At 37.6% G+C, this 144,179-nt stretch overlaps 2 protein-coding genes, 1 non-coding gene and 1 pseudogene across 12 annotated transcripts in view; all 4 read right to left on the bottom strand.

The window, feature by feature from the left end:
- ZZZ3 (zinc finger ZZ-type containing 3) overlaps positions 1-61,195 on the bottom strand; it is a 117,512-nt gene extending 56,317 nt beyond the window's left edge. For 2 of the 7 annotated variants that reach the window (XM_040232538.1, XM_040232532.1), the window contains exons 1-5: positions 61,020-61,188; positions 12,619-12,752; positions 12,463-12,541; positions 10,887-11,040; positions 4,583-6,138 (exon numbers count right to left, since the gene is read on the bottom strand). In XM_040232538.1, coding sequence (XP_040088472.1) covers positions 4,583-6,087 — 1,505 coding nt within the window. In that variant the 5' untranslated portion in view covers positions 6,088-6,138; positions 10,887-11,040; positions 12,463-12,541; positions 12,619-12,752; positions 61,020-61,188. Of the gene's footprint in view, positions 1-4,582; positions 6,139-10,886; positions 11,041-12,462; positions 12,542-12,618; positions 12,928-52,696; positions 52,828-60,365; positions 60,452-61,019 lie in introns of those variants that run through there. The other 5 variants (XM_040232536.1, XM_040232537.1, XM_040232531.1 and 2 more) reach the window with 5 other exon arrangements.
- Positions 32,159-32,231, bottom strand: TRNAG-CCC. Its single transcript has one exon. It is a non-coding gene; the product is annotated as a tRNA-Gly (tRNA).
- A 15,159-nt stretch (positions 61,196-76,354) lies between the features above and the next one.
- On the bottom strand, positions 76,355-141,041 carry USP33 (ubiquitin specific peptidase 33). Of its 4 annotated transcripts, none has more exons than XM_040232527.1 (24): positions 140,791-141,041; positions 120,290-120,421; positions 120,032-120,085; positions 119,553-119,615; positions 110,445-110,597; positions 107,651-107,753; positions 106,839-106,908; positions 105,729-105,842; positions 104,576-104,654; positions 102,652-103,069; positions 100,319-100,459; positions 99,017-99,132; positions 97,725-97,897; positions 97,530-97,624; positions 96,870-96,903; positions 93,488-93,533; positions 92,860-93,040; positions 92,295-92,421; positions 91,160-91,329; positions 89,966-90,047; positions 89,171-89,279; positions 80,970-81,072; positions 77,954-78,022; positions 76,355-77,530 (listed from the first exon to the last, which is right to left on the bottom strand). In XM_040232527.1, exons 2-24 carry the CDS (start codon positions 120,368-120,370, stop codon positions 77,373-77,375), a joined length of 2,739 nt encoding a protein of 912 aa, XP_040088461.1. In that variant the 5' UTR covers positions 120,371-120,421; positions 140,791-141,041; the 3' UTR covers positions 76,355-77,372. The 4 variants fall into 4 exon arrangements, with proteins under 4 accessions (XP_040088461.1, XP_040088462.1, XP_040088463.1 ...); XM_040232528.1 differs by having other exon boundaries at positions 97,530-97,600; XM_040232529.1 differs by lacking the exon at positions 100,319-100,459 and having other exon boundaries at positions 140,791-141,030.
- On the bottom strand, positions 78,141-80,157 carry LOC120856976 (annotated as a pseudogene).
- Positions 141,042-144,179: the final 3,138 nt, after the last annotated feature.

The following is a 144,179-nucleotide window of genomic DNA, read 5'->3' as shown; positions in this document are numbered from 1 at the left end:
TATACTTGAATTATAGATAGATACCATTTTAGATACCATTGACATTAGTTGCAATAAAAGATGTTGGTATTCAAAGGAAAAGACAAAGAATTCACTGAGTATTAGGCAAGTCAATGACTTACTCCACTTACAACCAAAATAATTTATACTTAGGGCAGTTATCTCCCTTCTCCCATCAATCTTTGTGTCAAACTACTGGCCCATTTTGGCTCTTACAGTCATGGCCTTTTCCCACGAGTTTTCCCTAGCAACTTTTGACTTACACCTAATTGCATTCTAAACCACCCGCCACAAGGTATTTTTTGCAAATTATCCAAATCCTCTATGTGAAGTCAAATTGCAGCTGTTGTTTTATTTCCTCAGTAGCTGGTTGCTATCCTTCACAGACACACATGTTCTTCAAAACAATGAACATGAAAGCATTTCATTCAATAAACAGGTTACTTACCTATAACGCTGATTTTCTGACAAGTAAAACCAAATAATTATGAAGCTTAAATTTAGGCTAACAAATTCTGAAAACTGAGTATCCAAGATCTGTTCCATGAGCATTCTCAACCTAGAAACCCCCAAAGTCCATGGGATAAATCCTTATTAGATGAGGAAACCAAATGTAGTTCAGACTATCAATTAAAAGACTGAAGTTCTAACCTCATTTCTCCCTAGAATTCATCATACTTTAAGTAAATAACCTAAAATCTTTAACTATGAGTTAGGAAATAGAGACTATATACTGTCACCTATGCTGTCTACTTCCAAGTTGTGGCTGTCAAATGAGAAACTATATGGAATTACTTTATAAAATATGAAACACATATGAAATGTAAAATTATTTTATGCAGGGCAGGATAACAACTCTAGTGCTTTCTAAGCAAAATCCATCCCTATTCTTGGGAGTTTTCTGGCCCTTCAAGAGAAATTACTTTGACAAACAATAAAAGTAATGTCAAAGAAAGTAGTGAATCTAGAAGAATTCATGAGGATTTTCCTATGTAGCTTCTGAAGCTGATGAAACATCAATTGATTCTTCATAAGCACTGTGCAACAGAAGGACATATCATAATTATTTAGTACATTAATGTTTTTTGAGAATCAAGATTGAAACTGTAATTCTTGCAATATTAATATAATTTAAAAATAAGATTCTTACCTGAAGACTACATGAACAATACTTAGAAGAGCAAAAACTGTTTTACTCTTATACTTTAATTATCTAGAAATTTAAAAATCAGTATAAACATTAGCAATATTATCAGTAAGCTAAACCTTTTCTAAGACCTCGAAAATCTAGAAACACTAAATCTGATTCTTTACCTTCTGTTCATAAAAGCATACATGAAGCTAACCAAGGCCCTTCAAATACAATTTTACTTAAGTATTCTTATATTGATACAATGAGAATTGAGAGGCAACTGACCAAATCACATTATCATTTGAAAATTTATTTTCCAGTGAACTGGAAGGAAAGCTCTGAATATTGAAGCCCAGGACCATTTGAAACTATCACAACATTGTTAATCACTGAACTCCAATATAAAATAAAAAGCTTGAAAAATAAAATAAAGGCTAGGACCTAAAATCTTATATATCTACTCTCCATAGAACCAGAATTTCAAAATTTAGAGGTCAGTTTCAGTGCTTCTGATTCAAAATCAGCAAAAGATCAATTCCCCAAAAGGGTAATCCACAGGTAAGCACATGATCTCAGTCTGGTTATTTAGCCCAAAAAGGGGATCATTAGGTATTATCTGCCACTTTAACAGACTCTATCAACCTTGAAGATGAGAGTGTCTTGAGATAAAGTACATTTCTTTTTGATCTTCTACTCCATAATCTTTAAGGCATATTCTAGTAAAATAATCCACAGCTGGAATCTTGCCAGAGAAGAAAATACTCTTTAGTCCTTCGCTCACAGCAGAGTTCTCCATTTGAAAAAATAAATATATAAAAGCACCTATGGGCTTATGTGCTGGAGAAGAGGGATGCCATCTAGAGAGGAAACAGGGAAAGCACCCAAAACATCTGCATTTATGGCCTAATTGCCATGAAGAGGGTCTAAATCTAGGACTTAGACATACAATACCTTTTCAAACACTTACAAGTGACTAATGACCCTATATGTGATATCCTTGCAAACACGATAAATTATAGGATGAATGCTAGAGGGTTGTTAATCAATGAATGTTAAATAAGAGTTATGGTCTCCTGGCTCCAGATAAAGAACCACATCAGTGTCTTCTATTCATAATATATTTTCTAAACTGGCTATCATGGAGTACTCACTCCCTACCAGTGGAGTCTGCATGTGCAGGAGGACAGTAATCCATCTATTCCAAGTGCCTTTTTTTTTTCTTTCCCCAAAGTACCTTTTAACAACATTTTCCAACCGCCAGAAATTTACTTGAGAACCGAAAGCATTAGACAGGTATCGTGATGCTATTTTTAACAATGACAATTTGGAGAAAAAGTCAAAACCAAAATATTTAATCTAACCAACACTTGATTCTGGATAAAAAGCATAGGAACAGGGATTTTAATGAAAGAGATTACATATGATATGATCAAGCATCACCTCCCAATTTTCCTTAGATTATCTTTAACCAAGATGCTAATCTAGATACTCCCTCTCCATCTCATTTCTCCTGATTTGCTTCCTTTGGGGGAAAAAAGTTAAAACCAAAGTGTCAAGAGGTGCTATTTTCAAAAGATCTGGGAAAAGGCAAAAAAGCTAGAAGTAATGATTTCTTTTGCCCAAAACCATCCAACAAGGCACTAATTTAACTTGAGAACACTGTCCTAATAAAGCAACTATCCTCCAAATTCCAAAGGACTCTATTCCTAAGCAACCCATGAAACCGTATTGCTCTCATTTTCACAGGTTTAAGAATATGCACCTCACTCTTCAAATATTATGGCCACTATCTTTAGATAATTGTTTTTATAAGAACATCATTCTTCAGAATCACTAGAAGAGCATGTACTAAAAAAGTAACAATGTTTCAGTGGGAAAATACTTTCCACTTAATAACCAGCTAAACCTTAATAAGAGAGTAACTATTTTTAGCAAAGAAACAATAAAAAGCAAAAAACAGAATTAATAGGTATCATTTTGTAAATATGCATACTTTCTGAGTTCTTGGTATTTCAACAAGACATATACTCTGTTTCCTAGTGCCTGCAGAAAAACAACTGTACTTTTGAAAACTGATACATGTGTACTAATGGTAAGAACTCAACTCATCTCAAATTGAAAAAAACTTCACTTAATGAATTGTTTTTTCACCTCACAATGGACTTCAAACATTTCAAATATACGAAAATGCTAATAGTTCCACAAAATAAGTAAAATGCTCAGACAAAATGATCTATTAAACACAATATTAAAATGCTATTTATAAAGAAAACAGAAGGAAGTTCTCAGAAATGAGATCTATGCTAAAAGACTACCATGTTATCAAATACAAATCTAAACTATTTATAAGGCATGGTAAAAGATTATTATATTCTACAAGCAGGATTTGATACTTTCACCCAATATATAGCTGACTCTGACAACTGTCAGAACAAAAATATTAAAAAGGTTCCTTTAAATAAGTACTTTACACAGTCTAGATAATCTGGTTGTGACAATAATTCAAAAGCCTATTCTACAGAAGTAAAACTGATTAACTCATATATAAGTCTGTCTTTTACTGCTGCTGATCATATTTATGATAAACACTTTTGTTAACAGTTCCTTTCCTGATTTAGACAAAGTGAGCTCCAATTCTTTTGTGTTACTGCCCAGAATACAGTATAGAAAATCTAAGCAAAACCGTGATAAATCTGGACATTGAATTCTTCATTTTAAAAAGCACCTTTATGACAAAGTTGAGAACAAACAGTATTTTAAGATAGTCTCCCTATAATTTAGAATTAGGAAAACCCTTTCTCAAATGCTTTATGTAAACTATAGAGTAGACTGACTCTTGCTAATAAGACAATTACAACACACAACTAGCTGTCACAGTACTAATAGTAATACTTCTGTACATCACAAAAGTCAATGATGATGCATAAAGCACATTTTTTAAATCAAAAGTTTTAACTGGAAATTATAAGTAACTAAGATAAATGTAGATCTGCAGCCTGCCAGATTTCCCTTATTTGGATGATGTCTATGTACTTAATTATTCTACATACTATGGAAGGCATATACAATTCATAATGCTCTATAACTATAAATCAAAGTGTACTGGGATAACTAAAGAGGTTTCCATTTTATAAATTAACTCAAATGATAAAAAACTTATTAAAAAGTGAAACACTATCAACCATGTTTCCACATGTCTAACTGAGATGTGTGAAATCTCAAAACTAGAAAATTACATCGCCATTGAGAAGACTACTAATAAAACTGGATTTTACTTTTTTTTTTGAAGATTTTTTAAGAGTTGAGAATATCATTGTGTGAAACCCAAAATTTCAGTTAAAAGCATTAATTTTAGCTATAATAAAAATGCTACAGACATTTATGAATAGATACTAAAAATTTAGGGAAAATAAACAAAGCAGAATTCATGGTTACCATATTTACACATACTCTTTGTTGTGTTTCAGTGCCACATGATCTGATTCAAAGTAATAAACATCAGGATCATCATCTTCCTCTTCTGTAATGTGCGGATTGGCACTCTCTTTGGCAGATGGCAAATGTCCAATATTGAGTCTTGCCTCTGAGGATGGCTTACTTAGTCCTTCACTCCCATAATTTTCAGAGTCACAACATATGCCTTTTTCACTGTGAGAAACTTCACCAGGATTTGTGAGAGACTCACTTATATTATCACTAACAGTTGCATTTGTTTCACTGGGATTGAGATTATTCTCCTCAAACTGTCCATTTTCTCTGCAAGGAGAATTGTTTTTAGTGGGACTACCTCTGGTAGGGGCTGCCCTCCGTGGTGAAGTTCTCAGAGTATACCGATGTTCTTGAGGTTCTGATAAAGACATCATTTGAGTCGAAACACAGTCTAGAACAGAAGATGGTTCTGGTTCTCCGGAGACTGGCATACTCTCAAGACTTGTGTCCAGGGCATTATTGGTGCTCTCATTACACTGCTCCTTTGAGGCACTGCTATCTCCCACCACATCTACTTCCTCCTCAGAATCCCTTAAAGATGAATGAATTTCAGAAAAGGGGCCTGTAGCTGGCTCAGTAGTCAGCTGATTAACATGTTCCACCGGCAGGCAGGCAGTTACTACTTTGTGGTCCTCCAACTTGACCTGCACTTCTGAATCTGTGCAAGGCACGTTATGGTTTATATAACCGTCTTCCTTCCTACTAGCAAGGAACAGTGAAGCGTGGGTATCCGAATCCCCATTTTCAGCTACTGATTTCTCCTGCAACACACAGGGACCAGGGCTGTTTTGTTTAGTGTTCCCCTCAGGCTGACAGTCATCACAGTTTATAACAGCTGAATCACTGTCATCAACACCATTGACAGCCAAATAGCCTGTGATTTCTTCAACTACTGTAGAGTCAAGTGGCCCTTCCTCACTTATATTCACCTTTTTAATTTCCCTTTTCTCACAATCATCCAATATAAGACATCGACAAGCTCGTTTAGTCCCTTGAAAATCTGCATCATTGTCCACTACTGTACTCCTCTGTTCTACTGACTCCTTGTCTGATTTTATAGGTGAATCTTCTTCTGAACTGTTTGGTGCTTCAGATCTAAGGCAACGCTTAATTCTTTTTAAAACTGGTGAAACAGGTTCTGTTTGCCTTCTCTCACAATTTTCTACAGCCTGCCTTTCTATGTTATCTTTTTCTGAAGAAGGAAGTCCTCTTTTCCTAGGGCTTACCCATGACTCGCGAGCATTCTGCTGTTTTATATCAGTAGTTCTTCCATTATTATTTCCTTTCTGAATTTGCACAGGCTCTGGTCTCTTCTTTGGTGATCTTGATCGTACTTGAGAATGAGAAGAGATTTCTTCAGGATGAGCAATGCTACGATTCCTTAAAGTTCTACCACAAAAAGATTCATCCAAGCCGTTTAACCCCACTGTTGATCTTGTAACACGAGTAGATCGGGAAGCAGCCATACTATGGCAAGTCCCTACAATACGGTCATCATGATCCACTCATTGGGAAACCTTCAAAAACGTAAACAAAATAATGAGAAAAAGGTAATAGTTAATATCCTAAAACAAAAGTATAAAACTATAACTTTTTAATCCAGGTATAGTCAATATTAATAAATAATGTGATTTATTTTATTAACATTTCCAAAAGTGTGAATAATAGCTAACAATTATAAGGCACTTATATGTTTTAGGGATCTCTATACTTTAAATACGTTAACTTACTTAAGTCTAACAGCAATTAGAATAAGTACTTATTGGGACTTCCCTGGTGATCCAGGGACTAAGACTCTGCACTCCCAAAGCAGGGGGCCCAGGTTCGATCCCTGGTCAGGGAACTAGATCCCACATGCAACTAAGACCTGGTGGAGCCAAAGAAAGAAAGAAAAAGTACTTATTATCACTCCTACTTCATGTATGAAGAGACTGAAGCATATACAGTTTAAGTAATATGTCCAAAATCACGCAGCTAGTAAGCTCTTCACCATTCTCACTGTGTATCTGTTTCTCAGATATTCAGGGGCAAAAGGCCCAGAAAGATCTCTCTCAAAGACAGGATTTCACCTTGGTTATTAAAATAATAACCTCAAATTTATATAACAGCTATCGCATAAACTAACCCAATCACTTCTCATGTTTTCTTAAAACATTTCTGGGAGGTAAAAAGACAGGCTCTGCTCTTTCTAATTCACTCTTACTAAAATGAGTTTCGGGTCAAATCTTTTGATAACAAACTACATGGTATCTAAAAAATTTGGATTGCAGTAGAATTTTCTGTAACTAACCAGATGGATAGAAATCATAACCTTAGGTTGTACTGAATACTTGCTAAGAGCAATACAAGTCAAGACACCCTAGTTTCTAGAAGCAGAACTACAAATTAGCAAGAGAAAGGAAGTATTCTAAAGAGGATAGAAGAAAAAGGGAAAGAAGCACACCTGCCAAACATGCACTACATTTAAGAATCAAGAAGACACATATAACCCCATTTTTTCCTTCTCTGAACTCCTGAGTATATGTGTATGTCACAGTATTAATGCATGTTGAGGATATGAGCAGGTTCATGTGGATGTTCTGCTGTTTCTATTGATATAATACAAATGAGCAGAAAATAGAATACTGTCCTGTTTTATCCATCTTGATAAACTGAGTGATTTAGTGATTATTTTCCAAGGTTCTCCCAATAAGCAGAATAAAGGAGCTATTAAGAATCCAAGTCTCCATTTTTCTGCACCTGTTTAGCCTTCAAAACATACTTTGTCACTTCACTGCCTAACTTCGAATGGAGTGCAGGATGGACAGAGAAAGGACATAGCTGCCCAGGACCCTCTTCCCTCCTCCCTTTTGCTGGCCTTCCCACAGGCTCACTCTCCTTTAACTCTCCAAATGCCATTCTACCCCCTCTGCCCACAAATCAAATACAATCTCTCCTTTGCCTCAACTTAGTAGTATAACAGTTAGAAAGGTTATTAGGAACTACAGAAGATATAGCAACATGCTACCACATACAAAAAAAAAAAAACTGTCTTCTTGTTCCTGCCTGCTGATAAAGTGAAAAAGTATCCTATAAAATATGTAAGTTGGTTGAATTTAGTTTTGTTTCAGAGTATGGTATACTTCTAAATTTTTAAGTAACATTTTTTTTTTAATCTTGTAAGACTAGATTACAAGATTACAAGATGACTCAAAAAATTCAACCTAAGATTAAAGCATGAAAATTTGTTCCAGAGAATTCCAAAGCAATCATGTGAACAATAAACATGGAACATCAATCAGAACTTTATGTTTTTTAAAGCAAATTTTTACTGTTTTGGGACTCATTTAGTCAGACCTCATGTATAATTCTCTTTAGTTAAAATCTTATTAAGATTTTAACTAAATTTGATTATATTCATGATTTATGGTTCAAAAATAATATTGGCAATAGTAATATTTTATAAACACACACACAAAAAAACTGTTCATCTTTATTTTTTAAAATATGGATGCCAATCAAGGGCATATAAAACTTCAAATGATTCTGTAACAGGCATTCCTAGCCCTTTTCTTTCCACACCAATCCAAATTGAAAGCAAAATTTCTGCCTTATCATTATCAATGAAACAATTCCATTATTAATAGTAAAGAAAACTACAACAAATATATATATATCATTATAAAAGACCAACTATGATGATAATGAGGGCCTATTTTATTTCTTCACCATTCCAGTAATCAAAATACTTACAAACATGAAATATTAAAACTGTTTTCATTTCTTTTGTTCCCTCAAAATCTTTTTATTCCATCTACAACTAAAATGAAGTCCAAGTTTTAGAGTTCTCAAACCTATGCTATTGGGCCACATTTAAAGCAAAACTGCTTTGTGACATGAACCCTTGGGCTACTTCAAACTCTTGCAACTCAGAGTGTTGACCTAAACACCTGAAACTAACACAACACTGTAAATGAACTATAATCTAATAAAATGTTTTTTAAAATACAGAGTATTTTATAAGGAAATTTGGTGATTCATATTTACTGTCCTTAAAGTAAAGTATAAAAGTCTTAAAAAACAGAGTGGCCTGAGAACTAGCACCATGGGCATCTACTGGAAGCTTGTTAGAAATACAGAATATCAGGCCCTGCCCTAGACCTTTTGATTATAACCAGATGCCCAGGTGATTAAATGTGTTAGGTTAAGATGCACTGCCTTCGACCACTGCATCAGACAGTAGTCTATTAAAATATACCAAACTAAATTAGGCCATTTATCCTTTCTTTCTTTATTTGATCCTAATAAAAGCTTATAAATAAAACCATGATCACTTTGGCTAACGAAGCACTAAACAGAGGATTATAAAAATCTCTTGCCTGAAATTAACATATTGCATATACTTAAGATATTAAGTTGATTAAAATTCTGAAGATTAGAGTTAAATGAAATTTTAACATTCTTCCCTCTAATGATTTTTTTTCTTCTGTGTTAACCTTTTTCTTCATTATCTTTTCTATTTTTGAATAAGAATTTATAAAGACACGTATTTTCTATAGTTACCTGATAAACTTGAATGCAAAATTCAACTACAAACAATGCTCTGATTATCTCAACCAAGTCTCAATATTGTTTTGCTATGCATTGCAAAGTATTATAGACTAAACCAGTTGTCTTCCTCATTTTAGCTGCGTAACACAAGAGTTACTAAAAAAATTCAGTGAAGAGGTTTGGAGTACAAAATATTTCTGCCAAAAATTAAACTGCTAAAGGAAAAGAAACTCATTTACAAAGTATCTGAGAAAATACCCCTGTTAGTTAACCGAATAGATGACATGTTGAAAACATTAGCCAGTACCCAAGTAGAACTGGAAATTTAATCACTCTAGTTTTAGAATTGAGGGAAACTGTTAGTTAAAAGATGCATAAAGACAAAATCCAATCTAGCAACTAGAATGAAGTTTTTCCTATACTACCCACAAACTGATGAATATAGCATTTTCTACAATAGAGGGAAGAGAATATAATCGATCACCAGAATTCCTCTCTTCCCCACCCTCATAAGTTTTCATCCTATTTCAGGACATATCTGAGAAGGACAGTCAATTAAATTTTAGCCGTCCATTCACATTAAGTCCCAAATCCTACCTACAATTACACATATCTCACCATTTGTTTACCGTTGAACTACCCTCTCCCAAATTTGAATCTAATTACAGAACCTAATTATAGGATTCTCAAATCTAATTATGGGATTCTGAAACACTCTGAAATAGTATCAGCTTTGTTTCAGATAATAAATTTCCAGCCCCTGTGATCACATCTGTATAACTGCTTCAATAAGAACTGAAAGGAAACTAAAATGCTCCACCTAATGAAACACTACTCCAGCTATCACCTTTACTTAAGAGAAAGAATCTCAAAAGCACTACCTATAAGCTTTTGTTCCACTATAATTACTGAAGTAGAACAATTTATTTGGGGAATAATCCTTCATTAACATCAATATTCTAGCTGATAGTTATTTAGTTTTATTAACTGAACAATTTTTAGGAAACTGGTCATGATATCACGTAGACAAACCAAAGTGAAAGGCTAAAAGAGTAAGAGGAATGGGAAGCGTCACTAAAGATTCTATTTGTCTAGAACAGGAATAGGAACTGTTTAATAATGGTGTAGGAACTATTCTTGTCATACAATTCTCTTAAGACAAATTTCTTCAGTTGAACAATTACACCATTATCTACAATGTCAAAAGTATCTATAAGGTTGAAAGAAGGAGAGTGAGACCTGGGGATGCACCTATGCAATTCAACTTAAGGTTCTTAATATTAGTCTCTTTGAAGCCTGGGAACTCTATTACATACTATCTTGACCTCTTGTTTAAAGAGATCTCTTCTTTCTTCCCCTTTCAGAGAAACAGAGAGAGAAAGAGATAGGCAGACAAATACAGATAGACAGAGGTGAATGTATATACACTCAAAAAGAAAAGCAGGGAGAAAGAGAAGTCAAGGAATCACATACTGCCCAATACCTCAAGTACTGAAAGGTATAATGCTTTAGAGATTCTAATGTACTTTGAGTCATTTCATGTATCCCTTGTTGGGAAAATATTTCATTCCTACCCAATTCCCTATAGCTCCACATTCCTATGAACAGCTACCCAGACTGCACAATTTTCTACACGCCAAAGGAAGTATATAAAAATAACAAGTCTCCTCTCCTTAAATACAAGCAAACAAACAAACTATAGTTGTCTTCACTACTGCAAAACTAAATAACTTACCTGTACAACCAAAGATCTATCATTGTGGAAATATTATCTCTTTTCCTTATATCCTGAAGGAGTTGAAGCTATGATCTAGAATAGAGCTTAAGCATCAGGGTTTCAGACTCTCAGCTTCAGCCATGGAGAATACTAGAACTTCCTAAATTCCTTTCTTTAAAATAAAATAATAAAAAAAAAAGAATTAAAGAAGCAAATTAACTTATGCTAACAGATTTTAGTAACACTTTGGTAATTCTCATTAACTTTGTAGCCTCAGAGATATCAAGAAACTGGAAAAGGATTTTTAGAAACTAACGAAAACAAACCAAAAAGAGTTTGAAACATACTAAATCTTTACAACTCAATATTATTTTGAGTCAAAATGTGACTCAGTTCTTTTCTAGAGTCTAAGGCAATATTGTTCTGAGATGACCCAAAGACTGCCCTTTATAAAATTTCTCATACAGAATTTATAATCTCTTACTCTTATTCTAGAGGCCTTCCCAAAGTTTGGCCTTCAAGTATTTAAAACTGAGGACTGAACAACAAAAATAATTTAGGTTATGTACAACAAAGAATCAACCAAATCTTCTATATATACATGATAATTGTGATGAAATGTTACAGGACTTTACAAAGGGAAATTTTTTATAAAGGGAAATTTCTATTATTTTTGGCATATGGATTTTCAACAAAAACAATAAGGATTTTCTGGCTCTGGTACCCAGTAGACCAGGTATTTTAATTAGCCTAATTACAATGCATTTCTTGGATAGTCTGATTAATTATTATTTTACTTTATAATAATGTATTATAATATCCTTTTCAGAGAAGCTGGCTAAATGGGTTATTATGAGTGCCCATTTGAAAATAAGGAGGAAACTGGCAATGTTTATGATGGAAACTGTCACTTTATTATAAACATAAAACTAGATATTCTAAAAGTGACAGTATTTTTGGTAAAGGATTGCAATTTGAAAACATAAAAAATATGTTGTTTTAAAAATAAAAAACTGATGCAATTATCAAGCATTGTAAACTATCAATAGATAGCAAAAATAAAAGCACAAGTTTTGTTCAGTAAGACTGGAACAAGGCTAATATTTAATATCTCTAGATGCAATCTCTCCCAGATATGCCTTGCAAATTCTTGAAAAGCACAAGATAGGAAAATTGTCTAAATAAAATTATTTAATGTTACATTAAAGAATGTTCTAAATTAACATGAGGAGGGTACACAGTGAAAAATGGGCCTATAAAAAAGTAACCCTTGACTTGAAACTTCACCCTTCTTATAACACATTCCAACTGCCAACTCCTTTGTACTCAACCTTGAAATCCTTTCTCAAACATGGTAACGCAGTGCACTGTATGGTGTGTGGTGATGGTAGCAATCAACAGAACCAAAGAAGATCCACCATTTAGAATGTGTCTCTGAGTATTCCCTAGCACGTCCATTTCAGTACTCTTTCAAGTTCCAACCAGTCAGGTTACTATCCTATTTGGATAGGGATTGCTGTAGAAACATCATCCATTATGATATTTGCCAGGCAAGGAGATCTGCAACTGTTATTTTCACAGAACAGATACTTACAGCTGAGTCCTACCAGTATTAAGATAAACAGGGTCATGCAGATGGTTAGGCAGATTAGCCTTCTGAAAAACCTAATACACTGAAAAAGAAATTACTTCAGTCACTTACTTGTACTAACTAAAGCGCACTTGGCCTTAAGATTACATTTTTTCTTACCTTTCTTTTAAGTGTTTCACCTAGTGTTTGATTTCCAAGCGTCTGAATTTATCTGTCATCACTGTTAATGTCCATTTTACATTGAGACTTCAGGTATTAATTATTTATATGGTTGAACTAGCACAACTTGATATCTGTGAAGGAAAATCACAATATAGTCACTATGGGTGTGTTATTATTTGCAGATCTGTGGATAAAACTGACAGTATTTCTTCTAAACACACAGCACACTGCATTTTTTAATAAGTTTCACAAATAATTCCTTTTATTTCACTATAAAGTGTTACTTTAACATACTAAAAGGATTTCTTAATTCTCTTATAAATGCTTCTCACAGTGCCCACATAAAATATCTCAAAATTTCTTATAAAGTGTTACTTTAACAGACTAAAAGGATTTCTTAATTCTCTTATAAATGCTTCTCACAGTGCCCACATAAAATATCTCAAAATTTCATTTTACATTAAAATTTGTATCAGTTTTAGAACTTAGATTCCTTTTCTGACTACTAATATAAATATGCCTCACTTGCCACAAGTCTGTAATTTCTCAGATATTAATAGAAAAGTCCTTTTTTGTGTTTTATGATAATATTGGGGAATAAATCTAGAAAACTTAAAGTAAAAGTGCAAGTGAAGTCACTCAGTCACGTCCGACTCTTTGCGACCCCATGGACTGTAGGCTCCTCCATCCGTGGGATTCTCCAGGAAAGAGTACCGGAGTGGGTTGCTGTTTCCTTCTCCAAGAAAACTTAAGAATGCAGTAAAAAAGATCATGACTTTCCCCTAAACATGACTTTAAAACATTTGTTTTCTTTTAAACTAACATTTTTGTATTGGTTAGATTATCCCTCTGTGACTAATTTGTTCCTGTTATTTTGACTATAAATAGGAAATAAAAGTGACAGAATAAGTGAAAAAATAAATCAAGATGTAGCTGTGCAAATGTTCCCTACATGTAAGCTTCTTATAAGCTTCTTAAAAATATATCCTTGGTTATAGGTTGCAAGTGAGAAACATATCAAAGTGCTTACAATGATAATGAAAAGCACTATATAAAATTTTAAGTCATTTCTACCCATTTACTGGTGAAAAAATAAGTTTAAAAATATCATATATGTCACAGAATTTATCAGTGGCATTCTAAAATGATTCAACATAGTATACCATTCCAAATTCCTGTATGATAAAAAGTAAAAATCTACACAGAAAATGCAGATGGCCTGTTTTGTGTATAAAATTTGTTACTGGAGATGTTCACTAAAATACCATAGAAAATTGAAAAATACAATACACAATGTCAATTATATCTCAACTTTTTAAACTGGAGAAACAGAATAATAGAGTAGATAGTGATTAAGAAATACTAATATCACTATCCTCAAACATTTCATTTCTATTCCATTTGTTTTCTTTTTTGATTTTTTAACTGCACAGCATGGCTTAAGGGATCCTAGTTCCCCAACGAGGGATCAACCAGAGGTCCCCTGCAGTGAAAGCGCAGAGTCCTAACCACTGGACCACTAGGGAATTCCCTCATTTGTTTTCAAATGTTAAAAAACACATTAGGTAATGTCACAAAAAAATTTAATACACATCTAAGTATTCCAAAATTTAAAAGTTGATATAAATGCTCTTGTAACAAAGTTAAACTAGTCAAAACTCTTCTTACATTCCTTACACTACACAGCAGTCTTCATTTCATTCACTAGGCATTTCAAATTTAAGATTCTACAAAAAACTATATGCTTTTGGAACAGGTAAACTATTAAGAATTGCGACAAGCTACCATAATTTTAAATTTTATATTATTTAAATATACTAACTTGCTCCAGAAGTTTAAAAAGGTTAGCTATTCTGTCCTTTTAAAGCACACAAAATAGATAACAAACCATTTAATCCCCATTCCTAAGGCCTTATTTATGCCTTTCCACAGAGCTTTGCTTGTGTTCACGTACTAACAAAATTCATTGACTATTCAAGAATTCCAAAACCAAATCCAAAAACCAATCCTGACTGAAAAGAATCACTTTTACTACTATTTGCAGTCTAACACTAGTACTACTGTGTTAAACAGATTACAGGATCTCAGATTCACAGCACATGTGAAATCACTTCAAAAGACTACAAAAAAAAAAAAAAAAACTCACTAGAAAATGTATCAGTTCTATTGACATAGCAAAGTTATATGCTACACATTTACTATAAAAGTAAAACTGTAACATCTAGGCTAAATGCAACCTAAATTATAAAACAATAATTTTTTTTTAACTTTTCTAAGACCTTCAGGAAAAAACTCAGAACAAAGGTTACAACACAGACTCATATTTGGCATCTAATTCCTCAGCTATAATTGAAAATATTAAACACACACACTACACTTTAAATTACTTTAAAAGAAAACAGAGAGAGACAGTCAAAGCTGGTTGTAAAAACCATGAAGATAATGGTCAAAGACATAAATACTTTTCCTAAACAATTAAGTGTATCATCGTTACTTGCTACAGAGAGCTGAACCGAATTTTCACTTGGTACAAAGTATGATCAGGAAGATGACAACATCCTGGCTCCCTAAGTTGTTTAGAACCAGAGGTTCAATGTGTTGGATGCCTCCTACAGGTTTTAGAGATAAGCATATTTCACAGGCAACATAAAGGAAGCAGAAAGAGCATCAGATTTGGTGGAAGGAGACACAAATATGATTCTCTACCCACCATCAATCGTAACTGTTTGATCATGAGAGAACCACACTACCCTTTTGCATTTCATCTATAAAACAGGAGACATAACACCTGCCCACTGCATTTCAGGGTTACTGTGAAGTTCAGTAAGTTTATGCCTCCAAAATACTGTAAAATGCTGGTTTTTGAACTTTTTTATACTGCTTTCCAAACTTTAGATTCAGCAGTTCTGGACATGGCAAGCATAAATATTTTTAATTAACTACTTTAGGTCATTCCAGTGCAGGGGTTATCCCAAAGATGAGGCTCACACTTTGAAAAAAATTCCATCACTTTCTTCTGAAGAATCTTTAATGCTTGTAAAGCATTAATTACCCTAGGGGTTTAAAGCAAACTTTTAAACCTCTTCCTTAGAACTTCAGATTCAATGAAGTTGGGGCAGGGTACAGAATCCTCATTTTTATCACACTCACTGCAGGTGATTGAGCTCAGGACCCACACTTCTACAAACCCTAAAGCATATTATTCCCTTCGTACATTTCTCAAATCTAATCTCAATAAATTTCAAATTTCCCCACCTCTACTGTCATCAAGTTATGACCAACCTAGGCAGCATATTAAAAAGCAGAGACATTATTACTTTGTCAACAAAGGTCTGTCTAGTCAAGGCTATGGTTCTTCCAGTAGTCATGTATGGTGTGACAGTTGGACTATAAAGATGAATGCCGAAGAATTGATGCTTTTGAACTGTGGTGTTGGAGAAGACTCTTGAGAGTCCCTTGGACTGCAAGGAGATCCAACCAGTCCATCCTAAAGGAGATCAGTCCTGGGTGTTCACTGGAAGGACTGATGTTGAAGCTGAAACTCCAATACTTTGGCCACCTGATGTGAAGAAGTGACTCATTTGAAAAGACCCTGATGCTAGGAAAGACTAAGGGCAGGAGGAGGAGACAACAGAGTATGAGATAGTTGGATGGCATCACCGACTCAATGGACATGGGTTTAGGTAAACTCCGGGAGTTGGTGATGGACAGGGAGGCCTGGCGTGCTGCGGTTCATGGGGTCACAAAGAGTCGGACATGACTGAGCGACTGAACTGAACTGAATGTCATGAAGGGCATGACCAATATTAGGCTTTCATCATTTCTTACTTCAATTAATCCACCTGACTTGTAATTGGTTCCTTTAAGTCTTGCTCCTTACAAATTCATGGTCTACAGAGAAGTCTAAGGTGCACATTTCTGTCACTCTCTTGCCTAAAACCCTTTCAAGGGACTTCCACTTCTGGCCAAGACAGAGTAACAGAGATGAGAGGTACATTCCTATTCAAAACAACTGAAAATTTGGGCAAACTGTACAAAAGTGTTTTTCAGACACTTGAAACCAGACAACACAGAACAGTGATCAACGAAAGAGAAGAAACAAATAAAGCAAAGCCTTTAATAGTTCCAGATCCTGACTGGAGTTTCCAGACTGCAGAGTGAGGAGGGTGATCTCAAGCAAACCAGTCTCCCAGTGTTAGTACGAAGCGTGGAGTATGGGGAGACAAAGGTAGCTAAGGTTTCCAGAACACTTGTACCAGAGAGGAAGGAGCATCAAAGAGAGCAAGTAAGACCTCAGAAGATCTACAGAGATCTTCCTCAAGTGTTGAGCTGACCACTCATCAGTATATGCAGTATATCCAAGGCCTGGAAAATCACTCCAACCCACAGCCAGGGATATACTAGGAAATGTGCAACAACTAAGGACAGTTAGTGGTTTATAGTTCCTGGTTCACAGGGTTACCAGTGACTCTGGTGTGAATATTCCTACCCATGGCCAATTTCAAGCTATCAAGCAATATCACTGAGTGCAAAGATGAGAAAAGATACATAGCAGCACATTAAACATTACATAGTATTTCTACAATAATGATACAATAGATATAAATTACCACCAAATCACAAAAATAGTAATAAGCAATAATATAATTGGGGTCTTCCCTGACGGTCGGTCCAGAAGCCTGCCAGACTTCCCTGGTGGTCCAGTGGCTAAGACTCCAGGCTCCAAATTCAGGGGCCCCAAGTTCAATCCCTGGTCTGGGAACTAGATCCCACATGCTGCAACTAAGACCTGGTACAGTCAAATAAAGAATTAAATAAATATTTAACAACAATAACAAAAAAAGAATCTGCCTGTCAATGCAGGCAATGTAGGTTCAACCCCTGCTCCAGGGCGACCCCACATGCCGCTGGGTAGCTAAGCCCGTGCCACGTGCTCTAGAGCCTGCCGGCTGCAATGAATGAAACCAACAGGGGAGAAGCCACCGCCATGAAGAGTAGCACCCACTCACCAGAATTAGAGAGCACCTGAGCACAGCAAGAAAGATCCAGCACAACCAAAACTTAATAACATTTTTTAAAAAAGGAGAACAGAGAAAAATGACAATAAGATTGAAAGCAGACTAGTCCCTGGAAATGACAAGACAGTGAAGTTTATCTTTGTATTGAAAGAAACTGTTTACTAGTGAAATAAAGATGACTTCTAACGATAAATGTTGAAAGATGTCATCACCAACAGAAACAGACTATAACAAATGTTAAAAAGAAATTCTTTAGACAGAAGAAAAACCATACTGGTTGGAACTCTGGATCTAACCAAACAAATGAAAAGCACCAGGAATGGAAAATCACGGTAAATATAAAAGACTTATTCCCCTTAGTTGTGATATCTCTTTAAAAGAAAATTGACTATTTAAAACAAAAACAACACTAATATACTGTGAAGTTTATAACATACACAGAAGTGAAAAATAATAACAGCACAACAACCAGGAAGAGGGAAATACAATGATGTAAGGTTCTTACACTACATATGAAGTGGTATAATTTCAAGACACCCTGTAATAAGTTAAATCCTAAAAGGAATCACTGTTTAAAACTGACATTTAATAAGCCAACAAAAGAAATAAAATAAAACATAAAAAGAAAAAAAATACTGAGTTCAAAAGAAGGCAGGATAGAGAGAAAAGAGAACAAAAATACATATATATGAAAAAATTTTAACAGCAAGGTAGTATATTTAAACAATATATATACGTACATATGTATGTATATATATAGAATAAATGGCCTAAAAACAGTTTCAGTTCAGTTCAGTTGCAAAAAGTTTCTTGGAAAGAATAACAATAAATTTTTAAAGATTCAAGTAATAAAAATTGTGACCATGACAGAATTAAGTCAGAAATCAACATTAAAAGAATTGTCTCAAAATTCCCAAATACCTCAAAGTAACAGCATGCTTCTACCCCACGCCCAAGGACAGGGGTGGTGACCAAGAGCGCCATGCTGCAACGGCGCAGGAGCGGCCAAGAGGGGCTATCGCATATCCAAGGTCAAGGGCAGCAGCTGAGGAGCTACCCCACGTCAGAGATCAGGGGCAGCGGCTGAGACAAGCTACCCCACGTCCGAGGTCAGGGGCAGCAGCGGAGAGGAGCTACCCCAAGCCCGAGGTTGGGAGCAGTGGCCGAGAGGAGCAACCCCATGTCCAAGGAGCAGCCGCTGCGGGGGCACAGAAAGGGCAAGAGGAGCTACTCCACGTTCCAGGTCAAGAGGAGCGACCTCGTCCAAGGTAAGGAGCAGCGGCTGCGCTTTGCTGGAGCAGCAGTCGAAAGATACCCCATGTCCAAGGTAAAAGAAACCCAAGTAAAGACGGTAGGTGTTGCAAGAGGGCATCAGAGGGCAGACACACTGAAACCATACTCACAGAAAACTAGCCAATATGATCACACTTACAACAGCATGTCTAACTCAGTGAAACTAAGCCATGCCTTCTGGGGCCACCCAAGACGGGCGGGTAATGGTGGAGAGGTCTGACACAATGTGGTCCACTGGAGAAGCGAATGGCAAACCACTTCAGTATTCTTGCCTTGAAAACCCCATGAACAGTATGAAAAGGCAAAATGATAGGATACTGAAAGAGAACTCCCCAGGTCGGTAGGTGCCCAATATGCTACTGGAGATCAGTGGAGAAATAACTCCAGAAAGAACAAAGGGATGGAGCCAAAGCAAGAACAATACCCAGCTGTGGATGTGACTCCTGACAGAAGCAAGGTTCGATGCTGTAAAGAGCAATACTGCATAGGAACCTGAAATGTTAGGTCCATGAATCAAGGCAAATTGGAAGTGGGCAAACAGGAGATGGCAAGAGTAAATGTCGACATTCTAGTAATCAGCGAACTAAAATGGACTGGAATGAGTGAATTTAACTCAGATGACCATTATATCTACTACTGTGGGCAGGAATCCCTTAGAAGAAATGGAATAGTCGTCACGGTCAACAAAAAGAGTCTGAAATGCAGTACTTGGATGCAATCTCTGTTCGTTTCCAAGGCAAACCATTCAATATTACGGTGATCCAAGCCTATGCCCCAACCAGTAATGCTGAAGAAGCTGAAGCTGAATGGTTCTATGAAGACCTATAAAACCTTTTGGAACTAACACTCAAAATAGTTGTCCTTTTCATTATAGGGGACTGGAATGCAAAAGTAGGAAGTCAAGAAACACCTGGAGTAACAGGCAAATTTGGCTTTGGAATGTGGAATGAAACAGGGCAAAGACTAATAGAGTTTTGCCAAGAGAACGCACTGGTCATAGCAAACACCCTCTTCCAACAACACAAGAGAAGACTCTACACATGGACATCACCAGATGGTCAACATCAAAATCAGATTGATTATATTCTTTGCAGCCAAAGATGGAGAAGCTCTATACAGCCAGCAAAAACAAGACCGGGAGCTGACTGTGGCTCAGATCATGAACTCCTTATTGCCAAATTCAGACTGAAATTGAAGAAAGTAGGAAAAACCACTAGGCCATTCAGGTATGACCTAAATCAAATCCCTTATGATTATACAATGGAAGCGAGAAATGGATTTAAGGGCCTAGATCTGATAGATAGAGTGCCTGATGAACAATGGACGGAGGTTTCTGACATTGTACAGAAGACAGGGATCAAGACCATCCCCATGAAAAAGAAATGCAAAAAAGCAAAATGGCTGTCTGGGGAGGCCTTACAAATAGCTGTGAAAAGAAGAGAAGTGAAAAACAAAGGAGAAATGGAAAGATATAAGCATCTGAATGCAGTGCTCCAAAGAATAGCAAGGAGAGATAAGAAAGGCTTCTTCAGTGATCAATGCAAAGAAATAGAGGCAAACAACAGAATGGGAAAGACCAGAGATCTCTTCAAGAAAATGAGAGATACCAAGGGAACATTTCATGCAAAGATGGGCTCGATAAAGGACAGAAATGGTATGGACCTAACAGAAGCAGAAGATATTAAGAAGAGGTGGCAAGAATACACAGAAGTACTGTACAAAAAATATCTTCATGACTCAGATAATCACGATGGTGTGATCACTCACTTAGAGCCAGACATTCCAAAATGTGAAGTCAAGTGGGCCTTAGGAAGCATCACTATGAACAAAACTAGTGGAGGTGATGGAATTCCAGTTGAGTTAGATGATGCTGTCAAAGTGCTGCACTCGGTATGCCAGCAAATTTGGAAAACTCAGCAGTGGCCACAGGACTGGAAAAGGTCAATCTTCATTCCAATCGCAAAGAAAGGCAATGCCAAAGAATGCTCAAACTACTGCACAATTGCACTCATCTCACACGCTAGTAAAGTAATGCTAAAAATTCTCCAAGCCAGGCTTCAGCAATATGTGAACCGTGAACTTCCAGATGTTCAAGCTGGTTTTAGAAAAGGCAGAGGAACCAGAGATCAAATTGCCAACATCCACTGGATCATCAAAAAAGCAAGAGAGTTCCAGAAAAATATCTATTTCTGCTTTATTGGCTATGCCAAAGCCTTTGACTGTGTGAATCGCAATAAACTGTGGAAAATTCTGAAAGAGATGGGAATACCAGACCACCTGACCTGCCTCTTGAGAAACCTATATGCAGGTCAGGAGGCAACAGTTAGAACTGGACATGGAACAACAGACTGGCTCTAAATAGAAAAAGGAGTACGTCAAGGCTGTATATTGTCACCTTGCTTATTTAACTTATATGAAGAGTACATCATGAGAAAGCTGGGCTGCAAGAAGCACAAGCTGGAATCAAGTTTGCCGGGAGAAATATCACCTCAGATATGCAGATGACACCAACCTTATGGCAGAGAGTGAAGAGGAACTAAAAAGCCTCTTGATGAAAGTGAAAGAGGAGAGTGAAAAAGCTGGCTTAAAGCTCAACATTCAGAAAACGAAGATCATGGTATCTGGTCCCATCACTTCATGGGAAATAGATGGGGAAAGACTGGAAACAGTGTCAGACTGTATTTTGGGGGGCTCCAAAATCACTGCAGACGGTGACTGCAGCCATGAAATTAAAAGACGCTTACTCCTTGAAGGAAAGTTATGACCAACCTAGATAGTATATTAAAAAGCAGAGCTATTACTTTGTCAACAAAGGTCCATCCACTCAAGGTTATGGTTTTTCCAGTAGTCATGTATGGATGTGAGAGTTGGACTGTGAAGAAAGCTGAGCACCGAAGAATTGATGGTTTTGAACTGTGGTGCTGGAGCAGACTCTTATGAGTCCCTTGGACTCCAAGGAGATCCAACCAGTCCATCCTAGAGGAGACCAGTCCTGGGTGTTCATTGGAAGGACTGATGCTGAGGCTGAAACTCCAATACTTTGGCCACTTCATGCGAAGTTGACTCATTGGAAAAGATTCTGATGTTGGGAGGGATTGGGGGCAGGAGGAGAAGGGGACAACAGAGGATGAGATGGCTGGATGGCATCACTGACTCGATGGACGTGAGTCTGAGTGAACTCCGGGAGTTGGTGATGGACAGGGAGGCCTGGCATGCTGCAATTCATGGGGTCGCAAAGAGTTGGACACAACTGAGCGACTGAACTGAACTGAAAATCCCTGTGAGTTAAAGTAGAAAGAGAAATGAAGGAGAAATTAGAAAATAGTGTAAGTAAATGAAAATGAAAACAACATAATTAGTATCTATGAGATGCAACAAAAGTTAACACTTAAAGGAAAACTTATAGCAGAAAACATACTGGAAAAGAAGTAACTCAACTCAGTGACAGCTCCCACCTTAAGAAACTAGAAATAATAATATAGCCCATATTAAAAAGAAAGGAAAAACTAAAGAACAGAAATCAATGAAACTGAAAACAGAAAAATAAAAATCAATAAAAATAGTCTCTTGTCATACTAATTAGGAAAAAACTATATAAATTTCTAATATTAAAAAACAATGAAGTGATATAAATGTAGATTCTGTATTTAACAGATAATTATTCCAACAAGGGTACCAAGACAAATCAATGAGGAAAAAAATTATAATCCTTCCCCCAAAATGGTGCTAAAACAACTGAATATCTATATGCAATTGAAAGCTGGACACCTCCTTTGCATTCTCTTCAAAAATTAACTAAAGATGAATCAAAGACCAATGTGTGGGAGTTAAAAGTATAATATTTTTAGAAGAAAAGTAAGTATAAATCCTTGTTACCTTGGATTAGACAATGGTTTCTTACCTATGCCCCTAAAAGCACAAACAACCAAGGACAAATGCTACATAATTCCACTTATATGCAGTACCTAAAGTAAGTTAAATTCATACAGATACAAAACAGATTGGTGGTTACCAAGAACTAAGAGAAGGTAATGGTAAGTTATTGTTTAATGGATACAGAGTTACAGCTATACAAAATTAAAGACACTTTACAGATGAGGTGGATGATAGTGATGACTGCCCAACAATGTTATGTACTTAATGCCACTAAAAACTGTGCACTTTAAAAATGATCAATTTTACAAGAATGCCCACTGTCACCATTTCTATTTAACACAGTATTGTAAGTCTCAGTCACAACAATCAAAAAGAAAAAATAAATAAAAGATAATAAATTGAAAACAAGAAAGTAAAATTGGCACTATTTGCAGATGACATGATAATGTATGTAAAGAACCCTAAAACCTCCACCCCAAAACTATTAGAACTAATACATAAATTCAACAAGTTTGCAGAATACAAGATTAGTAAGTAAAAATCTGTTGCAGTTCTATACATTAACAATGAAATATCAGAGCAAGAAAGTAAATACAGCCCTACTTAAAACTTCATTGAAAAATAAAATACCTAGGAATAAAGTTAACCAAAGCAGTAAAAGACCTATACTCTGAAAACTACAAAACAATGATGAAGGAAAATGAAGATTATTCAAAGAAATGGGAAGATGTTCAGCACTCTTGGATTGGGAAAAAAATCAACATTAATTATTAAAATGGCCATACTACTCAAAATAAGCAACAGATTTAATGCATCCCTATCAAAACACCAAGGATATTTTTCACAGAACTAGTAGAAATAATCCTAAAATTTATATAGAATCAAAAAAGGCCCCAAACTGCCAAAGCAATCTCAGAAAAAAGAACAATACTAGAGGTATAACTCTCCCAGACTTCAAACTATACTCCAAAGCTACAGTAATCAGCATAGTACTGGCACAAAAACAATAGAACAATTGTTCTGGCACAGACACACAGAACAATGGAACAAGGAGCCCAGAAATAAACACATGCACACACAGTTAGTCTATGACAAAGGAAACAAGGATATATAACGGCAAAAAGATAACCTCTTCAACAAGTGGTGCTAAGGAAACTGGACAGCCACAATGAGATAAGAACAATGTCTCACTTCTCACACAAAAATAAACTCAAAATGGTTTAAAGACCTAAATATAAGACACAAAACCATACAACTTCTAGAAGAGAACATAGTTGGAACACTCTTTGACATAAATCATAGTGATATTTTCTGGGCTCAATCTCCTAAGGCAAAAGAATAAAAGCAAAAATAAACAAATGGGACTTAATTAAATTCAAAAGCTTTTGCACAGCAAAGGAAAATTCAGTATAATGAAAGACAACCTATGAATGGCAGAAAATATTTGCAAGTGATATGACTGACAATTGGTTAATATCCAAACTGCTCAAAAACTCAAAATCAAAAATAATCCAGTCAAAACAGGGGGCAGAAGACTTGAATAGACATCTTTCCAAAGACATACAAACAGCTAACAAGCACATGAAAAAATGCTCAACATCACTAATTATTAGAGAAATGCAAATCAAAAGCACAATGAGGTTATCACCTTACACTGATCAGAATGTCTATCATCAAAGAGAATACAGGGCTTCCCTGGTGACTCAGTGGTAAAGAATTTGCTTGCTGTATGGCAAAAACCACTACAATATTGTAAAGTAATTAGCCTCCAATTAAAATATAAATTAATTTAAAAAAAAAAAGAATTCGCTTGCCAGTGCAGGAGACATGGGTTCAATTTCTTATGCAGGAAAATCCCACAGGCTGCAAAGCAACAAAGTCCATGCACCACAACTATTGAGCCTACGCTCTAGAGTCCAGAAGTCACAACCACTGATTCCACATGCCACAATTACTGAAGCCCACATACCCTAGAATCCACGCTCCATAGCAAGAGAAGCCTGCGCACTTCAACTAGAGAAAAGCCATCACAGCAATGAAGACCCAGCACAGCCAAAAATAAATAAACAAATTTAAAAATAATAATACAAATAACAAATGTTGTGAGAGTGTGGAGAAAGGGGAACCTTTGTACACTGTTGATGGGAAATTGGTGTAAACTGGAGCACCTACTATGGAAAATAGTATAGCGGCTCCTTTGAAAACTAAAAAATAGAACTACCAGGGAATTTCCTGTTGGACCAATTAAGACTCCACACTTTTATGTATGGAAGAAAACCAAAAACACTTTTTGAATTAAAGATACGTGCAACCCAATGCTCACAGCAGCACTATTTATAACAGCCAAGACATGGAAGCAATACAAGTGCCCATCAACAAATGACTGGACGAAGAAAACACACACACACAGGAATATCACTCATTCCTCATGCCATTCACAGCACATGGATAGACTAGGAGAACATTATGCCTAGTGAAATAAGTCAGAAAGACATATACTATATCACTTATACCTATCACTTAAATCTAAAAAACAATATAAATGAATGTTTACGTAAAACAGACTCACAGATATACAAAGCAAACCTGCAGTTACCAAAAGAGAGATGAAAAGGGGGATGGACAAATTAAGGGTTTGGATTAATAGATAACAAACTACTATATATAAAATATATAAGCAATAAGGATGTACTATATAGCACCAAAAATATCTTCTTTATCTTATAATAACCTATAATAAAATATAATCTGCAAAAATACGGAATCACGATGCTGTATACCTGAAACTAATACAATTATGTAAATCGACTATACTTCAATTTTTAAACGGTCAATTTTAAGATATAAGTACTCTTGCCTAGAAAATCCCATGGACGGAGGAGCCTGGTGTCCATGGGGTCGCAAAGAGTCGGACACGACTGAGCAACTTCACTCACTTCACAATTTAAAAATTGAAAACAAGCAACCACAAAATACACATAAATTGTAGCACAAAAATTTAAGCTTTTTGTGCCTTTTGTGTTTCTAAGAACTCTTATCAAGATAACGAGACAAGCCACAAAATGAGAGAAAATATTTACAAATCACTCATCTACAAAGAAACTTAATAACTTAGTAAAAACATAAGCGGTCTAAAAAGTAACTAATGGATTTGAATACATATTTCTGCAAAAAAAGATGTAGAACTAGCCAATAAGCATATGAAAAGATACTCAACACTGTTGGTCATCAGGGAAATAAAAATCAAAACCACAATGAGATATTGCTTAATACCCACTATAACTAGTATGACAAAAAATGAAAAACCAATATTGACAGGATATGGAGAAATTAGTACCCTCATACATTGCTGGTGTAAATACAAACCGTTGCACCTTTGGAAAAGTCTAGCAGTTCCTCAATAAGTTAAACATAAAATTACCATGAGGCAGGAATTTAACTCCTAGATACATACCCAGGAAAAACAAAACATTTTCACACAAAAACTGAATTTTCACAGCAATGTTATTCACAATAGGCAGAAAGTGAAAACAACTCAAATGTTCATAAACTGCTGAATGGATGTATAAAATATGGTATACAATGGAATGTTTATACAGCCATAAAAAAGAATGCAGTATTGGTACAAACTACAACATGGATGAAACTTAAAAACCTGATACATGAAAAAAGGCAATCACCAAAGGTCACATATTGTATAATTCTATTTATATGAAATGTTCAGAACAGGTAAATTCATAGGCAAAATCTACAAAAAGGAGATTAGTGGCTGCAGAGACTGGAGGAAAGGAAGAGACAGAAGAAAGCAACTGCTAATGGGTGTGGGGTTTCTTTTTAGATAGATAAAAGTATTCTGCAGATGATGGTGACACAATTTTGTGAATATTCTAAAAATTATTGAATTATACACTTTAAAGGGATAAATATTATTTCTAAAATTTATAGGAACTTCCCTGGTGGTCCAGTGGCTAAGACTGTGCCTCCCAATGCAGGGGACCCAGGTTCAATCCCTGATCAGGAAACTAGATCCCACACGCTATCAAGAGTTTTGCATGCATGTGCACAACTAAGACCTAGCACAGCCAAACAAATAATAAAAGTGATAAATAAATAGCATTTAATAAATAAATAAAACTATTTCCTTTGCCTCAAGTGACTGTGCCTTTCTTTCCATAGGCTGCTGCTGCTATTAAGTCGTGTCAGTCGTGTCCGACTCTGTGCGACCACACAGACAGCAGCCTACAAGGCTCCACCGTCCCTGGGATTCTGCAGGCAAGAACACTGGAGTGGGCTGCCATTTCCATAGGCTGCTAGGTCCCAAAAAACTGCTCTCCAATAAAGTGAGAAAACAGTCAGAAAATATACTTCATTTTCCATAAAGTTAGATTTACTCAGTTTAAAGAATTCCTTTATTCTGAATCTAGGTCACTCATCTTTTTTGGTATGAAAGGGGGTACCTGTAAAGATTCTAATATTTTTTTAAACAAAATTAAAAGCTGGCAATCTCACACTGATTCCAAAATACTGAAAATTATACTAAACTGTTCTGTAACAATATTTTTAATCTTTTGTTAATTAAACACAATAATTTGGAACCACTGAGGTTGTAATGATACCAGTATCATGACATCACATACAAAAATAAGTATTAAGAAGACAAAATTATCAGGCTGTCATTTTTTTTTTTTGCCTGGAGGTGGGACACACAGGACCCCAACCAGGAATAGATCCAAGTCCCTCTGCTGTGAAAGCAGGGTGTCCTAACCACTGGATCACCAGGGAATTTCCAGGCTGTCATTTCTAAACATTATTCAGTTCTATTTCATATTAGTGGATCAAAACAGTGTTGAATAAAGAAAGAACATTTTTAAAAGCTAATCCAAGGAGATAAATGGAGTTTTTAAAAAAACTATTTAGAAGCAATTTTTCTATAAGCTACAGACTCAACAACCATTAGAGACAATTTCCCAATTTTTCCCATGAGTTTCAGAGTCCTATGTGGATTTATGTGTGATAATTCAGTTAACTCTGTACTTCTCAAAATATATTATTCAGTCCTCTGCTGACAATTTCAAACTTAGTAAAAGAATGAACTTTCATTTTTATTCAGGCAGTGTTTATTTCATGGAGTATTCTTTTTAAAAGTGTAACTAGTTTATTAAATCAATGATTTTATTCAATTTTAATTGAGGAGTTCTGGCGTGCTGCAGTCTATGGGGTCACAAAGAGTCAGACACAACTGGGAGACTGAACTGAACTGAGGCTGAAAAGTCTATTCAAAGAAAAGTGTAAAGAATTATACAGATTATATCAAGATACAACAAAACAATAAAGTTATAAGGATTAATATTTGAGCAATGGTGTTATTATATCCTACAAACATACAAGTTATCTTTCATAAACACCAATATTTAACTTCACATGGAACCTATATTCAAAGTTATTGATAAAAATTCACATTTGCCCAATGACTTACAAACTCAACTTCACAGATGAATTATCAGTAGAAAATCTTGATTCCCAAACACATAAACCTTTTCATAAAAACTCTTTCAAAAATGCATTTTTAAGCAAATACAGCACCAAGTGAGAGAGTCAAAGCTTAAAGCTTTAGTTAAGTCTTAAAGCTCCCATTTTACAGTGATGGAATGAATGTGAAAAGCCATTGTGTAGGAGGCATGTTGCCTAAGGATACTTTGAAGGCCTCTATTGGTATTCCAAGTTCAATAAATGGACTGCATCAGGAAAAAAGGGAAAAATTAAAAGAAGAAAACTTCAATAGAGTTCTCCAAATTTCTCTTGACTATAGTATCTATTTCTATTTTCCCAGACTCAACATCAAAAGACTTCATCCAGAAATATTTAGGAGTAGGTACATTTTTCAGTTTGGGGTCTTTTGACCTTTTTCCCTTGGCCGTAAAGTCATTACAATTTTGTACGTCAACTTGAAGTAAGTTCCTTACAGAGGATAAAATCAGAGTATTTTTCCCTTTCCAAAGGCAAAATCTAAAATCACTTTTTAACAGCTAAAAGGCAGACTCAAGGAGTCTAGTGGCTTGTAAACAAACCATTAACTATTCTTAATTATATGTCAACTAACCATGTTTATTTCTGTAGTAAAAGTTCTAGTCTATTGAGCAAATTAAAGAAACCTAGGAAGACAAATAAAAGATGTTGGAAAACCCAGAACTCAGTGTGGAAAAACCTGTAATCTTGAATCAAAGGTGATTCACCTATACATTGTAAATACACCTACAGCATATATTGAAAGGCACCTGAATATCCTGGGTATTGGGGTGGGAGATAGTTTTAGGTTCAAATCCTACTTAACTAGTTATGTGACCTAGAGCAATTAACCTGACACTCATTCCTCACCTGTGAAATGGTAATAAAGCATTCCTACTACACAAAATTATCCTAAGGATTAAATGAAATAATTTATATGTAGTACTCCCAGCCCACAGTGCTTAATCAATAGATACACATAATAATGACTGTTAACATCTATTATGTCTAATACTAGACACTATATATTCATTATCTGATTTAAAAGTCTCAAAAACCAGGTGCTATTATATAACTCCCATTTTACAGATGAGAAAACTAAGGCTTGAAAAGTGAACTATTTTATTCAACATTACACAGCTAATTAAGTGGCAGAACAGTCTTAACCACTTTGATACTGTGCTTTACAATAAAAGAGGAACTTTCTCATTGTACCCACAACAGTCTCAAAGGTAGACAAGCTGGGCATCATCTTCATTTCCTCCAACATACGGCAACAAACTCAAAGAAATGCCTATGATCACACAACTAATAGAGCCAGAATTTGAGCGTAAGTCTCACTAGTCAAACCAAAGTTCAATCAGGACTTCCCTAGCAGTACAATGGTTAAGGCTTGAAGGATGGATCCCTAGTCGGGAAACTAAGATCCAACATGCTGCATAAGGCAGTCAAAAAAACACATAACAAAAAAAAGGAGTTCAGTCTATGAGGTTCTGTGGCTCTCTACATTATGGTAGTAATTCTACAAACACTGTGAATGAAGAATTAAGATTAAGGAAATAAGTTAAGTCTAAAAAAAAAGCGATGATATATGATCTATGTTAATACTTCCTCCCAAGTGCTGTCAACAGTCAAATTTACCAGAAGTTAAAACACAGGTTTACTTAAGAATATCAATAATATTATACTAGCTACACAAAGTCTGTGAGAACATCCCAGTGCTAACCAAAAGCATAAGATATTTTGACAGGTCTACTACCATTTTCTGTAGTATCCTTCTTGTTTAATGAATGACATTATTTAACAGAGAACTAGAGAAGAAAATTTTATATTTTTTGTAAGTCATTCAGCCTCTCCTACAAAGTCATTCCCTCTCTCTGTTCATGAAAAGGGAAAAGATACTCATCTATGGAAAGGTGTAAGGACTGAACACAAGACAGTGCCTAAGGCTTGATACGAAAAGTGCTCTTCAATTTTATTTTCTTCCTGCCTATCTCCTAGAATATAAAATATAAGAGAAGTAAGTCAATTAAATAGTTAATACCGACACAAAATGGCTTCCCAGATGGCTCAGGGGTAAAGAATCCGCCTGCCAATGCAGGCGACACAGGAGATGCCCTGGAGGAGGAAAAGGCAATGCGCTTCAGTATTCTTGCCTGGAAAATTCCACCAACAGAGGAGCATGGTGGGCTACAGTTCACGGGATTGCAAAGAGTCAGAAATGACTGAGTGAGCACATATGCACAATAAGAACAAGACACACATCTAATATTTTTTAAACAGGCAAAGATTTGACCACATCAAAACAGAAAGTCAACTAGTCAATAAACATGAAATGATACTCTACTTCATTATTTATCAAGGAAACAAAAAAACTATTAATGACTAAGATTTTTTTTTTAAAGGTGAAACAGAAATTGACACAAGAGGAAATTCCCTGGTCGTCCAGTGGTTAAGACTCCATGCTTTCACTGATGATGACCTGGGTTCCATCCCCATTTGGGGATCTTAACTGCGTGACACAGCCCCCTCAAAAAAAAAAAAAAAAATGACAAGAATGTGGAGCAACCACATTCTTGTAGAACTCCAATATGCTACTGGCAAGAGTGTAAACTGATACAACCACTTTGGTAGTTTTATCAATATCTACAGTTCAATAAATGCACACTGTGTATTTATTGAATACATAATAAATTGTGTATTTATATTATAATGTATAATATTATAGACAATAAATTGTGCATTCAATGAATGACCCAATCCTTTCAACCCTAGGCATACACCCAATAGAAATGCATACACATGAGGAGGAAAAAAGAAATGCATGCATATGTTCATCTAAAGACATATAAGAATGTTAAGAACAAAATAGTACCACTATTTATAACTACCTAAAGGCCCATCAACAACAGATATATAACTTGAGGGTTATTCACACAATGAAGTAGTATGCAACATGAAAATAAGCTGTAAGTTCATGCAACAATAGAAAGCTCATAAGCATAATATTTAGCCAAAAAAGACATACACACACAGGAGTACTATATGTTTCCATTAATATGAAGTTCAAGAACAGGTAAGACTAATATGTGGTGATACAGCTGATTTAAGCGTGGCTGACCCCATCTACGTGTATATGTACAACACACCCACACAGAGCATATGACATAAGCAGCAACAATCACAGTTTCTCCATGAGATCTGTGTATATGGCTAATGACACAGTTTAACAGACAGGACTTCCTCAGTCAGTCAGTCACTAAAACTCCCAGTGAAAAGAAGCAAACTCCCAAGAAAAGAAGGAAACAGAGCCTAAAGGGCCACCATTTAAACAGTTTGATTTAGTTTTGCCTGAAGTGAGATAAACAATCTGAACTTCAATATCATAAATCAAAAATATTCCCATAGTTGACTGGAGACTTTCAAAAACTGAAATGAGAAAGTATCTAAACATCATTCTGAGGTCCAACCTAGCTTCATTATTCCTGGAACAGACTAGTTTGGAAATGATTCTTGGACTAAAGACTGATTCATTTCAAGATTCGTTAATTGAGCATGTTATGTTACTATGTACTATCATTAACATACAATCTCAGGTCTGCACAACAGTTTACATTAATTGAGCATGTTATGCTACTACTACGTAGTTACTACATTAACAAACAATCTCAGCTCTGTACAATGGTTCATCTTTAAAAAATCTTAAAAGTTTTTGCAACTTAAGTATTAATAATTCAGCAAGGCCTATGTGAAATGTCTGATGTAAAGATCCCTCTTTCTTTTTTTTTTTTTTAATTTTATTTATTTGGCTGCTGTGGGTCTTAGTTGTAGCATGTGGGATCTAGCTCCCTGACCAGGGATCGAACCTGGGCCCCCTGCACTGGGAGCTCAGAGTCTTAACCACTGGACCACCAGGGAAGTCCCAAGATCCCTCTTTCATCTTCAATTTCTATAAAGTCTTCCTTTCAGCAATATTCTTCACTAAAACTATCTTTCACAACTGTCCAGCTGTACATAGCATTTTAAAACTGGTAACAAATAATTATGAATGTAAGAGTTTGCTTTAAAATATTAAAAATATCTTACGTGTGTGTGTGTACTCAGTCACATCCAATTCTCTGCAATCCCATGGACTGGGAATCCCAAATCTTATACACAACAATTACACTTCAGTTTTTAAAAGTCTTATATTTATAATGAGTCTAAATTCAAATTCTACAATGCTCTATTTAAGATGGTTATAAATTTGTCAATTAGTTAAATTTAGAGAAGACGCTAAATTTCCATTAATTTTATTCAGTTATTTTTATCTTTAAGGATGTTATATAATGTCAGCCTCTTTAAAAACCAGTCAAAGGTAACAAATGATTACTTAACCCATTTTAAAAGCCAAGTTCCACCTGTCTTAAGAATTCTTGATGGTTTTGGTCAATCAACAATTAAGTTCAGGAAAAGTCTTAAAGGCAAATAAAATAATTAAGAGGAGACAAAGCAAGGTAAAGATTCATACTGAACCAGGACATTTTACCATTCTTCTGTTAGGACAAAGTCCTCCCAGAAATATTTTTTTATATCGTCATCAAGAGCTCAATATCAAAATGCAAAAACTTTGAAAGCATATCAGATCTATGGCAATTCTTCTAAGTTCTTCCATTTTACTGTCATCTCAGAGAGAACAAAAAAAAACTGATCAGTATTCTAATCTACCTCTACGTGGATACTCCACCATATCTAAGAATCTGCAGAAGGTTAGAGAGTTCTCAAGCCAGTTTTAATATTTCAAAAATCTAAAACTACCATAAAAGTTGATTCTCCTTATTCACAGTAGTTATGTTTCATAAAGTTGCCACAAAACACTGAACACAGAACAGTTAACCAATATGGCACACTGAATTAGCCTAAAGGAAATGTACGATTAAGTTCCTGGATGCTTCTGGTCACCCTTTCATCGTGTGACCAAAACATAACTTTGTTGTAGGTGTGTTTCTGTTAAAATACATCTTAATTTATACTGTTGATTCATGAACATTGAACTGACAGCCAAAAGCACTGTAACTAGTACTAGAATGAAACTTAACATGTATTTACTATTTTCTCTGGAAGATACATCACAAACAGATTTCACTTAGGAACACTTCAGCATGACACGTGGGGGTCATTTTAAACAAACAAACAAAATCTCATCCCCAAAATGAGCAAAATCTCATCTCCAAAACAGACAAAACTGTGAAAGACGTGGTACTAAATATAAACAGACCATGAAAAGAATACTGTTTACAGCATGAGAGCTGAAAGGAGGCAGGTAATGATCTGTTCAACCTCAGTTAGGAACATGTGCCTTGGGCAATTCAAATTTTTCAACACTCTGCACATGTCTGCCAACAACCATTAAAGCTCCGGGAGTACTAATTTTGGTGTTACAAATAAATTTTAGCAAATAAGTGAATTCATAATACAGAACCTACAGATAATGACAATCAACCACATTTATATTGTTACCATTAGTCTACCCTATTTCTTAACTAGAAAGCTAATGAATATACAAAAACCTTATAAGTAACCCCTAATTAAAGCATATCCATTCTGTAAGGCCATTAAGACCACTTCTATATTATTACCAATTATAAATACCACTTTGGTGAATGCCCTTGCCCTTGTACAACCTATTTCTGCACCCCCCAATTACTTCTTTAAGACAGACTTACTGGGTCCTAGGATATAAACTTTTTTCAAGTTGATTTTAACATAAAGCTTTTATACTTTTATATCTATTATAACTTAATTGACTACGCCAAAGCCTTTGACTGAGTGGATCACAACAAACTGGAAAATTCTTAGATGGGAATACCAGACCACCTTACCTGCCTCCTGAGAAATCTGCATGCAGGTAAAGAATCAACAGTTAGAACCAAACAAGGAACAACAAACTAGTTCCAAATTGGGAAAGGAGTATGTCAAGGCTGTATATTGCCACCCTGCTCATCTAACCTATACGCAGAGTACATCATGTGAAATGCCAAGATGGATGAAGCACAAGCTGGAATCAAGTTTGCCCAGAGAAATATCAATAACCTCAGATATGCAGATGACACCACCCTTATGGCACAAAGTGAAGAGGAACTAAAGAGCCTCTTGATGAAAGTGAAAGAGGAGAGTCAAAAAGTTGGCTTAAAACTCAACATTTCGAACACTAAGATCATGGCATCCGGTCCCACCACTTCATGGAAAATAGATGGGAAAACAATGGAAACAGTGACAGACTTTATTTTCTTGGGCTCCAAGATCACTGCAGATGATCACAGCAGCCATGTAATTTGCTCCTTAGAAGAAAAGCTATGACAAACCTAGACAGCATATTAAAAAGCAGAGGCATTACTTTGCCTAAAGCTGTGGTTTTTTCAGTAGTCATGTACAAATATGAGAGGAGGACAATAAAAAAGGCTGAGGGCCAAAGAATTGATGCCTTTGCACCGTGGTACTAGAGAAGACTCCTGAGAGGCCCTTGGACTGCAAGGAAATAAAACCAGTCAATCTAAAAGGAAATCAACCCTGAATATTCATTGGAACAACTGATGCTGAAGCTGAAGCTCTAATACTTTGGCCACCTGATAAGAAGGGCCAACTCACTGGAGAAGACCCTGATACTGGGAGAGACTGAAGGCAGAAGGGGAAGACAAAGGATGAGATGGTTGGATGGCATCACTGGGAAGCCTGGCGTGCTGCAGTTTATGGGGTCACAAAGAGTCGGACACGACTGAGCAATGGAACTGAACTAACTTCTAAATTTAAAGGGACTACAAAACAACGTTTTTAAATATGCTTATTAAACATATTTTATACAGAAAGGTGGCTTATAATATGCTATACTAAGTTGCTACCACTTAATGTAGTTTTAAGTGTTTTAATGTCACTAAGGTAATTCTAGATTTAGGCTAACCAATTTATTATTCCATTTCATTTTCTCTAAGAAATCTAATCAACTTTTTAAATCTTAAAAAGTTTAATCTGATATTCTGATTTCAAAAAGAAAACATTTCAAAAAGTAAGACTGGAAGAGTCAGGGAAAGGAACATCTCAGATTTTCTTTTCCAATCCTGCACATTTGCGGGAAAAAACAAAAACAAAAAAATAAAGATGGCATGTCACAAATATGGCAGATATCAATGAAGGTTAAAAGGAACACCTGCTAGATGTTGTGAAAAGGTGTTTGGATATTCTGCTCAAGGCTACAGAATGGTTTATATATACTGATTCTGAGGTATTTCAATTTACCTAAGGAATATTTTCTTATCTGAAAAACCACAGAGTAAGGGGACATTGAGGCAGCAACGTTTATCAGAGAAATTCATAGGTGCCAAATGGCTGATTATCAGAACTTCAAATTAAACCACTGCCAAATGCCGCATCACTCCACTGTTTTAAGGTCATGGCCAGATCTCCCAGTGCAAACAATTATTTACCAAGGAATGCAGGACATGGGTGGGAGACGTCAAGCGTTATTAAGCTTCCCTATTAAAATAAAGAGTTTCATTCTGTTCACCTTTATTGTGTCTAAATTCTGGCTTTAATATGAAACTTATCATTGAAGTCTTATTTTTTAGCCTTTCCCTGTCCTACCTACTTTTCTATTACCTTTTGGCTTCAAGTGAGAGAAATCCAAACTCAAACTAGTATAAGCAAAAAAGGAAAATTATTGATTTAGTAATTGAATGACCTAGGGGTAGAGTTAGCTGAGATATACGGATTCAATATCATTAAAATCTAGTTTCTCATTCCAGTTTTAACTCCCATTTTTAAATATTTAACTTTTGGTCATATTTTTAAGTATCTACTTTTAGATGCTTTGGAAGCTGGGGAAATAAGACAGGTAAGGAAGGTCTCTACAATTATCGACTACACTCCAGTAATGACTTACACTCCAGTGAATCTAGAGATTCACACTGATTGGACTAGCTTTAGTCACATGCTTATTTCATGAACCAATCACTTAGCAGGTGGTGATCTGATCTGGCTTAAGCCTGGATAATATATTCCATCCTTAACACTAGCTCTATAGAGCCAGCAAAAAAAGACCTGGAGCTGACTGTGGTTTACATCATAAGCTCCTCACTGCAAAATTCGGACTTAAATAGAAGAAAGCAGGGAAAATCCCCAGGCCATTTGGGTATGACCTAAATCAAATCCTTCACGATTATACAATGAAGGTGACAAGACAGAAGATTGTAATATTGTACATGAGGTGGTGACCAAAACCATTCCAAAGAAAAAGAAATTCAAGAAGGCAAAGTGGTTCTCAGAAGAAGCTTTACAAACAATTGAGAAAAGAAGAACAGCAAAAGGCCAGGGAGAAAGGTAAAGATACACTCATTTGAATGAAGAGTTCCAGAGAATAGCAAGGAGAGATAAAAAGGCCTTCTTAAATAAACAATGCAAAAACAGAGGAAAGACTAGAGATCTCTTCAAAAAAATTGGAGATGCCAAGGGACTATTTCATGCAAAGAAGGACACAATAAAAGACAGAAACAGTAGGACCTACCAGAAGCAAATGAGATTAAGAAGAGGTGGCAATAATACACAGAACCATATAAAAAAGCTATCAAAAAATTAAAAAAAATTTTAAAGGGTCTCAATGACCTGAATAACCACTATGGTGTGTTCATTCACCTAGAATCAGACATACTGGACTGTGAAGTCAAGTGGGCCTCAGGAAGCATTACTACAAATAAGCTACTGGAGGTAATGGAATTCCAGCTGAGTTATTTCAAATTCTAAAAGCTGATGCTGTTAAAATGTTGCACATAGTGTGTCAGCAAATTTGGAAAACTCAGTAGTGGTCACAGGACTAGAAAAGGTCAGTTTTCATTCTAATTCCAAAGAAGGGCAATGCCAAAGAATTTTCAAACTACCACACAATTGCACTCATTTCATATGCTAGCAAGGTTATGCTCAAAATCCTTCAAGCTAGCCTTCAGCAGTATGTGAACTGAGAACTTCCAGAGGTACAAACTGGGTTTAGAAAAGGCAGAGGAACCACAGATCAAATTGCTTATATTCACTGTATCATAGAGAAAGCAAGGGAATTCCAGAAAAACATCCTACTTCTATCGTTGACTATGCTAACGTCTTTGACTGTGTGGATCACAACAAACTGTGGAAAATTCTTCAAGAGACAAGAATACCAGAAGACCTTATCTGCCTCCTGAAAAACCCGTATGCGATTCAAGAGCAACAGTTAGAACCAGATTTGCAACAACAGACTGATTCTAAACTGGGAAAGGAGCAGATCAAGGCTGTATATGGTCACCCTCTTTATTTAACTTATAAGCACAGTACATCATGCGAAATGCCAGGCTGGATAAAGCTCAAGCTGGAGTCAAGATTGCCAGGAGAAATATCAACAATCTCAGAGAGGTAGATGATACCACACGGCAGAAAGCAAAGAGGAACTAAAGAACCTGTTGATGAAGGTGAATGAAAGAGGAGAGTGAAAAAGGTGGCTTAAAACGCAACATTCAAAAAATGAAGATCATGGCATCCAGTCCGATCACTTCATGGCAAATAGATGGGGAAAGTGGAAACAGTGACTAATTTTACTTTCTTGGGCTCCCAAATCACTGCAGACGATGACTACAGCATGAAATTAAAAGGTGTTTGCTCTTTGGAAGAAAAGCTGTAACAAACCTAGACAGCGTATTATAAAGCAGAAACATCACTTTGCCGACAAAGGTCCATCTAGTCAAAGCAATGGCTTTTCCAATAGGTATCGATGTGAGTTGGACCACAAAGAAGGCTGAGCACTGAAGAACTCATGCTGTCAAATTGTGGTGCTGGAGAAGACTCTTGAGAGTCCCTTGGACACTAAGGAGATCCAACTAGTCAATCCTGAAGGAAATCAACCCTGAATATTAATTGGAAGGACTGATGCTGAAGCTCCAATACTTTGGCCACCTGATATGAAGAGGCAACTCACTAGAAAAGACCCTGATGCTAGGAAAGACTGAGGGCAGGAAGAGGACAGAGGATGAGATGGTTAGATAGCATTAGTGACTCAATGGACATGAATTTGAGCAAACTCCGAGACATAGTCAAGAACAGGGGAGCCCAGCATGCTGCAGTCCATGGAGTCACAAAGTCAGAGATGACTTAGCAACTGAATGATGAAAATCTAGGGACGGGCCTGCACTGGAATCATATTAAACTCCTTTATCTTTTTATATCTTTCTATAATAATATCCCTTTTCCCAATTAGTAGATCAAAGTCTTAAGAAAACATGTAAATTGGCTATTCCAAATTAAACCCTGCTGATCATGGCATCCGATCACTTCACAGCAAATAGATGGGGAAACAATGGAAAGAATGACAGACTTTTATTTACTTGGGCTCCAAAATCACTGCAGATGGTGACTGCGGCCATGAAATTAAAAGACGCTTGATCCTTGGAAGGAAAGCCATGACAAACCTAGACAGCATATCAAAAAGCAGAGACATCACTTTGCCAACAAAGGTCTGTATAGTCAAAGCTATGGTTTTCCACAACAAACTGTGGAAAATTCTTAAAGAGATGGGAATACCAGACCACCTTACCTGCCTCCTGAGAAATCTGTATGCAGGTCAAGAATCAACAGTTAGAACCAAACAAGGAACAACAGACTGGTTCCAAATTGGGAAAGGAGTTTATCAAGGCTATATATTGTCACCCTGCTCATTTAACCTATACGCAGAGTACATCATGTGAAATGCCTAGATGGATGAAGCACAAGCTGGAATCAAGTTTGCCCAGAGAAATATCAATAACCTCAGATATGCAGATGACACCACCCTTATGGCACAAAGTAAAGAGGAACTAAAGAGCCTCTTGATGAAAGTGAGAGTCAAAAAGCTGGCTTAAAACTCAACACTTCGAACACTAAGATCATGGCATCCGGTCCCACCACTTCACGGAAAATAGATGGGAACACAATGGAAACAGTGACAGATCACTGCAGATGATCACAGCAGCCATGTAATTTGCTCCTTAGAAGAAAAGCTATGACAAACCTAGACAGCATATTAAAAAGCAGAGGCATTACTTTGCCTAAAGCTGTGCTTTTTCCAGTAGTTATGCACAGATATGAGGGCAGGACAATAAAAAAGGCTGAGGGCCAAAAAATTGATGCCTTTGCACTGTGGTGCTGGAGAAGACTCCTGAGAGGCCCTTGGACTGCAAGGAGATAAAACCAGTCAATCCAAAAGGAAATCAACCCTGAATATTCATTGGAAGAACTGATGCTGAAGCTGAAGCTCCAATACTTTGGCCACCTGATTAGAAGAGCCAACTCACTGGAAAAGACCCTGATGCTGAGATTGAAGGCAGGAGGAGAAGGGGACAACAGAGGATAAGACGGTTGGATGGTATCACTGACTCAATGGACATGAGTTTGAGCAAACTCTGGGCGATGGTGAAGGACAGGGAAGCCTAGCATGCTGCAGTCCATGGGGTCACAAAGTAGGGCACAACTGAGCAACTTAACAACAACAATGTAACTAAATCATTTTCAATGATATTTTAATTTTTCATTAAGTTTAATTTTTCTCCAGAAGAAATAATGTAATTTTTGTTCATTTTTTCAGAAATGTTAGCATAATCTTCACCACACAGAGATATGAAGATTTCCATAAATTTGATGGAAAAGTCAGTGCAGATGCCAACTAATTAAACAAACACAAAAGAGAATCTTTTCCCAGAAGTTAAAAAATAAAACTTTTATGACTCTTTAATTTCATAACAGAGTAAAAATATTCAGGTTCAAACTATTTCAAAAATTAACGGTACATGACATCACTTACATAAAGTTCAAATCAGAGGAACTAATATATACTATTTGTTGCTGTTTAGTCACCCAGTCATGTCCAACTCATTTGCGACCCCATGGACTGTAACCTCCCAGGCTCCTCCATCCATGGAATTTTCCAGGCAAGAATACTGAAGTGGGTTGCCATTTCCTCCTCCAGGGAATCTTCCTTACCCAGGGATCAAACTCATGTTCTACATCTTCTGCACTGCAGACAGATTCTTTATCAATGAGCCACTGGGCAATTATACGATAAGGTGATGTCAAGAAAAAGGTTACCCTTGGGATGGGGAAGTAGAAAGTGACTGAAAGGAGGTACTGCTAATGTTCTCTTTCTTGATCTAGTTTCTGATTCAATTTCTGGAAGTTCACTGTGCTTTACATCCAATGAGGATGTGTTTTTCATATATATGTTATACTTCAACAAAAAGGTTTTGCAAAAGCTTATACAACATCTGAAATTAACAGTATTGTTAATAAGAAACTAGAAAAATAAATTTATAATAGAGGTATATCAATAAGGACCAATAATTAGGAGGCACATTTCACTTTCTAGGATGTGAAGAGTATGTCTCGTAAGTGGTTAGGCCATAATTACTTCTATACCATCATTTTATAGCCCAACTATTGTGCTTTATACTATCATTACTATCAAATCCAAGTTTTCAATCATTCTGGGCTAATCTCCATTTCTTCAAATTTATGCTTAACAATAGTTGTTCTAATAGGAATCATATTTGTAAATACACAATAAAAACAAAACTTTTTATTTATAAAAAATTTTTCTGGGAAGACTCACGAAGTCAAATTCTTTATACTCTAAGCTCATTTTGCTACCCATTTGTCATCAATAATTGAGCACTGTTTTAACTTCACAAAAAAAAATTTCTCTATATCTCCTTCATAAAAATCACCCAGAAAAGTATGCAATTAACAATGGCACACACACACAAAAAATCACAGTTCCAACCTAAGGACTGAAAATATCCTCAGATGTTATTTAGCCCTGAAGACACACTCTAACAGCTTTTCTGACTCTTAAGAGGAAAATGAATATGGACTTTATAGTTAAATACTTGGTAACAAAACTACAAGGCTCTGAGGAGAGATTGGCTACTTTTTTCTTGTACAAAAGGGGAAACCTTACCAGTCTTAATAATTATCATATGAATACAATGAGATCATTGTGGAATGCTGTCAAGTTTCCTTTATCCACATCAGGGGACTTACTGATATCCCCTTCTACAATTTTTTTTTTTTTCAGCTGTGCCATGCAGCATGTGGTGGGATCCTGAAGAGGAACTAAGGGAGAGGACCCATGCCCCTTCATTGGGAGTGTGGAGTCAACCACTGGACCACCAAGGAAGTCCCTCTTTCTCCATTTTTGAGCAGTTCAAATTGTTAACAGGGTATTTTTAAACATGACGCCAAGAAAAAAAAGAAAATCTTTTAACTTTAAATTACTTTTATTAGACAAAAGTTACAAATATGTCATGGTGGAAAACTGGAATACACATTGCAAAGACTGGAACTGAAGGTTATCAGTGTATATAGCCTGAACCTAAACAAATTGAAACATCAGAAACACATATTGAGGTACACTCAACAAAATACCTGGCCCAAACTCTTCCAAAATATCAAGGTCAAGAAATTCGAGGAAAAGTATCAAGGTCAAGAAATTCAAGGAACCATTTTCAGATTAAAGGAATCTAGAGAAAGAATAATTAAATATAATACATGATCCTTGACTTTAAAACAATGAAAGTAGTTATTAGGATAATCAACAAAATCTGATTCTCGACTATAAATTAATGTGAAATTTCCTTATTTTGATTACTGTAATTGGAATTATATAATATCCCAGTTAAGGGGAAAAGTCTGGTAGTACACCTGGGTCTAGTTCCACTGTATGAAACTATTCATTACAGGTTTTCATTACCTGAAAATAGCTGTCCTCTCCCATTCTACACTCCTTCCTTCCAAGTCACCCCTTCTCCACATTAAGCACTATGAATTTCTTCAAAAGGTCCTTAGATACTTATCATCATCTGGTTACCCTCCTCTAAACACATTCAATTTTTCACTTAAAATGCAGCTTCTAGAAACAAGGCCAAAAGTGCAAATACATTCTCACCAACATGGAATACATTTTATATCCCTTATTATGGAGAGAATCCTATTAATGCAGCTCGGTACCTCATTTGTTTTTCTCTTTTTCAAACAACTCACACTGTTGGATCTCTCAGATTATGCAAGACCAAACTACTAAAATTCTCTATCAAATCAGGCTAGTTCTTCCCCCAATTGCAAAGGTTTCTATTCTCAGTGGCCACATCATTTAAATCTCCTTGAAGCTTTTAAATCAAGTCCTTTCTCTTCCTCCTTCCATTTCTCCTCCTTCTTCCTTCTAGTTTTCCTCATACCTCTGAGATATATTTTCCAAGACTTTCCCCTCCACTTTCTCACACATTGTGACTCCTCTCTGCTCCCTACAAAGTGTACGTGTCCCTTTCTTATCCTCTCCCTACAGGTAAAATCAAACTCTTTCAGATGATTTTGATCTATTGTATTTCTAGCCCCAAACACCACCCAAAACTTCAGATTGGCATATTGTGAGTTCCCAATCTAGATGTCCCAAAATAGTTTGTATTCAACAAGTAGAAATCCTTATTCATTTTCTTCCTACCACCAAAAAACTTATCTCCTCCCTATGTCAACCATCTAAAGGACATGTATCACCCAAACTACAAAACTTAACATCTTAACTCTTTCCCTTTCCCACCAGTATACAATCAATAAACCCTACTTATTCTGCTTCTGAAATGTCTTGAAAAAAACTTTCTACTCTTTCTGTCCTACTGTTATTGCTCCAAGTCAGGCCATCGTCACTTCCATTTAAACAACTGCAACAGTTTAATCAGTCTCCCATCCCAATGTATTAATCTGTTCACAAAATATATGTCTTAATAAATAGAACCCTGACTGATCTTCCAGTCCCCTAATTAAAAGAACAAATAAAAAACACCACAATGATGTTTTACTCATCTTCAATTTCTAGAAAACTCTTCTTCCTCCAAGCCCAATTCAGTGATCCATCAGAATTAACCACTCTTTCTTCTGTTCCCATAATGCTTAAATCTTCTATTATAGAATTTACAATGTACAGTTTGATATGTCTATATTCTTTGACTACAGTCTCTTTGAGGGAACAGTGCAATTCATGTCTTATTCTCCAGTACAGTGCCTTAAAATTGGTGAATTAAATAAAATTCTACTCACTCACAGAGCTTTTTCAATTGAATTCCATACTCTTCCAAAACTTCTTCACTTTTAAGCAACTCACACTACATGTTCCTGTCTGTGATTTTACGCAAAATTTTGAAAGCTACTTTTAATCATCTATCCTTGCAGCTGAGTTGTTCAGAAAATAAGTACAACTGTGTATTTATACAAAGTATTAATAAAAATACTAAATAGACAAGGACAAAAAATACTTTAGATACATCTCTAAGTTTGACATAAATCTTTTTAAAGTGTTTAAGAAAGCTTATTTACCTGTCAGTGCAATGTTCTTAATGCTGATGAACTAGCCCATTTCTCTATCTCACCTCCAAGAATTAAAAAATTATTTCCAAAACTGCTGTTTTCTTTTTAAATTAAGACTTCATGTCTGTTTCTAACCTTCAGGCATACTCTGATTCACCACAAATTAACAAAACACTATCAACATTTCTCTCAGTTCCTTTTTATCATTTAAATGATCTAAAACCTGTGGCATTAGCCAGACAGGTAGAAAAATGAATTCTTGGAATCCAATGAAGCGGTAAAACAATCTGGGTGGGGTTTACAGAAAGAACTTGATCAGATAATGGAGTTAAAAGGTAGCTACAAAAAGCCTTAAATTGAATTCAGAAGAAACCAAAAGGCATCCTCTTGGAGTTCTACTGTTATCATAGGGACAACTTTTGTTAAAAGTTCAATGAGTCCATATGTGGAATGAGAAAAACCACCTGGACAAATGCAGCTTTCAAAGTCAACTAAAGTCAGGCTGATAACCAGCCAGTCAAGAGATGGTAACTGGTCTGTGCTCATCAACTGTATCACAAAAATTCAACTTGCTTGAAACAACAAAACTATTCTCTGAAGTGACTCTCTAAACTTTAAAGTAAACTAAAATTGAATACTACTAAAATTAAATATGGACTTCCCTGGTGACTCAGTGGTAAAAACTCCGCCAGCCAATGCAGGATGATCCAGTTTGATCCCTGGGTCAGGAAGATCCCCTAGAGAAGGAAACAGCAACCCACTCCAGTACTGGGAAATCCCATGGACAGAGGAGTCTGGCAGGCTGCAGTCCGTGGGGGTGCGAAGAGTTAGACACAACTTAGTGACTGAGCATGCATGCACAATTAAGTATATCAACCCATGATATCAGTATTTCATGTTAAGTTTTAAATGATTTTTTTTCTTGAAGTTTGTATAATGCTTAAGAGAACTTTAACATTTTAGAAATTGATAGTCTTTAAAACTTACAAAGGTAACTGACTTCAGCCTTATGACTTAACAGTATGAAAGTATTTGGTTTGGTTAACAAGCAATATTGGAATGTTTAAGAGAAATTATGACTCACTATATTTATCAAGTTTCATTTATTAATATTAACAGAGTTTATAAGTATCCAGGAAAAACCTGCTTGTTGAAATTTTACATTTATTCTTTAAGGTATGTAATGTGCTAAAAAATAAAATGAAATCCAGTATATACAAATACAAAGAATGTAATTAAGTTAAGCAGCAGTATCATTATTAACAGCTAACATTCAAAGACCATTTTCCCAGTGCTCAGCACTGTTCCCCCACATGCTTTACAATATAAACTTGTTCAATGAACAAATTATCACTGACTAGCCACCATAAGCTAGGCACCATTTCAAGCTGAGAATTAAATCAATGAACAAAACATAATTGCAACCTTCATGGATCTTACATTTTAATAAAAACGGGCAAACAGTAAACATCAAGTATGGTAATTACTGTGAAGAAAAATAAGCCAGGGAAAGTCAAAGAAAGAAGTGTTATTTTATTTGGTGTAAAGAGGGCCATATCTGTAAGCATCACTCACAGCAAAATCTAGGTAAATGATGCCGGTTGGAAACTCCTTCATCAGGGAAAACATCTCTAGACCAGATGAGATGTGAACCAAAGGCATGCCAATATGTAAGTGTATTACAGGAAAATAAAAAAAAGTACTGGAACTGCCTCCATACTTTTCACTGCCTCAGACAGGGGTTCGATCCCTATTCAGGGAACTACTTAATTTTAGTAGTTTTCCATTTTAGTTTACTTTCAAGTTTACAAAGTCACTTAAGGGAATAGTTTTGTTGTTTCAAGTAAGATTCCACAAGCCCTGCAGTGCAACCAAAAAGAAAGTACAAAAGTCATTTTACCTCGAAAAGGTGTTTTAAGGGATATTGACTGCAAGGAGATCAGCCTTGGGATTTCTTTGGAAGGAATGATGCTAAAGCTGAAACTCCAGTACTTTGGCCACCTCATGCAAAGAGTTGACTCATTGGAAAAGACTGACGCTGGGACGGGTTGGCGGCAGGAGGAGAAGGGGACGACAGAGGATGAGATGGCTGGGTGGCATCATGGACTCGATGGATGTGAGTCTGAGTGAACTCCGGGAGATGGTGATGGACAGGGAGGTCTGCCACGCCGCGATTCATGGGGTCGCAAAGAGTCGGACACGACTGAGCAACTGAACTGAACTGAATCTGTTAAAGAGACAGGAATACCAGACCACCCGACCTGCCTCCTGAGAAATCTGTATGTAGGTCAAGAAGCAACAGTTAGAACCAAACATGGAATAACAGACTAGTTCCAAATCGGGGAAGGAGTACATCAAGGCTGTATACTGTCACCCTGCTTATTTAACTTATATGCAGAGTACATCATGAGAAACGCTGGGCTTGGATGAAGCACAAGCTGGAATCAAGATTGCTGGGAGAAATATCAATAACCTCAGATATGCATATGACACCACACTTATAGCACAAAGCAAAGAACTGAAGAGCCTCTTGATGAAAATGAAAGAAAAAAGTGAAAAAGCTGGCTTAAAACTCAGCATTCAGAAAACTAAGGTCATGGCATATGGACCCATCACTTCACAGCAAATGGGGAAACAGTGACAGACTTTATATTTTGGGGCTCCAAAATCACTGCATATGGTGACTGCAGCCATGATATTAAAAGATGCTTACTCCTTGGAAGGAATCCTAGTTATGACCAACCTAAGACAGCATATTAAAAAGCAGAGACATTACTTTGCCAACAAAGGTCCATCTAGTCAAGGCTATGGTTTTTCTGGTAGTCATGAGAACTGGACTATAAAGAAAGCTGAGCACCGAAGAGTTGATGCTTTTGAACTGTGGTGTTGGAGAAGACTCTTGAGAGTTCCTTGAACTGCAAGATTGAACCAGTCCATCCTAAAGGAAATCAGTCCTGAATATTCACTGGAAGGACTGATGCTGAAGCTGAAACTCCAACACTTTGGCCACCTGATGCGAAGAACTGACTCATCTGAAAAGACCCTGAAGCTGGGAAAGACTGAAGGCGGAAGAAGGAGACAACAGAGGATGAGATGGTTGGATGGCATCACTGACATGAGTTTGAGTAAACTCCAGGAGTTGGTGATGGGCAGGGAGGCCTGGGTGCTGCAGTCCACGGGGTCGCAAAGAGTCGGACACGACTGAGTGACTGAACTGAACTGAAATCTGTTCAACCCATAATAATCATGGAATAGCTTCCTCTTTAAACAAGGTTGTCTCCTTTCCAGTATCAAAGTCATTCTCCTAGATATGAGAGAAGTAAAATAGGATTTGAGTAATTGTCATTATTTAATATTATCTCCTTAATCAATGGACCTTTCTTCCTTACTGATCTTGCTCTAAATTTAGCTAAAGTCCTTCTTGCTGTCTTATACATTTTTTGTTAACTTCAACTCATTCAGAGCTCGAGTCTCCCCACATTCTTCCTGACACATTTTTGTATTAACCATCAGTTATATACTATTAGCATTATGGGAATTCTTGATACGTTTTCTTTTGAAATTCATTAGAAATTACCTAATGTGGAAGTCACAATATTTTCTCTGAATGACTCATACACTTTTCTTGCCTCTGGAAATTTTGCGTAACTTTAATAACATGTCTCACTTTTTAAAATAATATGCTTAATTTTTAAGTGCCTTCTATCAATACTGATCGTTTATACCATAGTGGTCACCCTTTTTTCTTAACTTTTTGAAACTTGCTTTTCTATGAATTCCTAACTAATAATTTAAAATCCAAAGTAACACAGACAATAATATTTGATTCCCATGATTTCTATTTCTATCTAGGAGACAAAGAATAGTATATTTTGGAAAAGCATGGGCTTTGAAATCAGACAGGTATTTGTCACTTACTAGCCAGTAACAAACTTCTCTAAGCCTCTACTTTGACATCAATAAATAACAAATAGCATTTACTGAACACCTATCTTCTACTAAGTTGTTTAGTGGCTCAGATGGTAAAGAATCTCCCTGCAGTGCAGGAGACTTGGGTTCAATCCCTGGGTCTGAAAGATCTCCTGAAGAAGGGAATGGCAGTCCACTCCAGAATTCTGACCTGGAAAATTCCATGGACAGAAGAGCCTGGTAGGCTACAGTCCACGGGGTCACAAGAGTTAAGACTCGACTGAGTGACTAACACTTTTACTTTATCTTATGTCTAGTGCCTTATATACTTTATATGCAAATCTAAAGTACTACATCATTTATAGTGAGGAAAACAAGAGCTCAGATACAAGCTACTTGCATAAAGTCACAGAGTTCCTAAGTGCCAGAGCCAGGATTTAAAATCTAGGTCCATCTGATTCCAATCCCATGTTCTTTTTGGTACAACACAAAGAGACTATAAAACACATTCACTTGCCCAAAACAAATGTTCAGTAACAGTTAATTCCATATGTACCTATTTTTCCTTGTTGGTCAGAATCAATTTCATACCAGCAATACTCTACAACTTTCAGGAGACTAAACTGCCAGCAAATAATCAAAAGTTCTGATAATCTTTATTATTAATGCATTGTTTAATTAGTCCACTTAATTAAAAGTAAGAATCCCATCACATTATGCCAAGTGCAATTTTCAGGCATTTTTGTGGTAAAAGAATCTTATATGCAATCACAAAAACCCAGGATTAGAGAGACATAAAAAGTCAGGTAGCTGAACTACCTTATTCAGTGTGATGTGCTACTCATTCATCCTCAAAATTCTTAAAACATGTAGAGAAAAGGGCTTTCTTTTAAAAAAAGAAAAAACTGTCATTCTTGTAATACAGATCAAGACAACAGAAACATTCACCGTAGTTTTCCAGAAACCAAGCAAACACCATACAGAAGTTGGAACAAATTTGTCAATATCATTATAGAACTATAGTTTCTCTTAATTATCTTCTCTTTCTCTTCTCCTCTTTCCCTCTTCATACATTAGATTTCGAATAGCCAATTAAGTGAATGAAAGAATGCTTCCCGGGCCTAAACACTACCATTCACATCACTTTAAATCCTGACAATCAGGTAAATTGATCTGAGTAAACAGAAACGAAGTGCTAGAAGGCTGATTTTTTTTTTTTCTATTTTGTAAAAGGAAGTTTAATTAAAAAAAAGATTTAGGCATTAAGATTTATAAATAGGTTTCTAATACTAAGCTGTAGTATAATGCCATATTAAAGGACTTCTAAAATGTACCCGCTGATTTTTTAAAAATCAGTAATAAGCTGAAAGTGACACTGAAATCTTTTTGATGTAAAAGTTCTAAAACTGGACTGTGGAAATAGTTGTACAACAGTGTAAATTTACTAAAAATCACTGAACTATACTCTTAAAAAGAATATAACTCAGAAATCCTCCCAAATAAGCTGTTATAAAAAAGTAACCAGATGTTCCTTTCTTATATTAGCACCTTGAAATTAACATCATCATTTAGATGTGTTATTCTGCAAATATGCATGCTTACTTGAAATGAACCCCAAGTATAGTTTCAAGCACCTTGGGGACTCTAAGTACTGAACCACACTTGTGATCCTCTTTAATAAACCAACACAATTCTTAAGTATATGAACTTACCACTGTGCAAAATTTTAAATGAAACACTAATCATGTAAGAGCTGCCTTACTAAAACTGCACACAAAACAAAATGTATAAGGAAACACAGAGTTTGGATAAATAACACCTTGATGAATAAATTTAAGTGATTACTATTTTTAAAAGTCAAAGTATTCAAATCACACCTACATCCAGTTCTGCTTTTGTGTATAAAACAGTTTTAGCAAAAACAGTCCTCGAATATAAGACCTAGAAGAAAATTAAAATGTCACTGTAAAATGTAATACAAAAAAATTCATTAGAATATATACAGTAGAGCTAGAACAATGCCTATGTGACACTGAGCAAGACAACTTAATCTCTGCTTCATTCACTCAGTTGTAGAAGGAGGATAACAGTAAACATCATTACAAGGTTGTTGTGAGGCATAAATGATAATGAATACAATATTTACATGTATCTGCTGCTGCTGCTGCTAAGTCACTTCAGTCGTGTCCAACTCTGTGCGACCCCATAGACGGCAGCCCACCAGGCTCCCCCATCCCTGGGATTCTCCAGGCAAGAACACTGGAGTGGGTTGCCATTTCCTTCCCAATGCATCAAAGTGAAAAGTGAAAGTGAAGTCGCTCAGCCTCCGACTCTTAGCAACCCCATGGACTGCAGCGCACCAGGATCCTTCGTCCATGGGATTTTCCAGGCAAGAGTACTCGAGTGGGGTGCCACTGCCTTCTCCTTACATGTATCTAGCACATGGCAAATGTTTGATAATTTTAAGTTAGTATTACTTTTATAATAGTAAGAGGTTCCCTGGTGGCTCAGCAGTGAAGAATCTGCCTGCCAAGCAGGAGACACAAGGTTTGATTATTGGGTCGGAAAGATTCCCTAGAGAAGAGAATGCAACCTACTCCAGTATTCTTGCCTGGGAAATCCCATGGACAGAGGAGCCTGGCAGGCTACAACCCCACGGGTGGCAAGAACTGGTCACAACTTAGCAACTAAACCATAACAACGATAGTAATAGTTCAGCCAAAATACTTTCACAAGTACTCTTTTTTGCTCCAATCAGAGTATATTTATCTAATAAATGTTTTATTAAACAGAATTTGTCCAAAATTTTTAATTTTATATAAAAACTTATATGCAGGTGCCCTTACTATACCCTAGTATTGGTTCTCAAAGTGTGATATCCTAATCTATTAAATCTGACACTCTCGGGGTTGAACCCAGCCATGCACTGCTTTTAAAGAAGAAAAACAAAACTTCCAGGTGATTGATGTATGCTAAAGTTTGAGAGCCACTGCTTTATAGTAGTTACAAACAAATCAAAATTTCCTTCACGAAATTTTGCTAACTATAGAAAGAAGAGTACCTACCCATAAACGTGCCTTAGACCAAACTAGAAATAAGCATTTATTCAAATTTAGTGGTAACTCTATAATCTTTACAAAAGTCAGTTACTTTCTCCTTCACTCTTCATGAGATATTATCCTATAACATGATGCCCAAAGTCAACATTTTAAATTTAAATCTCCAGGCCAAAAAGAAATTTTTCTTAGAAATTAAGTTTTTGCATAACATTTAATTTTAACAAAAACTCAGCAAATCAAAGAGTACTAGGGTATAAAATGTTATTCTTAAAATTATTCTTGAAAAAAACATCTAATTTCCACAGCTACAGGCCATTTATGATATTCTGGTCCTAACAATTACTGAATGACAATAAGCAATATTCATTTACAAAGGAAATTAACTGTATCTTCTATACTAACCATGGGACTTACATGAAAGAAAAATATGTGCAAGACCACAGTAATAAATCTTTCTATGCCTTCTTTTGAAATTAATAAAGTGAAATGGAAGAGTAGAAAATAAAGTACAAAAGGAGAATTCCATTTAAGAAAGCTGCACGTACACTTGAAGCGAGCCTGAAAGGGGATGTTAACGAGGTATAACTGACTCTCAGTTTTTTCAGTAGCCTGTAACTCGATTTATAATCTGCACACCACAATGTTCTACTGTTCATAAATATGAAATAAATATTTTAAAAGTAAAATGACAAACTTAAATTGAGACTTTTTATGACAGGGGAGAGAAAGGAAAGGGTGGGAACTCACATTCTTTGAAATAAGAAGATACCACAGGGTAGCTGTCATAAAAATCAGAATGAGAATCACTGCTTGAAAGGAATTTGAAGAATGAAAAGAAAGCTGCCAAGTCATAGGATAAAAGTCCAAAAAGCTATTAGCTGGTCAGGAATGCTATACCAAAGTTTTCAAAACAAAACCTCTAAGTAGGAGTGGGGGAAAAAAACAGCTGAGGTATCCTTGAAGGCCATCAATGACAGAAATTAAAAGTATCCTGCTTGCTCAAATAATATTTAAACATAAACAGGGTCTAGCATACAATCAGAAAGCAAAGAAGGCATTTCTTTGATGTCCCCTTCTAGAGTTTCTGGAGACTATGAACACCATGAGAAAAATGTCTAAGTAAAACTGTTGAGATGTCCAGGTAATATTACCTAGATCAAGTTCTAGGATTTCTCAGATTACTCACATCAAAACAGGATAAAAATGGTTACAAAGAGAGTTAAAGTTCAAAACCAGACAAAATTATTCTGTGGTACCAGATATCAAAATAGTGATTTCCTACCAGCCTGGGGAATTAATAACCAGAATACAGTACAAGAGTTTCTGGGGTTTTGATAATGCTCCGTTTCTCAGTAATGATTACACAGTTCTATGTTCACACTGTGAAAATTCACTAAACTGTATACTTACAAGAACTTTCTGTGTGTATTAATATGATAATCATATTTACATTTTTTTTAAAAGCAGAGAGGGAAAAAAAGGAAATTGCTCCCTCAGGAATTGAAACATATTACTACAAAAACATTAAAAATTAAAGTTTAATAGAGACCATTCAGATTAAGAATTATAGGTTTGGGGTGGGGAGTAGAGACTTAATGCAGAGAAGTATTACAGAGCCCCTCAGGGGCTATCAGTAGATAAATCTCACAAAGATACACACACACACCTTTTTCAGGGGTAAAAATCTTGGTTCCTTCCTTTATAATACAGCCAAGCTAAATTTCACTGTATGAAACACATAAATCTGCTTCTAATGGAAAAGTGTATATGAACTGCAGGATCTACTTTCCTTAAACTTCTGTCCACTTAAAAAAAAAAACCAAAGTTGCTAGTAAAGAGGTGAGTGAGTGCCAGAATACAATTTTTAACAACTGCTATTCCTGGACCACTTCAGCGCCACTTTGAAAACCCAACTCATCCATTAGGCACAGTAGCAGAATTCTGGTAGAAATTAAAAGGTATAAATTATGTTCCAATCCCTATAAATCTCATCCCAATCCAAACTATAAGGAAATTTCATTACACCGGGTTCCTCACCTGCAATTCTCCTTATGTAACCCCCAAGCAGAGGACATACTATTTTCAAATATTTATGTTTTCACACTCACAATGTTAATCTGGTTTTTCTTCCTAGCATTTATGTAACCACTTCAATCTAAAGGCAAAAGAAAATACTAGTCAATATTTAATAATACAATAGCTTTGGAACATTACAGCTTTAAAATATAAATAAGCATAACAATCTCACTTTTTTTAAAAAAAGGATTTGCTTAATTATTCCATTAAGGAAAAAACAAACCACATCTTTGTAAACAATAAGAATTTTAAATATATTTTAAAACTTCTCCTTGGCATGGATGCCCTCACTAATGCTAACATTAATTTCTTAGATTATATAACTTCAGTAAATGCATATTGCCATGCCATTCTTAACAGCTGAAAAAGAAAGGAACTCATAATGGCTAATGAGCACTTTTTTAATTAAACATTCTAGAAGGCTAAGATATCAAGCTGTGTATTACTATTTAATAAGGGAAATACCTTAAGTACACATTCTAATTGTTGACTGGAGAAGTTTACTTCTCTAATTCCACAAAATCTATCAGAGTAGTTTTTCTCTTTGTAGCTTCTTGTACCCTTAGTGCTCGTAGTGCTTAGTCACTCAGTCTGTGCCTGCCTTTTTGCAACTGGATGGACCGTAGCCTGCCAACCTCCTGTCTGTCCATGGTGATTCTCTCCTCAAGAATACTGGAGTGAGCTGCCATGCCCTCCTCCAGGGGACTGTCCCAACCCAGGACTGAACCCAGATCTCCCGCACTGCAGGCAGATTCTTTACCATCTGAGCCACCAGGAAGCAAAGAAGTTTCATATTTTATCTCTTCAAGAAAGAAGAAATTGATTCATTTAATCCTACTAAATTCTGGAATATAGAAAAAGAATATTTCTAATTTTGGTTGACAAGACAAAGAATTATAAAACATTGTTTTGTACAAAATGAGCTTTTATTATCTTCAAATTATAAAGTGCTTTGAAAAACTAAGAAAACAAATACAATAAAGAGGCCAGAGCAAAAGATATTAAACACGTTGTAAGAATATTTAAAAAGCAATATTAATAAGCAAAAATGAAACATAGCAAAACAAGAAAAACTATTTAGTAAATAGATTAAACAATTACCAATTTCCAGAAGAACATTTACATTCTCACTTCACACCAATGCCAGTTGAGAAAGTAAATTTACTTAAACTGAAGTTACTAAAACTAAAATAGTATTAAAATCAGTATCATTTATTCATTACATTTTCAGAGAAGGAAGACTTTCATGAGATTAGAAGTAAAACAAAATTAGGTTAATGATTTGGTTACATTAATTTTAAAATTCTGTTTATCTGAAAAACTCATAAAAGAAATGTATCTATTAAGCATGTTTCACCTCAGTAGTAATTTAAGGAAAAAAGTGGTATGACTTACCCCCATTACATTTTTAAGCAATATTTAATGTTGAGGTATAGAGCAACAGCCATGACAACATGAATATAAATTGATCCTTTTAACAAATATCCCGACACTGTGTTTTAAGAGCCTTTAAAATTTACCTAAAAATTAAACCTGTAATGTACTAGGAGATAATATTGGTACTATATGCATGAAATACCTTATATATAAATGTTGTTCTTTTTATATACACAAAAAAATTAGAAAAGGAGAATAATACATCTACACATGAAACATCATACAACCATTTATAATAATGATTACGAGACTTATTGTGAGAATGGGAAAACGTTATCTATAATTAGGTTAAAAGCAGGACATGAAATTATTTTTATCTGTAAATATATAAAAGATGTATTTTTATATAATGAAAGAAATACATCAAAAATTTAATATGGTTATATTAACTCCCAATATTCAAAATCCCAAACCAGCCACTAAATCATTAAAACATACACCGGTACACAGTTAATACCTAAATCAAGTGCTGTTCCGACTCTGTGCGACCCCATAGACGGCAGCCCACCAGGCTCTGCCATCCCTGGGATTCTCCAGGCAAGAATACTGGAGTGGGATGCCATTTCCTTCTCCAATGCATGAAAGTGAAAAGGGAAAGTGAAGTCGCTCAGTCGTGTCCGACTCTTCACGACCCCATGGACTGCAGCCTACCAGCCTCCTCCGTCCATTGGATTTTCCAGGCAAGAGTACTGGAGTGGGTTGCCATTGCCTTCTCCTAAATCAAGTGCTACATACCATCATTATCAACAAAGAGAGAATAAGGTTTAAATTAATATATTAAAAGAGACTGAGTCACTTAAGTCATGTCTGACTCTTGCGATCCCATGGACTGTAGCCTGTCAGGATCCTCTGTCCATGGGATTTTCTAGGCAAGAATACTGGAGTGGTTTGCCACTTTCTTCTCCAGGGGATCTTTCCTAACCCAAGGATTGAACCTGGGTCTCTTGCACTACAGGCAGATTCTTTACCAACTGAGCTACCAGGGAAGCCTAAAAGAGGCTAAAAAGGCAAGCAAAGCCACAGAGAAAATCTTCAACAGAAATAAACACTTCTCAACCCAGGATGTTCAGCTGTGCTAAGGATGGAGACTCACTGTTACCATCAGGATTCAAAACTATACACCTGATTCATAGAGAAAGGTGGATTACAAATTCTAATTATCTGCTCTGAAAATTCCTTCATCAACAAATGTGCCAGTCTTTAGCCAACTGGTTAATTACTACCATTATCAAATATTAAATGTAAAGACTCTTACTTGGGAAGTTACCCCTTGAAATATTAAATAAAATAAAACAAAGTCTGTACACAGCAGCACCATCTTCTTACTATCACTGTTAAGTGAATTTTCTAGAAAACTGAAACACTTTTATTAACAAAGCTTTGAAAACATTTACTCTTAAATTTGATGCTTTTGAACTGTGGTCCCTTGGCCAGCAAGGAAATCAAACTAGTCGATTCTAAAGGAAATCAACCCTGAATATTCACTGGAAGAACTGATGCTGAAGCTGAAGCTATAATACCTTGGCCACTTGATGCGAAGAGCCAACTCACTGGAAAAGACCCTAATGCTGGGAAAGACTGAGGGCAAGAGGAGAAGTGGGTGACAGAGGATGAGATGGTTGGAATGGCACCAATGACTCAATGGACATGAGTTTGAGCAAACTCAGGGAAACAGTGAAGGACAGGAAAGCCCGGAGTGCTTCATGGGGTCGAAAAGTGTTGGACACAACTTAGCAAATGAACAACTCATAAAAATCTTCTAAAAAGATATCAATTTCTTAATTCCTGAAACATAGTACATAGAATAAAATTTATTTCTGATTAACATCATCACTATGACAGACCATGTGCTATCCTGCTCTGCAACACTGTGATTCCCTCAGAAGTTAATAATTATAGGACTGTATGTCTCCATGTAATGACACCACCTTTTAAAGTTCCACATACTTAATAGAGCTTCTTCAATAGCCTTGAAATAAGATGACATTTCAGTTGTCAGTGTGCCTAATTCCAATGGCCAATCTTGCAATCTGTGGGCTAAAAAAATCAGATAACCAACTCTGTTGGGGTTGCAAAATGTTATTTATTCCGGTAAGTAGTTCCTGAATAAAACTCACAAGCTTATTATATACTTGGTTACAGTTATTCTGAAGCCTCAGAGCTCTGCTGTTTCAAATGGAAGATATCACTATCACTCAAAAAACATTTAATTACTGACTGTAACATACATACTCTGGAGTTCCAAAATAATAAAAATTGAATAGTTTGATAGTATCCTCTGGGAAAGTTACTCAACTTACTTGTCTCTGACCAGAGAAAAATTACCTACATGAGAAATAACAGATGAAAAGAAAAAGAAGCAAAGAAGTGAGAAAGACAAGTTCAAATGAAATAGCAGAGTCTATAACATTTGGTTTTAGAAGTCAAGACTTGACATCTTGGGAAATATTTACTCATACTGTGTTTTTTAATGTATGCTGAAGCTGAAACTCCAATACTTTGGACACCTCATGCGAAGACTTGACTCATTGGGAAAGACCCTGATGCTGGGAGAGATTGGAGGCAGAAGGAGAAGGGGACGACAGAGGATGAAATGGCTGGATGGCATCACCGACTCGATGGACATGAGTTTGGGTAAACTCTGGGAGTTGGTGATGGACAGGGAGGCCTGGCGTGCTGCAATTCATGGGGTCGAAAAGAGTCGGACACGACTGAGCAACTGAACTGAACTGAACAGTGGTTATCAGAGTATTAACTACAGAAATTTGCACTACAGTAAATATCACATAGACTTTAAAAATCACAAGACTGGAATTCCTTTGAGGTCCAGTGGTTAGGACTTCATTCTTCCACTGTCAAGGGAACAGCAAGGCAAAAAAAAAATAAAAAAAAAATAAAAACCAAAACAAACAAAAAAAAAATTAAAAGACTTGTACTTAAATTGACACTGAATTTTCATATGAAATGGCAGATTTTTTTTAAAGTCCTACAACATACTTTCTTGATATTTCTGATCAAATAATTTCCTGTAAACTGTCTTGGACACTGGTTCAGAAAAAGACAGGAAATTAAATATATATTCTTCATATAATTAATATGTAACATAGGTAATATACTATACAGTTTACAAAGTTACAGATCTATGGAAATTAGCATTGTGTCATATCTAAACAAAAAAATTCCAAGAGAGGACATTATCACTTTTGTTAATATTCTCTGATCACTGAAGCTCATTAGCTCTCATAGATGACTTCTATGACAATAATAAATGACAAAAAAGAAAATAAAATTTCTTGATTATCTAAGTTTTACTCAAGCAAAACTCAAATCATATTAAGATATATTTCTCCTTGAATCTTCTCAGTATATTTCTACCCAGTACTTGGGTATTTCAGTGTCTGTAGAAATCTAATAATTTCTAAGATCTGCTACCAAACAGTTTATAAAACAAAGTAGTTAAGAATAAGCAACAAATACTATTGCAAGGATTGGATACACCAAAGGCCCAATCCCCAAGCAAAACTGTGTAAACACCTTTGCAAAGGTCACTATAAAATTGTCATCTTTGAATCCGTAGTCATCTTCACAACGTCCAATCTCTAACAAAATAAAATGTACTCAACAAAAGTTACTTAATGAAAGACAGGCTTTACCTTAGTTAAGAATTCACAGAGTTTCAATTAAACATCAACTTCAGCTGATGATTTTTTCTGGGGGTGGGGGTGGGGGTGGGTGGTGGTGCGGGAGATGGGTGGCACGGGGAGAGACAAGTGATACAATTTGGGGGGTGGGCTGAAACCTGTTTGAAAAAATTAAGAGGGGAAAAAAATTGCCTCACACACTGACTCCAAATTCTCAACTCAAGCCCCACTCCCACCATCACGAGCTGCCTATTTTAGGAACATGGCTGATAACCCCCTACCATCCTTCCTTTTCTCTGCAACTTCTCCAATTTCATTTCAGTATCAACTTATACACACCCCCATGTCTCCTTTTCCTCTTTCCCACATCACAGCTCTCAACACTTTTATTCCCAACACTCCTGCTTGAATTATTACAAGGGAAAACCTCAGCGACCAAGAGTGGTCACTTTTTTTATGTGATAGGTCTGCTGGGAGGGAAAAGTACAAAAAACAATCACAAAATGCTGCCTAGCAACTTTTGAGTATATGTACACTTGTTTTATGAATTACTGATATATCTTACATTCTTCAGTTGAACTCACTAAAGTACATAGAGCTATTAAGCTGGTAACTTTTTAAATTGGAAAACTCCAATACACACACTTGAGTAACCATGTACAGCACAGAAGTATCAAAAAAATATAAACATACAAATATAAATGTAAATAAATAGCACAACTATTAAAATATATATATATAAAACTCTGGACTTTCCCAGCAGTCCAGTGATTGTACCTGCACACTTCCAATGCCGGCGGCAGCAATTTGATCTCTGGTGGGGAACTAAGATCCCACATGCCCTGTAGCATGACACATATATCTATATGTATGTATGTATGTATGTTGTTGTTTAGTCTTAAGTCATGTCTGATTTTTTTGCAACCCCATGGACTATAACCCACGAGACTCCTCTGTCCATGGGATTTCCCAGGCAAGAATACTGAAGTTGATTGCCATTTCCTTTTCCAAGGGATCTTCCCAACCCAGGGATTGAACCTGTGGCTCTTGCACTGGCAGGCAAGGGGAGGTGGATTCTTTACCACTGAGCCACCAGGGAAGCCCATATATATATATATATATATACACACACAAACACACATACATCTGTGTGCGGTGTGTGTGTAAAACTCAAGTGACAAACATTTCTTTAAATCTTATTTCATCTGTACTTTTTGTACAGAGCTACCAGCATACTAAATTTCTATGGTAAAAATAATGCTATCACTCAAGATATTTTCATAAAACTATAATACCAAAAAAATCTGTACAAAAAAATTTATTTTTTAAAGCATGTATGTATGAGTCAAAAAACAAGATGTAACACTAAATAAAAAGAATTTTTTTACTCATTACTAATGTTTATCTTAAAACAACACCCCTCCATTTCTTCCTCTCCATTAAAAAAAAGGAAAATATCTGAAATAATACATAGCTACTGCTAAGAGTGGTTACAGAGATTTTAGGACTGAGGAAGGTAACTTGGAAGAATGTGTACCAGGGAGTATTTTACCCTTTCTTCTACTCCGTACTAAATGCAGAGAAACATAACACGTCTGTAGTTTAAAAAAAAACTTAAGATTACCTGATTAGATTGCTAATTTACCACTATGAATACTAAATAAATCCATACTAAAAAAAAGAAAAAATAATGCTATAAATTCACTTTGATAAAACGTTGGAGAAAAGCTAATCTTATCTCACTCACTTAAGGAAAAATTGAATTCAAACTCAAAGTTTAAGAGAAGTTTGCTTTTAAATTTGACTGAAAACGTTCCACTATTATTACCTGAAATATGTAACCTAAAACAATCATCCCTGAACAACAAAGACGGAACTTCACAAAAACAGTAATCAAAATCTTGCTCGGGGAAAAAAAAAACAAACCTGATCCTTAATTATGAGTTAATAGGCACGTACAAAAAATTAAAAGTGGTTTTATTCTGTCATCGGATATTGTTCTGATATACAAAGGATCTCTCCAAATGCTGCCAAAAGTTATCGTAAATACAAAGTAAGTTAGAGTGATAAGGGAGTTATCAATGAGCAAATAAATGGGAGTAAATGATGCCCAGAGAGAAGAAGCGGAACGCGCTCTATTTTTAAGCGTCCGAGGAGGACAAGTGGAGAAAGCTACTGCGGAAGAAACAAGCGACAGAATGGTTAACAAGTCTGGAATTCCTTAGAAAATAGCAACAAGGGTAAAAACTGACAAGAACGTCTGAAAGTAATAGGAACGGTATCCAATGGAATCGTCACGTCTCTACGAGCACGGCTCCGGACTTCCAGTGAGACCGGGGAGGAACAGGAACTCTCACTAAGCGGGGAAGAAGGAGCCCGAGCTGAGGGGTACAGTCGCTTCTGCAGGTGGCGGAGCGCCCGCAGGGGGGTGGGGAGGATAGTGTTGCCTCAACTGGGTCAATGTATATTCCCTTCAGGACTAGAGAAAGCTGACACAGCACGTCTCCCGGCACCAAGAGGCACTTGCCCTAGGCCCCTCCCTAGCAACTTGCCTTGTACAAAGAGTTGCGAGTCCCAGGCCCCCGGAACCCAGGGCTCCGCCATCCAGGACAACTGCTCTGCCAACAAGGTCCCGCGAGAATCAAGAGATCTCGCGATACAAACCCCCTAGCATCTCGCGAGTTTCCTCTACAACCAACATGGCGGTACCGAGAAATCTGTATTTCAGTACTTAAAAAAGGCTTCATTTACAAACAGGAGAACGTGCAGGAAGCCTTTTCCGCCTTATATTTCTCTTCGAATCCCCCAGTGGAGAAGAAAACCTGCAAACAACCCTAAGACCCGCAACGATCACGGTTACACTACAGACACAGCAACTTCCAGCCTCAGCCAGCCTCCCAGCTTGTCACGTGGAAGCGGATTCTTGGCGTGCCGGTCACGTGGACCGGTACTAAGCAAGCGCGCGCCCGTTGGCCTCCTGAGAGCCCTCCCCCGCCCCCCTTTTGCCCGCGCACACGTGCGCGCGCACCCCCGCCCCACGTGGGGGCTTCGCCGCCGCCGCGGTCGCCGCGGCAGCCTCCAGCCCACCCCCTCCCAGCACTCCGTTCCAAATCCGGGTCCCAGACCCGATCATCCCCGAGTACCCTCCTCCTCCATTCTACCTCCCCCGCATCTGGCCCCACCACGTGCCCCGAGCGCCTGCTCACCTTTCGAGCGGGGTTGGGCGCCGCAGGCCACTCAGGGAGGCGCTGTCGCCGTGGCCGCTCTCCGCCCCCGCCACGGCACTGGCTCTGGTGGCCGCCGCTGCAGGAAGCTCAACAGCGGCGCCGGGGCGCTTCCAGGTGGGTCCCCGCCTCCCGTTCCTGCCACTTCCCGCAGCACCAGCGGCTCCTTCCGGTCCCCTCCTTTCTCGTCCTCGCTGGGACGGGCGGGCGGCGGTGGCTGCAGGCGCGCTCAGTACACCGCCTGCTGGTAACCGCAGCCTGTGCAGCGCGGGCTGGCAGGGCGGGCCGGGGGCGACATCCTCCCCCGCCCCAGGGCGAAGGTTGGTCTTCTGAGGGCGGCCCCCGGACCAACCCCTGCTGTTGTCTAACTTGGTCCTACCCAAGGAGGAAAGATGTCCCTGTAGCGCCGCGGTTGGAAGTCCGCTTCATCCTACCTTTTCTGGCCTCTTGAGAGATTTGTACACCCTCCCTCCTTAGCACTGTGGTCTTAGGTAGAAAATATGTGTATACATTGTATTACTCCAACCTACCTGATATCCGACGGCATAGCCCCCTTGCTCACTTCTCTGGCTTTCCCTCTGTTCCTACAACGAGCAGGCTCAGGACTTCGCTTATGCTCTTCCCTCTGGCCGGAACACTTCTTCCAGATTTCTTTTAGCGACGCGTATTTCAGGTACCTTCTCAGAGGTTGACATCTGAGGCTTCACAGACCACCGCTCACTCTATCCAAAGGAGCATTTTGGAACACTGCTCTTACCTGCTTACATTTCTTCATGGCAGTTAGCACTTCCAGACCTTATTTGTCTGTTCTTAGCCACCAAGATAAGGGCTTCCCTTGTAGCTCAGTCGGTAAAGAATCTGCCTGTAGTGCAAGAGACCTGAGTTCGATTCCTGGGTCGGGAAGATCCCCTGATGAAGGAAATGGCAACCCACTCCAGTATCCTTGCCTGGAAAATCTCATGGACACTGGAACGTGGTAGGCTGCAGTCCAGGGGGTCGCAAAAAGTCGGGCACGACGGAGCAACGAACACTAAGCCACCAAGATTGTGAGATCCTTAAAGGCGGAAACTCTGTAGGTTTTGTTTTTGCTATAGCCACAGAACCTGTGTCTGGCGTGTTAGTGTTCCTGAAGATATGCACACTAATCATATAAGAGTTTGTTTTCTGGAAAACCCAACATGTGACACTATTCACTTTTTTTTTTTTTTTTTTTTAGAAAATAGGCTTAGAGAGGTTAAGTAACTTATCCAGGTTTGAGTTGCAAAGTTCTATATAGAGATATAAAGTACTGTGGAACAGAAGAGGGGTTGGGAAAGAGTTTTTAAAAAGGTTGGCATTTGAGTTACAGCATGACTACAAAGCAGAGAAAAAAGACCATTTTCAGTTGAGGGAATTCTATGAATGAGAGTGTGTGGGAATGTGAGAGGGGAAATGCAAGTAGCCCCAAGTGGCTGCACTCAAGAGTCTTTGGAACAAACACTCAAAGGGTGATCTCAGGTGATGCCAAGAGCTCTGTGTTAGTACTGGTTTCAACATTTATCACATCACAGATTCAGAACCACTTTTTCCACAGTCCTTTTTAGAGTGTGAAGCAGAGTTTGAAAAAGCCCCTCAAAAGGAATGCTAGAATTAGAAAAATCACCATTTTGCAACCTGTAATGAAATAATTGATGCAGGCAATAAGCATCAGTAGATAACACTATTCATTAAAAGTTTATCAGTAATTTTACAATGAAAGGATTGCGCTCTCACCGTCTGAACTCACTGATCAATCCTTGTGTCATTAAAAGTGGGACAAATACTGTGTGACCCCTTGCTTCACCAGGCTCATCTACCATGGTAGACAGTTATATTGGTGTCTCTCAATGAACTATGCCTGCTGATATTCAAGCCGACTACGTAGTTCTCTTCCAAAAGAAAGTGGCTAGAAATGGGTGCCAGCTCCAGTCCCAACTCCCTGGGACCCTGCAGCATTTTGTTGTACCCTCTTGGAATATAGCTGCCAAGGAGTGAGGACGATTAGGTTATTCAGAGAGAGGCCCTGAGGGATGAGATCCCGTGGAGAGAGGGCTTGATGGAAATAAACCTAGTGCCTCAGCCAACGGCACTAAGGCCCTGGTTAAGTGAGAAGCCTTCTTGAACTTTTCAGCACAGCACATCTGCCAGCTCAGTGCAGTCCTCTCCAGACAACACATGGAAAACCACCCAGACGATCAAAAGAATTGTGAAAAATAACAAATCTTCATTTTAAGCCCAGTAAGTTTTGGGGTTCTTTGTTCCACTACAAAGGATCATCTAATGTGAGTAGCATCATGACTCTACTATTTGAGAACTACACCAGCTGCTGTGTTCATAAACATTCTCATACTTCAGCGTCCTCAGGTCCTATAGCAGAACTTCACTTGTATGAGAGACAGAGAATTCAAGGAACTTAAACCCAAAAGGCTTGTATGACAAATCTACACCTGAATCATTGCTATCATAAATGTTTATGCCTCCATAATTTTGCCAAACATACACACTTTAGATTTGAATTATCAAAACCATTATCTACTTAGTATTTGGAGCCCTACAGAGGGATAGGTTGGTATCCTGGACTTTCTGCCACTGGTGACTTGAAAAACACTGTAGAATTATGCATCTGGAAGGGAATGTTACATGCACCCAAAACTGGGGAGAGACACTGCATTTACCATGTACTTTATATCTTTTAAGCATTTAATTTCATAACAAGAAAGGACATACTCATTTTACAAGTGAGGCAACTGAGATAACTGCCAAGGTCACACAGCTAGTAGGTGGAAGAGCGTGTATTTAATGTAAACAATTTGATTATTGTACATTGATTGCATTAAATGACCTTAATTGTTCACATGTCTGTGAATCCACATCTTTTGCCATGTGACTTTGCAGTTCTTTAAAAGTAGAATGTGGGGCTTCCCTGGTGGTCTAGTGGTGAAGAATCTGCCTGCCAATGCAGGAGACACGAGTTCAATCCCTGGGCCAGGAGGATCCCACGTGCCACAGATCAACTAAGCCCGTGTGCCACAACTACTGGGCCAGCGTTCTAGAACCTGAGAACCACAACTGCTGAGCCCAAGTCCCACAAGTACTGAAGCCCATGTGCCTAGAGCCCGTGCTCCACAAGAGAAGTCACCACAATGAGAAGCCCATGCCTCTCAACGAAGAGTAGCACCCCAGCTTGCCACAACTAGAGAAAAGCACGTGCAGCAACAAAAACTCAGTGCAGGCAAAAATGAACAAATCTTTAAAAAAAAAATAGAATGTATTTCCCCTTCCCTTGACTCTGAGTTACATCATGCAACTTGCTTTGGTTGAGGAAATATTAGCAGATAGGGTACATGGAGAGACTTCAAAATCGCGTATTTCTCTGCCATGACCAAGAGAACATGCCTGGGTTAGCCAGGCGAAAGGCATAAGAAACAGAACGAATTTGTTCCAGTCATCTCCATGGAAGTCATCCTACATCAGCTGAATCCTAGACAAACTAGTGAGCTCAGCCAGCCTCAGAGAACTGCCTAGTCACGCCCCCTGCCTCAACTGACTAAAGATAGGGAGTGAGCCTAGGTGAGATGAGCCAAGGGCCTGATTAGCTCAGTTCCCCAGTCTTGTAAAATAAATAATGTTCATCCATGCTGCTGAGTTTTTGTGGCTGTTACATAGCATCATTGTAGCCAAAGTAACTGACACACTGGCTCTAGAGCCCATACTGCTAATGACTATGTTGTTTTCAGATTGTTCCAGTTTTAGGTGACTGACAAGTAGATATTCAATACCTTCAGCAAAGAGTTAGAAATTTGAGAATAGAGTTTGTAAGAGTCATTAAGGGTAGTAAGATACAATTAAGAATCATTTTAAAAGAAGCGGTGCTTAGGGAATTCACTGGTGGTCCAGTGGTTAGGACACTATGCTCTCATTCCCAAGGGCCTAGATTCAGTTCCTGTTTGGAGAATTAAGAGCCCACAAACCTCAGCGCACGGCCAAAAAAAAAAGAAGATGTGATATTGAAAACAAGGGAGTAAATAAGCTCTCTAAAGAAGAGAATAATTAGTTACAAAGAGTGAGAGAGATTTATCCTTTAACATCCAGAAAGAGAAGACACAGTAGTAGGCAGATTTGCAGAGGGGAAAAAATGGATAGAATGAAGCACGATGCTTCATAAGGAGGGAAGTTTCAGGATATAGTTGTCACTGAGAAAGTCACTGGACTGCCTAATTGGAACTTTACTTGTGACTTCTGAGAGAAGCATAGGTTTTGGAATCAGACACATCTGGATTTGAATCCTGACACTTAATAATTGTATGGCATTATCAACTCAACAGACATGGGCTGCTGCTGCCGCTGCTGCTAAGTCGCTTCAGTCATGTCCGACTCTGTGCAGCCCCATAGACAGCAGCCCACCAGGCTCCGCCGTCCCTGGGATTCTCCAGGCAAGAACCCTGGAGTGGGTTGCATTTCCTTCTCCAATGCATGAAAGTGAAAAGTGAAAGTGAAGTCGCTCAGTCGTGTCTGACTCTTTGCGACCCCATGGACTGCAGCCTACCAGGCTCCTCCGTCCATGGGATTTTCCAGTCAAAAGCACCAGAGTGGGTCGCCATTGCCTTCTCCAACAGACATGAGTTTGAGGAAACTCCAGGAGGTAGTAAAGTTCAGGGAAGCATGGCATGTTGCAGTCCTTGGGGCTGCAGAGTCAGACATGACGAACAACTGAACAACAAGAAAACACATTTAACCTAGTGTCTGACACTTGCTAAGAACCTGAGATTGGTAGTGATCAGTGGTGACTGTATTGTTAATAAAATAGTTTTGAATGATAGCCCATTTTTTTTCCCCTAGAGAAATAGTTTCTTTCTAATCTCCTTTCTCACAACCCTTCAAAGTGGTAACAAGTATAATCAAACTGATCACTTTCCTTTGAGAGTTAAGGGAGTAGCTTCAAAAACACAAGGAAATTGCATTTTTCTGATACAATTAATTGCATGTAATGTTCCAAAATTTGTTATGGAAATAGTAATGACTGTTAATAAGTCATATAAGAGAAAAAAAAGGTTTTTTGAGTAGGGTGGCAACAGTAAAAGCCAGATAGATTTGAAAGGTAAAGAGGGTAAATATTGAAGTGGAAGCAAAGAGTGAAACACAGAAGAATCCTGTGGGGCCTCCCAGGTGCAAATCCTTTCCATGTCCCCTGTTTTTTGTTTATAGGAAATAGGCTTCACTCAACCTCCTAGGCATAGGAGTTTCCACCTTCGCTGTATTCCAAAGGTGAAAGTTACTCAGTTGGGTCCGACTCTTTGCAACCCCATAGACTGTATAGTCCATGGAATTCTTCAGCCCAGAATTCCAAAGGGCAGATTCAAACAGTTGCTAATCAGAGAAGTAAGATAATCCAAAGCAGGAACAGTCAAGAAACAATAATACAGAATGGAGTGAGATCCTGGTTCTTCCTAGGGGGATGTGCCAAGCAATTTGATACATATCTCTGAGTTCTTCTATAGGAACTAAGACCCCCTGCCCTCTCCCAGCCAGGTGGAAGACAGCAACGTCAGTTCAGTTCAGTTCAGTCACAGTCATGTCCGATTCTTTGTGACCCCATGAACCGCAGCACACCAGGCCTCCCTGTCCATCACCAACTGCCAGAGTCTACCCAAACCCGTGTCCATTGAGTCGGTGATGCCATCCAACCATCTCATCCTCTGTTTTCCCCTTTTCCTCCTGCCTTCAATCTTTCCCAGCATCAGGGTCTTTTCAAAGGAGACAGCTCTTCGCATCAGGTGGCCAAAGTATTGGAGTTTCAGCTTCAACATCAGTCCTTCCAATGAACATCCAGGACTGATCTCCTTTAGGATGGACTGGTTGGATCTCCTTGCAGTCCAAGGGACTCTCAAGAGTCTTCTCCAACACCACAGTTCAAAAGCATCAATTCTTTGGTGCTCAGTTTTTTTTTTATAGTCCAACTCTCACATCCATACATGAGTACTGGAAAAACCATAGTAACTTCAGGCTAAGCATAAACACTGGACCCCAGACCAGATGGAACCAGAAGGCTGATGATTGAGATTTCTGAACACCAGCTTGCTACCTCACCAACAACCAATTAGAAGAGAATTACACATCTGGCAGCCCTCTCCACCAATTTTGCCTCTAAAAATGTCTCCCTGAAACCTACTGGGGATATTTGGATGTTTTGAGCACTAACTTCCCTGATTGCCCTGTCTGACACCTTACAGTCAATGCTATTCTCTCCTTTACCACAACCTGGTGTCAGTAGATTGGTTTTACTGCGTACAGGCAGGCAGACCCAAATTTGGTTCAATAACAAGAGTGTAGACCAACCAAGAAAGAACTTTGTCACTGAGTATGGTACTGGCACAAAAACAGAAATATAGATGACAAATACAGGAAAATAGATCAATGGCACAGGATAGAAAGCCCAGAAAATAATTCCATGCACATATGATCAATCTATGACGAAGGAGGCAAGACTCTGCAATAGAGGAAAGACAGTCTCTTCAATGTGCCAAATGGTGCTGGGAAAACTAGACAACTATGTGCAGAGAAAAAAAAATGTAATTAGAACATTCTTTAACACTACACACAAAAATAAACTCAAAATGGATTAAAGACCTAAATGTAAGACCAGATACTATAAAACTCTTAGAGGAAAACATAGGCAGAACACTCTTTGACATAAATCATAGCAATATATTTTCCCATCCATCTCCTAGAGTAATGGAAATAAAAATGAAAATAAATAAATGGGAGCTAATGAAACCCCAAAACTTTTTCACAGCAAATAATACCATAAGCAAAATTTAAACCCACAGAATGGGAGAAAATATTTGCAAACAATGTGATCAACAGGGGATTAGTCTCCAAAATTTACAAATAGTTCATGTGGCTCAATATCAAGAAAGCAAACAACCCAGTCAAAAAATGGGCAGAAGATCTAAGTAGACATTTCTCCAAAGAATTCATATAGATAGCCAATAGGCACAAGAAAAGATGTTCAACATTGCTAATTATTAGAGAATGCAAATCAAAACTATGAGATATCACCTCATACCAGTCAGAAAGGCTATCAACAAAAAGTCTACAACAGTAAATGCTGGAGAGGATGTGGAGAAAAGGGAGCCTTCCTACACTGTTGGTAGGAATATAAATTGGTACAACCACTATTGAGAATTATGGAAGTTCTTCAAAAACTAAAAATAGAGCTTTACCATATGACCTAGCAATCCCACTTCTGGGTATATATCTGGAGAAAAATGTGGTTTGAAAGAATACATGAACCTCACCCAATGTTCATTTCAGTAGTATTTACAATAGCCAAGACATAGAAGCAACATAAATGTTCATCAATAGGAAAATGGATAAAAAAAGAAGTGGTACATATATACAATGAAATATTGTTGTTTAGTCACTAAGTCATGTCTGACTCTTTTGCAACCCCATGGACTATACCCACCAGGCTCCTCTTTCCATGTCCTTCTTCAAGGGATCTTCCCGACCCAGGGATTGAACCCACATATCCTGCATTGGCAGGTGGATCACCAGAGAAGGCCAGTGGAATATTACCTGGCCATTAAAAACAGTGAAATAATGCCATTCACAGCAGCATGGATGAACCTAGAGATCACACTAAGTGAAGTAAGTTAGACAGAGAGACCAATATCATATATCAATTATATGCAGAATCTTTTTAAAAAATGATACAAATGAACTTATAAAACAGAAAGACACACAGAGAATGAACCTGTGATTGCCAGGGGGGAAGTGAGGAAGGAAGGGTAGATTGGGAGTTTGGGACTGACATAAACACACCACCTTATTTAAAATAGATAACCAACAAGGACCTACTGTATAGCCCAGGGAACTATACTCAATATTTTGCAATAATCTATAAGGAAAAAGAGCCTGAAAAAATAGATATATATGTATGTATAACTGAATCACTTTGCTGTACACCTGGAACTAACACAACACTGCAAATCAACTATACCTCAATAAAAAAAATTACAATAAAAAAGAGAAGTGAAGAAAGAGATGTGGCCAGTGTGGCAAATAGGTCTAGGAAATACTAATTTCCTTCATCTTTTACCTCCTAATAAAGGAAAATTTAGCAAGTGTGAAGGCAGGGAAAGTTACAAATGAAAAGAGACAGTTTGAGAAAGTTTATGATGTGGATACTTTTTTTTTTTTGGACATGATATAGGCATACAAGATCTTAGTTCTCCAACAGGGATCAAACTCACGCCCCTTGCAGTGAAAGCTCAGAGTTCTAATCACTGAACCACCAGGGAAGTCCCAATACTTAATGTTACTACTTAATGTTACTACTACTTAATGTTACTACTTAATGTTAACATGCACTGAGGTGTATTACAATGGAATATCATTTCAGTCATAACAAAGAATGAAATGTTGCCATTTTCAGCAACATGGATGGGTTTGGAGGGTATTGGGTTAAGTGAAACATTAGAGAAAGCTGAATACTATATGATATCACTTATATGTGGAATCTAAAAAATACAGCAAACTAATGAATATAACAAAAGACAGATTCACAGATACAGAGAACAAATTAATGATTACCAGTGGCTAGAGGAAAGGGGCGGGGGAGCAATGAGGGGTTAGGGATTAAGAGGTGCAAGTTATTAACTATAAAATAAGCTATAGGCCTCCTCTGGTGATCCAGTGGTTGAGATCCACCTGCCAATGCAGGGGACACGGGTTTGATCGCTGGTTCAGAAGGATCCCACATGCCGAAGGCGAGCCACTAATGAAGCCCTCAGGCCTAGAGTTCGTGCTTGGCAACAAGATAACCCTCTGCAATGAGAAGCCCACTAATCACAACTAAAGAGTAGTCCCCACTTACTGCAACTAGAAAAAAGATTGTGCAGCAACAGACTCAGCACAACCAAAAATAAATAAATTTTGAAAAACAAAGTAAACTACAAGGATATATTGTGAATATTTTGTAATAACTATAGGTGAAATATGTGGTGGTTTAGTTGCTAAGTCGTGTCCAACTATTGAGACCCCCATGCCCACCAGGCTCCTCTGTCCATGGGATTTTCCAGGTAAGGGTACTGGAGTGGGTTGCCATTTCCTTCTCCAGGGGATCTTCCAGATCCAGGAATCGAACCCACGTTTCTGGCATTGCAGGCAGATTCTTTACCAACTCAGCAACAAGGGAGGCTCAAGTGAAGTATAAACTTTAAACAAAAATTTTTTTTAAAATATAATGAGTCATAATATAATGAATTGTATTTTTACATCTGTGCTGCTGCTGCTGAAGTCGCTTCAGTCGTGTCCGACTCTGTGCGACCCCATAGATGGCAGCCCACCAGGCTCTGCCGTCCCTGGGATTCTCCAGGCAAGAGTACTGGAGTGGGGTGCCATTTCCTTCTCCAATGCATGAAAGTGAAAAGTGAAAGTGAAGTCACTGAGTCGTGTCCAACTCTCAGCAACCCCATGGACTGCAGCCCACCAGGCTCCTCCGTCCATGGGAGTTTCCAGGCAAAAGTACCGGAGTGGGTTTTACATCTGTAACTTACATAATATTGTACCTCAACTATACTTCAATTTTAAAAAAAGTTTTTTAATTAAAAAAAAGGGTCTTCCCTGGCAGTCCAGTGGTTAAGATGCCACCATTCTACTGCAGGGGGCAAGTGTTTGATCCCTACTCAGGGAACTAAGATCCCACATGCTTCAAGGCGAGGCCAAAAAAAAAAAAAAATTACTGAGGGAAGTGAAAGGGCATGAGAGGTACCCTGAATGAGTAAATAAATTCATGAGAAAAGAGAGGAAGTCAAAGAGGGAAATAGGAGGGCTTCTCCTTTCTTTAATGCAGAAAGTGAGAAGATGGCAAACATTAAGAGGTGGCAACAGAAGGAAGACAAAGGAGCTTATGCCTCCTCAATCTTAACAAAACAGGGGTAAGGTTATTTACTGCAGCCAAGGGAAAGGCAAGGTTTGTGAACGCATGTACACCCGTGGTGGATTCATGTCAATGTATGGCAAAACCAATACAGAATTGTAAAGTAAAATAAAAAATAAATTAAAAAAAAAAAAAAGAAAGAGCCGGTGTGGTACAAAGGAACTGACAAAGGATCACTAAAGATGTCATTAAACTCTGAGAGCTAAATTGATGCAAAAACAAGTATTTTATGATTACAGGGCTTATAGATGTTGTTAGTCTTCCCATCCTTACTTTTTAAGTTCAGTGATTCTAAATGGTTCTGAAATTCTATGTCTTCTTAAACTAACTGGAAATAATTTAGTAATAGTCCCTGGTGGCTCAGAGGGTAAAGCGTCTGCCTCCAATGCGGGAGACCCGGGTTCAATCCCTGGGTTGGGAAGATCCCCTGGAGAAGGACATGGCAACCCACTCCAGTATTCTTGCCTGGAGAATCCCATGGACGGAGAAGCCTAGTAGGTTACAGTCCACGGGGTCGCAAAGAGTCGGACACAACTGAGCGACTTCACCTCACCTCACCTCAGGATATCTGTGTATTGGAGTATATGCTTTGTAATTAACCCAAATCCACAATCTTACAATATAAAATCGTAACATTTCTAAGCAATGGAGTCATTGTCAGGATCAAGGGAGATTAAAATTTTTAAAGTCGGGCATAAGATTTATAACAGCTGTTTTTTTTTTTTTTTGTCCCCAGACTTTTTCTTTTTTTGCCTGAGCAGACTGGTTCCAAATAGGAAAAGACTTATGTCAAGGCTGTATATTGTCACCCTGCTTATTTAACTTCTATGCAGAGTACATCATGAGAAACGCTGGGCTGGAAGAAGCACAAGCTGGAATCAAGATTGCCGGGAGAAATATCAATCACCTCAGATATGTAGTGGTATATCTTACAACTATTTGTAAGGCCTCCCCAGACAGCCATTTTACTTTTTTGCATTTCTTTTCCATGAGGATGGTCTTGATTCCTGTCTCCTGTACAATGTCACAAACCTCTGTCCATACTTCATCAGGCACTCTATCTATCAGATCTAGTCCCTTAAATCTATTTCTCACTTCCACTGTATAATCATAAAGGATTTGATTTAGGCCATACCTGAATGGTCTAGTGGTTTTCCCTACTTTCTTCAATTTCAGTCTGAATTTGGCAATAAGGAGTTCATGATCTGAGCCACAGTCAGCTCCCTGTCTTGTTTTTGCTGATTGTATAGAGCTTCTCCATCTTTGGCAGCAAAGAATATAATCAATCTGATTTCGGTGTTGACCATCTGGTGATGTCCATGTGTAGAGTCTTCTCTTGTGTTGTTGGAAGAGGGTGTTTGCTATGACCAGTGCATTTTCTTGGCAAAACTCTATTAGCCTTTGCCCTGCTTCATTCCGTATGCCAAGGCCAAATTTGCCTGTTACTCCAGGTGTTTCTTGACTTCCTACTTTTGCATTCCAGTCCCCTATAATGAAAAGGAGATCATTTTGGGGTGTTAATTCTAAAAGGTCTTGTAGGTCTTCATAGAACTATTGAACTTCAGCTTCTTCAGCTTAGCTTGTTGGGGCATAGGCTTCGATTACTGTGATATTGAATGGTTTGCCTTGAAAATGAACAGAGATCATTCTGTTGTTTTTGAGATTGCATCCAAGTACTGCATTTTGGACTCTTTTGTTGACCATGATGGCTACTCCATTTCTTTAAATTCACCCATTCCAGTCCATTTTAGTTTGCTGATTCCTAGAATGTGGAGGTTCATTTTTGCCATCTCCTGTTTGACCACTTCCAATTTGCCTTGATTCATGGACCTAACATTTCAAGTTCCTATGCAATATTGCTCTTTACAGCATTGGACCTTGCTTCTATGATGAGTTACATCCACAACTGGGTATTGTTCTTGCTTTGGCTCCATCCCTTCACTCTTTCTGGAGTTATTTCTCCACTGATCTCCAGTAGCATATTGGGCACCTACCAACCTGGGGAGTTCCTCTTTCAGTACCCTAACATTTCGCTTTGTCATACTGTTCATGCGGTTCTCAAGGCAAGAATACTGAAGTGGTTTGCCATTCCCTTCTCCAGTGGACCACATTGTGTCAGACCTCTCCACCATGCCCGCCTGTCTTAGGTAGCCCCACAGGGCATGGCTTAGTTTCATTGAGTTAGACAAGGCTGTGGTCCTAGTGTGATTAGATTGCCTAGTTTTCTGTGACTATGGTTTCAGTGTGTCTGCCCTCTGATGCCCTCTTGCAACACCTACCGTCTTACTTGGGTTTCTCTTACCTTGGACGTGGGGTATCTCTTCACGGCTGCTCCAGCAAAGTGCAGCTGCTGCTCCTTACCTTGGATGAGGGGTATCTCCTCACTGCCGCCCCTCCTGACCTTGAACGTGGAGTAGTTCCTCTCGGCCCTCCTGTGCCCGTGCAGCCACTGCTCCTTGGACGTGGGGTTGGTATAAAAGTGATACCATACAGTATTTGTTTTTCTCTTATTTCACTTTAGCCTAATACTCTCCAAGTCCACCAATGTTGCTGCAATTGACAACATTTCATTCTTTGCATGGGCCAGCAAGTATTCCATTGTGTAGAACATTACTTGTTTATCTGTTTATCTATGGATGCACACTGAGGTTAGTTCCGTGTCTTGGCAATTATAAATAATGCTCTTATGAACATTGGGGTGCATGTGTTTTTTTGAATATGTTTTTGTATTTTCTGGATATATATCCAGGAATGGAATTGTCGGGTCATATAGTAGCTCTCATGCACGTGAATTTGAGCAAACTGCAGGAAACAGTGAAGGACAGGGAGGTCTGGTGTGTTGTATGTAGGCCATGGAGTTGCAGTCAGACACAACTTAGCAACTGAAAAACAATGAACGCAGCTTTATTTTCAGTTTTCTGAGAAACCGCCATACTGTTTTCCACAATGGCTATACCAATTTACATTCCCACAAAACGTACAAGGGTTCCCTTTTCTTCATGTCCTAGCCAACATCAGTTGTTTGTGTTCTGATGATAGCCACTGTGACAGGTGTGAGGTGATATGTCAGTGTGGTTTTGATCTGATTCACCAATTAACACTTGCCACCTCTTGTGACCTCTCTTCCTGCTTTCTCTCTCACATATGTTTATTTCATATAGCATGATTTCAATCCTAAAACCTTAACCATGTATTTCCTACCAAGGTCATCCCTTCATACTACTATAGGAGTTACCACACTAGAGAAATTTAATACTGAAATATTATCTAATGTATATTCTCTGGCCAATCCAAATTTCCCCAACTGTCCTAATACCACTCCTTAAAAATTTTGTCCAATTCAGGATCCAATCAAGGACCATTTTTTGGTAATGTTTTCTTAATCTTCAGGCTTTGTCTTTCATAACTAAGTTTTTGAAGTACCTAGGAAAATTATTTTGTATAATATGCCTTTTTAAAACAATTATCTTGATTTCCTCCCTCATGATTAGATTCAGATTAAATATTTTTGGCAGCCTTCTTACATAGATGTGTCCTTAAAAGTTACACATTTTGAAAAGGAGAAAGAGAATAAGGGATTATATTAAGTGCCAAGTTAAGTATATATAACAATACCCCTAACTATCATAATCCTATTATCAAGTATGGCAGACACACAGATGTTCAGACCACCCTTCAAGAAAGCACTCACTACCAGATGAGAGGAGAGTGCTTGGCTGACAGCATCTTGCTGTTAGTCCCTCCAGTGTCAATTAGAGGTCATTCTCTTTTCCAGGCAGCCCCTAGTAACAGTAAGAGCCAAGCCATTTTTGCCCAGTGTGAGACTTCTCTAAGGGACAACGTTGGTCAGGTTTTCACTGTGCTGCAGAGACTGTCAGGTCTGCGTAATGGTCTGCTAACTCCTGCTCAATCCTGCTTCCTATTTTCTTTCACTGATGTTAACTCTTCAAGAAAGCATTTGCACTTCTTGTTCCATCTCAGTGTCTGCTTCCTGGAAAACTCAGCCTGAAACATTCTTGTTTAAGAGATGAAAAAAAAAAAAAACAGAACAAACAGGAGATCTGGGAACTTTAAGTGCTATTTCAAACCAATTCATAGTAGAAAGATGACTTATCTACTAGTAAAGTTTGGGGGCAGGAGAAGAAGGGGACGACCGAGGATGAGATGGCTGGATGGCATCACTGACTTGATGGACGCGAGTCTGAGTGAACTCCGGGAGTTGGTGATGGACAGGGAGGCCTGGCGTGCTGCGATTCATGGGGTCGCAAAGAGTCGGACACGACTGAGCGACTGAACTGAACTGAACTGAAGAGGATATGAATATAGGCAAACTGACTCCAGGGTTCAAAAACTAATCACTTTCAAGTTATAAATCAATGTAGTAGTCTTAAAATATTGTAGGCCCTCAGTATCTCTTAACTGCAATTTTCCTACTTTTCAGCTCAAGTAGTTCCAAGAAAATCATCCTCAGACAAACCAAATTTTTAAATTTGATATCTATTAACACATATGCCAACTTTTAGCTGAGTCTATGGGGTTAACCCTTTATGTACTATTTTGTTATGCATTTAGATGATTATAATGTTAAAAAAAAAAAAAAAAAGAGTTCTTAGAGACCAGTACTCTTTTTTTTTGGCCATCCCATGTGGCAGGTGGAATTCCCCCAACCAGGGATCCAATCCATGTCCCCGGCAGGGAAGTGTGGAATCTTAACCACTGGACCTCCAGGAAATCTAAGACCAGTATTCTTATCAATATTATATATCCCAATGACAGATGCTATTAATGAATCTAATGCTAACACCATAATCTGTTTTAAAATAATTCAGTGGGTGATAATATACCATGGTGAATGAAAACAGTGGTATAAAGTTACAATGACTTTAGTTGTAGTCTCATATCTGCTACTTCTCTACTGTACATATGACTTTGGGCAAGCCACCTAACCTAAGTCATAGGGTTGTAACCAGGATAAAGTGTAAGTAATACACTTAGCAGAGTGCCTGAAACATGATAAATGGAAAGCACTAAACCTTTTTTGATTATCTCCTAAATGCCAGGCATAATACTAATCTCTGGTGATTCAAGACAGATCAGTAATACCATTCAATCCTTGAAGAGGATTACAGCATAATCATGAGAAAGAAGAAAACTAAAAGCTATCTATATTTTTAAAAATTCAAATAGATTCTAATGGCTGATTATTTAATTTCATTAAATACCAAAACTTCAAATACTATACCAAATGACTTAATTTGCATATTGCTGATTAAGAAATAACAAGACATTAGTATCAACAGACTTTATACCCTTCACCCTTAATATCTGTCAAATAAATACAACATCCAAGTTATACATTTTTAAATCATTTTTATTGAACTGATTTTAATAACACTGTTTTAGTTGGTGGCAGCTGCCCCAGACCAAAACAAAGCCACTGTGAATGCTATTCAACATTCTCAAAGTAATCCCATTTGTTTTTGTACTTGGAATATAATTAAACTTTTGACATCACATAATCAAGCAAATAGCAGTGCATACTATGTTATTCAAAAAAACTTTATGCATTTCATTTAAAAAATCATTTTGCAAGAGGCTTCAGCTTTATCAACACATTCTATACTTCATGCTCTCAAAATAAAAGTGCCCTAAAACTAACCCTAAGGGTTTTTTTTACTGTTATTAATGAACACTATTCAGGGTTGTAGGAACTGAAATTTAACATTTTACAGTATAAGAGGCAATAAATTATTAATATCTGCTGACACAAATTCCACTCAGACTAAATACATCATTGCTACATTCAAAAGGACATTTGTAAATATTAATATGCTAATTCATATGCTGCAGTGCAAAAGAAGTGACACCCTAACAGTTTCCTGAGCTTTAGGAAATTAACAACATCTTTCTGACTGTGACACTCAATTTAAAATAGGCTCTTTATAATATGAAGCCATGTCAAAACTATACAATTAAATTAGGTTTTTAGAGAACTGAAAAGATTGGTCAGAGTTATGGTGGTTTAGGGTAATGAAAAAGTTTTCAAAGCAAAAGTATTTACAAAGCTACAAAGGACTGTGGATTTACATGTAGTATAAAGATCAAAGATAACCTGATTGCCAAATGACCACAATTACCCCTCTCTTTCAAAAATATTACACGGAAAGACTTTATAAGTTATCTAGCATTAAATATGCCAACCTGTAGAATATTATACATTTTAACACATTCTTCCATAATGCCCAGTAAGAAGGAACAAAAGCTAAAACATTAAAAATCGAGAAAATAAACATGCTTTTAGGAATGTTTTTGCAAGGGAATATGCTAGGAGAAGTGAAAATGATTTCTCATCAGAACTCTATATATCCTCAGAATTACAAAGACCGAGTTTCTACTTCAATTTTTTCTTCTGCTTGTATTGCGTCAGGATCAACATGAACGACTGGAGGTCGCAAGATAACTTCGGGCCCTCCACCATATATAGACTGTAGAAAATTCCATGTTTCTTCAGAAATCTGACCAGAATCTGCTCCTAACAATCAAGTACATAGAGAAAAAACAGTATTTACAAACTTTCATATTCATATTGCAAAAGCTTTCATAATGTACCCTCAATATGAATACTCTAGGAATAATTGAGAAGTTTCAGAACATGAATCTTCAGGCTATCAGCCCATATAGTTATAGGCTGCAACTTTATGGTCTGCCTTAAAAAGTTAGAGATTCTTTTACCTACATATTCTTCTTTTTAAATTAATTTTTATTGGTGTACAGCTGCTTTACAATGTTATATTAGTTTCTACTGTACACCAAAGTGAATCAGCTATATAGCCCCTCTTTTTTGGATTTCCTTCCAATTTAGATCACCACAGAGCATTGAATACTGAGTTTCCTGAACTACAAAGTGTGACAAATCACTAACAAGTGAAGGCTTAATAGTATTAGTCAAACTTACCTTGCCTGAGTATCACATTGCCACATTTGGTGACTGCAATTTTAGTGTTATCAATAGGACCTGGAGGATCTAAGTTAAAAGGCAAAACAAATAATCAAAATGTATAAATGCACCGAACAACTACATATTTATGAACCTGAATTAACGAAGGATACAACTGTTTAATCAGATTATTATATTATTATTATTTTTTTTTAGCGGGTTGGCAGAGCCAACTGAAGCTTTATTCTGAAAAAAAGATACTCGAATTGGATTTATTCTGAAAAAGATGCTTACATTGGCTTTTAGGTGGGGTCATGGGCAAAAGGGGCAACCCCAGGCAGTCGACTCCCCCCAAGGTGTGGGTGGAGGACAGGGGCGAAACCTCAGGTCTCCCATGCAGATGCTCCCCTGCACAGCTCCATCTGCAGGAGCCAGCGAGCGGGGGAAGGCTGGGAGGGACCGCAGAAGCCTTTCACTTGGACAGGACATCAGAGGACTCAAACACCAGCATCCCATCATGGGTCTCAATCTTCTTCACAACCACAGCCTTGGAACTGGTGCGGCTGAAGGAGCCAGGGCCCCCACCAGAGCCCAGGCTCAGGCTGTAGTTGAAGCCAGGGGTCCCGCAGGACGACATCAGTCCACCTGCGTAACCACTGGTGGTCTTGGTGTGGATACTCATGTTCTGCATCCCAGACTCCAGCTGGCTCTCCTCGCCCTCCAGCAGCTTCCTGTAGGTGGCAATTTCTACATCCAGGGCCAGCTTGACATTCATGAGCTCCTGGTACTCGTGCAGCTGCCACGCCATGTCCTGCTTGGCATTCCTCAGAGCAGCCTCCAGCTCAGGCAGCTTGGCCTGGGCATCCTTGACAGCCATCTCACCACGCTGCTCAGCGTCAGCGATGGCAGCCTCCAGGGAAGCCCTCTGGCCTTTGAGACCCTCGATCTCACCCTGGAGACAGCTGATGTTCCGGTTTATCTCAGAAATCTCCGTCTTCGTGCGATGAAGGTCATCCCGTGCTTCCCAGCCAGTGTCTGCAGCTCCTCATACTTGATTTGGTACATGGTCTCGGCCTCAGCCTGGCTGCCGTTGGCGATCTCGTCATACTGGGCCTTGACCTCAGCGATGATGCCGTCTAGGTCCAGGTTGTGGCTGTTGTCCATGGACAGGACCACGGACGTGTCAGAAATCTGAGACTGCATCTCACGGATCTCCTCTTCACACAGTTGCCTGTAGAAGTTGATCTCATCAGTCAGCCCTTCCAGGCGGGACTCCAGCTCTACCTTGTTCGTGTAAGCTTCATCCACATCCTTCTTCATGATGACAAATTCATTCTCCATGTCTGTGCGCTTTTGGATTTCATCCTCATACTTGGTCTCCAAGTCCTCCACCAGCCCCTGCATGTTGCCAAGCTCCACTTCCAGCGTCAGCTTATCCTGGGCCAGAGTTTCCAGCTGCCGACGGAGGTTGTTGATGTAGCTCTCAAACATGTTGTCTATGTTGCTCCGGGCAGTCTTCTGCTGCTGCAGAAGGTTCCATTTGGTCTCCAGAACCTTGTTTTGCTGCTCCAGGTGCCACACCTTGTCGATGAAGGAGGCAAATTTGTTGTTGAGGGTCTTGATCTGCTCCTTCTCCCGGGTGCGAATGGCCTGGATGTTGGGTCCACCTCCAGCTTGAGGGGGCTCAGCAGGCTCTGGTTCACGGTGACAGCTGTGATGCCCCCCAAACCTGGGGCCCCGCCGTAGCTTCCAGCCATACTCATGCCGGTGCCCAGGCCACCCCGGAAGCTGCTGCCGTGCCCACTCGGGGAAAGGCCGAGGAGCTGATGCGGGAGCCGGGCCCGCTGGTGAGGGAGCGGCTGCTGAAGGACCTGGGGGCAGAGGTAGACACCTTGTAGGACTTCTGGGTCACCGTGATGGACATGGTGGAGGCTGGAGAGGAGGTGAGGAGGCCGAAGCTGAGTAAGAGTCGAGGAGTTGAGAAGCTGCTTCTCCTAATCAGATTATTTTTAAGTCAGATTATTCTAGTCAGTTCTTAACTGTCTTATTCTGAGCTTCTTCCCTTTTGGGTCTTAGTTCCCCAAAACAGAACCAGGAAAGCAGACAAGTAAAGTTTTCTCACTACCATCCAAAATGTAATAAAAATAATTTCTTAACTATCCATTTGGGGATTACAGATTAAAATGCACTTTTAATGCTACAAAAGAACAATTCCTTTACAATTTAAAAAGAATGCAACTCTCAGGTTCAGACTGTCATTAAACTAAAAATATTATACAATGAAATGTTAAAATGTATATATATATATATATTTTTGGCTGTGCCTCAAGGTTTGCAGGATCTTAGTTCCCTGACCAGGGATTGGACCTGGATCCTTGGTAGTGAAAACACAGTATCCTAACCACTGGCTGTCAGGGAATTCTCAAAATGAATCCTTTTTTAAGAGGAAAAAACTTTGTTTTCCCCTTGAATACAAAAGTATAGTGCACCTTCATTATCAAAAAACTTTTAAAAGAAAAAAAGGTACAAGAAAGAAAAAAATACTGTGATCCCACTACAGAAAGATAGGCAAATTACTTTCACATCTTTCTGGTCTTTTTGCCTTTGTACATGTTTGCCTTTTTTTTTTTTAAAAAAAAAGTTTCCAACTATGCATACTATATTACAACCTTTTTCATATATCAAGAACATCTTATTTTTTAATTATTAAACACTGTTATACAAATAATTTTTAAAGGTCATATAGTATCCCATTGTAACAGATGCACCATAATTTAACCAATCTTATTGTTGGAAGGATTTAAAAAAATTTTTTAATGTTAAGATTGTAGGCTAGTTTTTATTTAGTTCCCTTATACTTTCCATGAATATGCTATAATTTGTGAAAGTTTTTAAAAATTAAAAATAACCAAAATATATGTATGATCCCTGATCTCTTGTTCAGTAGTTTAATTCCAAATACATATATTCAAAAAACATTGGTCAAGTAAACAAAAATTTTGCAAAGAATTTTGTCTTTCTGTTACACACTTACCTCCATCTTTACCCTTCACAAAACTTTCCCATTCTCTAAACCATTGCATACTGATGCAATAGAAAGTAGCTGGAGAGTCCTCCTCTTGGAATGCTCTGTTGAGCTACAGAGGAAAAAAAGAATCAGTCACTTAAAGTCTAAAACATGTTTTGTAGCAGAATACAACCATTCTACTTCATTATCTGATGAGGCCAACTCCTCATACACAAAGAATGTGATGTACATTGATGCTAAGTTATCTTAATAGGACATGTTAACACCTGATAAACATTCAATCAATCCATCTATTGAGTTTTAAGACAAAACCCTACAGATATGGAATAATTACAGACTTGCATTTTAAAAAACAGCTTTAAAAATACAGTTTTATTAAAGAATATTCTACCTACATTAACATAAAGTTCAATGGTTTTCAGTTTATAGTTCTGCAACCACTACCACAATCCATTAAAACATTTCTGACACCCTAAAAAGTTCCCTTGCACACATTTGCAATCAATCACTTCCTCTCAGCCCCAGGAAACCACTAATCTACTTTCCCTTTTTATAAAAACAAGTTTCATATAAATGGAATGAGACATCACATAGTCATTTTTTGTCTTCTTTCACTTGCATAATGTTTCTAAGATTCATCATATGCGTGCATCAGTAGCTCTACCTTTTTTATGCTTAGTTGTATTCCATTGTATGGATATACCACATCTTATCTATTTGGCACCAGATGGGTATATCAATTATTTCCCGTTTGGGACAACTACAACCAATTCTGCTATGAGTATCTGTGTACAGGGTTTTACAGACTTTAATGATCATTTCTCTGGTGTTGTATGAAAGTTGCTCAGTCTTGTCCAACTCTTTGCGACCCCATAGACTATACATTCCAGAGAATTCTCCAGGCCAGAATACTGCAGTGGGTAGCCTTTCCCCTCTCCAAGGGATCTTCCCAACCCAGGGAACAAACCCAGGTCTCCCACATTGCAGGCAGATTCCTTACCAATGGAGCCACATGGGAAGCCCCATTTCTCTGGAGTAAATACCTAAGAATGAGATTGCTGAGTCACGTGTTGCTGCTCCTGTTCAGTCGCTAAGTTGTGTCCGACTCTTTGTGACCCCATGGAATGCAGCATGTCAGGCGGAGTCCTGTGCTGAGTGGCTGTTTAACCTCTAAAAAATTTTCAAGTTGGTTGTCAGTTGGCACGTAACACTACATGCCCACCAACAATATTTATGAGATTACTAGTTTTCCACATTTTTGTCAGAACTTGATATTGTCCTCTTGTTTTAGTCATTCTAAAAAGTGTGTAATGGTATCTCACTGTAGCTATAATTTGCATTTTACTAATGACTAATGAGAATGTGTACTTATTCATATGCTTAGTTCAGTTCAGTTCACTCACTCAGTTGTGTCCGACTCTGCGACCCCATGAATCGCAGCATGCCAGGCTTCCCTGTCCATCACCAACTCCCGCAGTTCACTCAGACTCACGTCCATCGAGTCAGTGATGCCATCCAGCCATCTCATCCTCTGTCGTCCCCTTCTCCTCCTACCCTCAATCCCTCCCAGCATCAGAGTCTTTTCCAACGAGTCAACTCTTTGCATGAGGTGGCCAAAGTACTGGAGTTTCAGCTTTAGCATCAGTCCTTCCAAAGAAATCCCAGGGCTGATCTCCTTCAGAATGGACTGGTTGGATCTCCTTGCAGTCCATAGGACTCTCAAGAGTCTTCTCCAACACCACAGTTCAAATGCATCAATTCTTCAGCGCTCAGCTTTCTTCACAGTCCAACTCTCACATCCATACATGAATACTGGAAAAACCATAGCCTTGACTAGATGGACCTTTGTTGGCAAAGTAATGTCTCTGCTTTTGAATATGCTATCTAGGTTGGTCATTAACTTTCCTTCCAAGGAGTAAGCATCTTTTATTTTCATGGGTGCAATCACCATCTACAGTGATTTTGAAGCCCCCAAAAATAAAGTCTGATACTGTTTCCACTGTTTCCCCACCTATTTCCCATGAAGTATTGGGACCAGATGCCATGATTTTCATTTTCTGAATGTTGAGCTTTAAGCCAAATTTTTCACTCTCCTCTTTCACTTTTGTCAAGAGGCTTTTTAGTTCCTCTTCACATTCTGCCATAAGGGTGGTGTCATCTGCATATCTGAGGTTATTGATATTTCTCCCGGCAATCTTGATTCCAGCTTGTGTTCCTTCCAGCCCAGTGTTTCTCATGATGTACTCTGCATAGACGTTAAATAAGCAGGGTGACAGTATACAGCCTTGACGTACTCTTTTTCCTATTTGGAACCAGTCTGTTGTTCCATGTCCAGTTCTAACTGTTGCTTCCCGACCTGCATACAGATTTCTCAAGAGGCAGGTCAGGTGGTCTGGTATTCCCATCTCTTTCAGAATTTTCCACAGTTTATTGTGATCCACACAGTCAAAGGCTTTGGCATAGTCAAGAAAGCAGAAATAGATGTTTTTCTGGAACTCTCTTGCTTTTTCAACGATCCAGTGGATGTTGGCAATTTGATCTCTGGTTCCTCTGCCTTTTCTAAAACCAGCTTGAACATCTGGAAGTTCAAGGTTCATGTGTTGTTGAAGCCTGGCTTGGAGAATTTTGAGCATTAGTTAACGCTCATATAGTAAGAATAATGCATATTACAATATTTTGCTTATTTTCAAACTGGAATATCTGTCTTCTTGAGTTAAATGAATTCTTACATAACCTGGATATAAGTCCCTTGATGGTAAGTGATTTACAAATGCCTAGAACTGGATTTACAAATGCCTAGAACTGGATTTCAGAGAAGGCAGTAATCTTGCCTGGAAAATCCCATGGATGGAGGAGCCTGGTAGGCTGAAGTCCATGGGGTCGCGAAGGGTAGGACACAACTGAGTGACTTCACTTTCACTTTTCACTTTCATACACTGGAGAAGGAAATGGCAACCCATTCAAGTGTTCTTGCCTGGAGAATCCCAAGGATAGCGGAGCCTGGTGGGCTGCCGTTTGGGGTTGGACAGAGTCAGACACGACTGAAGCGACTTAGCAGCAACAGAACTGGATTTGGGTCTACCTTCCTAATGTACGTTTCTTCTAGTATCAGCGTTGCTGGTCTTACTGATTGTCCCATTAACTGAGATGATATACCATCCCACATTACCTCTGACAATGTAACTAACTTTACACAAAATAAATGAAGAAGTGGGGTCACATCCATAAGATTCACCAACTTTACCATATGTTATTGTTGTTTAGTAGCTAAGTCGTTTCCAACTCTTTAGCAACCCCATGGACTGTAGCCCACCAGGCTCCACTGTCCATGGAATTATCCAAGGAAGAATATAGGAGGGGGTTGTCAATTCCCTCTTCAGGGGATCTTCTTGACCCAGGGATTGAACCTGCATCACCCGCATTGGCAGGCAGATTCTTTACTACCGACCATCACCTAAAAGTCACTGGTCTACTGAATACTGTTTTTGTGCCTAGGTGACAAAACACTGTGGGTCTGGTACTGTCCTATATGATGCAGTATACACCCCAAACTGTAGAGTCCACGGGGTCACAAAGAGTCGGTCAAGACTGAGCAACTTTCACACAACACCAAAGAAATGATCATTAAAGTCTGCAAAATGCTGTACATAGGGTTTTCTTAAACATTTGACACAAATGATAAAAACCTAAAACTATTGATATAATACTAACATGTAATCCTCAGACTCCATCATTTTTCTAAATCATCCAATAATATTGTTTATAGTCAAAGAATCCAGTTAAGAATCACCTAATGAGTGATTCCTGCCAGTCCAGTGGTTGAGACCCTGCACTTCCATTTCAGGGGGCGTAGATTTGATCCCTGGTCCAGAAACTAGGATCCCACATACTGCATGATCAAAAATGCACCCCTCAAAAGAGAAAATCCCAAGAATCACCTGCTGCATATAACTTCCCATTTCCTTTCAGTTTAGTTGCTCAGTCGTGTCCAACTGTTTGAGACCCCATGAATCGCAGCACGCCAGGCCTCACTGTCCATCACCAACTCCCAGAATTCACTCAAATTCACTCCATCGAGTCGGTGATGCCATACAGCCATCTCATCCTCTCTAGTCCCCTTCTCCTCCTGCCCCCAATCCCTCCCAGCATTAGAGTCTTTTCCAATGAGTCAACTCTTCGCATGAGGTGGCCGAAGTACTGGAGTTTCAGCTTTAGCATCAGTCCTTCCAATGAACACCCAGGACTGGTCTCCTCTAGGATGGACTGGTTGGATCTCCTTGCAGTCCAAGGGACTCTCAAGAGTCTTCTCCAACACCACAGTTCAAAAGCATCAACTCTTCGGCACTCAGCCTTCTTCACAGTTCAACTCTCACATCCATACATGACCACTGGAAAAACCATAGCCTTGACTAGACACACCTTTGTTGGCAAAGTAATGTCTCTGCTTTTCAATATGTTATCTAGGTTGGTCATTAACTTTCCTTCCAAGGAGTAAGCGTCTTTTAATTTCATGGCTACAATCACGTGATTTTGGAGCCCCCCAAAATAAAGTCTAACACTGTTTCCCCATCTATTTCCCATGAAGTGATGGGACTAGATGTCATGATCTTTGTTTCTGAATGTTGAGCTTTAAGCCAACTCTTTCACTCTCCTCTTTCACTTTCGTCACTTTAGTTCCTCTTCACTTTCTGCCATAAGGGTGGTGTCATCTGCGTGTCTGAGGTTACTGATATTTCTCCTGGCAATCTTGATTCCAGCTTGTGTTTCTTCCAGCCCAGCTTTCTCATGATGTACTCTGCATAGAAGTCAAATAAGCAGGGTGACAGTATACAGCCTTGACGTACTCCTTTTCCTACTGGGAACCAGTCTGTTGTTTCATGTCCAGTTCTAGCTGTTGCTTCCTGACCTGCATACAAGTTTCTCAAGAGGCAGGTCAGGTGGTCTGGTATTCCCATCTCTTTCAGAATTTTCCACAGTTTATTGTGATCCACACAGTCAAAGGCTTTGGCATAGTCAAGAAAGCAGAAATAGATGTTTTTCTGGAACTCTCTTGCTTTATCCATGATCCAGCGAATGTTGGCAATTTGATCTCTGGTTCCTCTGCCTTTTCTAAAACCAGCTTGAACATCTGGAAGTTCAAGGTTCATGTGTTGCTGAAGCCTGGCTTGGAGAATTTTTAGCTTTACTTTACTAGTGTATGAGATGAATGCAATTGTGCAGTAGTTTGAGCATTCTTTGGCATTGCCTTTCTTTGGGACTGGAATGAAGATTGACCTTTTCCAGTCCTGTGGCCACTGCTGAGTTTTCCAAATTTGCCGGCATATTGAGTGCAGCACTTTCACAGCATCATCTTTCAGGATTTGAAATAGCTCAACTGGAATTCCATCACCTCCACTAGCTTTGTTCATAGTGATGCTTTCTAAGGCCCACTTGACTTCACATTCCAGGATGTCTGGCTCTAGGTGAGTGATCTCACCATCGTGATTATCTGGGTCGTGAAGCTCTTTTTTGTACAGTTCTTCTATGTATTCTTGCCACCTCTTCATAATATCTTCTGCTTCTGTTAGGTCCATACCATTTCTGTCCTTTATATAATACTATTATTTGCCAGCAAAGGTCCATCTAGTCAAGGCTATGGTCTTTCCAGTGGTCATGTATGGATGCGAGAGTTGGACTATAAAGAAAGCTGAGCGCTGAAGAATTGGTGCTTTTGAACTGTGGTGTTGGAGAAGACTCTTGAGAGTCCCTTGGACTTCAAGGAGATCCAACCAGTCCATCCTAAAGGAGATCAGTCTTGGGTGCTCATTGGAAGGACTAATGTTGAAGCTAAAACTCCAATACTTTGGCCACCTGATGTGAAGAGCTGACTCATTGGAAAAGACCCTGATGGTGGGAAAGATTTACGGCAGGAAGAGAAGGGGACGAGAGAGGATGAGATGGTTAGATGGCAGCACCAACTTAATGGACATGAATTTGGATAATACTCCGGGAATTGGGAGGCCGGGCATGCTGCAATCCATGTGGTCACAGAAAGTCGGACACGACTGAGCAACTGAACTGAACTGAATACTATTATAATTTATTTTGAAGCACACATTATCCGAAATTCAGCAAGGAAAAGTCCCTTCAAGCTGGCTTCTCTGTACTTTTGACATTTCCCCATCATTCTTCAAAAACTTCTTAACTTTTTGGAATAGTATGAAATCCCAAGCTCATCTTGCAATTCTCTTGCCTCAGCCCTGAAAGCAGCCATTTCTCCAAGGAGGGCTGGTCACTTTGACTACAGAAAGATGTTTAGAAGCGAAGATCTGAAGAAAGCTGGGTATGCTCAATCCTACTGGAGTTATCCAGGCCTTTTCAGCAACAAGAGTTAGGAAATTAATTTAGGTTCATCATTCATTTCTATATACATGTATGCATACACACATTCATAGCTCCATATGTATGTGTATGGGCTTCCCAGGTAGCCTAGTGGTAAAGAATCCACCTGGAAATGCAGGAGACTTGGGTTTGTTCCCTGGGTCGGGAAGATCCCTTGGAGGAGGAAATGGCAACCCACTTCAGCATTCTTGCAAGGATAATCCCATGGACAGAAGAAACTGGCGAGCTACAGTCCAGAAGGTCCCAAAGAGTTCGACGCGACAGAGCATGCACACATATATGCATATGTCTGTGACAGTGAGTTCACAAAGATATCTACAATTTTAATCCAATAACAAAGAGTCCATCTTAGTTTTTTCTCTTTCAGTATTTGTAACTCCTTTATTGGACAATAAGAAATCTGGCTCTCATTATGCCTCTATTATCTGATCAATCCTACACATGGAATCAATCCCACACAAGGAATCAGTCCCTCAAATCTGCCACCACCACTTTGCTGTGCCTCCTCACATATCCATCTCCAGCCAACATGGAAATCCATTTCTATGTCGCCTGTGCTCCAACACCCTTGACCAGGCCCACACTACTACAAAAAGCTTTCTTTACCTTGTCTGGGCTCTGAAACCCCACTGTGAGCCACTGTCCCTGCTCCTATCTCTAGTATGGCAGCCTACCCACCTTCCATATTTCCTGAAAGTCAGCCATGGTCTTCTTGATCTTCACTGACCAGTACTTTTAGTAGTTATTTAACTCTTGCATTGCCTGTATTCCTATTCTACTCAAAATACTTAGAATGGCTTCTATTGATCAAACCCTAATGGATACAGTCATTAGCCATCTATTTAAGTATTCATGGAATGACCTATTTTTAATATTCAACTAAAATTTGCCTCTTTATATTTAGGAAGCAAATGAGGCTCAAGAACAATAAATCAATCCACACCTGTAATATTCTCCTGTGTATGTAAAAATGTCTTTATTTAGGCAAGGGCACACACAAAAAAACACCTCTAAATCTATGAAAAGAAACAGGTATGTGTGAAGAGAAGTGTGTGTCCCCAACATGAAATGTACTATTCATCTGTAGTATCTACCCAATAACTTCTCCCCATCTTTTACTAAAAAAAAATCTCAGTTTTCCCTTACAGAATTATCCCTCCACCAATATAATTTGAACAGGAATACAATGAACATGCCTCTCAAGTGACCCAAACTCTAGTAGGATTCTCTATTAGGAATTCTAATAAATAAATAGTTGGAGCCGTTTTACTGACAGTACCAGTTTGAAGAAACTTACTTCCTGCTACCTAGACAAATTGAAGTGTATTCTTTCTCTCCATAAAACCTGGTTATTCAGCTCTTCCTACTGATTCTGTGATCAGACTTTCTATTGCCTGTAATCAAGAAACATCTTGTAATATATTCACTTTGTGGGAACTAGGTATAAGTATAGAGAGCTCCCCCAAACAGTATTTACTTTACAAAGGGGTGAAAGTAGAGAATGCAATCTGAGTAGATGCCTTCCAAAAAAATCACTAGCTTATCGAAATCTATAATTGACTATTTCAATAAGATTTCTTGCCAGTGCCAATACATAAACCAAAATTTATTACCAATCCATGAAAACAAAAATCCACAAAGGAAGAACTTAACTCAATAGAACTACAGTCACCTTACTGGGGTCTCTCACTGTTATGTGACCATAACACTTAAAATCTATTACAGCTCTTTCATCCAATCATTTCACTTACAGAGTTTTTCTAAGGGTCACTTCTTTTTCTTTATTCTAGATCACTTTTCTAATTTGAAAAGCATCATTTTTTTACCCGAATAAAAATTTCCAATTCAGTTTTTCTTCTTTTTTCAATTTTCTCTGCTTCAATCTGGCAAGTGTGACAAATGTACAGATGGTTGACAGCTGGTCCTCCTCCATACCTAAGGCATGAAGAATATTAATAATTATGATAATGTGGAAGAAAGCTGATCTAGGAAATGTATCCAAGTTTTCATAAAATGTAAAAACTAAATTATTGTGAGGACTTGATTTTATGCTTTTCAGGGTCAATGATTATATCAGTTTATTGATTTGTCTGCTTTATCTATATTTGAACTTTCCCTTACAGCTACTTTTGTTACAAAATGTTTGGGGCAACAATAACATACAATAAAAGAAGCAGCTGTCGAAAATTAGCATGTTTATATGTTTATAAATCTTAAGTTATACACAGCCACAGTTTTAATCAAGTTTTAATCAGGAGACTTCCCCTGTCCACTCAAGTAAGAATTCATGAAATGAATTATTTTCAATATTTAAGAAATATATTAGGGGATTGTGTGAAATATTTTTAAATAAAATTTAAAACTTTAGAGAGTTAAATATCACAGCATACCTTTATAGATAGATGATCAGAACAGAAAAATTAGAATTAATTATCTAGATCAGGGCCACTCTAGCTACAAAAGTCTCTCCAGTCATGCTTCAGCGTGAATAAATGAAGGAAAAAGGGAATATTCTACATAAGCAACATACAACACAAGGAGCACATACAAAATAACCAATCTCTCTTAACAAATGTCATAAGCTGATTTTCACAATATCATACTGATTAAAAAAAACAAACCTGCTATATAGGTTATCCCAAATGTTCTGAGGCAGCATCAAAACCAGGTCTTCAATATAACCAGCTTTTCGTGGAGGAACACCTAGAAAAGTTTAAAATGAATCTGTCTCATTCCTTTTGTTAATTTTAACTGATTAATTCTTAGCATTTTTTCAGTTATTATTCTTAAAAACTCTCCCCAAGAGATAGAAAATTAAGTATAAACATATGTTCCTGAAGATATATTTTCTCTTGAAATATAGAGTAAGTTAACCAAGATGTTCAGGTATTTAACTTACATAAATCTTTACTAAGCCTTGACTATGTATTGGGGCAAACCAGAGATATATCAGAGACAATCTTTTCTTCATGGAGCTTATAATCCAGAAGAAGAAGTGAAGAATTTACATGAGTAACCAAAATAAAAGGCAGGTACAGATAAATGCCTTAAAAGGATTATAGGGAGATTCTGAACAGGAAGAGACTTAAGTTAATAGCTCAAGTGGGAGAAAGTAATAAAAGAAAAATTCACATACAGAGATATTTTCAAAGTTTAGATTTCTAAATCCAATACAGGACATTTCTACTATCTCTTGAGGTTTCACTGCAAAAATAATTAATAAATGAGAATAACAAGTCTTCAACCATGAAATTTAATTAAAAGTGTCACACTAAAGTATTATTTGTCATGGGAACAAGCAGTAACACAGTCAGTCACAAAGGCAGAAGTTATATTTAGCAACTAACTGCATGAGGTTTTTTTTGTTGTTGTTAAATTCTAAGTACATTTTTTTGGTTAGGAAAAGAGCCAGCTATTCATTTAGACAAAAGGATAAGAGCCATGGATACAGTTGGAGCTGGATGTCTCTCAGCTGAGAAAAATGATGAGCAATAGAAGTGCTCCCTGTACCTTAATCGGGTGTTTATGCATCTGTCTTTACTATGAAACTGGAGCTTTGAGAACAGAAACAGTGTTTCTGGTATTTTTAGACTCTAGCACAGCATTTGGAAATGGTACCCAATAAATATTAATATCTGTTCTATGAAGAGGAAGAAAAAACGAATTTCTGAGACCATAGTAACTTAAATACATTTAAGTTGGAATGTAGATGGGAAATGGAAAATAAATGGAAGAGGAAAATCCTTGGCTCTTGCCTTATTTGTAAATTATTTAATAGCAAATTCCTACTACTACTTTTCATTAGAGTTTCTTACCTCCATGAATACAGAGAAAATCATTATTTGAAATAGGACCAGGTTCAGCAAAGGTCTTAAATTTATTTAGCCACTGTCGAGAAATATAAAACTGAAGGAGACTTGGTTCCATTATGTTCAACAAATTTGATATTCTTCGCCTCTCTTTTTGTGCTTCTTCACTGCTCTTCCTATTAAGGACAATGATTCATTATATTCAATAAGCATTTTACTCCATTAGGCTAGTAAAGTGGATTTTTCCACTTCCTTATTAGACTTTGCATACACACTAATAGAGTTATCCCTCCATGTCCATGCGGGACTGGTTCCAGGAGCCCTGCAGATACCAAAGCCTTATATAAAATGGTGTAGCATTTGCATGTAACCTGTGCATATCCTCTCATATACATTAAATTACTTCTAGATTATATAATATCTAATACAATGTAAATGCTATGCAAACATTAGTATATAGGGCATAAATGGTAGCTAGATAGTTACTGGTGAGCAATTTCAAGTTTTGCTTTCTGGGACTTTCTGGAATCTTTCCCTCCCCAATATTTCTTATCTGCCATTGGTTGAATCCTCAGATGCAAAACCCATCCACATGGAAGGTGGACTGTACTGTGAATCTTATTAGGTCTTGAAAATTATTCATAAGAAATATATTGTACTTTGCTCCCTGCCTCCCCCACTATATTATAACCCTAGGGGTGATATCTAGGTGATAACTACTGGTATCCACATAACTACTGTTAGAAAACAGACATTCAAATGATTGCTAACAAGACAGTAGGCTTGTACAATCTTTTAGAGGATACTGTAAAGTATATTATATTAATACCTCCTTTATTGGCTATGTTAGGAGAAAATTTGGTATTTAGTTCCTACTATCAGTGCCTAATTTTTAAAAGTAAAACAAATGTTTCTAAAACAAAATATAACCCTTTGCCCCTCAACTAAATGATTTAACATTTTCTTAACAAAAGATCATTCTACACACAAACCTTCACTTTTACTCACATAATGAGAGTGAAACAATTTCTAATCTTTACTCAGCAATCCACTTTGAAAGTCTCAGAAGTCACTATTAACCTCAACATGAGATGCTTTGTCATCTTTGTCAAAACAGCCTACTCATGAGTTATTACCTCACCTGTAGAAGAGAACATAAGCTTCTGCATTTTGTACAGTAGACTCTGAAACTTCAGTGACACTCTGGTCATCAAATTCATACCAGAGATTATTTAGATTGTTGCGGCAGTAGGCAATATAGTGTCCACCTGAATTTAGGCAGATAAAATTTAAATTATTTCAGTGATACAAAATTAACACAAGAATGGAAGATAAAACTAGTTTTGTAGCCTCAGTTCCTACCTAGCAGAGATATAGCAAGAACTAACCTATTTTTTCCAGTAGGTACCCTTACCACCATCATTGGAGGAAATGAAAATCATAACAAAGAATGCAATCTTAAAAAAAAGTGTAAAAATAATCATGTTAAAATCCTTACTATTTACCTTAACACAAAATGTACTTCTACTATTTTAAACATGAGAGTAAAATTATTCAAATTCTTAAAATTTCTGACATTTTTAAAAACCAAAATAATTAATAAAAATCTTTTACATTTTTTTTTGTTCAATCAGGCCTTGTTTAAGAGATCAACTCAGATGTTTCTTTTTTTAATGCAAAATCATATGTCAAACTTGGATACTTACTACTTGCAGTTCCATGGTGACAAATGACTGACAGAAGATCATAGTTAACAATTTGCGCTGGACTATCTTTAGCTAGAAATGGTTGAAGATCCAGGCCTTCCAGTGGAAATGAAACATGGGTACTGATTTTGGTGGAAAACATCAGTTCATGTCTGAATCTTTTAAGATGGATGCACAAAATCTTTTTAAAAGAGAAAGGTAGGATTATTTCAAAATTTCTTGTTCTAGATAAAGGAGTCTATTAAATATACTTATTGTCAAGATTAAACATAATCATCCAATTCTTAATCATCCAATTAACATTCCAGAGATGTTAAAATGTGGAAATCCTGAAATGTGGTACTTCCTAAGTCCATAGCTACTGGTTTTTCCAATTTTACACTTTATACCTGCAAGACCCTACAGTGTCTGATTAAACTGTGTTTAACACAGTTTTATTTACTGCTAGGGGCACTTACTTGATATGCAATCCAGTATTTTTAAAATGGATAATCATAATGGGTATACATAGCAACTGGTCAATAGAACCACTTCACTCTTCAACAAATGCTAAACAATTCACTGCACTGTGTTACACTAAAGCTTTACCTACTGCATAAAATAAAATGAATTGTCATAAAGCCCATACCTCAGGAAACTTTTGTACTTTACAAAACTTTACTCCATTTCTCAACCTAAGGGGTAAAAAGGGAAAATCAATTTTAATAAAACTGTTTCCCATACAAATCTACAAAACCTTTAGTATTTTCAAATATACAGCAAAATCTTTTAGAAAATGCAGAGACAAAGGTATCAGACTAAAAACGCTTACTACTGAATTATACGCTACCAATTAAAAACATACTAATAAAACACTGGAATCACTTTCTGTAAAAAAATTATTTAAATTAAGATAAAACTTCAGAGTTATGTAATTCTTTGATGAAAAATCTACTGTCTGTGATCTGGCTATGCCTTTAGAACGTTCATGTATCAGCTGAAACTAGGTAAAATAAAATCCTAGTTTTATAGAATTGGTTGGTCAGGTCAATATATTATATAACCTTTATTCTTTTTTTGTAAAAATGTATCTATTTACTTGGGTACACCAGGTTTTAGTTGCAGCATGTGGAATCTTTTATTAATAGGCCCCCTCCATTGGGAGCATGGAGTCTCAGCCACTTGACCATCAGGGAAGTCCCTACAACCTTTACCCCTGAATGTGGAAATTAATAACTTGAGATAAATAAAGAATGGCTATTATTAATAATCAATTTTTTTTTTTTTGCCATACCACATGGCTGGTAGGATCTTAGTTTCCCAATCAGGGATCAAACATGGGTCCTTGACAGTGAAAGCACAGAGTCTTAACTACTAGTTCAGTTTAGTTCAGTCGCTCAGTTGTGTCCGACTCTTTGCGACCCCATGAATCATAGCACACCAGGCCTCCCTGTCCATCACCAACTCCTGGAGTTCACTCAGACTCACATCCATCGAGTCAGTGATGCCATCCAGCCATCTCATCCTCTGTCGTCCCCTTCTCCTCCTGCCCCCAATCCTTCCCAGCATCAGAGTCTTTTCTAATGAGTCAACTCTTCACATGAGGTGGCCAAAGTACTGGAGTTTCAGCTTTAGCATCATTCCCTCTAAAGAAATCGCAGGGCTGATCTCCTTCAGAATGGACTGGTTGGATCTCCTTGCAGTCCATGGGACTCTCAAGAGTCTTCTCCAACACCACAGTTCAAAAGCATCAATTCTTCAGCGCTCAGCTTTCTTCACAGTCCAACTCTCACATCCATACATGAATACTGGAAAAACCATAGCCTTGACTAGATGGACCTTTGTTGGCAAAGTAATGTCTCTGCTTTTGAATATGCTATCTAGGTTGGTCATAACTTTTCTTCCAAGGAGTAAGCGTCTTTTAATTTCATGGCTGCAGTCACCATCTACAGTGATTTTGGAGCCCCCAAAATAAAGTCTGATACTGTTTCCACTCTTTCCTCATCTATTTCCCATAAAGTGATGGGACCAGATGCCATGATTTTCGTTTTCTGAATGTTGAGCTTTAAGCCAAATTTTTCACTCTCCTCTTTCACTTTCATTAAGAGGCTTTTTAGTTCCTCTTCACTTTCTGCCATAAGGGTATGTCATTTGCATATCTGAGGTTATTGATATTCTCCTGGCAATCTTGATTCTAGCTTGTGCTTCTTCCAGCCCAGCGTTTCTCATGATGTACTCTACATAGAAGTTAAATAAGCAGGGTGACAGTATACAGCCTTGACGTACTCCTTTTCCTATTTGGAACCAGTCTGTTGTTCCATGTCCAGTTCTAACTGTTGCTTCCTGAGCTGTATATAGGTTTCTCAAGAGGCAGGTCAGGTGGTCTGGTATTCCCATCTCTTTCAGAATTTTCCAGTTTATTGTGATCCACACAGTCAAAGGCTTTGGCATAGTCAATGAAGCAGAAATAGATGTTTTTCTGGGACTCTCTTGCTTTTTCGACGATCCAGCGGATGTTGGCAATTTGATCTGTGGTTCCTCTGCCTTTTCTAAAACCAGCTTGAACATCTGGAAGTTCACGGTTCACGTATTGCTACTAGAGTGCCAGAGAATTCCCAATAATCAATATTAACATATACCTGACAGATCTCAGGGCTTCCTTGGTGGCTCAGAGGTTAAAGCGTCTGCCTGAAATGTGGGAGACCCAGGTTCGATCCCTTGGTGGGGAAGATCCCCTGGAGAAGGAAATGGCAACCCACTCCAGTATTCTTGCCTGCAGAATCCCATGCACTGAGAAGCCTGATGGGCTACAGTCCATGGGGTCGCAAAGAGTCAGACACAACAGAGCAACTTCATTTTCACTGACAGATCTCTTCTTTGGATTTTGGATTCTGGGATTGATGCAAGTTCTTTTCCATTTTCACTATTATCTTTTTTTTTTTTTAGCTGGCACTGTTTTCCCAAGAAAGATTCCCCCTCTGGGCCAACTCTGTCTTCAGCTATCAACTGTAACTCCCAGGACAAACTGATAATAAATACTTTTTAATTCACTAGAAGTGTACTTTTTTAAAGAAAGTACAGGCAGCTTTTCTTCCTTGCTGACCAAACAGTACACTTTACCTTTTTGTCATGAAGAAGACCAATAGCTGTAGATCAACATTTCCCTGGGGCTTTGACAAAAGCCAGAAGCTTGTATTATGAAGATTTTGTATCTTATTAGGAGGCCTTTATTTTTCTATTAGAGAGATTCAGAAAAATTTTCTAGTTCATTCTACCTCAAACATATTTGCTTTCAATTCTTCATTTTTCTTTTGTAACTCATCATCAAGAAGACTTAACAGCCTAAATTTATTACAAGATAGAAAAAGGCAGCTAGTATAAAGAAACAAAATCATACTTTTTGTTTTTTAAATAGTATGACACTTTTTATTGTTCATATTTTACTTATTTTTTAATTGGAGGATAACTGCTTTACAACGTTGTCCTGGTTTCTGCCATACAACTTATGAGTCATGATTATAAATACATCCCTTCCCTCTTGAGCTTTCCTTCCTCCTCAAATCCATACTTTTCTCTTTTTTTTTTTACTTGGCCCTCATACAGCAGGTAACATTACAGACAATATAACCTTTCTGAATTTTACATAGACTTGAAACTATATACCTTTATAATCACTTTCACTTCTTAAATCTAGCCTGTTACGGTGAGAAACCAGAAGAGAATACTGCATTATTTATGATGGCAGAATTAACCTAGGTAATAAAAATGCATGTTATATATCCTAGTATATGTCTATAATATATATGGAAAATTGTTTTTGCAAAATGACATACTTACCTTATCTCAAAATACACTGTCACATATTCGCTAAGCCTATTAAATTTGTTAAATTTTTAACCTTGGATTTGTTTTACAGAATAGGTTTCTTCATTTTCACTAGGACAAATCTCACCTGTCCAATTCAAATAACCAAGAAAAACATCATTTAAAATACAAAGCATGCAATTAAAAGCATTGCCAATGACACTTACTTTTTGCATTTTTCACAACTGTACATATTGTCACCTGAGGATAGAACAGATCTGGTTATTCCTCTCCAACTAAAAGCAAGCTATTTTCTTTTGGTTTTGCAGTTCTTTGAGTTTGTCACACTGATCCCGTAGAACAGTAATGCACTTTTCAGTCTCTGCTCAAGTCGGCATATTAACCTTGCCTACAACACCCTTCACCTCCCTCTTGTTTTCAATCCAGAAGGCCCATCTCAAATAACACTGCGCCCATTTATTCACTCAACAAAATTCAGACTGCGTATTATATGCTGAAGCAAGGTGCTGGCACCTCAAAATAGTGAAGGATTGGATTTAAACACTACTGAGAAATTCAGACTAATTCAGATTCACAGTCTTTTATACTGGCTGAATTTTCTCTTTTTTCAATCTCAGAGCAGATTTAACACACTTCAAATATTGTACTGTCTAGTACGATAGGAGTTTGTATCAGTTATTTCAGGATATTACTTATAGTATTTATGTCTTCATGATAGATGCTGGCACTGTGGCAATATGGGCAAGCACTATTTAAGCTGCCTCAAAATTTAGCTTTTACTAATACATTTCATATTTAGCCCTACTAATATTTTAGCTCATTCACAACAGTTTAACCATAGATGAAAACTATTTTGTATTTCTTACCTTTTAGTTCATCTCTGGCAAAGAAGGCAGCAAGACAATCTTGCAAGGTTACTATTGGGCCCCAAAACCAGCTAGGGACACATGAGACAACAAACCTGAAACATCATTGACAGAAAAAAGGAAGGAAATGTTCTGCCAGAACAGCAGAAACAGCATTTTAACAATGAACTAATAACAAAGAAAATACACACATACCTCTTCACATACTCCATGAAAAAAGCTATCCACCCTTGTGGAGCGTATGCTTCGCCACATGATCCTGCTTTGACTATAGATGTTGGATGACTTGATGAATGCAGCTTAGCAAGGTCTTCCTTGCCAGGAATCGGCAAGGACAGATCTTGAAAGGTCTCGAGGGTTACAGACACCTAAAATTGTTTTGTGTTTTAAGAATGGGATGAAAATAATCCAGCACAAACACCTGAGGACAGATTTTAGACGGCAAAGATCCAAGCAAATTATAATAAGGAAAAAAAACAAAACACCAAACTGCTTTTTATAGTAATAACAAAGCAAAAATAGTAACAACTAAAGCAAAACTGCTTTGTACCAGGAACTGTTCTAAATTTAATCTTCACATAAACCATAACTACTAACATCCCCATTAGTTGAAAACACAGTGGTAAATAGAAGTACCTCACACCCAGCCACTGTAGCTTGAGGTTCAAACTGTTTATCACTACTGCATTTATTTTTAGAAATGACCTCTAGTGATAGTTATTAAATGTAGTTTAATAAACAAGATGCAAAACCTAAACAGCTGAAAACATTTCAGGATAATTCTATTTAAATAACTGATACTAAAATAGACTACTGAAAACCCTTAGATTTGACTTAATTCTAACACAATAACAGAAAACCTTCTTGGGGTTATTTCTTTTTTGAGATATGTCATTTTACATTTAATTATATTCATCACTATACTGAAGTAAAACCATACTTAAAACCTCTAAGAAATTCAGGAATTTAGAGGTATTATTAAAAATCTCATGATGATATTAATTTAAGCTCTTCTGTATAAACCTGATACTACTTTTATTATCTGAATCCAGTCTTAACGTGAGAAAATATTTACAAACCATACAACCAAGTGAGATGATACATTCATAGCCTTGTACAAGTCAGTAACAACTGTTTCCTACTAATTTCATCAGCCTTGGGAGAATATGCATATGTTTCAAATTCTGGTTGCTGAGCAACATATCTCCTTTATTTGTGACCAGAGATGAAGAACTGAGTTAATTCTTCCTGCTAATGCATGCCTGTTCAATGACAAGTCAAGACCCATCCTTAAAAAAGTATGCTGCTTTACTTTCAAAAAACAAGTTCTACTCTTAGAATCAATTTATACTTATGCAAACACCTGAAATACATGTATAATCATCAATAGCAAAGAGAAGGAATTAAAACTACTCACACCATCTTGTCAGTTTTTTAAAAAGCATTTGAAAGAAATTTCCTGTGTATTATAATCCTTACATACTCACCCTGTCACAAGTCAGACACTGAACTGAACTAATGATTGTTCCATCAAATATGTCTGAAATAACACTTCGGTATTTCTTGTGCTGTTTTTTTCTCTTTGGAGATAATGCAGATTGAACTAGGATTGAAAAACAAGTATAGAGTAATTTTTTCTTTTAGAAATCAAAATAGTTCCTTTACTCTTTTTCTGAAACTATTAACAGCAAAATTACTCTGCTGAAAAAAATCTGTCAAAATACCATTCAAGAGCACTACCTAAAGAAAACACAAAAAACAACCAAAAATCCTCAAAGAGAAACCGTGACGGAACAGAAAGGGTTCAGTCTCCCCATCTTGACTTCAACCAGAACAGTTTTGTTTTTACTTATTTGTTGTTGCTTCCAAGTAAGGCTTTATCTGAAGAAAGGATTCTATTAAGTTTTTGAGAGGTCTTTATATATTCTAGATACAAGTCCTCTGTCAGCTACATGATTTATAAATATTTTCTCCCAATCTTTTCATTCTCTTAATAATTTTGCCAAAAAAGATTTTAATTTTTTTTATTTACAGATCATGCTTTTTATGTCTTTGATGTCTTTAAATAATTCTAACACAAAGTCATAAAGACTCTTTAACTTCACGCAACATTAAGCATAAAACTAACATAAAACCCAGTCATCCTACATCCAGGTGTTTATCCTGAACAAGTGACAATTTATGTTCATACAGAAACTAGTACATAAATATTTATTTGTAACTGCCAAAAACTGGAAACAAACTCAAATATCCTTCAGTGAGTATATGCACTCACTGAGTTCAGTGTATTACACAGCATAGTCACACAATGAAATACTAAATAATAAAAAAGAACTATTCAGACATGTAATGTGACTGTATCTCAGATGCATTAAGCTAAGTGAAAGCAGCCTATTTCAAAAGACTATGTTCTTTATGATTACATGTATATTACATTCTGGAAAAGGAAAAACAATAGGAATAAAGAACAGATAGGGCTGGGGCTTTGGGAGGGAATGGAATAGTACTATGGATGGAATAGTACTATGAGGGACTTCTTTGGGGAGCTGGAACTGTTCTACACTGTGTTTGTGGTGGTGGTTCTAACAATCTATGCATGTGCTGAAACTCAGAACCCTATGCCAAAAGAGTAAACTCTGTCATACATAAATTTGTGCCACACACACAAAAATATTTTAAATCATGGCTGTATAAAATGATGCTGTCAATTTTAAAAAGCCTGAATAATATTTCATAATTAACACTTTAAACTATCAAAGCAAAGGAACCTGAGTAACTGAAACTTCTACCTTTTTTGTGTGTGGGTGGCAATCCTGGCCACAAATTGCCTGATTTAGGAGGGCTTGCTGATAATCGTGGATTAACACCTTCATTTGATGGGAGGATCTGTGGTGTAGACAGGTCATTCAAATGGACATCAGTAATATATTCTGTAATATTTAAAATTCGTATTATTACCTTAAATAGTAAAATTATTCCACCTGTCAAAGAAAGCTTTTTTCATTTGAGATTTTGAACACAATTCACAGTAATAAATGTCAGGTGAAATACTCAACAGACATTATGCTTGCTAAGTAACAGTGATATTCCCCCTAAGAGTTCAATTAATGTTCATAACACATTACTGTTGTAGGCAATACAGAAAGTGTGCAGTGGAACTATAAAGTGGAAAAGGACTATATTTGCCCTAATTTAGTATTTAAAAAACTAAAGCAAATTGGGGCAGTTTTTAGAAAGCTTTAAAACTATATGGGAGAAAAAGAGATTATGTTCCCAAACTAACATAGTAATCAAAATCCAGGAAGAAATTTAGGCATGAAATAATTATAAATTATTTTATTCTTACTGTAATAAAAGGAAATAAAACCCTCTGTCAGAAAAAACATCTTTTTTTGAGAATTAAATTATGAATCAAGAAAATATAAGTGCTATGAGAGCTATCTTGATTTGCTATTGGATTCCTAGTATACAACATATGTTTCCTGACGAGAGACTGCTAAAAAAGCATTTAAGTGAAGAAAAGAGAAGTGTACCTAACAGATGCTGAAACAGAATGATTTCAGAGATTTTTCCAGATAATGCACAAGAAATGACTTTTATGACTCTCACAGAGGCATTTCTCATTATTATCTCAACCATGACTAAAAGCAGACTGATAATACTAGGGGAAGAAAACAGGAGGAGAGGAGGAGACTCACTCTAGGACTTTTAGAAGGCAATAAAGTTAACACAGTCTAGGTAAGGGAAGGTCAGGGATTAGCAAATGATCCCTACAAAAGACCAGATGGCATATGTTTTAGGTTTTGTGTGTCATATATCGTCTTTGTCACATTTTTCAATCAGCAAATGTAAAAGCTCAGGTCACTGACCTCGGCCATCAATTAGTCACTAATTGTAATAGGCTTATTACGGAGCAATAAAGAACTAGTAGGTCACTTGATCAGGTTTTTATGAGGAAAGGCTGGATAGCAGACTGCTAAGTCTTTCAATACTCAAATTTTACATAGCTAGTGATCAAACAACTTCTGACCACACCTAAACTTCTAAACATTATGTCAGCATAATCAAGGGGCCTGACACATTTTCTTGACTAGAAGGCATTTATGCACTGCACACAAGTATTACTGCACAAGTATTAATGCACTGAACCACGAGTATTCCCGTGGTTAAGGAAATATCCTTCTTCTCCAGAAAAAAGTTGTGTTCATTCAAAAACCTTAGTAAATTTAGTACTGCCCACTGTTCAGTAGTTATAGAAGATAAATTTTTTATGTTCCTTGTCTCCCATTTATTTTAAGATCAGAGAATCTGAACCTCTGACGGTTTGATTTTATGTGCTTTGGAGAATTAAATACCATATTAAGCTAAGACAAGTTAACCCAAGAAAAAATAAATGTAAAATGCAAAACAATTCAACAGTCTTTCATTTGGCCACTTGCTCTTTCTCAAAAGAATAGTGACCAGTACTGTGGTATAACCTATCAAAACAGAGTTCATTGTAATACATTAAACTCCTATGCCAAGCATACACTAAATATCTTGTAACTGACATGACTCCAATGACAGCAATCTAAATCTAATAGTCTACAATTTTGATTATTTTGCTCTTTTACAAATCTGCTTTAAATGACACTAACTTAATACTCACATGCAAATAGTACTAAACTCTACTAATTAGATCACTCCAGTGTTCTTGCCTGGAGAATCCCAGGGATGGGGGAGCCTTGTGGGCTGCCGTCTATGGGGTCACACAGAGTCAGACACGACTGAAGTGACTTAGCAGCAGCAGCAGCTACTAGTTAGAAAGCGCAAAAGTAACATCTATTTAATTCCCTCTTTTATTTTTTGGCTGTACCACGCAGCATGTGGGATCTCAGATCCCCAAACAGGGATAGAACCTATACTCCCTGTAGTGGAAGCACAGAGTCTTAACCACTGGGCTGCCAGGGAAAGTCCCTCCCTACTTCTTTAAATTAGTATGGCTGAACTATAAGGTCACGAACTGCACACAAAATATTAATTTTAGAAAACAGTAAAATTACAAATATAATCTTGAACATGTATCTTGCACCCTTTGTCCACAAATGAAACACTATCATCTGCAAATTATAAAAATTGTCACCTGAAGCTCTGCTGTGTATTTGCACTTTGACAGTTTCCTGGTTGTTCAAATCAGCTGTTTCAGATACAGAGTCTCTATCTTTATCTAATTCTCCTTCAGAATTTACTTTATTAATCTTGTTGCACATCTTCTCTTTTTGCCAATCTTTCGACATTTCTGAATTGTTCTCATCATCCTGAATTAACATTGTTGTCTCATTATTATCTTCAGAAAAGCTTCTAGAGCCATTTTCATTTTCAGCTTTATCACTGCTGCTACAAGATTCACAGGACTGAAAATCTACATCTGATTGGCTCTTGTCTTCCTCCATGGTCTCTTCAGTCATTATAGTTTGAGGATCCTCTTCTACTTCCATGACTTGTTCTTTCAGTTCTTCATGAAGCAGATCCATTAAACATCGAAGGAATTCTTGAGCATCCTATTATATGTAAGCAACACAGATAGTACCATTTCATTAAAAATAGTGTATGCAGAAACTTGAGAGACAAAATGTGGTTAGCAATTGATTTCTACATGTGTAGCATTACAATGTGGACATACAACTTCACAGAACATAGGGCACTGGAGGGATAGGATGTTCTAAGTTCTAAAAAGTTAAAAAACAAAAAAAAAAAGTTAGAAAACAAAATTAATGAAAAACTGAAAGATGTATTTCAAGAAAAACTTAAAAAAAAGAACAAAAAGCTGAAGATGATCTGAAAGTAGCTTCAGTGCTGCTGTTACTGAAAAAAAAAACTTGAGGAGTAAGGTGTAAAGAAAATGTGGATTTGTCTTATCAGACAATAAGAATTCAGAGATATCAAATTCAAGTATGTCTGGCTTAAAATTAAAGCTTTATCTAATTTTGTACTATATCTCAAAATCCTTGATCAATCTAGAATGATATCCAGGAACTTTTTAAAACAAATTTATGTATTAATTCTTTGGCTGTACTGGGTCTGAATCTGCCTGCAATCCTGAATCCGCCTGGGTCAGGAGGATTCGCTGGAGAAGGGATAGGTTACCCACTCCAGTATTCTTGGGTTTCCCTGTGGCTCAGCTAGTAAAGAATCTGCCTGTAATGAGGGAGACATGGGTTCGATAGCTGGGTTGGGAAGATCCCCTGGAGAAGGGAACAGCTACCCATTCCAGTATTCTGGCCTGGAGAATTTCATGGGGTCCATGGGGTCCGTGAGAAGTCCATGGGGTCACAAAGAGTCAGACACGACTGAGACTTTCACTTTCACATTTTTCTTTCACTGGGTCTTAGCTGAGGCACTTGGGACCTTATGTGAGATTTAGAAAAAAATTTTTTAATGTGAGTTTTTTTTTTTTTAGTTATAACATGCAAACTCTGCTGCAGCATGTAGGATCTAGTTCCCTGACCAGAGATCAAATCTGGGCCCCCTGCATTGGGAGCACACAGTCTTAGCCCCAGGACCACCAAGGAAGTCCCTATGATACAGGAATTTGTACAAGAAAAAGTTAAGAGGGAACAGGTATTTCTTTGAAAAAAGGAAACATATGTGAGGATTAGGTATTAACGTGAAAAAATATTATATAAAACAACAATAATTGAAACTGCCACTGGTATCAATGAAAAAAATTACAGGCCAATGAAATAGATTAGAAAGTCCACAAATAGACCTATCATATATTAATGTAAGCACAAAAATTAATGAAGAAGAAACTTTTAAAAACAGGTTAAGAAAATTCTTAAAATCTGTTGTTTGCTACATTTGTTAGCTGTATGTGAAAAATTAAATTTGGATCATATTGTAATGTGAAATAAATGACAGTATTAAAATATTTAATTATAAAATACAGAAAATATAAGTAAAAATTTATCTCTGGATGTACAACTTTTCAAAGCTAAAAGCACTAGAAAATACTGCCATTATTTACACACCCCCAAATATAAAATTTCTAAGCAATAAAGACCTACCTGCTGAGAATACCCCCGAAATGTTGGATTTACAGTTTTAATTCCTTGAAACAGAGTAGTAGGCACAACTGATCCTGGCCTGAGGAAGAAAATATTTTTAGGAAGAAACTTGTGATTTTTACTTAGTTTTTTATTTTTTAAGTATCCAGCAATTTTTGTTTGTTTGTTTGTTTTTGACTATGCCTTGTAGCATGTGGGATCTTAGTTTTCTGACTAGGGAATCCAACCCTGCACTGGAAACTGAGTGTCCTAACCACTGGACTACAAGGGAAGGCTCTAATTTTTATTTTAGAAATGAGAAATCAAAAATTCAAAGAGTCAAACTGAAAAGTGTTCATGTTTCAAAAAATAATTCAAAGTGGGCCAGTATTAAGCTTCAAAAGTTCATGAAAATAGCTTATTTTTTATATTTAAGCTATAATTTATTCCTCTCTTCCCTAAAAAAATGACTATGCTTTACCATACGATTTTTCAAAAAATACTACTTAAAATAATATTTTAATTACTTAAAATTCATGGAAAAATTAAGATAAGGATACCTAGTACACTACCTAAATAAAAAATTTAAACCAGTTATCAAATACCCATGAAAACAAAAATGAAAAGTAAACCATAAGAGATTTAATCATCTAGAACCCTGTACTATGACACTTCTGAAGTTTAGTAAACTTCCAAGAATATGAAGTTCATAGTTTCAGAGTGAAGAAACTTAAACATAGCAGTTAAGGGCAAGTTCTAGGTATAGAGTAAGGAACTTGGAAACATTAGAGCCAGGTAATACCCAATACGGATAAATGACTAAGAGCTGTAATACAAAAAACTTTATAGCAGACAATTACTCTTCTAATACTACACCTAGAGCAAATAAATATAAGGAGAAAAATAAACATTCATGTATGTCTCTATGGTCTGATTTTAGCATTGTGAGAATGTTTACAAAATTCAGAAGTGTAACAGCAACTGCAGCAATTCAACATTTTATCTCCAGTCCAGATACTTCATTTGGATGTTCACTGTCAAATGTAATGTGGCCAAAATTGAATGCCTCAATCTGTGTCTCTTCTACTTTTTATATCTCTATAAATGCATGTGCAAATATTTACAATATCAGTTTAAAATATAATAAAAGAAAATAAACATAATAAGTACATACCTGCTTTTATGCCAGAGCTCTGTCATTAGTTTGAGATAACTTTTACAAATAGCTGGTTTCTTATCTGTTCGAGCCAGTCCTCCACAATCAAGAAAAAACTGTGTCAAAGGCGGGCTAGTTTTAAAAAAAAAAGGAATTTTAGAACTGAGTCAAAGCTTAATACTGATTGACTTCTAGCCATTCAATGAACTATGACAAATAAAGCACTGTATCTATTATTTCTTTGCTTTCTTTTACAGCTTCACATTCATTTCCTCATCATTTTGCTGAGTACATCAGCAGATTTGACCCACAACATTAGAGTCCTCAACGCTGTCAGATCACTTTTCTACTTCTGTTCTTTACCTCTCTGGCAACTCTTTCCCCTCTTTATTATTTTTTTCTGCCCTAACCAGGCGTCTAAATATTAGGGCTCATCAGAACTTGATTCTGTGGCTTTCCCTCCCTTCCCTGGGTGGTCATCTACAGGACATTTCATACTGCATCCACCTCCCTCACAGGACTAAGATTGAGGGAGAACAAACAAACAAACAAACCCTAACTGCTTTATTAGACTTTCCACCTACAGAAAAATATAAAATGTTTTCCTAGGATCTCTGAATGAAAAGTGATCAGAGGAATTAGTTCGAGCTCCTCCTTTTCTAGATGTAAAAACAAACTTCCTCAAAGACGTACAACTCCCTAGGAGCTAAGCCAGGACCAGCATTCTCAGGAAACCACAGGCACAGAGTAGTAACCCTATGGGGACAACAATGGATTATGTCCCAACTCAGTTTCTTGCTTACTCTACCCTAGGAGTCAATTAACAAGAAAGAGGAAAACTTTTTCAGGAATATTTGTACATTTAGGTTTTAGTTAATCCGGATAATTTAAGTGAGGGCATTTCATGTGTTGAGAGGGGTGAGAAAGAGGTACAGCAAGGGATTAATGGAATCCAGTTGGCTAGGGAGACTGAATATAATAATTAACTTTTCAATATTACTATTAAAGTGTATTTCTTTCTTTTCCCTCTCACTTCTCTTTTTTTCTAAGCATACTACAGCATCATGGTTTTCTGCTCCAAGAATAACTTTAAACAACTATACTAACAAAATTAATTTCTCTACTTACCAGTTAGAAAGAGCCTGCAAAGCTGCATTCATATAACAAGTATTTCCAATATTTTTCAAACCTGTGAGACCTATTAAGAAAAATTATGTTATGTCATCATTCAATAATCCAATGACTCAACTTTATGAGTATTCACTAAGTATATAACTAGTTAATTATTATGGTTCCTAAGCTATGGTAGGGAAATACAAAATACATTATAAAAATACAAATAGCAACAACTTGATTAACTCAAAGAGGGGTCAGACTTATACCAAAGTGCTAATTTTCAGAAAATTATTTAGATATACTCTTAATGGGCTAAGATCCCCTTATATGAATTATAAAACAGAAAAGTTTGTACAAAACTATATATACAGATAGTTTGTACTGTGGGCTTTAGTAAACTGATGCCAGAGAAACCAAGTATCAAAACTGTCAGTTTGCTTTTTTTCACAAATAATAATTTTCCTAGGTAAAATTTCAGTTTTTAAATAATACAATTACTTTATTGACTTCTTACAATCAAATATTGCCAACTAGCGTTACTTTCACTCATGCATCATTGAAAACAAAAGGATATTTCCTTGGTATTTTCAAATGATGCATAATGCAGTAAATTTAAAAAGTTAGAACTTAAAATGCTCCTTAATTAATTAACTATACAAACAGGTGACTTTTTTTAAAAAAGCATTAACAAATAGCTTGGTTCCTAGAATTTATTTTTATAATTATCTTATCACCTCTAGACTTTGAAATTTTCACAATACAGTTCCCTAAAGAAATGGGCAATGGCATACAAAGGAATGTGTTATATAGGAGAATTATTTTACCTCTTGCCTTAAGTTCATCTTCTTCTTCTACTTCTATATCCAGATCATCAAATACAGCAACCAGAGGAGTTTTTAATGTTGTGTTACTGGGTATTTTAAAATCCTTGATAACAGAAAAGATAGCAGGCTTAAACAAATCCTTAGGTTAAATTTTTAGAAAATTTTTTACTCAACTGATCTGTAGACTTCTACAGTCTCTCCTCTCCTAATACTTCTTACTGAAGTTATTTTGCATCCTTTTATGCATACGCAATAGTTTTAAATATTTTCTAAAGTTCCAAAATTAATTCCTGAGAATTGGATTAACTCAAGAGGTTGCAACTGGTGACTTGCTGGTCAAATGCCAGTCCATATTATTTAAATAAAAAAAACTTTTTTTTAAAGGCCAAAAACCCAAACAAAAGCAAAACTTTTGAGCTAACATTTTAAACATTGGGAGAGCTCACATAAAAAAATCAAATTTTGCTGCTGCATGACAAAAACCAACATAATATTGTAAAGCAATTATCCTCCAACTAAAAATTTTTTTAAAAAACTCAAATTTTACAAGTTCTCTTCTAATAGAAGAATCTCAAAGTACATTGCACCCAGTTAGCAAAGATCAGTGGGAGGCTGAAATTGAATAGCAGAATGCAATTCAGCACATGCTCTGGTTCTCAAACTTTACAGCCTATTCCTCTTCCACATGACATACATACGCACTCACACCCACCCACTTTATACTTTATACTTTACAAGGCCCATATTCTCACTTGGTTGTATTGAAATACAGAGAAGTAGAACAGTTTTTCGGAGAAGGCAATGGCACCCCCCTCCAGCACTCTTGCCTGGAAAATCCCATGGACAGAGGAGCCTGGTGGGCTGCAGTCCATCGGGTTGCTACGACTCAGACACGACTGAGTGACTTTACTTTCACTTTTCACTTTCACGCATTGGAGGAGGAAATGACAACCCACTCTAGTACTCTTGCCTGGAGAATTCCATGGACAGAGGAGCCTAGTGGGCTACTGTGTATGGGGTCGCACAGAGTCGGACACGACTGAAGCGACTTAGCAGCAGCAGCAGAACAGTTTTTAGAAAAAAACCATTCAAAATCTTACCTCCTAGAATACAGTTTGAAAAATCTAAATGACATTTGACTGATTTCCAATATTGTTAACTTGTAACTAATGCTCTGATGAATTGGGTTCAAACAGTCTATAAATTTTGTATCACTAAAGAAATCTGTACAAATAACTTTTTCTTCTGAGCAATTTAACAACAAGATCACTGGGAAGTTGTATGAAATTAAATTCATGTCTTTCATGTGTCATAAAAATAACTCACCAGAAGTTATTTACAAGCTATCAGAAAAGTATCAGTATTTTTATTCAACCAGATTCACCATTCATTAAGGGGTTGCACTGGGTCTTCGTTACTGTGCACAGGCTTTCTCTAGTTGTGGTGAGTGGGGGGCTACTCTTCATTGTGGTGCTTGGGCTTCTCATAGCAATGAAGACCCAGCGCAACCAAAAATAAAATAATAAATGAATAAGTAAGTTACATATATATTGAAAAGTCACTTCTTAAAAAAAAAGAGCTGCAATTGTAATCTATCAGGTATAAATGGCAGATAGCTGCTCTAACATTTTTCTTTAGTTAGTGATGATTATTTTCTTGATTTTTTTTTTGTATTTCTTTTTTGTGAACTATCTGCACTTATTCTTTAATATAAATTGTTATCAGTTCCTCATGTGATTAAACTTTCAATTATCACGTTTTTGTTAATAGTATAAGAGGGTTCACACAAACTTCTTTTCAAACTACCATGCCATTAACAAAACCAAAAAACGTATTTCTGGATGATAAATAGGTATCAGGGGAGAAATAGTAATGATGATTTATGAACTAGAGTCATTCAACTGTGAAACTAGAAATGCAACAAGTATACCTTGTCTAAAATCTAGTCACTTTAGGTTATATTATATGCGAGGCAAACAAATTTATTATCACAAATTTCTACCATCAGAATGTAATACAAAGATACAACAGAAAAAATCTTAAGAATTGGCATCAAAGAACACCATTCTAGAAATACACTGTAATTTCTATAACCCACAGGGAAAAAACCCCATTGATGTGTTAACTAAAACAGATCAAATGATGATTAGAGTAAGTAGACACCAACTACTCTTATTTTTCCGTGTCTCTCTCCCGTTTTCTTCTCTGGGGCACTGCAAGGCATGTGGAATCTTGGTTCCCCAACCAAGAATCGAATCCATGCCCCCTGCAGTGGAAGCATGGAGTCTTAATCACTGGGCTGCCATGGAAGTCCCTCCTTTCCTATTTTTATAGAACTTAAAAATTCTCAAAATTAAGTGAGCAATCTTTGCAAGTTCACACATCTTTTGTAGTCAAAGACTGATGTTAAGTTTTAATATATTCTATCTGGTTTTCAATAAATTAGTAAAACGTTCACAATAATAGACATGGGAGTGCAGCACGGAGGGAAATGAGGAAAAGATAGTTCAATTAATGCCTATTAAAGAAGGCCCATCACCTCTCCTAGAGCCAGTTGCTTAAGTTTTTAAAATAAGGTGCTTTTCCATCTTTAGACACGTGTGAGATTCAATTGTACCCTAATCTATCATTCCACAAAGAAAAAAGGCCAGATTCTCATTTGAAGAAAAAAGGCACATTATGGAAACCTAGTAAAGATGAAGTAGGGTTCTTTAAAATTTCAGCTACATGACAAACTCTGAAATTATTTTCTGAAAGTATTTAATGTTTCAATTCCATGGATTTAAATTATTACCTGTACGCCATTTTCTTGTATTTGGTGAAGTGGTTTTACATGAGGTAATGAAGGCTGAGTTCCTAATTTCCTATCCAAAAATACTTCTTTGCTGCAAGCATAACACCATACTCGAAGAGTGGTAAGGTTCACAGTTAGATAATGCTTTGTCTCCTGAATAATTTCATGAGAGAGAGAGAAGAGGAATGAAAATTAGTTATAGTTGAAAGCCTTTCAAAAGATTATAGAAGATAAACTGCTGGCCTTTAATGAATAACAATATATTCAAAAGAGAAGATTTAAACAAGAGCACCAAATAAACATTACTTAGATAAACCGCTACTGTTAAAGCATAGCGAATAGTAACAATATCCAAGCCTACTACAAAAATTATTCTACTATTTTCACCACTATTCATTATAAAGATAAGCAAAGAGTTATTATGAGAGTCTGCTTTGCAGTTAGCAAGTAATTATAATACAAGAAAACTGACAATAGCACATTAAGTATTCAAGGACATCAGAATGGCAAAAGAATACAAACAACATGAATTAAAGCACAAAAGACCTCAAGCAATAGTGAATATATAATCTTGGATATGTGAAACTCTCGCCTTTCTCATCTGGAATTCTCCAAGACAATAATGCCCTGCAGAAAATGATTTGAGTAACCATTTTCTCAATTCTCCCAAGAATGGCACATAACACCACCATTCTAGATGCACCAAAGAGAAGTAAATCAATTATGAAGATGCCTAAGAGTCTTAAGTAATTTTCTTGAGGAACCTTGTCAAGAATAGTTGATGCTGCAGAGATAAATATAAATGAAAAAGATGGTTCATTCTCAAGAAATGTATAGTTTGGAATGTGAGCTCTATCTAATCTGTAAAAGAAGCATGCCAGAATTACACACGAGCACCAAACCACCAAGGTTATATAGACAGGAGACTCCAGTAAGGAGGATGTAGAGCAAAAGGTAATATGAGTTGAGTCTTGAAGTCAGTCAGGCCCTGTCATAAGCTTAGACTTCTAGTCTTGACTTCAACTTCCACATCCTCCTAATATTTCCAGCGATCACCTCCATACACCTGGAGGTACATTTCTTTTGAAAAAAAAAAAAAAAAAAACTTTAATATAAATTTATTTGTTTTAATTGGAAGTTAATTACTTTACAATATTGTATTGGTATTTCCATACATCAACATGAATCCGCCACAGGTGTACACGTGTTCCCCATCCTGAACCCCCCTCCCTCCTCCCTCCCCGTACCATCCCTCTGGGCTGTCCCAGTGCACCAGCCCCAAGCATCCTGTACCACGCATCGAACCTGGACTGGCGGTTCGTTTCATATATGATATTATACATGTTTCAATGCCATTCTCCCAAATCATCCCACCCTCTTCTTCTCCCACAGAGTCCAAAAGACTGTTCTATACATCTGTGTCTCTTTTGCTGTCTCACATACAGGGTTATTGTTACCATCTTTCTAAATTCCATATATATGTGTTAGCATATTGTATTGTTGTTTTACTTTCTGGCTTACTTCACTCTGTATAATAGGCTCCAGTTTCATCCACCTCATTAGAACTGATTCAAATGTATTCTTTTTAATGGCTGAGTAATAGTCCATTGTGTATATGTACCACAGCTTTCTTATCCATTTATCTGCTGATGGACATCTAGGTTGCTTCCATGTCCTGACTATTATAAACAGTGCTGCAATGAACATTGGGGTACATGTATCTCTTTCAATTCTGGTTTCCCTGATGTGTTTGCCCAGCAATGGGATTGCTGGGTCATAAGGCAGTTCTATTTCCAGTTTTTTAAGCAATCTCCACACTGTTCTCCGTAGTGGCTGTACTAGTTTGCATTCCCACCAAGAGTGTAAGGGGGTTCCCTTTTCTCCACACCCTCTCCAGCATTTATTGCTTGTAGACTTTTGTATAGCAGCCATTCTGACTGGCATGAAATGGTGCCTCACTGTGGTTTTGATTTGCATTTCTCTGATAATGAGTGATGCTGAGCATCTTTTCATGTGTTTGTTAGCCAACTGTATGTCTTCTTTGGAGAAATGTCTATTTAGTTCTTTGGCCCATTTTTTGATTGGGTCGTTTATTTTTCTGGAATTGAGCTGCAGGAGTTGTTTGTATATTTTTGAGATTAGTTGTTTGTCAGTTGCTTCATTTGCTATTATTTTCTCCCTTTCTGAAGGCTGTCTTTTCACCTTGCTTATAGTTTCCTTTGTTGTGTAGAAGCTTTTAAGTTTAATTAGGTCCCATTTGTTTATTTTTGCTTTTATTTCCAATATTCTGGGAGGTGGGTCATCGAGGATCCTGCTTTGATATATGTCGCAGTGTTTTGCCTATGTTCTCCTCTAGGAATTTTATAGTTTCTGGTCTTATGTTTAGATCTTTAATCCATTTTGAGTTTATTTTTGTGTATGGTGTTAGAAAGTGTTCTAGTTTCATTCTTTTACAAGTGGTTGACCAGTTTTCCCACCACCACTTGTTAAAGAGATTATCTTTAATCCATTGTATATTCTTGCCTTCTTTGTCAAAGATAAGGTGTCCATAGGTGCGTGGATTTATCTCTGGGCTTTCTATTTTGTTCCATTGATCTATATTTCTGTCTTTGTGCCAGTACCATACTGTCTTGATGACTGTGGCTTTGTAGTAGAGCCTGAAGTCAGGCAGGTTGATTCCTCCAGTTCCATTCTTTTTTCTCAAGATTGCTTTGGCTATTTGAGGTTTTTTGTATTTCCATATAAATTACGAAATTATTTGTCCTAGCTCTGTGAAAAATACCGTTGGTAGCTTCATAGGGATTGCACCGAATCTATAAATTGCTTTGGGTAGTATACTCATTTTCACTATATTGATTCTTCCGATCCATGAACATGGTCTATTTCTCCATCTATTAGTGTCCTCTTTGATTTCTTTCACCAGTGTTTTATAGTTTTCTATATATAGGTCTTTAGCTTCTTTAGGTAGATATATTCCTAAGTATTTTATTCTTTTCGTTGCAATGGTGAATGGAATTGTTTCCTTAATTTCTCTATTTTCTCATTATTAGTGTATAGGAATGCAAGGGATTTCTGTGTGCTGATTTTATATCCTGCAAACTTTACTATATTCATTGATTAGCTCTAGTAATTTTCTGGTGGAGTCTTTAGGATTTTCTATGTAGAGGATCATGTCATCTGCAAACAGTGAGTTTTACTTCTTCTTTTCCAATTTGATTTCATTTCTTTCTCTGCTCTGACTGCTGTGGCCAAAACTTCCAAAAGTATGTTGAATAGTAGTGGTGAAAGTGGGCACTGTTGTCTTGTTCCTGAAATGCTTTCATTTTGAGGGAAAATGCTTTCAATTTTTCACCATTGAGGATAATGTTTGCTTTGGGTTTGTCATATATTGCTTTTATGATGTTGAGGTATGTTCCTTCTATTCCTGCTTTCTGGAGAGTTTTTATCATATATAGATGTTGAATTTTGTCAAAGGCTTTCTCTGCATCTACTGAGATAATCATATGGCTTTTATTTTTCAATTTGTTAATGTGGTGTATTACACTGATTGATTTGCGGATATTGACGACTCCTTGCATCCCTGGGATAAAGCCCACTTAGTCATGGTGTATGATCTTTTTAATGTGTTGTTGGATTCTGACTGCTAGAATTTTGTTAAGGATTTTTGCATCTATGTTCATCAATGATATTGGCCTGTAGTTTTCTTTTATTGTGGCATCTTTGTCAGGTTTTGGTATTAGGGTGATGGTGGCCTCATAGAATGAGTTTGGAAGTTTACCTTTCTCTGCAATTTTCTGGAAGAGTTTGAGTAGGATAGGTGTTAGCTCTTCTCTAAATTTTTGGTAGAATTCAGCTGTGAAGAAGTCTGGACCTGGGCTTTTGTTTGCTGGAAGATTTCTGATTACAGTTTCAATTTCAATGCTTGTGATGGGTCTGTTAAGATTTTCTGTTTCTTCCTGGTTCAGTTTTGGGAAGTTGTACTTTTCTAAGAATTTGTGCATTTCTTCCAAGTTGTCCATTTTACTGGCATATAATTGCTGATAGTAGTCTCTTATGATCCTTTGTATTTCTGTGTTGTCTGTTGTGATCTCTTCATTTTCATTTCTAATTTTATTGATTTGATTTTTCCCCCTTCATTTCTTGATGAGTCTGGCTAATGGTTTGTCAATTTTATTTATCCTTTCAAAGAACCAGCTTTTGGCTTTGTTGATTTTTGCTATGGTCTCTTTTGCATTTACTTATGCCCTAATTTTTAAGATTTCTTTCCTTCTACTAACCCTGGGGTTCTCCATTTCTCCCTTTTCTAGTTGCTTTAGGTGTAGAGTTAGGTTATTTATTTGACTTTTTTCTTGTTTCTTGAGGTATGCCTGTATTGCTATGAACTTTCCCCTTAGCACTGCTTTTACAGTGTCCCACAGGTTTTGGATTGTTGTGTTTTCATTTTCATTTCTATGCATATTTTGATTTCTTCTGTGATTTGTTGGTTATTCAGCACCATGTTGTTCAGCCTCCATATGTTGCAATTTTTAATAGTTTTTCTCCTGTAATTGAGATCTAATCTTACTGCATTATGGTCAGAAAAGATGCTTCAAATGATTTCAATTTTTTTGAATTTAACAAGGCTAGATTTATGGCCCAGGATGTGATCTAACCTGAAGAAGGTTCCGTGAGCACTTGAGAAAAAGGTGAAATTCATTGTTTTGGGGTGAAATGTCCTATAGATATCAATTAGATCTAACTGTTCTATTGTATCGTTTAAAGTTTGTTTTCTCTTGTTAATTTTCTGTTTAGTTGATCTATCCACAGGTGTGAGTGGGATATTAAAGTCTTCCACTAGTATTAACTTCCCCATTCAAACTTGTCTTACATATTGCGGTGCTCCTATGTTGGGCGCATATATATAATTGTTATATCTTCTTCTTGGATTGATCCTTTGATCATTAGGTAGTGTCCTTCTTTGTCTCTTTTCACAGCCTTTGTTTTAAAGTCTATTTTATCTGACATGAGTATTGCTATTCCTGCTTTCTTTTGGTCTCTATTTGCATGGAATATCTTTTTCCAGCCCTTCACTTTCAGACTGTATGTGTCCCTTGTTTTGAGGTGGGTGTCTTGTAGACAACATATATAGGGGTCTTGTTTTTGTAGTCATTCAGCCAGTCTTTGTCTTTTTGTTGGGGCATTCAACCCATTTACGTTTAAGGTAATTATTGCTAAGTATGCTCCTGTTGCCATTTACTTTATTGTTTTGGGTTCGAGTTTATACACCCTTTGTGTGTTTCCTGTCTAGAGAATATCCTTTAGCATTTGTTGGAGAGCTGATTTGGTGGTGCTGAATTCTTTTATGTAAAGCTTTTGATTTCCTCTTCATATGTGAATGAGATCCTTGCTAGGTACAGTAATCTGGCCTGTAGATTATTTTCTTTCATCACTTTAAGTATGTCTTGCCATTCCCTCCTGGCCTGAAGAGTTTCTATTGAAAGATCAGCTGTTATCCTCATGGGAATCCCCTTGTGTGTTATTTGTTGTTTTTCCCTTGCTGCTTTTAATATTTGTTCTTTGTGTTTGATCTTTGTTAATTTGATTAATACGTGTCTTGGGCTGTTTCACCTTGGGTTTATCCTGTTTGGGACTCTCTCGATTTCTTGGACTTGGGTGATTATTTCCTTCCCCATTTTAGGGAAGTTTTCAACTATTATCTCAAGTATTTTTTCATGGTCTTTCTGTCTTCTTCTGTGACTCCTATGATTCGAATGTTGGGGTATTTAACACTGTCCTGGAGGTCTCTGAGATGTCCTCATTTCTTTTAATTCATTTTTCTTTTTTCCTCTCTAATTCATTTATTTCTACCATTCCATCTTCTACTTCACTAATCCTATCTTCTGCCTCTGTTATTCTACTATTTGTTGCCTCCAGAGTGTTTTAGATCTCATTTATTGCGTTATTCATTATACACTGACTCTTTTTTATTTCTTCTAGACCCTTGTTAAACCTTTCTTGTATCTTCTCAATCCTTGTCTTCAGGCTATTTATCTGTGATTCTGTTTTGATTTCAAGGTTTTGGATCATTTTCACTATCATTATTCAGAATTCTTTATCAGGTAGATTCCCTATCTCTTCCTCTTTTATTTGGTTTGGTGGGCATTTATCCTGTTCCTTTACCTGCTGGGTATTCCTGTCTCTTCATCTTGTTTATATTGCTGAGTTTGGGGTGGCCTTTCTGTATTTTGGCAGTTTGTGGAGTTCTCTTTATTGTGGCGTTTCCTCACTGTGGGTGGGGTTGTATAGGTGGCTTGTCAAGGTTTCTTGGTTAGGGAAGCTTATGTTGGTGTTCTGGTGGGTGGAGCTGGATTTCTTCTCTCTGGAGTGCAATGAAGTGTCCAGTAATGAGTTATGAGACGTCAATGGTTTGGGAGTAACTTTGGGCAGCCTGTATATTGGAGCTCAGGGCTGTGTTCCTGTGTTGCTGGAGAATTTGCATGGTATGTCTTGCTCTGGAACTTGTTGGCCCTTGGGTGGTGCTTGGTTTCAGTGTAGGTATGGAGGCATTTGATGAGCTCCTCTCGATTAATGTTCCCTAGAGTCAGGAGTTCTCTGGTGTTATCAGGATTTGGACTTAAGGCTCCTGCTTCTGGTTTTCAGTCTTATTTTTCCAGTAGTCGCAAGACTTCTCCTTCTATACAGCACTGTTGATAAAACATCTAGGTTAAAGATGAAAAGTTTCTCCACAGTGAGGGACACCCAGAGAGGTTCACAGAGTTACATGGAGAAGAAAAGAGTGAGGAGGGAGTTAGATGTGACCCGAATGAGATGAGGTGGAATCAAGAGAGGAGAGAGCAAGCTAGCCAGTAATCACTTCCTTATGTGCATTCCACAACTGGACCACTCAGAGACATTCATGGAGTTATACAGAGAACAGAACAGGGAGGAAGGAGACAGAGGTGGCCAGGAGGATAAAAGGGGGGGATCAAAAGGAGAGAGACAGATCCAGCCAGTAATCAGTTCCCTAAGTGTTCTCCACCATCTGGAACACACAGAGATTCACAGAGTTGGGTAGTGATGAGAAGGGGCAGGGAGGAGACAAAGGCGACCTTGTGGAGAAAAAGGAGAATCCAAAGTGGGAGAGAGCAGTCAAGCCAGTAATCTCGCTTCCAAGTAAAAGTGGGTACTGAAGATTGGGTTCCTAAAGGTACAAAATTGATAACGAAACCAAAAAGCAAAGATTAAAAATCTAGAATAGAGTTTGGAATTTCAAAAATAAAATATTAAAGAAAAGAAGAAAAAAAAGCAAGAAAAAAAACCAAAGTCACAAAAATTATAAAAAATATATATATATGAAGTTTGCTTTAAAAAATAGGGTCTTTTTTTTTTGCAAAGTAATAGTAGGTTATAAAAGTGAAAATTAAAGGAGTAATAGAGGACTTAAAATTTTTTAAAAATTAAAAAAAAAAAGAATGATCATAAAAATAGTAAAAATATATCTAGGACTTTCTCAAGTGGTATTGTGGGCAGGGTGGGGTCTGTTCATTTTCAGATAGTTCCTTGGTTCAGCTTGTATTTCTCAAGATCTATAGGCCCCTTCCTATGTAGTTGGTACTAGACAGGGTTTTAATCTATTGCACCTGTCACTTCCAAGGCAGTTCCCTCTGTTTTAGCTTCTTCTGTTTGCTGGTATCTACAGTGTCTGATTTCCGCCCTGACACAAAGGGGGCGGTGGTGGACACGTTTTTTAGGCTCACTTGTTCAGTCGCACTGTGGGGAGGGAGGGACGCTGCAAACAAATAACACTGGCGTGTGCTCGCAGTGCCTCAGCCACACTGGGCCTGCCCCTACTCAAGGCACGTGTGCCCTCCCTGCCCACACTGCTCAGGCTCTAGGTTGCTCTGCCGGGAACTGTCCGAGGCCGGCCCTGGGCTTCATGCACCTCCCAGGTCTAAGCTGCTCAGGTTCAGGCACTCGGGTGGTCCTCAGAGGTGCAGACTCGGTTAGGCCTGCGTTTTGTGCCTTCCCAGGTCCAAGCAGCTCAGGTGATGAGGTGTTGGGCGAGCGTGGTCGCTGCAACTTACCACCTCCCCTGTCCCTGCCGCTCGGTTTCCTGGGTGTACAACCGGCACAGCTTCTCAGGCGGATGTTGACTGTCCAGAACCCCAAGAAGTCTTAGCAAAGAAGCCTGCTTGCAGTTTGGTAGATAATGTCTCTCTGGAGCTGCGATTGCCCCCTTCCGGCTCTGGCTGCCTGTCACTGGAGGGGGATGGTGTGCAGCCGGCTAGTTCTGTTCAGTCCTTTGTTCTGTGTGCCGGCCTGGTGGTGTCTTAGGGCTTTTCGCGTGGTAGCTATCTCACAATCTGGTTTGCTAGCCCAAGTTAGTTAGCTCAGATTGCCCTCGGGGCATTCAGGCCACATCCTTACTCTAAGCACTGCAGCCTGCGCCTCCCTGCCCAGCCCCCGTTTGCTAGTGGCAGGTGCAGGCGTCTGTGCTGCTTCTCCGCTGGGGGAGTTACCGCTGGGCTCGTAGTCTGTGGGTTTTAATTATTTATTTTTCCTCCCTGTTATGTTGCCCTCTGTGCTTCCAAGGCTCACCACAGACTCAGCAGTGAGTGTTTCCTGGTGTTTGGAAACTTCTCTCTTTTTAAGACTCCCTTCCCAGGACGGAGCTCTGTCCCTACTTCTTTTGTCTCTTTTTTTGTCTTTTATATTTTTTCCTACCTCCTTTCGAAGACAATGGGCTGCCTTTCTGGGTGCCTAATGTCCTCTGCCAGCATTCACAGTTGTTTTGTGGAATTAACTCAGCATTTAAATGTTCTTTTGATGAATCTGTCGGGGAGAAAGTGGTCTCCCCGTCCTATTCCTCCGCCATCTTAGGACCCAGAAATACATTTCTTAAATCACTGCTCTTTTAATTACCACCTCATATTACCTAATATTGACCTTTCCAGCAATTCCTGTCCCCACCTTTTTATCAGCTAAGATTTAACTCATTGTTTATTAAAAAAGAAGAATAAAGGACAAATTTTTGAATGACAACTTGAATTAATAATGTTGTATTTGTTTTTCTTTTTCCCCAGGCTATATTTTAAAAATCTCTGGCATGAAATTTTTCTATATACATACCTGAGAATGTATGGTGCTATGATCCACTTGTGATTCACCACAGCCAACATATGAACACCTATTCTATAAATATACAAAAAAGAAAATAAGGTATTTTATAACATGTAAATTTATAATAATAAGCATTACAATTACATTTACAATGAAGTTCTGATCACATTTTAAGATTAAATGACTTCTAAACTTAGTTATTTTAACCAAAAGGTACCAGGCACAAAAGAATATAATCAGAATACTTTTAAGCTAAAAGATATGTCACCTCTAATAAAAAGTGTGAAATATTTTAGTGATTTACTAAACTCTGCAAAAAGCATTGTAAGTTAATACCCAAAGTTTAAAGTTTAATTTTTATTATCAATAACAATCTTTTAAAAGTATGTTCATTTATGAAATCCTGTGTCAAAAAAAATCTTCTAGTTCATCTTATTCAGATATAAATTTTTATAATATCAAACTTTTGAGAAGAAACACACCCATACCTCCAGGCATGCCCAAAGGTTTGGTCCTCTGACTTTACAATCCTGACAAGAACCCTGTGAGAAGAAGATCGTAGAGATAACATCACCATTCCATTAACATGGCCAAACACATATATTCATTAATATCATACATAAAAATTTGGATTCATGAACACAGGATATTGTAGTAATTTATTAAAAAAAAGAAACCCACATGTTTGTTTGAGAGAAAAATGAATATGGCTTTTTAAAAGAAGGAAAAAAAGCCCTCTATCTTACATGAGATTTTTGTATTAAATCTTCTTTAGTTATTTCACCAACTGAATCCAAATGTGGACAATGACTTCGAAAAGATGACATTTTGTTAGAAATATTTTCCTGTTTCTCAAGGCTTTCCAAATGAGGTAACACCTACAGAAAAATTGACCAGAAAATTTAATTTTAAAAGTGCTGATATATGAAAAATTATTAAAATAAAAGGTAAAATAAGAAGCATACATGTTTATAAGTTTGTCCTACAAAAGTATATATTTTCAAATACACTGAACCTATTCTCACAACTGAATTTCACAACTGAATTTTGTAGTGCCCTACAAAACTGTATATTCTCAAATACATTGAGGTTATTTTCATAACTCAATTTCAACACTGGAAATTTACCTATTAATAAATAATCATGTTATTAAAGTTGACACTTGTGAGTCAATGCAAGTTTGTTTCTCCACTACTTTTGCTGTTTTCCCCCCTTCTCCAAGTTCAATTTTTGAGGTAGATGAAAGGGAAAAAACATCAGGTTATTTAAGTATTTACATCCCCTATTTTTCTTTTAAAAAGATTAACCTTTAGGCTAGAACTGGAATTGAAAAGAAAAAGAATTCAGATGGAAATCACTTTCACACTAGCAACAGCCCCCACAGAAGATAAAACTGTATCAGTTTCCCCACCCTGCACCACTCACACTTTAGGCCAGATAATTATCTGTAGCTGGGGGTGTCCTGTACATTGCAAGATAATTTAACAACATTCCTTCTTCTACCAGAACCCCCTCCCTACCACCCTGAGCTTCAATCACCAAGGTCACTACACAGTGTAAACTTATATTTTCTAGGCAACAAAGTTATCCCAGGTTGAGACTTTGATCAGACTTAAAGCTTGAAAGCAAAAGTGAAAGCTGCTCAGTTGTGTCTGACTCTTTGCAACCCAGTGGACTACACGGTCCACGGAATTCTCCAAGCCAGAATACTGGAGTGGGTAGACCTTCCCTTATCCAGGGGATCTTTCTGACTCACGTCTCCTGTGTTGCAGGAGGATCATCTGAGCTACCAGGGAAGCCCTTAAACAGTTATAAATTTGATTTGGTAGAACTTTTTTGTTTAATATGTTTACTAATGTGTTGATATCAGCACATTTATAATTGTGTGCATTTATTTTAAAACACAAATGTGCTGAAATATTAATGCTTTAGTAGATATATTAAAAAGGTTCTATCAAACCAAATCATTTTAGTAAGTCCAATATTACACTACAACCTACAGAATACAACAGGAATCACTGTGAAGTTAATGTTGACTAAGTCATGATTTCTAAATATCATATTACTACATAATATCAAATAAGCCATGCTCCTTGCTTTCAAAGCATGAAATAATTGCTGGGACTTGTCTGGCAGTCAAGTGGATAGAACTACAAGCTTCTAAGGCAGAGAGTATGGTTCTGGATCCCTGGTTGGGGAACTAAGATCTCACCTGCTATACGGTACAGCCAAAAAACCCAAAAACTAAATTAAAATAAGTGCTAATATTTTCTACTTTTAATTTATGTATGGGGAATGGTTTCGTACCCACCTCTCACCTCCTTGTGAGGGTGAATTATTTTTTCCCTCTTAGCCAATTACTCCCATTTCCAACCGTAATGGGGTAACAAGTACCAGATTTAACCTCTAGTTCCAGAAAAAACATTTATTTCTGCTTTATTGACAATGCCAAAGCCTTTGACTGTGTGGATCACAATAAACTGTGGAAAATTCTGAAAGAGATGGGCATACCAGACCACCTGACCTGCCTCTTGAGAAACCTATATGCAGGTCAGGAACCAACAGTTAGAACTGGACATGGAACAACAGACTGGTTCCAAATAGGAAAAGGACTATGTCAAGATTGTATATTGTCACCCTGCTTATTTAACTTCTATGCAGAGTACATCATGAGAAACACTGGGCTGGAAGAAGCACAAGCTGGAATCAAAATTGCCGGGAGAAATATCAATCACCTCAGATATGCAGATAACGCCACCCTTATGGCAGAAACTGAAGAAGAACTAAAGAGCCCCTTGATGAAAGTGAAACAGGAGAGTGAAAAAGTTGGCTTAAAGCTCCACATTCAGAAAACTAAGATCATGACATCCAGTCTCATCACTTCATGACAAATAGATGGGGAAACAGTGTCAGACTTTATTTTGGGGGGCTCCAAAATCACTGCAGATGGTGACTGAAGCCATGAAATTAAAAGACGCTTACTCCTTGGAAGAAAAGTTATGACCAACCTAGACAGCATATTAAAAAGCAGAGACATTACTTTGTCAACAAAGGTCTGTTTAAGTCAAGGCTATGGTTTTTTTCAGTAGTCATGTATGGATGTGAGAGTTGGACTATAAAGAAAACTGAGCTCTGAAGAATCAATGCTTTTGAACTGTGGTGTTGGAGAAGACTCTTCCGAGTCCCTTGGACTGCAAGGAGATCTAACCAGTCCATCCTAAAGGAGATCAGTCCTGGGTGTTCATTGGTAGGACTGATGTTGAAGCTCTAACTCCAATACTTTGGTCACATGATGAGAAGAGCTGACTCATTTGAAAAGACCTTGATGCTGGGAAAGATTGAGGGCAGGAGGAGAAGGGGACGACAGAGGATGAGATGGTTGGATGGCATTACCAACTCAATGGACATGGGTTTGGGTGAACTCCGGGAGTTGGTGATGGACAGGGAGGCCTGGCGTGCTATGGTTCATGGGGTCAGAAAGAGACGGACACAACTGGGCGAATGAACTGAACTAAGAAATCAATTTTAAAAATACATAAAATAATGGTTTTTCAGACACAGACACTGGACAACAGACATTGCAGGACAATGATCCATCCATAAGAAGATAAAAAGAAGGTGACTGCGGCAATTTACTGCCTGGAGAGAACTTCTAGTCTACAATACAAGCAGAAGAAAACCCAAATAGACTTTGGTGATCTTTCTGAGCTGAAGAGACAAAGTTAGAAATTCAGGGAGACCAAGGTGAGTAATTAGAGAAGGAACTGGAAACCTACTCCAGTATTCTTGCCTGGAGAATCCCATGGACAGAGAAGCCTGGAGGGCTAAAGTCCATGGGGTCTCAAAGAGTCGGACACAACTGAGCAACTAACACACATATACATAAGGTGAGTAATGGGCTTCTTGGGTGGCTCTGTTGTAAAGAAATTGCCTGCCATATTTACAATAGAACGTGAAAGCAATCTAGATGTTCATCAACAGATGAATGGATAAAGAAGCTGTGGTACATATACACAAAGGAATATTATTCAGCCATAAAAAGGAAAGCCCTTGAGTCAGTTCTAATGAGGTGGATGAACACAGAATCTATTATACAGAGTGAAGTAAGTCAGAAAGAGAAAGATAAATATCATATTCTAACACATATATATACAGAATCTAGGAAAATGGTACTGAAGAATTTACTTACAAGGCAGCAATGGAGAAACAGACACAGAACAGACTTATGGACAAGGGGAGAGGGGAGGAGAGGGTGAGATGTATGGAAAGAGTAACATGGAAACTTACATTACCATATGTAAAATAGATAGCCAACAGGAGTTTGCTGTATGGCTAAGAAACTCAAACAGGGACTCTCTATCAACCTAGAGTGGTGGGATGGGGAGGGAGATAGGAGAGAAGTTCAAAAGGGAGGGAATATATATATACCTATGGCTGATTCAGGTTGAGATTTGACAGAAAAGAACAAAATTCTCTAAAACAAATATCCTTCAAAAAAAAAAAAAAGAATCTACCTGCTAATGCTGAACCCAGGAGACCTGGGTTCAATCCATGGGTCAGGAAGATCCTTTGCAGAAGGGAATGGCAACCCACTCCAGTATTCTTGCTGGCATAATCCCATGGACAGAGGAGCCTGGTAGGTTACAGTCCATGGGGTCACAGTCAGTCAGACATGACTGATGCAACTGAGCATGCACGCAAGGTGAGTAAGAGAAAGTAAAGAACCGAAAAGAAAGTAAGTCAACTCTGGAGATTCCTAAAGGGCGACCATTGTGCCTTCATCCAGGTACTTATGAGCTCGTGCCTATGACTAAACCACTTCAAGTAGTGGAAAGAACTACAGGAAAGGGGTAGGTAGAACAACTCTCAAAGCCACCACAGGTCTGTCTGTGTTTCCATAGCCAGAGTTGAAAGATTTCACAATACAGAGGGAATAAAACAAGAATACTCAGAAGGGCACTGCCTTTGTACAGGGGAAAAATCATCCCTAGAGGAAAGACTACTTTGGTTCTGCCTTCAAAAAGCTCAAAAGCAAGCATTACCGGGTCAAACTGCTCCAAAAGAATTAACTGTGTCCCAGAACAAAGATGAAGAACATTTAAAGGAATGAACAAAACCAGCACCTAACAAGGTAAAAATCAAAATGTCTGGCTTCCGACAAAACTATTAAGATACAGAAAGAAGGAAAATCTGACCCTCGGTGGGGAGGGAAAAAAAAAGAGATCCAGAAATAAGACAGATCGAATCAAGGATACAAATGATAAGAGACATGAAAGACTGGAGGGGGCACAGGGCAAGACCAAAGTCAAGTTTCTAAATGTTAAAAAAAAAACAAAAAATAAAAAACCAAGTGAAAAAATACAATGTGAGATTAAGAGCAGACAAGACAAGGCAAAAAAATAATGAACTTAAAGACACAGTAAAAGAAACTATCCAAATTGAAATATAAAGATTGAGAAAATTAAACAAGAGTATCACTCAGGTGGGAAAGACCAAATCTGATGAAAACTAAAAACCTCCAAATTGAAGCAACCCAAAACATAAGAACAAATAATACCATGGCATATCAAAAACAAGTAGCTTAAAACTGGTAACAGAAAGGACATCTTAAAAGCTGCCCCAGAAGATCCATAATGTAAAACTAGAAACATATAAGCCAGAAGGCAGAGAAGCAACATCTTTAGAGTTTACTGAAACAACACCATCAACTAAGAATTCCATACACAGCAAAACATCTTTCGAAAACAAAGGCAAAATAAAGACATCTTTAGTCATACAAAAGCTGAAGGAATTTATCACCAGCAGATTTGCACTATAAAACCTGCATGTATGCTTCAATATATTTCCATATAAATCATATACAAATATACAAATCGTATATATACAAATATAGATAGAGACACATAATGTTGGTAATGTTTTATTTTCTTCAATAATATTTTTAAAAATCTCAAGTCAAAATTTTCTTGGATATATGTGAAATGCATTCACACATGGATACATGCACTCAATCAATCTTCTAATAATAGACATTTCCTTTGTTACCATATTCTGTCATTTAAAAATCCATGTATATGCAATGGGTGTGCCATTACATTTGTATTTGTATTACATGGGCCAGTTTATAAAAATAGAGTTTGCAAGATTACTTTCCAAAAAGGCGATAACAACTCATATTTCCACTCATAAGGGAATACTATTTTCTGCACAGCAACACCATTTTCTCTACTAGCAACAGATATTACTGGTTGTTTTTTAACTTTTGTCATTTGATGGGTGTGTTGTTATATTTCACTAATATTTCATTTGCATTGCCCAGATGTGACTGGCTAGCTCAGTCAGTGGAGCATGAGATTGTTTAATCTGCATTACCTTGACAACCTGTGAGACGAGACTGAGTGTCTTTTCATGAATTTTACAGCCTTCTAGATTTATTAATTTTCTTTAACGGTTCTTTAAATCTTTTGCCCTTTTTACAGTTGGGCTGATAACCTCTTCTTGTAAAAGGAATCATGTCTTCTATACTGCAACCATTTTTTTCAAACTTATTTGTCTATTATTGTTCAGCTGCTAAGTTGTGGCCAACTCTTTGCAACCCCATGCATTGCAGCACTCCAGGCTTCCCTGTCCTTCACTATACTCCCAGAGCTTGCTCAAACTCATGTCCTTGGTGTCGGTAATGCCATCCAACCATCTCAGCCTCTGTCATTCCCTTCTCTTATTTGTCTATTAAGTTTATGAAAAACACATAAGTTTATTATCCTAATCATTTTTATATGTACAGTTCAGCAGCATTAAGTATATTCACACTGTTGGGCAATCAATCTCCAGAAATCATTTCATTATGCAAAGTGAAACTACAGCATTACACAGCAGCTCTCCACTCTCCCTCCCACCAACCACTGGCAACCACCATTTTACTTTCTGTCTCTACAATTTGGATGAGTCAGGGTAAGTATTTCACAAGTGGAATATAGTATTTTCTTTGTGTCTTGCTTATTTTACTTAGCATAATGTCCTCAAAGTTTATCGATTTTATAGCATGGGCAGGAACTTCCTTCCCTTCCCAGGTTGATTAATATTCAATTGTGGTGATATCTCACTGTGAGTCTTTAAATATATATATATATTTTTTTTTTTTCATTCATTTACTTGGCTGTGCTGGGTCTTAGTTATGGTACATGAGATCTTTTTAGTTCTCATGTGTCATGTGGGATCTAGTCCCTTGTTCAGGAATTGAACCTGGCCCCCTGCATTGGGAGCTCAAGAGTCTTAGCCACCAGACCACAAAAGAAGTCCCGCCACTGTGGTTTTGATTTGCATTTCCATAATTAGTAATGTTGAGCATCTTTTCACATGCTTGTTAGCCATTTATTTATATACCTTCTTTTGAGAAATGTCTATTCAACTACCTGAGTCATTTTTTTAATCTAATTGTTTGCTTTTTTGTTGTTGAATTGTAGGAATCCTTCATATACTCTGGATATTTAACTCCTTATTGGATATATGATTTGCAAATATTTTTACCCATTCCAGAGGTGGCCTTTTCACTTTCTGGACTGTGTCCTTTGATGCACAATAATTTCTAATTTGATACAGGTAAATTTCTCTATCAATTTTTGTTACCTGTGCTTTTAGTGTCATATCCAAGCAATCACTGACAAACCCAGTGTCACAAAGTTTCCCCTCTATGCTTTCTTCTACGTGTTTCAGTTCTTATGTTTATGCCTTTGATCCACTAAAGTTAACTTTTGTATGTTTGGGTAAGGTAAAGATCCAATGTTGTATTTTTGCTTCTGAATATAAAGTTTGCCCAATACCCTTTCTTGAAAAGACTGTTATTTTCCCCACTGAATGGTCTTGGCACTCATCAAAAAACATTTGACCAGGGATACTTTACTAAGATAGTGAAAGAGGATCTTGAGTTCACCTCCTTTCACCGGCACATGAAAATCACAACTATTTACAGAGCCACTACAGATGAGAATGACCTGAAGGCAAGCAGAAAAGATTTTTCAGTACTAAAGACATGAAGAAGGAACCATGAAATGGATAGAAGGAGCAGAAATGCAGTATAGTCAAAATCCACACACCTGGGCAGGCAACCCACAAAAAGGAGAATAATCACAACTGCTGAGTTTCTCCCTAAGGAGTAAAGGATTTGAGCTCCACACTGGGCTCTCCAGTCCAACGGTTCTGCAAAGGGAAAAGGCCCCAGAACATCTAGCCCTGAAGGCCAACTAGGGCTTGAGTACAGAAGAGATGGAGGTCCATAGGAAACAAACCTCTACTCTTTTATATATATGTATATATGTATGTATTTTATTTGGCTGCACTGGGTCTTGGTTGCAGCGTGTGGGATCTAGTTCCCTGACCAGGGATCGAATCCAGGCCTCCTGCATTAGGAGCATGGAGTCTTAGCCACTGGACCAGTGGGGAAGCCCCAAAACTCCACTCTTGACTGGCAACCTTTACAAGAGGCAGAACCTGACAGCCAAAAATGTTAATGTAACAGCCAAAATATGGAAGCAACCTTAAAATCCATAAACAGAACAGATAAAGAATATGTGACACACACACACACACACACTCTTGAATGCTACGCAGCCATAAAAGAAAGAATGAAATCTTGGCATTTGTGACTACACGGATGGATCTAGAGGGTACTATGCCAAGTAAGGTAAATCAAAATGATAAAGACAAATACATGTATACGTAATCTAAAAAACAAAACAGAAACAGATTTAAAAAAAAAAACAGAGAACAGGCAGCTGCCAGAGGGGAAGGAGTAGGGGAAAAAAAAGTTAACTATGTGAAGTAACAAATGCTAATAGCTTGATTGTGGTAATTACAATGTATATTTATATGAAACCACCATATTATACACCTTAAAAATATAAATTTTTGTCAATTATACCTTAATAAAGATGAACTTTTTTAAAAAAAATTCATCACTTATGTGTGCACTATTTCTGGGCTCTATGCTATTCCATTAGTCTATGCTTATTTTACAACCAAAACTATTATTAACTTTCTTATAGTATGCTTTATCATTAAAAGTATTAATTTTTAATAAAATCAGATACATCTCTTGTAACAGCTTCTGAGTTTCTAATCTTAAGGTTTCCTTCACTGTAATTTATAGAGCTAAAACTATAGAATAGCCTTAAATTTTTTTTTTAAGCAAGGCTTTAATCTATCAGGAGGTTATCGTAAGACAGGAACTCAGATTTATTTTCTTCCAGATGGGCAGACATTTTTATCAGTGCCATTTACTACATAATCTAAATCACTGCAGATGGTGACTGCAGCCATGAAATTAAGACGCTTGCTCCTTGGAAGGAAAGTTATGACCAACCTAGACAGCATATTAAAAAGTAGAGACATTACTTTGCCAACAAAGGTCCATCTAGTCAAGGCTATGGTTTTCCCAGTAGTCAGGTATGGATGTGAGAGTTGGACTATAAAGAAAGCTGAGCGCCGAAGAATTGATGCTTTTGTACTGTGGTGTTGGAGAAGACTTCCGAGAGTCCTTTGGATTGCAAGGAGATCCAACCAGTCCGTCCTAAAGATCAGTCCTGAGCGTTCACTGGAAGGCCTGATGTTGAAGCTGAAACTCCAATACTTTGGCCACCTGATGCGAAGAGCTGACTCACTTGAAAAGACCCTGATGCTGGGGAAGATTGAAGGCGGGAGGAGAAGAAGATGACAGAAAATGAGATGGTTGGATGGCTGGATGAGATGGTTGGACAGAGTATGAAATGAGATAGATCACCGCCTAAATGGACATGAGTTTGAGTAAACTCCAGGAGTTGGTGATGGACAGGGAGGCCTGGTGTGCTGCAGTCCATGGGGTTGCAAAGAGTCGGACACAACTGAGCAACTGAACTGAACTCATTTCCTACTGAATTGTAACATTATCTTTACCCTTTATTAAATCTGCACATATTTCTATACATATTTTCTAACTGATCTGTCTATGCCCATACTATATTAATCTGATTTAGAGACTACAATATTCTATACAGAATAGTTGACATACTTCCTTCACTGTTCCATTTCAGCTTCCTTGGCTACTCTCTAAATACACTAGAAAATCTGATAATTTTACCTCTTATGTTCCAATATTAATATCAGTTATTTAATTTTATTGTTTTAATGCATCTATGAGAATCTCTAAATGCAATCTGAATATAAAGGTGATGTGAGCATCTATGTCAAGGTCCTTGTATATATTAATGTTTTGCCATTTAGGGTATTTTCTATAATTTCTATTCTTAATTTGCTTACATTAAAAAAATTTGGAATGGTCTATTTAAAAACTGCAGTTTAGTTGATTTATAGTATCGTATTAGTTAGAAGTGGTCTTAATGAACTCTATGAAATGCCTTTTCAGCAGCTACTGATGGCTTACTATATTCTTTGTTTCATTTGATACTATCTATTATATTAACAAATTTAATACTAATGATCTTTGCATTGATGCAATATATCCTATTGAGTCAAAATGTATAATTAGTCAGTTACTTCATATCTAAATTCTATCAGCTAATATTGTATTTAGAAATTTTGTATTTTTAGAAACAAGTAAGACTGATCTTTTTTGGTAGGTTTTTTTTTTTCCCTTTTCTAGCCAAGATGCAGGACCTGTGCGATCTTAGCTTCCAAACAGGAATTGGACCCATGCACCCTGTAGTGGAAGGGCAGAATCCTAACCACTGGACCGTCAGAGAAGGAGTATTTTTATTCAGGATAAAAGTATGTGTGCTTCACAGAATGCACTGAGTAGTTTTGCATCCTCAATAACATAGAGTAGAGTTTTTTAAAAACTTATATGTTGTTTATAAATTAAATGAAAGTCAGCTGTGAAACCATCTGCTATGCTGCTTCGTTCAAGGACCAACTTTCAATGGCCTTTTCAATCCCTGATAGGGAACTGATAAATTCAAGTTTTCCACTTCTTGGATCAATCCTACTAATTTACATTTTGCTATAAAATTATCCACTTATCTCAATTTTCAACCTTGGCATCATGGCATAACATGTAATATTCTGAAGGTTTGAATATGATTCCATTAATCTCTCCTATATCTGGGTATCTATGATGTTTCCTTTCTCATTCTTAATATTGCATATTTTTACTCCTCTGATTTTTTTCCCCTTATATGAGGTATATCTATTATTAATTCAGCAGTCCTTGTAAAGAACCAGCTCTGGGATTTATCCTTCCCATTGTTTTTGTTTTGCTATTTCCAATTCAATTCCATTAATTATAGTTTTATTTTTAATCCCCATGTCCTAATTGGTTTCAGTTTTATTTTCTTAATCCCTAAATATGGGTACTGAATTCCTTTAGCTTTATTTAGTTAATAATAAAAGTATTTAAACTATAGATTTTCCTCTAAATACCAATGTTTGCCAATAAGATAGAAATATTCTCCTCATTGCTTTCTAAATAGTATGTAATCTTACTTTTTTCTTTAAATCTCACTTTTTATGGTAAAATGTTTTAAGTCCATCAATACAAGAATGAATACACACACGATTGAATATTACACAACAGTTTAATCTGTTATTATCCATCATGAACTGGATGGATAATTTATCAACATGCATAGATCTAAAGGAGCTTCCCTGGTGGCTCAGGCAGTAAAAGCATCCACTTGCAATGCAGGATATCCAGGTTTGATCCCTGGGTCAGGAAGATTCCCTGGAGAAGGAAATGGCAACCCACTTCAGCACTCTTGCCTGGAAAATTCCATGGATGGAGGAATTTCACAGGCTACAGTCCATGGGGTCGCAGAGTCAGACACGACTGAGTGATTTCACTTTTACTTTTCATAGATCTAAAGGCCATAATGTTGAATGGAAAAAAAGGAAGATGCACAATGTTACATTCTCTATGATACTACTGAAGTAAAAATTTAAAACACCAGAGAGAGATAAATTAGGAATTTGGGATTAGCAGATACAAAGTACTATATGTAAAATAGATAAGCAAGGTCCTACTGTATAGTACTGTATAGTACAGGGAACTGTATTATCTTGTAATAAACTATCATGGAAAACAAGATGAAAAAGAATGTATATGTATAACAGAATCACTTTGCTCTACACCAGAAACTAATACAACATTGTAAATTAACTATACTTAAATTTAAAAAAAGAAGAAAAAGAAAAGTTCAACCAAAAAAAAAAAAGATAACAATAGGACATTGTATCTATCTGTATGTACACATCCGTTGTAAAAGCACAAAAATATAGCCTTGAAGGTTATATACTCTGAATGTTGCCTCAGAGCAAAGAAGAAAAGGGGACTAGGGAAAGATTACTTCTCTCTGTTCTGCAATTAATGTTCTGGTATTTAAACAACTTAATGAGAATTAATAGATGTAAAAAAAAAGCTAACCATTTGTATCAAGGTTATTTAGTATTCTCTATAATTAAAGACAACACTATCAAAACAGAAGGCCCTTAATATTCTAGTTATTTAGCTTTACTTAGTTAATTCACTATGGTAACAAAATCATTCTTTTTCCCTTCTGTTGATAAAGAAAATTGAGAGTAGGGCATTCAGATAAAGGAGGGTAAGACAACAGGAGTCATCAGCTACTTCAATTTCCTCTGAAAGTGTACACCAAAAGAAAGAAGGCATGCATGCTTTCATTCTGGTCTGAAAGTCTGTTCAAGGGAGACAGGAACTAGACATTAGAAAAGACAAGCAACATGAAAGCAGTAAAAACAGTAACTACATGAAAAAGCTATTTGTTCAGTCTACAGATGTAGAACCCACAAAACTCTAAGACTCCATTAGAAGCTTGTGGATCAAAGGATGGGAATCACTACTAGAGTGAAAGAAAAAAAAAATCAAACTTTGGGTGGAAACTAAAGCTTTCCATAACTTGACCTCAATGTGCAATCTTTATCAGGCAACTTTTCCCCTCTTTCTACCATATCTAGACAATCTGAAATCTCCTCAGTCTGTACGATGTACAGCTTTGGCAGGGACTCAACTGCTCATTCACAGATTTAAAACTGCTTCTGAAGATACTACTTTTAAGGCGGTGGGGTATATTTTAGCAGTACAATCCCCAAGTTTCAGGCCCCAAATTTTAACCTGGTCATCCTACTAACAGAATAGTAGATATTCAAATTTTAATATTGGAAAAGCATAGGGACCAGTATTATCAATATTTGTTATATATCAGACATATTAATAGTTGATAACATAAGGAGAATCTTTTAATATTGAAAAACTGCCTGTAATCCATTAGCTAGCCTATTCCAAGATCACGGCATCTGGTCCCATCACTTCACAGCAAATAGATGGGGAAAAAGTGGCAAATTTTATTTTGGGGGCTCCAAAATCACTGTGGACAGTGACTTCAGACACAAAATTAAAAGACACTCCTTGGAAGAAGAGGTATGACAAACGTAGTGTGTCAGATAATTACTCAGTCGTGTCCAACTCTTTGTGACCTCATGGACTATAGCCCACCAGGCTCCTCTGTCCGTGGGGATTTTCCAGGCAAGAATTCTAGAGAGGGCTGCCATGCTCTCCTCCAGGGAATCTTTCCGACCCAGGGACTGAACCCAGGTCTCCCGCATTGCAAGTGACTGCTATACCACCTGAGCCACCAGGGAAGCCACGACCAACCTGACAGCACATTAAAGAGCAGAGACGTCCTTTGCTGCCTAAGATCCATACAGTCAAAGCTACTGGTTTTCTAGTAGCCGTGTAAGAGTTGGACCATAAAGAAGGCTGGGCACCAAAGAATTGATGCTTTGGAGAATACTCTTGAGAGTCCTTTGGACAGCAAGGAGATCAATCCAGTCAGTCCTAAAGGAATCAACCCTGAATATTCATTGGGAAAACTGATAGTGAAGCTGAAGCTCTAACACTTTGGCCACCTGATGCAAAGAGCCAACTCTGGAAAAGACCTCAAGGCTAGGAAAGATTGAGGGCAGGAGGAGAAGGGGTGACAGAGGATGAGATGGTTGGATGGCATCACCAACTCAATGGATACGAGTTTGAGCAAACTACCGGAGATAGTGAAGGACGGGGAAGCCTGGTGTGCTGTAGTCCATGGGGTTACAAAGAACTGGACACAACTTAGCTAATGAATATCAAGTCTATTCTAAAATGTAAAGCTATTTATAAAGAATCAGAGTCAAGAAACTGTGAGAAAAAAAATTATGTCAGGAGAACTAGTTGCTAATTTACTGGCTGCACAGAAGATAAATATGAATCCAGAATAAAGTCTGTAACAGCAGATGGCAGAACTCTTCAATATTTTTTAACAAAAATATGGATAAAGACACAGAAGGCAGGCTAGTGAAATCTAATTATAAAAATAATTTTACCAAAAAAAGTTTATTTAGGAAAGTGAGCTAAAATTAACAAGGATGGATGTAATATTCTATATTGGGATTCAGAGAGTCTACTGTCTAAAGTAAGGCCAGAAAAGAGTTTCAAGTATTTAGATTCTAGATGCTACAGAAAATGAATGAAACAACAGTACAGTTCTTGCTCAATTTATCAACAGAACAACAGGTTTCAGAACAAAAAGAGTAGCCAGTTTTATTGTACTCATAAACTAAGTAATTATATCTCCAGTGTATTATTTATGAAGAATACTAAAAGCTACAGAATACAAATGCCTTCCACAGTCTTAAATAATGTGAAAATTGTATCATGATAAGACAACACTATGGCTAAAAGTAAAGCTGTCAAAGCAAGCCTAATTAAAGGCCTGGTTCAAATCCAAGCTCCACTATGTCCTAGGTTTGTGACAAGTGTTAAGTCACTTCTCTGTTCCTCAGTTCCCTTATCCATAAAACTGACATCATTACAGAAGTCTACCTTGTGAAGCTGTGGGTATAACACATATGTTAACATATATTGATATAAATTACTTGGAACAGTGACAGTAAGCACTCAATAAACCACAAGTAAGAAAAGTTAGACAGCAGAAGGCAAAAGCTGGAGGACTAGAGGGGAGTTCCTGGAGGTCCAGTGATTAGGCCGCAGCACTTTTAGGACGCAGCACTTTTACTGCCTAGGCCTTGGTTCAATCCCTGGCTAGGGATCAAAGATTATGCAAGCCTCAGCATATGCCACCACCCCCCACCCAAAAAAGTCCTGGAAGGTCGGATATCCCCCATCATTGTTACACACAGAGGCTTGAAGCCCAACCGTTAGGTGTTTCAAAGGACAGCATTTTGGCCCAAAATCAGTTCTAATATTCTCTGACTACAGAAAAATTGATTTGTCTGTCAGTTTCAGCCTACACAACTGTTCCATTACTACAACTAATCTGATTAGTTCAACTGTACTATTTTAAATATTAGGTTTTAAAATGATTTCAACTACAATAAGCTTATAGCTAATTTTTCCATATTTACAACAGAATAAAATTGCTACCCAACAAAAGCAAGCCAAAAATATTGACAATGGAAGTATCAGTGAAAAGAGTACAATAATAAGGAGAAAGATTTGGATTTCTTCTAAGTGTTTGTGGATACTTTTAATTTATAAAATCTGCTGTTGAGGACTTACTTTTAAGAACTGTTTCTTGTCCTTTAAACAAATATTCTAGCAAACACAAACTCTTTAAAATCTTTGCACAGATCTCACAGTGTTATAGCTCTTTCCTTAATCATTCTTAATTTTCCTTCAAACCATAAAACAGAAAATGAAATTTAGTTTTAATCTAATTTTCCTCTTCCTGGTGCAAGTGGTAAAGAATCCGCCTGCCAAAGCAGGAGATGCAAGAGACACCAGTTCGATCCCTGGGTCAGGAAGATCCCCTGGAGAAAGACATGGCAACCCATTCCTGTGGGTTCCTGCCTAGAAAATTCCATGGACAGAGGAGCCTGGTAGGCTACAGTCCTTGGGGTCGCAAAGAGCTGGGCATGACTGAGCGCACACACATGTGCACACACACATCTGTCCCACTGATCCTTAACGGTCTAATTAATGACAGGCTTATTAAGTCTACTAAGAGAACTGTATGATCCAACATCCGCTGGATCATCGAAAAAGCAAGAGAGTTCCAGAGAAACCTCTATTTCTGCTTTATTGACACCTTTGTGTGGATCACAATAAACTGTGGAAAATTCTGAAAGAGATGGGAATACCAGACCACCTGACCTGCCTCTTGAGAATCCTGTATACAGGTCAGGAAGCAACAGTTAGAACTGGACATGGAACAACAGACTGGTTCCAAATAGGAAAAGAAGTACGTCCAGGCTGTATATTGTCACCCTGCTTATTTAACTTCATCATGAGAAACGCTGGGATGGAAGAAGCACAAGCTGGAATCAAGATTGCTGGGAGAAATATTAATAACCTCAGATATGTAGATGACACCACCCTTATGACAGAAAGTGAAGAACTAAAGAGCCCCTTGATGAACGTGAAAGAGGAGAGTGAAAAAGTTGGCTTAAAGCTCAACACTCAGAAACTTAAGATCATGGCATCTGGTCCTGTCACTTCATGGCAAATAGATGGGGAAACAGTGGAAACAGTGGCTGACTTTGTTTTGGGGGACTCCAAAATCACTGCAGATGGTGAATGCAGCCATGAAATTAAAAGACACTTACTCCTTGGAAGGAAAGTTATGACCAACCTAGACAGCATATTAAAAAGCAGAGACACTACTTTGTCAACAAAGGTCCATCCAGTCAAAGCTATGGTTTTTCCAGTATTCATGTATGGATGTGAGAGTTGGACTATAAAGAAAACTGAGCTCTGAAGAATTGATGCTCTTGAACTGTGGTGGTAGAGAAGACTCTTGAGAGTCCCTTGGACTGCAAGGAGATCCAACTCTCTCCTAAGGGAGTCAGTCCTGGGTGTTCACTGGAAGGACTGATGCTAAAGCTGAAACTCCAATACTTTGGCCACCTCAAGTGAAGAGTTGACTCATTGGAGGGGACCCTGATGCTGGGAGGGATTGGGGGCAGGAGGAAAAGGGGACGACAGAGGATGAGATGGTTGGATGGCATCACTGACTCGATGGACGTGAGTCTGAGTGAACCCCGGGAGTTGCTGATGGACAGGGAGGCCTGGCGTGCTGCAATTCATGGGGTCGCAAAGAGTCGAACACGACTAAGCAACTAAACTGAACTGAACAGAAGCAAAAACCAGCTGATGGTACTTTTTACCTTAAGTCACTTCTGAGCAAGATGGAAAGGTAATTAAAAGACTATCAACATTATGGAATATTAACAGAATATAACATTAAAACTAGTTTAGAACATGTAGAATCATAGAAAAACAAAGGCAACTGCCATATTCGAATGAGAAACATTCTAAGAAATCTTGTCTATTTTTTGTCTTTATCAGAATACTGTTGATTATTTTTAAAAGAATCAAAATTTATTCATCTAAATAATGCCTCTGCTAAAAATATTAGCAATTCTTCCTTCAGGATTTTACAGGTAAAAACTGCAGGAACCTGTATTACTTTATGCCACAATTAGTCCCATATTTTCACCATATTGGCATATTTCAGGAGTGCGCTAGCACCAGAACTTAGAGGTTAATTTAACAAAGGCCTAATCAAGTATAGGTCAGGTACTATATATCTAGGGCGGGTGGCAGCACTGTTCAATTCTCCACCCTACTTGCCCTTTTGAATGAATAGTCATCTACACTCGACTTTACCAACATTCTCCAACACCCTGTAATTCTTTTATGCTCCTGAAATAACTAATTTGAATGTCAGTGGCCTGTCAATCCTCCTCAATCACAAGTCATCTAACTCTTAAACCTCAGTGCCTTTTTAGAGTACCTCTTCATGTTCTATATTCTATCAGTTACCAAATTCTACCACTTACCTCTGCTCAATCACTTCTCAACTCACATTTCTTCTAGGTCTCCACCTAAACTGACGCTTTTATTTCACATCTGGATTATTTAATGAGAATGCCTATTGACAGACAACTGTTGACATCCGGCCCCCATCCCGTCAGCTCACCTTGAGCTGGCACAGAGTATTCTGCTAGCTTCCTAACTTCGACACTTCTCTGCTTCTAAGTTCTCCAGCCATACAGGAGCTTGCCCAGCACTAGCTAACACAACAGAAGGACAATCGCAATCAGTGAAGCCTGAGAATAGGTAGAAAAACTCCCCAGCTACCTTTCATTTGCTGGGACAATTCAGAGGCAGTTCTACAAAAATTTCCACAGGATTAAACCCCCAGTTGCCCATCTCTGGCTTTTTCCCCCTTTCCTGACTCTTTACCCTTGTGCTTCCTGGCATCTCACCTGCATTCACGTTATATCCAGGTCTGCTTTCAAGATAGCACTTCAGAGGAACTGTAAGAGTCACAGAAGTGACACTATCAAGATCTTGCTTAGCCTAAAGCTGCCCAGGTGTTCTCTTGGTCTCAATCCTCTCCCAAATCACAGCTCATTCCGCATTCATGTGGACCACATACTGTGCGTGTGTGGTAAGTCGCTTCAGTCGAGTCCGACTCTTTGTGACCCTATGGACTGTAGCCCACCAGGTTCCTCTGTCCATGGGATTTTTCAGGCAAGAATACTGGAGTTGGTTGCCGTGCCCTCCTCCAGGGATCGAACCTTCATCTCTTATGTCTCCTGCATTGGCAGGTTTTTTTTTTTTTTTTTACCACTAGCACCACCTGGGAAGCCTGAAACACACACCTCTTCTAACAAAACATCTTCAATGAAGGCTTTTGAAATTTGTCTTTTTCATCTCTTACTAGCTTATATAAACCATAACTTATTATCAGCCAAATTCTCAAATATAAGTTGTACCTTCCCAGGAACGCGATAATCTGTTCATTAGCAATGTCCTCCTGTTGAAAATCCTGCAAAGCTCACACATGTCAAATATCATCTCTATCAAGATTGAATCACAAGTAATGTCTTCTTCACCTGAATTCCTGATTATAATACCATAGCATGATTATATGATTATAATACCATAAATACCTGATTATAATACCATAATACCATATACAACCTTACCATAGTTGTGTAAAAAATTACCCAAGCCTGACTACAAACCTGACTCTAAGGGCTGAAACCATGTTACACTCTTCTTTATTTTCCAGAGGGCTTTCCGTGATAGACCCACAGAAACTGACCTACTTGGCATTCTAAAGTAACTTTTGAAAAGAACAGTTATTTTGACATATGCATTGTCTCTTAAGTATTAGCTCTCCTGATACACACATGCTCTTACACACACACTATATTGTAAAAAATTCATGCTTTTTATAGACAAACCAACTATATTCATCTCATTCTGTTTGCAACTACTTATCAAAATGCTCCTGAAATTGCATGCAGACTTGAAAAGTTTAAAAACTGTATGAGGGACTTCGCTGTGGTCCAGTGGTTAAGACTCCGAGTTCCTAATGCAGGGGGCCTGAGTCTGATCCCTGGCCAGGCAACTAGATGCCACATGCCACAACTAAGATCCAGTGCAGCCAAATTAAAAAAAAAAAAAAAAAGTCAAACAAAAAATCTACACTAAAAAAAGCTGCTATTTATCCCTTTATTTTTTAGACATGACTATATTTCACAGTTCTCCCCAAAAATCTTTCACCATTTATGCTCTTCATTTCCTTTAAGAGTCCACAGTCTGTCACGTTACAGTTCACTGTGCTCTAAAATCTAGCTGAATTCCAATGTATATCAAAGGTTACTTCAGGCTTTAGAGAAATTCTAATCCTTCCACAATCTCAAAATGTCTCTGTTGTGGGAAAAGGCTTTACTTCTTGGAATTCCTAACTCAGAGAACAGGCATGAGGATCAAATAAGATTGTATATCTGAAAAGTCACTGAAGATTATAACAGCAATACATAAACCTTAAAATTATCTCCTCAATGTTGTATTTCAAACGATTAAAATAATTTATCTACTACAATCTAATGCCATTGAATGCATTTACATTTTTGGTTACAAATAGGTTATAAAGAATCACAAAAGACAAAAAAGTGAAAGCTGGCTCTAAACCAGATCAAAAATAAGAAGCAATGTTAAGCAGACAATCTCTCTTGCATATGGCAAGAGGTCAAATAATTTATTTGTGGAATATTTCTTGTACTGTCCATTTTTTTTCAATCCTGCCAAAGTAAAGTAATATAAAGCCCCTGATGTAGTACAATTTATTCCTAATACTTTTTCTTAAGATTAGCATTTCAGTAAGAGTCCCATTTTCCCTCATGTTTATATTAACAGCATGAATTCACTAACAATATTCACATTATGTTCAGACCAAATAGCTTATTTGCTTTGGTCAGACCTTTCCAGATGACACATTTGCTTCAACCAGAAACGAACTAGGACAGCCTCATTATATTTTTAAAGAGATTTTCCTTAAAAGAAAAATAATCTGATCAAACTAAAAAATTCTACAATTCTATACATCTATTAAGCAAGAAGTCTAGAGATCCTTGTGGTAAAATTCAGTTTAGAGCCTACGCGCCTGCCGGTGTTGTCACCACTGTCCCAATTTTCCTGGCCTTATATTGATTATATGAAACCGTAAACCCTAAAAATACTTGTGTAAAGCACCAGAGTCACCCAACAATCATTCAAAAGAAGAGCATTTTATAGTGGGTAAATATGTAAGAGTAAAGGTCTGCGAAACCACACACCATGGAAACTGACTCAAACAAAAGCTGCGGATGGACAGACCGCAAGGGCTACCGTAACCTCTGAAAACAGTCGGGATTAAATATTCATCGAAGAAAAATTCCAGGGACGACGACGCCTAGGTTTTCCCGCTGACAACAAAGAATAACGGGGCCCCTGGGGCTGCACGAATGGGTCCGATCACCCCAACTGCGCCGCAAAGCGAAACCAGAACCCCGGAGCCAGCGCGCTGCGGGGCTTCCAGTCTTCCGCGCCCACCGTGCCGGGCTGGCAAGCTGGAATGCGGACCGAGGAAGGAGCGGAGACCTTCTCAGGGACTCCCCTCACCTCCCCCGGCCTTCCAGGGAAGGGCCCCCTGGGAACCCTTCCTCAAATGTACGACTGACTCGCGTCCTCCGCCGACCCCTACCGGGGCGGCCACCAATCATGAGCGCAGAGCACTGGAGGGCTCTAGGCCTTCTACCCACACGCGCGCTCACCACCATCCGGAATCAAGAAAAAGAGGCCGCTACAGCAGCCACAGCCCCGGTGCGCGGCAGCGAGAACACAGATCGGCCCCTGGCTGCAGGCGGGCGCCCTTCGGCCCTGAGCCCCTCCCAGCAGCGTCGCGCTCACCTCCAAGGCCTTCCCCACGGGCCCCGCCAGCGCGGCCAACGGTGGCCTGTGGCCGCACCTTCACCAACTCCTCTTTTCTTCTCCTGACCTAGGAAACGGGAGGCGTCGCGTCCTGGGCGCCGGAAAACAGCTCCGCGGCTTAGCCCGCTGGCTCCCCGCCTCCCGCACCCACCACTTCCCGCAGCAGCTACCGCTCCTTCCGGTGTCTCAGCCGTCGCCGCAGGCGTCTGGGGAGTTGCGGGAGGGAGGGGAGGGGCGGGGCTACGAAGAGAGCCCGCCCCGGCTCTGGGGCGTGGCCGCGGCGGCCGGATCCAGGTGCGGAGACCCAGGCTGCTGTCCCCGCTGAGACTTCCTAAGGAGCTAGCGGCTCGGGGACCGTGTACCTGTAGAGCAGTTTTGGATTTGAAACACTTCGTTTCTACACGAGTTCTCGCCGTCTTGTTCAGTCACACTACGACCATTAACAGGTCTGTCTCGATGCATTACAGAATTTGCGTTTAGGCTGCCCACTAAAGGGGCAAAGAAATAGTTTACTTAATTCAACACTTTTCCTTCCTCTCTTTCTTCTCCCAGCATCTTAGGACCTAGACTCTCTGATAGTCATTGTGTTTCTTCTTCCACTTCTACAAAGTAGAAATTCATCTCTCCCATTTTCCCTTAGGCCAAAATCAAGATCAGACCAAATATTTATTGAAACCTTAGTATCTGCTTAGTGACTAGAGCATTTAAAGAGATCTGCCTTCTATTAATAATTAATGGACCTGTTAAAATCCATTCAATTGATTAATATGCAAACAATAAAACAGTTAATATTAATTGTTCCAACTGTCAATTTCAACGTGTCTGTTTATCTCTAACTTTTTGGTCTCCAAAATGGGAGCTGTACTCAAGTGTTATGTAAGATGATCAATCTCTGTCAGAAACAAATAGAGAATATGGGAGCTTCTAATTCTATCAATTTATATCAAAGGTTAGTTCAGCATCTTTGATATGGTAAAAATGAAAGAAATGAATTTTTGCCATCATCTTACGTAGGAATTGTCACCAAGTCCTCAGTTTGCACCACAACCTATCCTGGGTTAACTGAAGGTCAGGATATTTCAAAATATTGCAGTTTACATGCTGGAAGATCTCAGCAATGTGTTTAATTTTTATTTCATGAAACCATTGGTTCCCTGATACCTTGTAGCAAAGTACTGTCTGACAAAAGGAGAGTTTTATAGGTTTATTTGAAAAAAGACATTTAAAATTTTATGAACCTTTCTGGTGATAAGTGGCTGTTGTTAGCAATGCTAACAACAAAACAACTTTTTAATGTATACATTTTCCTATGGCCCTAGAGTAAAAGCTGTGTTTCAAAAATAAGTGAGAACTGCTTTTTGAAAGAAACTTGTGCAATGAAGAGAGCATTTTGAAAAAGGAGGTTTGAGACTGTTTCCATTATTAAGTAATACTGCTGGCAAAAATTGTCACCTATTAAAAAGTCATCTCTGCATCAAAAGACACTATAAAGAGATGAAGAAGTTAAGCCAGCAAATAGGAGAAAATATTTGAAATATGTATCAATGTAACTAATAAAGGGCTCATATATAAATGTGTGTATATATATATATATATATTTCCATGAATCATTAAGACACTCAATAGACAAAAGACAAAAGTCATTGCTCCAAAAATTCCTGTGTTGAAAATGTTTCAGTTATGTTATGATATTGCAGAGTTTGAGCAAATTTAGCTCAGACCCAAAGTCTTCCCACCAACCTGCTTAATAACCAACATCTTCTTTTCTCTTTGACTTATCTGTCTTTCAGGAATTCTAGGACAAAGGGAAAACAGATGATGTGACTTTTCAAGACAGTTGTGACTCATTGCCGAGATGACAACAGGCAACTGCCTTTCATTTGGACACCAGGTCAAGTCCTTGCTATGGATCAGTCCTTAAAAATGAAGCAAATTCACACTGACAATGCAGTAGCTCTCCCACTTTTAACTTTCATGGATTCCCACCCTTCCTGCCAACCCCTGGTTTACATTTATCCTTTTATCCCTATATATCTAGAATCTTTAATTCCTTACTTTTCTTCAAACAATACCTCAACAATAGGCTATAAGAAAGGATGCTGTCACTGGGAAATCTATCAACTCCCTCTCAGACAGGAGAGATTATACATTCCATAGAGTGGACACCCAGCTGAATCACATTAATTCTGGCACAGAACTATGGAAGTGCCACTTGTGTCCAGGCTATATGAACTGTACACCCTGAAGTCATGTATCAGGCCAGATAGTGAAGGCTCTCCAAATGGGATGGGGAGTGGGGCAGAGGGAGGGAATGAACATCGAAACAAATACCTTCTCATTTTTGCAACTAAGGGCAAGTAAAATAGCAAAGCACAAAACATACATTTCAATGCTCCTTAAAAGCCTTTTCAAATGCTGTTCTCTCAGATACACTTGTATCAGATATAATTTGACCAGATACTCCAAACTCCAATCCCTCATTTACCTAACTCCTACCTAGATATTCCCTGTTTAAAGGAGCACTCTTGAGAACTTCCCAGGTGGTCCAAGCAGTTAAGAATCTGCCTTGCAATGCAGGGGGCTCAGGTTTGATTCCTGGTCAAGGAACTAAGGTCCCACATGCCGCAGAGCAACTAAACAGATGAACCACAACTGGAGAGTCCGTGTGCTACAACAAAAGATCCCATGCGCCATTTAAGACCTGACACAGCTGAATAAATAAACAAACATTAAAGAAAAACAAAGTAGCATTCCTAAAATAAAGTAGCACTCTTCACTCCATTATTTCTCATTTTAGTATCCCATTTGTTTCCTTCAGAGAATTTATTATGAATGTGAATTATTTCAAGATTTTTGTGTGCATTTAATTCTTCGCCTATTTTCTCTGAACTGTATTTCTCTCTTGTTCTCAATATTCTCAGAGATTAGTACTGAAGGACACAAACCTTTGTTGGCTTTTAACTGGAGGCAGTTGACATCGGCCCCCTGGTGGATATTTGGCGACATCCTTCAATAGGACTGGAGAAAAAAAGAATCACATTCCTTTGCATTAACCTGACAGAGGAGTCCAAAATGTTATCAGTGACACTGTTGAGAAACCATGTTTAAACTAAAACTGATGCTTTAGAATATGTCTTTGGTTATAAGTGACAGATAAGATAAGGTAAATAGTCACGCAGTGGTGTCCGACTCTTTGCAACCCCATGGACTATACCCACCAGGCTCCTCTGTTCATGGAATTCTCCAGGCAAGGATACTGGAGTGGGTAGCCATTCCCTTCTCTAGGAGATCTTCCTGACCCAGGGATCAAACCAGGGTCTCCAGCATTGCAGGCAGATTCTTTACCATCTGAGCTACTGCTGCTGCTG

This window comes from Oryx dammah, unplaced genomic scaffold (assembly GCF_014754425.2).
Source record: "Oryx dammah isolate SB20612 unplaced genomic scaffold, SCBI_Odam_1.1 HiC_scaffold_28, whole genome shotgun sequence".
In the NCBI taxonomy this organism is placed as follows: domain Eukaryota; kingdom Metazoa; phylum Chordata; class Mammalia; order Artiodactyla; family Bovidae; genus Oryx; species Oryx dammah.
This window is presented reverse-complemented; position numbering and strand designations above follow the sequence as displayed.

What these genes read in the sequence shown, in the direction of transcription:
- USP33 (XM_040232527.1), bottom strand. Translation starts at nt 120,370, where the DNA reads ATGTCATCTTTTCGAAGTCATTGTCCACATTTGGATTCAGTTGGTGAA. An exon ending in TTCGGGGGTATTCTCAGCAG is followed by an intron (nt 103,070 to 104,575) that starts GTAGGTCTTTAT and finishes TACATATAATAG; the next exon opens with GATGCTCAAGAATTCCTTCG. An exon ending in TGTGAAGGGTAAAGATGGAG is followed by an intron (nt 78,023 to 80,969) that starts GTAAGTGTGTAA and finishes CTTTTAACTTAG; the next exon opens with ATCCTCCAGGTCCTATTGAT.